The 144179-nt window shown below is 43.6% G+C and overlaps 1 protein-coding gene across 1 annotated transcript; it reads left to right on the top strand.

Annotated features, from left to right (window-relative positions):
• Positions 1-135051: 135051 nt before the first annotated feature.
• On the top strand, positions 135052-137247 carry RAP2B (RAP2B, member of RAS oncogene family). The gene has a single exon (XM_083177911.1). It carries the CDS (start codon positions 135306-135308, stop codon positions 135855-135857), a length of 552 nt encoding a protein of 183 aa, XP_083034037.1. The 5' UTR covers positions 135052-135305; the 3' UTR covers positions 135858-137247.
• The last annotated feature ends 6932 nt before the right edge of the window (positions 137248-144179 follow it).

Below are 144179 nucleotides of genomic sequence, written 5' to 3'. Positions count from 1 at the left end.
AAGATCCCCAATAGGTGTAGTCTAGTCTGATATTTTTCCTGGGGATGGAGTCCCAGTATTGGATAGATGCTCAAGTGTTCCAGTGGTAAATAAATGGCTCATCGCATTTCTCTGGTTAATATTAGGTTCCAGCTTCTTCCAGAGCAAGGTCAGTCATTTATTTGGGTGTGGTATGGGACTCTGACAGTTGGGATCCCAACAGTCATTATCCCGACGTCGGGATCCCGACTGCCCGGAGTCAGACAGCATGGCGAGCGCAAAAAAAGCTACGCAACGCGAGCCACCTATTCTATTCTCTCTCTATGGGGGGTCTTGGACCCCCACGAGGGAAAATAGCGGGTGGCCGTCGGGCACCCGGCTGTCGCCGTTTTGACAGTCGGGATCCCGACATCGGGTATATGACTGTCGGGATCCCAACTGTCGGGAACCCGTCCGGCACCCATTTTTTTTTTCCTTAGAAAAAGCACTGAGTGGTGGAGCAGTTTTTCCTGTAAGTTTGCAAATTGCAGCGAAGACCATGCCAAATTGTTTTATGCCCTAAATTCAGTTAATTTAATGAATTCTTCCTTTTGTATAGGGATACAGTAAAAATTCAGGATACAGTTACATTCTGGGATACGGTAAACATTCAGTGATACAGTAAACTGATGGATAACAGTAAACTGTAGGGAAGCACATCTTAGAAGAACACATTATAGGACACTCAATAATCTTTTTTTCTCAATTTAGAACAATGCTGGTCACTAGTATTACTTAAAAACCGGGAAATTTGTTATAATACTTTTGGCAATGGTTTCATTACTGTCTTATTTCCTCCTGAAATGTTGCTTGATCTTCAAACTGTTATCCTGTTTCCTATGCCGGCTTGAAAGGTCCCTGGTCAGTTAAGAATTTCCTGAAGAACTTCTATATGTACAGTACAAGGGATGTATATTTAGGAGATTTAAAACAAGTATTTATATCCCAAGGAACCTTTAGTTAGTGGAATTAAGTAAGTATAATATTATAGTAAGAGGCTCAATGTGTAAAGTCCCCCGTACACTTCTCCGCAGGGAGAAGCACCTGGAAGCTTGCCAGGTCATGTACAATGTATCATATGTGGTCCTTTGGAATACAATATATAGTATTCGATCCCATTCCCCGCTGCCGGGAGGCTGTCCGCGTTGGAGGTCGGACATGCAGAAGGTCATTGGATCAGATCGGATGTGGAACATATTTGAATTGACCACATTTTGAACATGATTTCTCAGCCCGATCCATTGGAATCGGGTGAAAAGTGCCACATTGCACTAGTGTATGGCCAGATTAAGTTCCAGGGATGAAGAAATGTGCCTAGTAACAGCTAAAACACACTATGCACACCATGAAAGCAGATCTACAGACCTAATATATTGTAAAACAGCGAATTTCAGGTCAAACATACAACTCACTTAAAAGGATTCTACTTATTATGGGCATTGTCGGCCGGTTTACTGCCCCTTTGGGACTGGTATTTTTCTTCTTATATGAATAGTTTATCTATAATATGATTGTTACCCAATAACTCAGCCATGTTATCTGCATCCCTATTGATTTCCTTTATAACATGGGAATAGTATATAGTGTATTTAAAATCTCACACTCTTGTTCAATCAGTCAGTAAACCTGTCTAATATAATATCCCACGGGGAGTGATAGAAAGTTCAGCTTCATCTTGCAGGCATCGCTCCTGGGAGTTTCCCAGAGCTACACCGCTGTTTACTCATAAAAACATGTGCAGCCAGTATCTTCAGGAGAAATCATTTTTACCATGCTGACCTTTTGTGCAATTTAAAAAAAAGTGTTTAGGGAGTATGGCTGCTTACATTGAGTTCCACAAGTGCAATTTAAATGTACTGTCTTCTCAAAGTTAGAAATCCAGTGCTAATAATTGTATTTTTCTCTGTCTTTAGCAGTTGTCAAATAAGATATAAAGAGAATATACACTCTTAAAAAGTATAATTCAACCCTGACGTTTGTTTATAAACAATGTATATACTGTATATATATCTATATATCTATATACAATAGAGAGCACTGTATGCTGCCCGGTTGTAGTCTAAGCAGTGGCATCAATATTTTTAGTTCTCCCTCTGGACCGCCGGCAGCCAATCAGGAGCGGCATTGGTAGCCGCTCCTGATTGGCTGCCAGACCGCAGCTGGAGAACTGAAAACATTGATGCTCCTGCTTAGACTACAGCCAGGCAGCGCACAGTGTTCTCTGACCGGCTGTCATTTCTTTAAATAAGGTGCATCCAGCGTTGTGAGACATCCCCCTTGGCAATGAGCAATTCCCTTAGACTAAACAGCCAGGCAGAGCACAGTGCTCTCTGTCTGGCTGTCATTTCTTTAATCTAGGTGCGTCCAATGACTGTCTCACTTCCCCTTGGCAATGAGCAATTCCCTCCCCACACCTTGGCAATGAGCAATCCCCCCCTGGCAACGAGCTATTCCCTCCCTACCTTGGCAACAAGCAATCCCCCCCCCCCTTGGCAATGAGCTATTCCCTCCCCCCTGGCAACGAGCAATTCCCTCCCCCCTTGGCAATGATAAATTCCCTCCCCCCTTGGCAACGAGCAATTCCCTCCCCACCTTGGCAACAAGCAATCCCCCCTCCCCCTTGGCACTGAGCAATTTCACTCCCCCTTTGCAATGAGCATTCAACTCCCTCTTGGCAAGAAGCATGTATTCCCCCTTGGCAACGAGCACAAAGCCCCCTTTGGCATCGAGCATCGAGCCACCTTGGCATTGAGCAGGAAGCCCCTGGCATCAAGCAAGAACCCCCTAGCAATGAGCACGTAGGTAAGTGGCACAGGGGCCCGACGACTCACCGACAGTCGGGTTTCCGACAGTCATTACCCCAACGTTGGAATCCCGACTGCTCCCTCGTGGGGGTCCACGACCCCCATAGAGGGAGAATAAAATAGGTGGTGAGCGCAGCGAGCCACTGTGCCCGCAGCGTGGTGAGCGCAGCGAGCCCGCAAGGAGTTTTGTTGCATATAGTGCATACTGTGCAGTCGGGATTCCGACGTGGGGCTAATGACTGTCGGAATATAAAAATATACTATTATTTACTATTAATTATATAGAATTATTAGAAAGTGAAAGCATTTAGGAACAGCCATGAAGCCACAAATTTGAAGACCACATAAAATCACAGAGTGGGGTCAACGACTGCTAAGGCTCTTGGGAGGTCATTCTTGTTGACTTGCAAAGCTGCGAAATTCGTAGCTTTGCAAGCCAACTAAGCTTCACCCGCATGAATGCCCGCCCCCCACTGGATGGCGAATGTCCCCTCAGGCATGCGAATGGATATTTTGCATAAACATCCATTTGCAGCCTTACATGCGGGACCAAAATCATTCGATGGTCACCAACCATCAAATAATTTCTTAAGCTCTCACAAAACTAAGTCACTCTGCGGTGACTCAGATTTGCGGTGCCCTGCTACATGAACAATGTGGGCAGCTGACATCCAGTGACATCACCTGCCTGCCCACAGAATGCAGGAAGCCGCTCCCGTTCACATGGGGATGCCCAGCATTTTCCTGGGTGCACCTAGCATTTTCACGGGTACGCCCAGGAAACACTGGCCATATGCATGCAAAGGCCCCCAGCATGCCTCCTTCACACCCCCCAGTGCGAGCGCCATGGAGACTAATTGAATATGCACATTCGCAGGCTTTTACCATTGGTCTCCGTTACGAATTCGCAACGAGGAGACTCAACCTCCTTGGTGCGTAAAAGTCACCAATGCTCTGCTGATTCCATAGCTGAAGAGTTCCGATATTCCAATGGCAACTGGACTGTGGAGCAGTGGAAACCTGTTCTGTGGAGTAATGAATAAGGTATCTAAGGGCGGGATGTATTAAAATACATCGCCGCCCATCGCGGCCCCCCCGCCGCGATGCCGCCGCATATGTACTAACATATGCGGCTGGCATCGCGATGCGGTGACGGAGGCCCCCCGCGATACCTGGAATGTGGTGTGCGGGGGGTCTCCGTCACCTCTCTGCCCCCTTCTGCATCCCTCACGCCGGGGACAGCTATGCAAGCTGTCCCCGGCGCCTCTTCCTCCCCCCTGCAGCCGGAAGGACGTCCGGCTGCGTCACTAGGGGGAGGAAGGTGTTACCTTCCGGGTCCAGGAGGACCTGGACCAGGTAAGAGAGGGAGGGGGAGAGGGGGGTCGGCGGGTTTTTCGGCGGAGGCGTCGGGCGGCGAAAAGAAGCCCATAGGCTTCTATAGGGTATCGCCACCCAAAGATGGCGATACCCTACACTGCGGTGACGGTGCGGTCGGGAAATAGTACATAGGAAAATGCGGTAAAACGGGGGTTTTACCGCATTTTCCCTTTAGTACATCTCGCCCTAATACTTCTGTATACCAAGACATTTTGAACAATGCTTTGCTTCTAACTTTGTGGCAACAGTTTGGGAAAGGCCCTTTACTACAATATATACTGTATACAATATTTGGCCCTCAGATACTCCTCTGCTATATCAATATCTTTTTACATCCGGACTACAGATTGTCAGAAGGGAATGTCAGACATGAAACAATTATGTAGCACGTAGCGCAAACTGCTTATAAACATTAATTCCCTTTCTCTTATTGATAAACAAATTTGGTAAATGCCTCATTTGTTTTTTAGTCAGGTCAGTATTATTTATTTTTTCTTATTTCCTCATACCACGCTTTTATTATTCTGACATTTTGACTGTGTTTTTAATCACAGAGTAAGTCTGAAAAACAGAAACCTGGCTTCAACTGATTGGCAAGCATTTTACATCCAATACAGTCATTCAGTTGCTATAGAAACATTACTCTGCTATGAGGGCCAATCTTAAAGGGGCACTCACACCTCCATATGCAGCATTACACTGAGACTTCATTTATTTTAAATACGGTAGATGTTTTGTACGAGAATTCTTATGTGTGAGAATCGTTTCTGCCACTGGGGGCACTCTTCTCCTGTATTTGGCACCTGACTGATTTTATTATAATAAACAACAACCACAAGGTCATTAATTGTGATATAAAAGCAAACCAAATGTTCTTATTAGTATTCTGAAAGCCACACCACATTAATAAATCAGAGCTTTGTGTGTGAGTGTGTTGTTCTTTGGGGTTTTTTGGCAACATATTCACAAATTTTATTGTGGATTTCCTCAAAGTTTTCATAGGCGTATTAAGCTTTTCATTTATTCAGTGACAAATAAATACAATATTATATGCACTATGTGCAAAATTCATGCCTGATCGCACATCTGCGTAATCGCAGGTCAGGTGATGGCCAATAGACTGCGCATACGTACAGCCCATAGTAGGCATGTGTGAGGCCATCCTGCGATAAAATCCTGTTTTTCTTTTCAAAAAAATATGCAAGTTGATTGACAGAAAGTATTTGGGGTTGGTAACCAAAAGTTTTCTGTAAGTGCCAGGGAAAATGCAGGCGTGCAATGTCATGTGACCTCAGTTACAGCTCCGAAAAGCCTGTTTCTATCGCAACCTCCGATTAAGTTCTGGGTTACATGCAGACTGCACACACTGGAAAAATAATTTGATGGTGAGCTGCTAGCGAATGGATTTACAATTCATCACATGCCTGCGATATTTTTGCAAGCCCTGCTAAGTATATCGCAAGCTTGTACGGGGTGGGATTTCACTGGCTGTGCTATATATACCCGATCACCAGGCTAAAAATTTTAGCAGGACAGCAGTCAATCCTGAATTAGTCCCACTGTGCCTCACTACATCCTCCCTAGTGCCCTGCATCTCAATATTCCCTCCCTAGCACCCTGCATCTCCCTACTCCCTCCCTACTGCAACTGTGTCTCACTACATCCTCCCTAGTGCCTTGCGACTTACTACATCCTCCCTAATCTCCTGCATCTCACTACTCCCTTCCTAGTGCCCTGCATCACTTTACTCTCTCCCTACCACCCCCTGTATCTCACTACATCCTCCCTAGCACCTTGCATCTCACTACTCCCTCCCTAGTGCCCTGCATCTCTTTACTCCCTTCTAACCACCCCCTGCACTCAAGCAATCAATCCTGAATTAGTCCCACTGTGCCTCACTACATCCTCCCTAGTGCCATGCATCTCAATATTCCCTCCCTAGCACCCTGCATCTCCCTACTCCCTCCTTAATCCCCCATGCATCTTGCTACATCCTCCCTAGTGCCTTTCAATTTACTACATCCTCCCTAGTGTCCTGCATCTCACTACTCTCTCCCTAAAACCTTGCATCTCACTACTCCCTCCTAGTGCCCTGCATCTCTTTACTCCCTTCTTACCACCCCCTGTATCTCACTATGCCCTCCCTAGCACCCTGCATCTCACTACAACTTCCCTAGCATCCTGAATCTCACTACATCCTCCCTAGTGCCCTGCATTTCAATATTCCTTCCCTAGCATCCTGCATCTCCCTACTCCCTTCCTAATCCCCCATGCATCTTGCTACATCCTTCCTAATGTCCTGTGACTCACTACATCCTCCCTAGTGTCTTGTATCTCACTACTCCCTCCCTAGTGCCCTGCATCTCTTTAGTCCACCCCTACCACCCCCTGCATCTCACTACATCCTCCATAGCACCCTGCATCTCCCCACATCCTTCCTAGCTCACTGTGTCTCACTGAACCCACCCTATTGCCCTGCATATCACTGTGCCCACTAGCACCCTTCATCTTACTGTGCCCTCCCTAGTGCCCTGAGTCTCACTGTGCCCTTCCTGCTTATTCCTACTCCCTCCCTATAGCCCTTTGTCTCACTACATACACCGCCTGTGTCTCACTTCATCCTCCCTTAGCACTCATCTTTCATAGGGCATAAAATTGGCTCTTTTTTATATATGAAGGTGGTTTAAATCTCTTGGCTAGGTTAGGCTGGCATCCCACTTGGTTGAGGGTTGGGTCAGATAGTTTGTTAGGTAGTTACTTATGCCTATAAGACTTCTTGTTTTGATGAAATTCATCTAGGGTTAGGTATTGTTAGCCATGGTGTGCCATTTTGAACCTTGCTGTTCTTCTCCCTCCAACCATGAAATAATGCAGTCAGTGGCCATCTTGCCATAGTAGTTCTTGAGGTACTCTCTCCTCCAATTATTATCAAAATCATCCTTTATTTTTAAGGTGCCGGAAGGTTTCTTAGCACCTAGCAAAAAAACATAAACAGATGGGCAATTAAGAAAACAAATGGTTCAGCAGCACTTAGCAAAGTACATAATAAAACAATACTCCAAAAAACATTATGGGGGAAATTTACTAAGAATATGAATACAAAAAATCGTATTCGTATTCTTACTACGAATCAATACGACTGCATACGGCTGTTTCAACCGTATGCAAAGTCGTGTTCCGGAGGGGAATTTACAAAGCAATCAAATACGACTGCTTTGTAACCCTCCGATGGTGTAATGATTTGTATTAGTGGCCATATATAAGGCCGCTAATATGAATTCGTACAGGCAGTCTGCACGGATCAGTCAGATCCGTGCAGGCTGCAGAGTGTAAAAAAAAATAGAAAATAAATAAATTAAAAAAAACGCGTGGGGTCCCCCCACAACCTTAACCAGCACCAGGCTGAAAGAGCCGGGCTGGTAATAAGAAATCAGGGAACCCGACAAATAGGGGTTCCCCGATTTTTTTACAACCAGCCCCAGGCTCCAGGTCCGGGGCTGGTTCCCAAAATATGGAGGACAAAATGAATAGGGGTCCCCCGTATTTTAAAAACCAGCCCCAGGCCAAACCAGCCGGGGGACACTTATTATATAAGGACCCGTGGCCAAAACATTAACCCTACTGACCAGTCAGCCTGGCCAGGGGCCCTGGGGTCCCCCCTCCAGTGGGCCATTTAATGCCCCGCATGCTGGGACTTGTGGTTCTCCAAGTTCCAGCTTGCAGGGGAGGCTTGCTGGGACTCATAGTTCCACAGTATTAAACAATAGTTTATTCTTTTTTTTTTACACTGAATCAGCCTGGTGACCACCGCACAGGGTCACCGGGGACAGCACCAGGCTTCAGCCTGGTCAGGTAAGTCCTGGAGGGGAGGGCCCTGGCCAGGCTGACTGGTCAGGAGGGTTAATGTTTTGGCCGCGGGTCCTTATATAATAAGTGTCCCCCGGCTGTGGCATTACACTGCTGGCTGGTTTGGCCTGGGGCTGGTTCTTAAAATACGGGGGACCCCTATTCATTTTGTCCCCTGTATTTTGGGAACCAGCCCCGGACCTGGAGCCTGGGGCTGGTTGTAAAAAATCGGGGAACCCCTATTTGTCGGTTTTCCTGATTTTTTATTACTAGCCCGGCTCTTTCAGCCTGGTGCTGGTTACGGCTGTGGGGGGACCCCACGCTGGTTTATTTATTTATTTATTTTTCTATTTTTTACACTGAAGCCTGCACGGATCTGGCTGATCCGTGCAGGCTAAAGCCAAATACGACAGGAAAATAAAGTGTATTTTCCTGCCGTATTTTCCCGGCCATTCGCGGCCGTTTTACGCTAATTAGCGGCCGTATTTTCAATACGGCCGCTTAGTAAATCAGGAACCACCATTCTTTTGAATTCTGTCGTATTCTATCGATGGTGTATTCATTCATATTTGTAAATACAAATACGAATGTCCCATCAATAAGAATACGAAAATTCGTATTTTTGACATAGTAAATGCCAAAAATACGTATACGCCAAAAAAAATCGTATTTCCGTATGAAAATACGATATTTTTTCACTAATTTTTGTTAGTAAATTTCCCCCTATGTATGTACCCAGCAATGGTACTGAGGTTCCAATATATTGCACCGATCATATAAACCGCACAATATATAACTTCTCAGTGCAATATATATCGGTACACCCTGAATTTTGCCTGCATTACATTATCTGCTAGCTCAGCCGGTCTGATGAGCTGTACATCAGATAGAGCCACCACGGTAACGAGATCACGCAATCACTGGTGCACATTATATGATATGGATGATATATCAATCAGATGAGAGACGAGACAATATACTGAATTTTCTCTGTTGTGCTCAGTAGCACCACCTGCTCAGGGGGGTCTTTTTTTGGTGTAATGGTTGTTGGTTGTGTGCATTAACAGGTAGTTGGCTGCCATTATGTACCCTCTGTTATATGTTATGTTTCACCGTTTATCTGGCCATTTTCTCTTTGCCACTGTACAGTTGTGGTGATATATGTCATTATTTAAGTTTATTACTTTCAACTCTTTAGGGACCACAAGATGGAATCAGACATATATCATTTTATAGCATTCATATCTTATTATATCATATGTTTTTGATAAAGGATTTAACTTATCAACTAGTAAATTACTAAACACATAATATGTCATCAACATTGTTGGCAAGGATGAATATAAGGAACTTTCCCGCTGTGCCCAGATGTCCATAGCAGACAGGGCCAAGCTAGCACTATGATTAATAGTGCTGGGTAATTTGCCAACCAAAGTACAGTGAACCATATACTGGGTATGATGGATTCACAGCCAAAGTTCATGTACATGCTCATGTCACATGCCTGCACACGGTCATCTTCCCAATGATCCTTACTACGGAAAAGAGGGATAACCTGTGTATCCGGCTTATTGTCTGTACATATTTATTTGTGTCCTACCACTTTTCTAGTGAGAAAGAGTGTGTATCCAGGGTAAACCCAAAGAAGCTTATTACATTGGTTAGTGTAAGGACTGACTTCCGTATGTTTATGATGAATCGGAACTTTGTTAAAAGGGAAAGTGTAATTCCGTGTGACCCAGAAGGGTGTCGTGGTCTGGATGTATCAGAAGTATGTCCTCTAGGCTGACAATATAGTGGACGTCTGTTGACGCAGATGTGATACCACAGCTTTCGTGACCTTTGTAAATGTGTAGGGTGCAGAAGAGAGGCCAAACACCATAACTGTCCAGTGAAATAATTTGTATTTCCATTAAAAGCTGAGAAGACGTCTGTGGTATGGGTGAACTGAAATGGAATGCAACTCTTCTTTCAGGTCTATTTTTATACAGAAGCAGTCCTTTGTGAGAAGGTATGGGATATCTGGAATGCCTTCCATACGAAACCTTGTTTCTAGGTATCAGTTTAAGGCCTTGGCTTTTAGGACCGGTGTTATAGAGCCATCTCGTTTTGCTATTGGGAATAGGTGGCTTACCCAACCTTTTATGCAATGGGTTGCTGTTCTATTTTCCTTTGAAGCAAGACAGTTGTCAGAACCTCATCTAATTGAGGGCTGTAGTTCCTTGAATAAGGACCTAAAGATACCTGGTGTGGAAAACAAATCAAAGGGAGGCATAACCCAAACTGAAATTATTTTTATAGCCATCTGTCCATGGTATTTTTTTGCCACTCTAATTCTTTCAGTGTTCTGTGGGTAGAGGGGTATGGGGGCAGACTTATCAAAGTTTTGGCCTCATCCTTGTTTGTTCCAGTTGCTTGAGGTCAATGGTCTAGGGGCGTCACTGGAACTATGTCCACCTCCTCCTCTGTGGAGTCTTTTTAAAAGCACCTTGGAAGTCGTGGGTCGGACCTGAGGCTCTGGGAGTCCGACTTCCTGGATGAAAAGGTCTTTTGAATTGCTTGTTCCCTTTCTTAAGGTCTATAAGGACCTGCATGCATTTTGTCTAGTTTTGACCTCTTCAATTTGAGGGCCAAAGAGGACAGCATCTGTCAGATTGGGGAATGCAATGAATTTTGGGGCTAGATCAGCCAGTCCCACACTAGCAAGCAATCTAGACCTGCGGGAATCATTTATATACATGTCGAGTGTCCGTGTCCCCCCGAAACACTGCCATCTGTTAGCAGCAAGTGAAACTACATCTCTTTCTCTCTCACACATGCACAAACACATAGGCAATCACAAGGGAGCAGACTAGCTTTTGAAACATTTGCTTCAAGCGGGCTTACAAGTTAGTAATATGATTAAAGGTCTGTCCTATTATAAGCATAGCCATGTTAATTTGCCATTTCTAACACTGCTAGGGAGTTCAATGAAATGCTAGACTCTCTCTCCCTTTCTGCCTTGTCTAATACAAAGACCAGGGGTCCTGCTGCATCTGCTATCTTATACTGGATTTTTCTCAGTGTGCGGTCAGTGGGGTCATTATACCTCTTCTCTCCCATTATGGAGGTTAGTGCTGGGTCGATGTTAGGGGCGAACAGTGCAGGAACATCTGGTAAGCCATGAGCGCAAGACTAACTCATCTTCCTTAATCAGCATTGCACTGAAAGCCAGCTGGGCACATTTTTTAACTATAGAGGCTTTAGAGCCCAGTGGGAGGTATAGAATTTAGATGGTGGTGTTTTACCCACTAGAGTTACTCTGGCCATCTGTACCCCACTAAATTCCCCATGCTGGGAAGAAGTGAATTTTCTGGTAGTTTCCTCTGATTCCTAATCCACAGAGGGAGTCTGGCCGCATTCCTTAGAAGAACTGTGTGGTTGCCTGGTAGGTGACCCCATATATAGAGAGCGGATTACCTTTCAACTCAAGTCTCCCGTTGGACTGCTAGCCAATAGGCGCTTGTGGTCCAGCAGCCAATCAGAAGCAGCATTGATTGCTGGACTGCGATCGCCTATTGGCTTGCGATCCAGGGAGACTTGAGAATTGAAAATAGTGGCGGACAGGATCAGCCGGGCACATCAAGGAGCTGACGAGTAGGGGGGGGGCGGATGGGCACTCGGGGGAGCGGGCTGCAGTCCCCCTTGGCAACAAGCAATTTTAGTCCTCCTTGGACACAAGCAATTTCAGTTCCCTTTGGCATTGAGCATGAATCCCCTTGGCATCGAGCATGAAGCCCCTGGCATCGAGCATGAAGTCCCTGGCATCGAGCATGAAGTTCCTAGAAATGAGCATGTAGGTAAGTGGCACTTATGTGTCAAATGTGTAATGGGCATTACGGTTTGTTATATAGTATGTAATGGGCATCATGTGTGGCCTTATGTGTAATTGGCATTACGGCATGTGGCTTTATGTGTAATGGGTATTACAAAGTTTGCTAAAATGTGCAATGGGCATTACGGTGTGTGGTATAATGTTCATACCTGTATTGCCTGGAAAAATTAGTCAGTTTGGAGACCTATGTTATGAAGACCAGCAGCTGCCTCCAGAGACTACAGAGGGAACAACATTGTGGGGTGTGAGACATTCAGGATAGACTGGAAATTAGTGAAAATTAGTTATTGAGGTTAAAAGTAGCGTAAGAGCAAAATAAAAAACCCAAATTCTGCAATTTTAGAGATTTTTATGTTTTTGAAAAAAAAAAAAATCCAGATCGGAGACACAAAACACTGACGGGTGGTGTTTTAAAACAGATCCAGATCCAAAACACTGCCGGAGATACAGATCCAAAACAAGTTTCGCGAAACACTAAAAGTCGACGGTGCACATCCCTATAAAAAATCTTCACAATATTATACCTACAACCAGGAACGTTTTATAAGCAGAGGCCCCTATACCATCACTCATACTTGCCTACTTTTGAAAACTAGTTTCAGGGAGATTATAGTTGGTAACAGTATTTTGCAAGGCGTCCTATTGAGGGGGCATGGCATGCTCCTCCCAAAGGGCGTGTCTTGTTCCATATATGGAGAGATTGTGAAAAGAGATTGTTCATATTGCACCTAAAATTGTGGGTGTGTACTGCTACATCTGAGAGGAATCTTTTAAAATGACTTATGTCCAAATGTAGGTGAGCCCCAAAGCAGTTAGTACTGTACTCGCTAACGTGCTGGGAAATGGCGCTGATGATTCAATGTAAATGTATCTATCTCTCATTCTTTTTTTCCCAAAAAATGTAACAGTGTAATGTGGGCTAGGTGAAATGAGGGAGTTTGCTAGACTAATGAGGGAGAGAGGGAGATTGCTGCTATTTCAGGGAGTCTCCTGCAGAATGCAGGAGGGTAGGCAACTATGATCACTGCTGAAAAAGTATAATTCCGTGCCATAGTCTTCTGTATATGCGCATATGCGTACTTCTCAATTGTCCCAATATTCGCTAGACCAGCAGTGTCCCGCGACGGGGGAGGGCAATTTGGAGAACCCACTGTGAATATAGTCTATGTGCTTGTGCACAGCCTCTATTCCGGGAGACAGAGGGGCTGGGGGCATGGCCAGCAGCTCACAGAGCAAATTTCAGTTGGCAAATTCACTGTATGCATGTGTATGTCATACATGTACATTCATAAACAAATGCAATAGAAACATCAATTTTACACAGTATAAAAACATAGAATGTAATGGCCGTTTAGAACTTGGCCCATCGAGTCTGCCAGGTTTAAATTCTTCAAATCATTTACTCTATACATTTGTATTCTGCTGCGGAGATTATCTTTCAATAATTTCCTCATTGAGTCATTAGTAATGACTTGCTATTTCCTTGCTGCTGTACTCAGACCTATTATAAATATAATATTGGAGCTCCCCCTAGTGGAAAAATACATAAAGGTACAGTATAAGAAAACATGCCTGAAGAGCTACAGTCAAGATGTGCCCACACTTTTTTCCTTTCATTTGTATCGATCACTGTATAAGACTTTGCAAACATTTTATTCATTGTAATAACTGCCCAGAACAGAAAACATGGAAAGATGAAAAATTTATTTAATAATAGCATTACTTAGATCAAGGGCAAATTTTTAACCCTTTTACCATATTTGTAGATGGAAAGCGGAATTGTCACCAACTAACAAGAAGTTGGTGACACCAACTAACAAGAAGGGTTAAAAAGCTGCTGCTTTCTGGGTATAAAAAACATAGACATGCCCAGGCGTTTTTGAGGAAGGTCTGTCAGCGATGACCACTTCTGTACACACCAGGGCCAAAATGGGACCAGAAATCGGCCCTGGCATTTTGAGCACACAGACCCACCTGCTGCAGACGGGACCCTTGCGCGGCGAAGCCGTGCGTCAAAAAGTGGGTGTGGCCTCATGGAGAGGAGGCGTGGCATCACAAAAAGGATGCATTACACATTATGGAACACACCGTAATGCCCATTACACATTATGGAACACACCATTATGCCCATTACACATTCCTTGTGGGCATTAGTTGTTGGGATATACTGGCAGACATAGGCATGCTACACAGGTGCTGTATGGGCAGCAGGGAACCTCCAGATCAGCCAGCAGAAATACTCAGATTACATAACATAAGCACAGTACTAAGAAAATACTAAAAACATGCACACACGCTTTCAGACGTACATTCCTCGTATGGCTGCCCACAGGCCAGAGCAAAGAACACAGCAGCCGGACTGACACAGGGCCCTCTCTCATATAGTACATACCTCCTCCGTACCAACACGCCAGTGAGTGTGTGCCGTCCGGACAACATTCTACCTCGCCGCTCCCTCCTGTCTGCCCGCAGCCCGAGGTCAGGCCCCTGAACTTTCCACTCTGCCAGCTTTAATACTCTGAAGGGACATCCCGTATCTGCGCTAGCTACACTAGGGGATGTGGGGCACCACAGTGGGCTCAGGAATGACTGCATCATGACATCATGATGCTACAGCGTCATGGCATCAATATGTAAATGACGTGGAGGGGTGGCGTGGCAGCGGGCTCAGCGATAATGCAGAAAGTTCTGAAGTTCTCAGAACTTTCTGCACAAATTCGGCCCACAAGGCCATCGGACCTTCTGGCATATGCAGCAGCTCCCCGGTGCGGCAACCTGGAGAAGGGCGTGGCAGCAATCCCCTGAACAAGCGCAGCAGCACCTCCCGGCCTGGATACAGGCGGTAGTGCGGATGGCTGTGGCCCACAGTGGAAGGATGTGCCCTCCCCCCAGCTGCAGCTCCAGCCAGGGTCCTGAGATGGTCTGTTGAACCCCTCTGCTGCTGCCTGTGAGCAGCATGATCAAGATGGTGCTGCAAATGGCTGCCTAGGAACTGTGTCACTCAGCCACTTGTACCCCCGTGTCTTCCCTGTCTCATACACTGCATAGCAACCTATACTGTACAGGGCTGTTGCGGCGACCAGTGTCGCCGCTGATGGCTGCCTAGGCACTGTGCTGCTCGGCAGGTATGTGTTCCCTGTGTGATAACTGTACCGTTATATTGTTACCTACTGGGCTGTTGTGGCAACCAGTGGCGCCGCTGATGGCAGCCTAGGCACTCTGCAGCTCGGAGAATATATGTTCTCTGCATCTACAATCCCCAGGGTACATCTAGCATATACCTGTATGTGTTATGTATGTCTGTACTGTCACTGTTTAACTGTTACCTAACTGGCTGTTGCACAGCAATCCAAATCAAATTCCTAGTAGGCGCAAGTATACCTGGCCAATAAAGCTTATTCTGATTCTGAAATCTAGGACCTTATTCTAACCCATATGCTCCCATGCACGTTTGCACAGGGGAGTGATGGTTTGCGACTGCACATGTGCATACACATGTATGCGCATGTGCAGCAGCTTGGTGCGAGCGAGCATGGTGAATTGATTATTCACTGTCCCGTCGCAGCTAGCAAGGGGGGTGGCGGTGAGGGTCTGCCCAGTGTTTCATGGGCATTCCCATAAAAACACTGGCCGTTCCCATGGAAATTTGGTTATGATGCGGAGGCGGGCAGCTGACGTCAGTGGATGTCATCTGCCCAACCTCTACCCGTACAGGGAGCCCGCAGATCTAGGACACCATAGAGGTTTCTTAGATCTGCGAGCGCTTGCAAAATCATTAGATGCTAAAGATCCATTCACATGTGTGCAGGGATATTCGGTGTGCTAGCGGGGTTGGGCATTCATGCTGGCGGCGCATATATGACACGCAAAGCTGCAAATTTTGCAGCTTTTAGTGTCAACCAGAATCACCCTTATAATGTCAAAAAATGAAAATGGAAAAACAGTAGCGAAATCGAATAGGCAAAATCAAATCATAATCCAGTTCTCACCATGTGTATACACCATTATTCATAGGCTAGTGGAAGCCATAGACCTTCTCACATTTGCACAGGCAGTAAAATCCTCCAATGGTTTGGCCTTTCAGCTCTTTTGCATGGCTGCCACCCATCCTGTGCTTCCTCTGAATCTTCTTACTCTTCACCCGGTGGCAGTGGCCTTTGTGCTCTTTTGCATGGCCACCACCCATCCAGGACTTCACTGCCATCTTCTGTCTTTAGGAGCACTTTCTTGCTCCTCCTCTGCCACCAGACTGCTGCCCTGTCCTGGCGCTGGCTAATATTAGCCAATGAAAGGGGGGGTAATGGCACATCGAGCCAAGGTTGGCTCATCAAGGCCATCATGGATTTTTTAAAATGTTGCCAATTGGTTCTCCAAAGCTGCATTTTCAAAAATTCAAGATGGCCACGACTAGCCAATAGTGGCCATGCAGAGGTGGGGAAACAGAGGTTCTCTATGCCACCTAATTATTTCCCCTCCCCCCATTAGACAGAGACAGGGCAAGTGGTAGGGTTTATGGCATCCCCTGCAAACTAGAATGCTTTTCTGTGAAAAATTCTGTGTAGGGCCAATGTGAAGTGGTAGAACTCAGTTCCACCCTGTTCCCCCTCACTTTAACTCCTTAATAGTGGCAAGCAGTGCCAACAACTTGACCCCTTGCATTGGCTAATATTATCCAGTGCAAGCAGGCAAAAGAGGAGCTGGAAGTGTTCCTAAAGACAGAACACGAGTGAAAGTCCCCGATGGGTGGCAGCAATGCAAAAGAACTGAAATAAGAAAAAATGGAACTTAATAAGGAAATAGTTTTGGGCACAAATATGAGAACAATTTTTCTTGGATTCTTTACCTCCTTTATTGATTTATTTGTTACTATTCCCTACATTAGGATAAGATCTACAAACATAAGAACTGCATATTACTCTCTTTGAAACCAAAACATAAAAGTTGAAGAATGAAGTCAGACCGGAGATTCAGGTTGTGTGGTGATGGAGGCAGGAAATGAAAGATAACTTCAAAAATGTTCTCTTCACCTCCTGTTTCCTTGCTAAAATGGATGATCTATGAGAATAAGATCAGTTTTTTATTATATTTCAGTTATGTGGGGATGTTACTGGATTCTTCCACCAAATTTCATGAATTGACTAAATTACATGCAAACTATTCTGTGAAATATATGTTTATATCTGGTAAATATCGAAGTCATCTCATATTGGCCCTAATTCAATATGCAAAAATCGATGATTGTGATTTTAGTATATCCGTGTATGCAGCAACCGGGCGGCGACCGACTGTTTGCAGGTGTGTCTGGACCATTTAGGGGGTGACTGATATCACACACAGCCGCTGTGACCCAAAAATTGGCTGGCCTGAACCTGAATTTACAGATAGGTTGCATAGTCTGGGGGCTACCAGTGATGTGCGAGTGCTCTGCTATATAGCAAAGCTCTCGCACAATAGTGATGCGTCCACAAAATTTGGTGTGCACATTGCAGGAAGGGATCTGTTGTGTGGGCAACTTTGCCCTGCGCTGGGTGCCCCTCAAAGCCCCATGGGTGTTGCAATTTTGCAAAAATTCGCAAAATTACATTTCATGCTGAGGGCGATTTGTACTAAGCCTTAAAGAGTGATAAAATGGAGAGTGTTAAACTACCAACTAATCAGCTCCTACTTGTCAAACCATGTACATCAGGCCCTCAGTGATTGAGAGCCATAATTCTATAGCAGTGATGTCTCACTCCACTTTGCGCACTACTCCAACCATCAAGCTTGGAAAAGAGTCTACAGTACATGTGTAGATCTCTGCTAATATGGCGACCATGCCACTTTCTCTGGGATTTCTCCACTGTGCATGCGTACACTTTCAGGAAAATGGTAGCAGCTGGTGCTCGGAGAGGTAATGTAATGTCATTTTATGTGCCCATGGTCTCACTCCTTTAAACTTAATTATTTTGAGAGTAGAGGTAGTCATTTTTATAGGGTTCTGTAATTGAATGAACTGCAGTAAAATATAGCTGAATATGGGGATCACCTCATACAACCATATCCATCTTGCTTTGTTTCAATTATACAGTATGTTATAATGTTCCCTGAAGATTACAATACAGTGGGGATATTTACTAAGATCCCGTGATACGGCTGATCCCGGGTACAAATTGATACAACCGGCATCGGCCGTATTTCGGGAAATGGCGCCAATCACCAGGACTTATATAGGGTCCATGTCTTGGTAGAATCCGACAGTGGGATGATGACATTTGGCCTCATTCTGGATCCGGAAAATTGCATGAAGGAAGAAGTTTGGGGGTGGGGGGGGTTGATTCCCTCTAATCTCTGTTTTAATTTATATATATATATATATATATATATATATATATATATATATATATATATATATATATATATATATATATATATATATATATATATAGACATTGTAGGGGCTCTGCACACACTAAATTAACTGATAATAAATAGTGGAGATTTGGTTCATGAATTGATCAATGCATTTAAGCCTGCAGCCCCATTCACGGGACCCCACTTTTCTGCAGGTCCTAACACTATCGCTCAAAATGGCTATAATACACATAGCTATCACATCAATGTTTGATTCCAGGCATGCTATCTGGTCTAAGGCTCACAGCAGACTATGCTTTTATATGTGAGCAATTACCAACACATATAGGGCGGTATTCAATGAGGCTGATTCGCCATGTTTTTATGGCGATTTTGTGCTGTAAGGATCGCTGTAGCAATCGCTATCTTTTTATGGTGAAGTGGAATGTGAACTTTTAAAATAAAGGGCGAAATGTAATAGGGTGCGATTTTTTAGACATGTGCGATTTTTGGTCAAAAACGGCCGAAATCGCACATTTTCCGAAAATCGCACATTTAATAGGTTGAAAATCGCGGTAAAAAATCGCACTTTTTACCGCGAAATCACACTTTTAGAAGTGCGATTTTTAGTCACATTTCAATTCGCATCCAGATGTTTTCCCATTATAAAGTATACAACTCGCAAATGTAATAGGGTGCGATTTTTGGTCAATGTTACCAAAAATCGCAAAAAAAATAGACCAGGTTCTGACAGGCGAATTTGACAGAACCATGCACAGATCATTGAGATCTGTGCATGGTTCTGTTAATAAAAATGTGTAAAAAGTGTTTTTATAAAAAAAAAAAAACGGCGTGGGTTCCCCCCTCCTAAGCATAACCAGCCCCGGGCTCATTGAGCCGGACCTGGTTCCAAAAATACGGGGGGACAAAAAGCATAGGGGTCCCCCGTATTTCTGAAACCAGCCCCGGACTCTTGGACCGGTCCTGGTTCCAAAAATACGGGGGACAAAAAATCTGGGGGTCCCCCGTATTTTGAAACCAGCACCGGGCTCCAACAGCCCGCGGTGTCATGCCACAGCCGGGGGACACTTTTTATACAAGGTCCCCCGGCCAAAACATGAGCACCGTGGCTGGTCAGCCTTGGACGGGGTACCTGGAGGAGTGGGGACCCCCCCAATAAAGGGGTCCCCCCCCCCAGGCTTCACCCGTCCAGGGCTGAAGCCCGGGGCTGTCACCGGCGTCCGTGGCCAGTGGACGCCGGCCTGATAGGGTTAAATCCATCATACATATCATTACATTGCTTTTTACCGGCGAACTACAAGTGCCAGCAGACCTCCCCCGCATGCTGGGACTTGGAGAACCACAAGTCCCAGCATGCAGGGCATTAATGGGCCCGCTGGGACTTGTAGTCCACCTGTAAAAAGAATGTTTATAAAAAACACACACACAGAGAAGTACAAGTTTATTACACACACACACCTCAATTTTACACCAGCATACTTACCATTCCTGGATCCAGCGCTGGTCTGGCTGCTTCACAGCCGGCTCCCCCCGCACTGACAGGCAGCGGGGAGAACCGTCTTTCTCCGTTGCCTGTCACCGGCTTTCTCCGTAGCTTCTGTAGCTCTGTCCGAGTGCTACAGAGGCTGAGAGCGTGATTGGCTGAGCTACAGTATGCGTCTCCATGGAGACGCATAGCTCAGTCCTGATTGGCTGAGCTATGCGTCTCCATGGAGACGCATACTGTAGCTCAGCCAATCGCGCTCTCAGCCTCTGTAGCACTCGGACAGAGCTACAGAAGCTACGGAGAAAGCCGGTGACAGGCAACGGAGAAAGCCGGTTCTCCCCGCTGCCTGTCAGTGCGGGGGGAGCCGGCTGTGAAGCAGCCAGACCAGCGCTGGATCCAGGAATGGTAAGTATGCTGGTGTAAAATTGAGGTGTGTGTGTGTAATAAACTTGTACTTCTCTGTGTGTGTGTTTTTTATAAACATTCTTTTTACAGGTGGACTACAAGTCCCAGCGGGCCCATTAATGCCCTGCATGCTGGGACTTGTGGTTCTCCAAGTCCCAGCATGCGGGGGAGGTCTGCTGGCACTTGTAGTTCGCCGGTAAAAAGCAATGTAATGATATGTATGATGGATTTAACCCTATCAGGCCGGCGTCCACTGGCCACGGACGCCGGTGACAGCCCCGGGCTTCAGCCCTGGACGGGTGAAGCCTGGGGGGGGGGACCCCTTTATTGGGGGGGTCCCCACTCCTCCAGGTACCCCGTCCAAGGCTGACCAGCCACGGTGCTCATGTTTTGGCCGGGGGACCTTGTATAAAAAGTGTCCCCCGGCTGTGGCATGACACCGCGGGCTGTTGGAGCCCGGTGCTGGTTTCAAAATACGGGGGACCCCCAGATTTTTTGTCCCCCGTATTTTTGGAACCAGGACCGGTCCAAGAGTCCGGGGCTGGTTTCAGAAATACGGGGGACCCCTATGCTTTTTGTCCCCCCGTATTTTTGGAACCAGGTCCGGCTCAATGAGCCCGGGGCTGGTTATGCTTAGGAGGGGGGACCCCACGCCGTTTTTTTTTTAACTTTTTTTTTTTTGCACAAAATCGCATTTATAAAAATGCGCACATTTTCATGACTGAAAATGCGCACATTTTCATGACTAAAAGTCGCGGCAAATCGCGGCAAATCGCATTTTTTCCCGCTAATTCGCATCTCATTACATATGCGAATTCGCGGCAAAAAATGCGATTTTTAAAGGTGCGATTTGGTGCGATTTTTTTTTAGTCTAAAAATCACACCCTATTACATTTCGCCCAAAGTGTTTTGTTTTTTACATTTGGTGTCAAAAAATCAGGAATTTTATTATGAGGAGGGGCATGCTATTTTTATTCATGTGCTGTAAGCACATGAATATATATTTCATTATTATTATTTTTTTACACAGACCAGCCAGCAGGGGGCCGGAGCCGAGCCGCTCTTTAGATATTCATATATTCACTGCACCCGATCATTACATATGCATGATCGGGTGTAGTGAATATACCCGGACCCCTGCTGGCACCCCCGGGGGCTGCCTGTGCTGCCTTGCACCCGGGGAGCCCACCTCTCCCCCACAAACGTTCTGGGGCAGGCAGGGAGACTTCCATCCCCCTGCCTGCTGCCATCCTCGGGCTCCCTGCGGCATCGCCGCAGGAGTAAAAATTCGCCAGTCAGGGGCAGTGAGCCCCTGACTCGTTGAATACTGGAGCCCGCGAGGCTCCGGAATGCAGCGAGCAGTGGCGAATGTGCAGCAAATCCTAAACAGGATTCGCTGCACGTCGTCAGTATTCTCATTGAATACTGCCCATAAAAGCATAGTCTGCTGTGAGCCTTAGACCAGATAGCATACCTGGAATCAAACATTGATGTGATAGCTATGTGTATTATAGCCATTTTGAGCGATAGTGTTAGGACCTGCAGAAAAGTGGGGCCCCGTGAAGGGGGCTGCAGGCTTAAATGCATTGATCAATTCATGAACCAAATCTCCACTATTTATTATCAGTTAATTTAGTGTGTGCAGGACTTCCGGTTCCGGCATGGAGAGGTGAGCAGCTTCTCTCCACCGCTCCATTAGCCGCCCGAGTAAACTGCTAAATTAAACCTGAATTCCCCACGCTGACACCGCTCACGGTCGCCCCGCCGTCCCCACGCAAGAATGGACACAAACCTGAACCCAGGGATCGGAGGACAACTCGCTCCTGCGCCATTACAGCAGCGGCATGAAAAACGGAGGGGTGAGCACAGCATGGCGTCAGACCCGGACAACGCCCGAGGCACGCCAGCAGCTAAGAAACCCATCACGGAGGATGGAGGTACCCCGTCAGAGATACATAACATACAAGGTATGTCTACAGCTACGCAGAAGGACCTCACAGTGCTAATACAAGCAGCGATTCAGCCATTATTGCAGAACGCTGTGGGAGAAATTACTGCACAAATGGGGAAGCTCACTACAAGGCTGGATGTGGCGGAGGCTCAAATAGAGAGCAACATGGGGGAACTACTCACGCTGAGAAAGACTGTAATCAAGTTAGAGAAAGAGCAGAGATATCTAAGGGATGGTCTGGAAAATGCAGAAAACAGGGCCAGACGTAACAATTTAAGGGTCTCTGGGATACCTGAGTCAGTGAAAGGGGCTCAACTTGAACATTTTATTAGGAATACTATTCCTACGCTGCTAAACATAACCGCCCAATGCACAGACATTGTGATAGAACGTGTACACAGGTTAGGCCAGATAGACCCTCAGAGAAAATACCGCCCAAGAGTGGTCATTTTTAAGGTCTTAAATTTTCTGCATCGCCAAATCATATGGTCTGCTTCCAGGAAAAATAATCCAGTAAAATGGGAAGGTCATGCACTTAGGTTTTTACAAGACTTCTCGGTGGCCTTGTCAAAAGAAAGACGCTCATACTCCAATGTCTGCTCAGATTTAGTTAAGGCAAACCGAAGGTTTTATATGATGTATCCCGCTTGCCTGCGTATCTTTTCGGGGAATGGCTTTAAGGATTTTAAATCTGCAAGGGATGCAGAAGAATTCCTTAAAAGAGAAATGGATGGATTCAACCCGGATGATATCTCAGATGTAGTCTCCCCTCCAGAAGGATGAAAGATCGTATGGGTCCCTATGTTGCTCCTTGGGGTGAACTCTTAGTCATGTCTGACTGACACTTTGCTTTTGACATGAATAAGACTGTGGACATATGACTTTCTAATCAAAAGAATATATCTACAATCAAGCTACTGATCTTAAAAGACTTGGTCTCTCTGCTGAGTATTTTCTTTTTTCCTTTTACATGAGGTGTAGGCGTGGAGGAAATGGGTTTTTTTGCAATATAAGCCGATAAGGGCTTTGGTTTGACTCTTGTAGTCAGGTTTAGTTTTCATATAGACATATGTATTTAGATTTAATATCTGGTAAGGGCGGGTAAATGGAGCCTGTTAGAATAATTTAGTTTAATTATAGAAATTAAGTCTACAGATCTGGGTCCGTCTAACGTCCCCAGGTCACTTAGATACTGGAAGTCCATTTACCTTGTTTTGATGGCTGCTCTTTTTCAGTTTATGTGTGTCTTTATTTGTCAGATGTTCCCCTTATGTGTTTACCTTTCCCCTTACCACTCCTTGACTGATGATCCGATGTCTTATATATTATGTATACTAGATAGAACCTATGATGGCACTTAAGATCGCCTCTTTAAACATAAGGGGAATACATACCCATGCAAAAAGAAGAAAGCTTCTGTCTTATTTAAACAAACAAAAAATAGATCTAATTTGCCTCCAAGAAACGCATTTGATGCCCCCTGAGGTCAAAAAGCTCCAGATGATGGGGTGGAAGGTACTGGGATCCTCGTCATTGAGTTCTAAATCATGTGGGGTTGTTACCCTAGCTAAAAAATCTCTAGATATACAAGTTGACTCTGTGTTCTCTGACCCTGGTGGTAGGATATTAATAGTAAAAGCTGTGGTGACTAAGGTGAATATTACAGTTTGTAATATATACGCCCCTACGGGATACAAATGGTCTTTCTTACAGGATTATTGGCCCAGATGCATACCTATGACCCCACCACACTGATTTTATGTGGGGATTTAAATTTAATATCCTCAATCGGATTGGATCGCTCATCACAACAAACTAGGATAGCACATCTCCCAAAAATAGGAGTCCCTTATCTGAATAAAACACTTAATTTGGTGGATGCGTGGAGGATTCAAAATACAATAGAAAGGAATTACACGTGCCTCTCCCTCACCCATAATTCGTGGTCCCGCATCGACTATATCTTGATAGCGGAACCATTATTTACTAAGGTATCCCTACCTGAAATTGCGCCACCAATTTTGTCTGACCATGGTATGGTATCATTGGTGCTGGAACTTCATGCACCCTCCAATGCAAACCCATTATGGAGATTCCCTTCTCATTTAGCACATTCTAAGGAGCTTCGGGCTCATATTGAAAAGATTTGGGGCCAGTTCCAATTAGATAATGAGGGACACCAGGAAAATGACCCCATGATATTCTGGCAAACTGCAAAAACAGTAATACGAGGAGAAATAATTTCCTATCTCTCTCATCAAAAGAAAAAACTTAATAAAAAATATGTGGAAATACAAACAGAACTATCTGAAGCTTTTCTTAGATTTAAGCAGTCCCCCAACCCACAAACTAAGGCTAGGTTTTTACTAGCTCAGACTCAGAGTAAAGAGTACTTGCAAAATATAGGGGACAAATATCTTTTTAATGTTAAGTTCTATAAGTTTGGAAATAAAATTGGAAAGATGTTAATTAACCTTTTGCATGGCTCTAGGCATAAAACTTCTGTTCAACCATTGTTATTAGAAGATGGCACACTGACCACCACAGATTCTCAAATAGTGGAAATTTAAAAAAAATATTATGAAACATTATACTCTGCCCCCAGTCAGGGCTTAGATGGGTTGGGTCCCACTCCTGAGGCTCGGTCGGCTGCAGTTCCTCCTCTTCTCCCAGAGACGGCTGTCTACTGGGACTTACTACCTTTCCCCCAGGTACCGGAAACATTAAAAAATGGCTTGGTTGAGCCTATATCAGAGGAGGAGGTGCTGTGGGCGATTGGCAGGCTGAAACTTGCAAAGGCGCCAGGCCCTGACGGGTACACCAACGAATTTTTAAAATGATGGCTCCACAAATAGTGAAGTCATTGACGAACGGCTTCAACTTTATTATGGAGAGGGGCATCCTACCTAACTACTTTTCAGATGCTATTATCAAAGTCCTGCCAAAAAAGGACCGCTGCCTTAATCTATCAGGTTCTTATAGGCCCATATCACTCCTGAACACTGAGTATAAACTGTTTACGAAAATAATGGCTGAGAGACTAAAGGGAATTCTCCCGGCCATTATACATAGGGACCAGACCGGGTTTATCACTGGTATGCACTCTGTCACCAATGTAAGGAAGTTGTTGGCAGCAGTTCAGGGGTCGAAGGCCTCCTTGGCGTCCAGTGGAGTTGATAATTTAGTCCTCACGCTGGACGCCGAGAAGGCATTTGATATGGTGCTTTGGCCCCACTTGTTTCAGTGCATGGAAAATTTTGGCTTCCCTTCTAAATTTGTGGATCTAATTCGCACATTATACTCGTCCCCCAAATCGACAATAGCGTGTAATGGCCTTCTTTCAGATTCGTTTCAATTGAAAAGGGGTACCCGCCAGGGATGCCCGCTGTTGCCGCTCTTATTCGCGATTGCAGTGGAGCCCTTTGCTATAGCCGTCCGAACATCACCCCTAATACAGGGGATTAAGGTACACCAAGAGGAGATTAAAATTGCATTGTTTGCAGATGATACCCTTATATTTTTGTCGAACCCCTCTCATTCCCTTCCGGCCATTCTCCATCTTATTAAATCCATTGGGGAAAGATCTGGGTATAGGGTCAATGTCACAAAATCCGAAATATTACCATTGGGCAGCACTTCTACACAGATGGTACAGTCGCTTTACTCCCCCTTCCCAGTATCTCAAAAACACTTTAAATACCTGGGAGTCCAGATTGGCAGTGAGCTCGATAAATTATATGCAAACAACTATGGATCTATAATTTCACAAATAGCAACCAAGTTAGAAGGTTGGAAAGACCTGCCGATATCTTTAATGGGCAGGCTAGCAGTGGTAAAGTCAATTATATTGCCAAAGATTTTGTATCGTGCACAGATGCTGCCTATTATTTTGAAAAAAGCTGACATGGCCAAACTGGACTCACTATTTTCTAAATTTATATGGATGGGCAAACGTCCCAGAATTGCCAAAGCCAAACTTAAATCCCCCACATCCGAAGGTGGACTGCGCTACCCGGACATTCAGAGCTATATCCTGGCTATTCATCTAAGATATATCGGAGATTGTCTCTTAAATAAATCTACGTATACAGATATGGCCTTAGAGAGAAATATCTTTTATCCCTACTCACCGGGAGCATTATTGCAGCTGAAGCAGGGTGAAATACCACCAGAGGTCAGAGAGCACATCCTTTTCAGGGATACCTATTCGGCATGGATCCAAATTAATAAAATTATGAAGGAAAACCCGAGTGAAACTCATTATATGCCTTTATGCGGTAATCCGGCCTTCCCCTCCACCATCATGGATTTAATATCCATGATTAATATCATATAATATCTGGAGAGATAAGGGGCTAGACCTAGCAAATAAAGTATTTGACCCAGGGGGCACCGCACTTTCTTTTAAAGACCTAGCTACAAGGTATGACCTCCCTAACACACATTTATTTATGTACTATCAGGCCAGCGTCATAACCAGCAAAAAATATCTACCAGTTATTGTGCTGCGCTCACAGATCACTAGCATAGAGACATTATTGGTTTACATAACCACTAAATCATATAAATTAAATATGTTATATAATCTTTTAGTCTCTAATATTTTCGCTACTAATGAGCAATGGGACTTGTTGGCCGAGAGGTGGAATGCAGATATACCTCACATCCGAACTGCTAAACAATTAATTTATCTTAATCTAAAGGTTTTGAAGTCATTTAAATCGGTATACTTACAAGAAGTGCATATCCGCATGATACATAGGGCTTATATAACGCCTTATAGGCGCAGACACATGGTGCTAGAAAAGGACATCTTTTATTAATCAGATGTTGCTGACCCAATGGGTTATGGAACCCTCAGCATGCATGGGAATATCTTTTGATCATTGGCCTTTGGACTCTATTAAACCAGAGGAATTTCACATCTTAATAACAACAATTACTATAGCCCGCAAATGTATCTTGGTCAATTGGACCAAGAAAGCAGCGCCAACTCTGGATATGGTCAAACAAAAATTGTTACAGTTATTATTTTTTGAAAGAAAATATGCTCGGTTGGAACAGCAATCCGGAATGCGGAAATTTGATTTAAAATGGTTACCATTCATAAATACAGTAGATGAGAAAACAAAATCTAACATTATGTTTAGTATAGATAACTCTTGATGTTCCACAAATTAATGATAGACTTAGTGTTTGTGTAACTGAATCATTTCGTGAAAGAGGTTTAGGCGCAGAGATTGGGGAATCCTGCGTGAGTTTGAAGGGGGTAGAGGTCTTCCTCAGATGGATTCAATATGTAATAGCTTTCTCATTGATGCTATCTAATTGGTTCTTCAATATAGTCCTGTAATATATAAGAAATAACATTGAAAATAATTGTATAATACAAAGTTTAAAGAGTGGGTATTTGTTCATTCCCCCCCCCTACCTTTCCCTCCCTCTCTTACCTTACCCATCCTGTCTACGTGTATATGTTTAGGTAGATGATATATAGATAAGTAGTAGTATAACTATGCAATGGCAAAAGTTCTAGGACATAATGATTTTTGATTTCAGAATGTTTATGGCCTAGACTTGGAATTATATATGATACAGCTGGCACGATGACCAATACTTATTGGTAGTATGTTAGCCTAGTTGGCAGTGCACATTAGAACCTCAATAACAACTGTATGTTTGTAATATTCTATTTTGAATATATCGCATGCGATTTATCCCATGTAAAAAAAACCCCGGGGAGCTGCAGGGCGGTGAGGAGTAGTGGGGGCGGGCAGCGCCGGCCAGCGGTGGTGGGGGCTGGCAGCGGCGGCCAGCGGTGGTGGGGGCGGGCAGCGCCGGCCAGCGGTGGTGGGGGCGGGCGGCGGGTGCGGTGAGCGCTGCTGACCTGGCCGGGCAGTGTACTTACACATAGCAGCAGCGGGGACGGGACGCGTAGTGGCGGCTATTAGATTTTTAAAATATTTGTCAAATGACCGGCCGCTCTCTGATTGGCCGGAGAGCTCTCAGCCAATCAGAGAGCGGCCGGTCATTTGACAAGTATTTTAAAAATATAATAGCCGCCACTGCGCTGCCCGTCCCCGCTGCTGCTATGTATGAATGGGCAGCCTGTGATTGGCTGAGCGCTCTCTCAGCCAATTGCTGACTGTCTGAGAGAGCGCTCAGCCAATCACAGGCCGCCCATTCATTGTATGGGCTTTTTTTTTTATTCCGTACTGACAGCTCCCGCCGGCTCCCCCTGTCCGGCTCTATGCCGCCTGTGTCCCTCGCAGCGCCCCCAGCCCCCCCTGCTCCCTCTACCGCCGTGCCGCCCCACTAGGTCCCAAGTCGGGTGGTCGGACGTGCAGCAGGTCCGACCACCCGACGCAGATCCGATGCGCACGGGACCGCGCATCGGATCTGAGGGGACATCAAAACTAGCCGATTTTGGTCCGATTTCGGCCAGATCAGACTGATCTGGCTGAAATCTGACCAAAATCGGCTAATGTATGGGGGCCTTTACACTTGAAAAAGCTTAATAAAAAGATTTAAAAAAAAATAATAATAATTTAGTGTGTGAAGAGCCCCTGCAATGTCTGTTTAAACAATGTGGTCACAAGCCATAGGGAACCCCAAAACTAGTAAAGGTGAGTGCCGATGTTTAGTGTATATATTGTTTATTAGATACATTTTTTAAATTAGTCTTATTGTGGTCACATTCTCTCATGCACCCTGTTTTAACCCATAATGCATAGCTTATGTTACCCAGTTCCCTAGATGATTAGTGACAGGTGTGTTGGTAATTGCTCACATATAAAAGCGTAGTCTGCTGTGAACCTTAGACCAGATAGCATGCCTGGAATCAAACATTGATGTGATAGCTATGTGTATTATAGCCATTTTGAGCGATAGTGTTAGGACCTGCAGAAAAGTGGGGTCCCGTGAACGGGGCTGCAGGCTTAAATGCATTGATCAATTCATGAACCAAATCTCCACTATTTATTATCAGTTAATTTAGTGTGTGCAGAGCCCCTACAATGTCTGTTTAAACAATGTGGTCACAAGCCATAGGGCACCCCAAAACTAGTAAAGGTGAGTGCCGATGTTTAGTGTATATATATATATATATATATATATATATATATATATATATATTTTATATATATATATATATACATATATATATATATATATATATAGTGAATGCAGAGCTGCTATAATAGATAGATAGATAGATAGATAGATAGATAGATAGATAGATAGATAGATAGATAGATAGATAGATAGATAGATAGATAGATAGATAGATAGATAGATAGATAGAAGCTCATGTGACTACCTTCCCTAGTAGATATTTCAGATTTCCTGTCTCACTTCTGTATCTTGCATATGTGTTTAATTGATTATGTGCTTTCATGCCTCCTGTTGAACAGATGGCTCAAGCAGTCTCTCTGTAACTGAGAATAGGATAGCAAAGTGAATAAAACCTGCAGCTTATCTATGGTTTCGATGGTTTGACAACATCAATTTAAATAGTGTAACATCAATGGTGTCTCATCAAAAAAATGGCATATTATGGGTTCTATTTATTTCTGGAATCCTTCTCTGCTGATCAAGCCTTACGTTCTCCAGATACTCTGCTCTGCTGGTGTTCACAGCTGCATCATAGTCATAGATTCTTCACTTGTCCCATCCTATACACAAGTCCTATATTACCCGCTAGCTTCTGTCCTCGCTACTCCAGCAACTGGCAGCTCTTCCTAGTCTGGATTCACAACTGACCATAGCCGTGATAACTGGTCTACTGGCTTTGTACCTATAAACAATGGAAAACAGATTAGCTTGCTATACTATATTTTGCACGTACAGTATATGGCTATACAGGCTAATTGGAATTATCCATCCTATCAGACTATATATAGTCAACTCTTTTCAACTACTTTTAAAATGATGAAATTCTTATATATAGTAAAGCACTAGTTCATTATGTAGCCATCATATTGACATTCAGAACGTCGACAGCATGATGACAACATGGTCTGAATGTCAACATTCAGAATGTCAGCATGCTGAGAATGTTGACATACAACAATATGACATTCACAATCACTGTTATAATGTCAACATTGGCTTGATCTGTAGGTGGAGGGAATAGTGCACTCTCCTCTCATTCACCCCACTCACCTCATACTACAGGACTGAGTCTGGGCACATTCACTGACATTTCTATTGATGGGAGCTGGGGGTAGAACCAGTAAAATAATAAGGTTCAATAGGTCAACAGTAAAAAGAAAATTCTGGCCGGGTCAAACCCAAAAGGTAGACATGTGCAAAGGGTTGGCACATAAACGGTCAGCACATGAAAAGGCAGGCACTTGTTTTTTTTATTTCTTTTGGGTGTCAAATTGTTCCCACCATATGGTTGACATGCATTTGGTTGACATGATCAAACGGTCAAGGCAAGCAAAAAGTTCGACATGACTACAGTCTGCATATGAAAAGGGGAACATGAGTTTTTGAGGATTATTCTCAAATTTTTAGAACTTTTTCATACTTCGACTCAACGTCGACTAGAACATACTTGCCTACTTTTAATTTCACCTCTCCGGGAGAAGCCCGGAGAGGCAACACGTCAGGGGGGCGGGAGCAAGACTGACATCACTTGGCCCCGCCCCCATGCAGGAAAATTCTGTGATTCGTGGGTCGTGGAGAGGGGGCGGGGCTTAAATGATGCGATCCCGTCATTTTAGCCCCGCACCCTCTTCGCGGACCCGCAATTCCAGGTAATTAAACCAGTGGGCAAGGGGGGTGTGGGGGAAATGCGGGAGACTTGCCCACCTTCCCGGGGGGCTGGGAGGCGGACCCGATTTCCGGGAGGCTCCCAGCCATTCCGGGAGGGTAGGCAAGCCTGACTGGGAATGGTATAGTGCGGTGACGCAGCAAAAGCAGAGGGAGTCATGTGGCCTGATGCATGGCAAGGGGATGCTGTACGCTAATTGGGGCTCCATCTGCTCAGGTGTTACATTCACAACAAAAACAATTAAAAACTCAAGTTGACTATTTCATGTTTTGACCTTTCCGGTGTCACTGTCAATCTTGTGCATGTTGACCTAGACATTGACGATTTAATGAACCAAACCCTTTCTAGAGACACTCCTTTGTTTACAAGAGTAGGCTCATTGTGGTTCCTAAATCTGATTGACAGAGAGACTGCTTATACAATTCCATGTACATTACTGTGTGAAATAGTTTTCTCTTTATGAAAACAGGAAGTGTACATAGTATATACAGTATATATGCAGCATAAGGCAGGTTATGGTCTCAACATTGCCCTTTCAATTTAAGGACGCACGTTGTGACACAAATAGACAAACATATCATTGTCATGTAAATCCCCTTCCACTAAAGCTTCGGGACAATGGGTTCCATTGATGTTAGTCTGACATCTTCTCTCCAGGGAGTCTCAAGGCCAGCTCTGCCACTTCCAGGATACTAGGCTCTCTCAACTGTCTCTTTTACGATATCCTTCTTGGTGAAGGAATCACTGGAATAACAGGATATTGCACAACTATTTTAGAACTTTGGGAAAATGTCCTCCGAACATGACAGTGTAATGTGTTTTCCTTTCCAGTTGACATGAACTGACTGATGACTGAATGTACTGACAAGAAACAAGTTAAAACTATTCATACTAATATGTGGAATGTAGTCATTTCAACACCACAAGTTCATGTACAGTATGCAAACAATATGAGACCTGACACTGGCAGTGCTATTCATGTTTTTACAGTGTATATATTTACTCGGGTTCATCTTGATTGGAGAGTAAATAGCAGACATCTTGGATGACATTCAATGGGATGAGATATCCCAACCTTTGAGATTTATAGTCAATAAACAGCCAAATTTTAGAAAAAAATTCTGAAAACGCCAATTTAAGATGCAAATTGCAGTGAAAATCACACTTGTTGCTGAGAAAATCGCACATTCTCACCTGCCGATTTTACAACACACTTCAATTTGCATACAACAAATAATAGTAAAAAATAAAAATAAAAACAGCGTGGGAGTCCCCCCCCCCCTCCTGAGCATAACCATCCCTGTGCTCAAAGAGCCGGTCCTGGTTTAAAAAATGACAGAGCAAAACTAATAGGGTTCCCCTTGATTTTAAAAACCACCACAAGGGTCACTCCTGGTTTCCAAAATATGGGGGACACAATGAGTAGGGGTGTCCCGCATTTCAAGAACCAGCCCCAGGCCCAACCAGCCTTGAGCCAGTTGCTGTTTTTAGAAAATCAAGGGGAACCCTTTTTGCTTTGCCCCTTGATTTTTTTAAATCAGTCCCGACTCTTTGAGCCTGGTGCTGGTTATGCTCAGTAGGGGGTACTCCACGCCTTTTTAGGTCAGCATGACTTAAGGTCGACATGGGTTAGGTCGACAGGATCATTAGGTCGACATGGAGGTTTTTATTGGTTTTTGAGCAAAAATGTGCCGACTGGCGGTATTTCATGCTCTACCATCCACTAGGGCATGGCGGGAGAATAAAATAATGTGCCGAGCATAGCGAAGCACCGTTTCCAAAGCATGGCGAGCATAGCAGGCCATGCAAGGGGACGCGGTGCTACGTTTTAGTGGTTATGTTGACTGTGTTGACATTCTGTTTAAAAAAAAACAACCCATGCTGACTTTATCAATGTCGACCTTACCCATGTCGACTTAATGACCCTGTCGACCTTACCCATATCGACCTAATAACCCTTTCCACCTAAAGTCATGTCTACCTTCCTACATGTCGACCTTAACTCAAAGCAACCTAAATGCAGGTCCACCTAATGGCTGTCTAACAACTTGCTGGTGACCAATTGATTCACACCCCTAAAAATCGCACCATATTGCACTTTTCACCAACAAATTCACATTCCATTAAATAGTCAATTTTTGTTTATTTTGGAAAATACAATAATGTGCAATTTCAGAACCTTACTAAATATTGTATCTTATTAAATGTCACCCCTTGTCTTTGTGCCCTTAGCATCATATTCCTGAAACCAACATTAGTAAATAAGTCACAAAAGAAGAAATGTCACATGCTGATGTGCATGGCCAAATATTCACTGCTAAGCGCTGCAGAATATGTGTGCGCTATATAAATATCTGGTAATAATAATGCTGAAACAGCATAATAAAGAGATGAACTCTTGGTTTATTTAAGCAGACAACGGTTCTAAAAAAATGAAAAGAGGTTATGTAACCTATCACATTCTGAATTAATAGAATTAATAGACAAAATCTGATCGGTTGCAATGGGCAAAATCATCTATTTTTATTTTTTATAACCTTTAGTAAATTTGCCCCCTACTTTCTATAAAATAGCATTGCATGCATCATCCAAAGATATTCCATTAAAAATGTAATGTTAATATTTATATTTATTAAACTTATGTCTACAGCCATTACTAAACAATTTGGTGCACTGTGCTAAAAACATTATTGCCCCCCCCCCCCCCCCCCCCCATAGGTATGGGGAATAGGCACACAACAGTACCCCAAAATTCTCATTACACAACATAGCAACTGTAGTGCCCTTTAGAAGTTATACCACTCTGTAGTAGTGCACCTTACATGTTATGCTGCACAGTAATGTTAGTGCCCCTTACATGTTACCCTCACACTGTAGTAGTAGTAGTAGTAGTAGTGTACCTTGCATGTAATGCCGCACAGTAGTATTAGTGCCCCTTACATGTTACCCCCACACGGTGGTGGTATTAGAAGTAGTGCCCCTTACTCATTACATTTTCATGGTATACCACACTGTAGTAGTGGTAGTGATATCCCCTACACTTTATACAAAAAGTATCAGTAGTGCCCCAACCTATCTTCCTCCCTACATGCAGCACTCACCTGGCTACAGTGTCAAGAGCCAGAAAGCTATGCTGCTGAGGAAGCCCTTCACTTCAGGAGATAGGGGAGGAGGCTGAGGGGTAGATTTATTAAGCTTGGTGAAGTGATAAAGTGTCTGTTTTTTATCACCGGCCAATCAGCTTCTACTTGTCATGTTTCAAACCAAGCCTGTAACTTCACAGGTAGGAGCTGATTGGCCGGTGATAAAAAGACACTTTATCACATCACCGAGATTAATAAATCTGCCCCATAGTTACATAGGGCAGATGACTGCCGTGCTGCCAGTTGTAGTTTATATTAATAGCAGTGCACCAAGCAAAAAAGGAGGCGGGTGCCACGTTACTATTAAACTCTCATTTCCCAATGTTGTCATGTCTATTTTGCCTTACATTATCAAAGCTTGGATACAATTGTGAGAGATAAATTGCTAACCAATCAGCTTGTAATTTACATGTTGTAAGGTGTGTTTGAAAAAATGAAAGAATTTCATTGGTTGCCACTTTATCTCTCACATTTTTATTTCTTGCCAAGCTTTTATAAATACTCCCAGTATAGGAAAAATATTCTTCTTCTACTACTGCTTCTTCTTCTTCTTCTTCTTCTTCTTCTTCTTCTTCTTCTTCTTCTTCTTCTTCTTCTTCTTCTTCTTCTTCTTCTTCTTCTTCTTATTATTATTATTATTATTATTATTATTATTATTATTACCTTTACAGCAAATCTCAGATTTTACAGAGGCTTTCAAATGTATTCACCTCTTTTTGCCATTTTTGCTAATCATATTTTCCAAAATGAACACACAAAAATATATTACAAGAAAAGAAAAAAGTATTTCATATTAAAATAAGAATGTTTTTGTTGCTATATTTAAAAATGTGATGGCACATTTATACTACTTCGACAATGTTATTTCATAACCCTCATAGTTTTTATTACTGATATAAATATATAATTATCCCTTAACAACTGCCGCCACATGTGACTTCCAGTGATGATGTCACCAGTCCCCTGCAGAAATGAAGCCTATGGTATCTGACAAGTCCTAACAATTTTAAAACTTTATGAGTTTCATTTGTTAGTGCATATCTAATACATTAGTCAAAGCATTTTTGGGTAAATTCCAACACTTCCACCGAGTGTTGCTGACAGATCTGATTGGCGGAATGGTCAAGCGGGTTGGAGTTTGCTTTTGCTACCGTGCAAATATCGGTGCTATCTTTACATGTTGCAGTGATTGCAGCTTTGCCTCCGTGGAAAACCTGGTCCAAGGATCACTTATGGGCAGAGAGCTTTTGGCTACTCCTGGCTGTCTTACCAGTCATTGCCCCACACTTACCACCACCCAGTCCCCCTGATGATAGTACTTGTACTTCATCAAAATAAACAATATAATCAATAGTAGAATCATATTCTTAAAAGTGCCCAGTTTTATTCTAAATTAGTGGGTAGCAATCAGCCATATTAATGTAAATATTGGTACGCCCATCACCTTTTTATAATCTTACCTTCACCAAGGTGCTATAGAAATAAGTTGTCAAACAAATCTTATTGACTTTTTTGACTGGGTGACTGAAGTAATGGATCAAGGTGGGGCTGTAGATGTAGCTTATCTAGACTTTAGTAAAGCTTTTGACACGGTCCCACATCGCAGACTGTTAAATAAACTTGAAAGCTTGGGATTGGATTTTAAGATAGTTAAATGGATAAGAGCATGGTTGCAGGACAGAAAACAGAGAGTTGTAGTAAATGGACTACAGTCAAAGGAGGGACAGGTTACAAGTGGGGTACCCCAGGGATCTGTACTTGGACTAGTGCTTTTTAATATCTTTATTGGTGATATTACAAATGGAATTGAGGGTAAAATGTGCCTTTTTGCAGATGACAAAGGTATTAAACAGGGTAGACACACCAGGAGGGGTAAAACAAATGATTGATGATCTACGTAGATTAGAGGAATGATCAAGAACATGGCAACTACAGTTTAATGCCAAAAAATGCAAAATCATGCACTTGGGTCTCAAAAATCCAAAGACTAAATATAGTATAAATGGCACTATAATGGAAACTACTGAGGAAGAGAGGGATCTAGGTGTCACTATTTCAGGGGACTTAAAGGCAGGTAGGCAATGTAACAAAGCAATAAAGTAGGCAAGTCATATACTTGGTTGCATAGGGAGAGGTATCAGCAGTAGAAAGAAAGAAGTAATAATGCCACTGTATAGGTCATTGGTACAACCCAGTGACGTGCGGTGAGGTCATTGCCTGGGGAGGCACTGATCTCCCCACACGGGACCACAGGCACGGGACCACAGGCACGGGACCCCCCCCCCAGCTATATTGTATATGCAGCGGCCGGGCACAGGCAGCAGGGCGTACATGCGCCCCCCTCCCCCAGCGGACTCACCTCTCCTCAGCGGTGACAGCGGCTATCTCCCAGCGGCGCCGGACTCCACGCTGTCGCGCTGCTGCATTCTATCCAGGTGGGCCCTGCATGTGTGTGATTGGACAGCGGATCCATCACTGGATCCGCTGACCCAATCACATCTGGGGGCGTGCATTCTTACTGGTGCCCCTGTCATTGCAGAACCAGTATGAGTGCCGCTTCCCCATTCATTTTCAATGGGCTTTTACAGCCCATTGCTGCACCCTGCCCCCTGCCCTCCCCTACCCGCCCCCCGGTGTTTTAATGTTAACAGCGGGAGGCACCTCTCCCGTTGCCTCCCACCCTCACATGCAGCAGTGTAAGATGGTAGGAGGCAGGGGGAGAGGTAGAAATGATGAAAATAATAAAAGAAGATATATAAATATCTTCTTTTTATTATTCACATCATTATGACAGGCGAGGCACTGCCTCCCCTGACTGCACGTCCCTGGTACAACCTCATCTGGAGTACTGTGTTCAGTTCTGGAGGACATATCTCCAGAAGGATATAAATACATTAGAGACTGTATAAAGAAGGGCAACTAAAATGGTGCATGGCCTACATCACAAAACGTATCAGTAAAGACTAATATGTATACTTTGGAGCAGAGAAGGGAAAGGGGGGACATGATAGAAACTTTCAAATATATCAAGGGCTTTAACAAGGTACAGGTGGGAGACATTCTTCACAGGAAGAGGATCAGCAGAACAAGAGGACATGGACTGAAACTAGAGGGAGTAAGATTCAGGGGAAATTTGAGGAAGAATTACTTCACAGAAAGAGTAGTAGATAAGTGGAATAGCCTTCCATCAGAGGTGGTAGCGGCAAATATAGTAGTACAATTTAAACATGCTTGGGATAGGCATATTGATATCCTTACAAAAAAATAAGGATCGAATATGGTTTGAGGAAACATGTTTAAAAAGGGACAGACTAGATGGGCCAAGTGGTTATTTTCTGCCGTCAAATTCTATGTTTCTATTGTACAATTCTACACAAAATATTTTTTTATTTTTTTATTTCCACACTACTTGGAGAGCACAAATTAAGTCATATTGGAGCCAGAGAAAGTGATTATACAAAGATACCATGAGGCGTCTGAAATAACCCATTTCCAACGTGAGTAGGGTATGCATTTTCAACAAGGGGTGTCCGTTTAAAAACGGACCTATCCTGTTTAACCCAGGATAAAGATACCTTTAGAGGTGTACAACTAACCCCGCTTTGTGTGAGTGAGGGTACGCCCTATCCCTTTGTAACCCCAGTCTTCTATATAAAAAGATTGTACATATAGAGAATATCATAAAAAATGTATTTCCATGTTCTACACATCACTAAATTGAGCACATCATTGGCATAAAGAAAAGTCTGACCGGTTCTCTCACCACCATTAAAGATACCTTTATGGACTTCAATCGAGCACCTAAGACCGTAAGTTCGGTACACCACTGAATTCGTATATCTGCTCACAAGGATAAAAGAAACCGGGATAAGCATTTCTACTCCACAAAGTTGTGTGAGTTTGGTACGCATCACAGAAAATAATATACAATATATTTTTTTCTTATAAACAATACGTCACATTGGTTGTTGTTTATTCTTTCCACGTGGCTTGGGCACTCACACAGAAAGTTTTCCAGCTCGTTGAGTCCCCGCCTTGAAACCACGGTCAAAGAGGAGGGACACTCAACAGAGGACGTACAATTTTTTTACACATATTAGGTTGTGCCTTGATGATTGTAGATTGTTCAAAATTCTTGTATAAGCATAGTGAACAGGTTTGTATCAAACCCTATGTGTCATACAGTAGGCAAAATCTTTTAAATCAGAAAAGATGCGAAACCCAGAGAGGTGCTGGCATCGTCAAGCGCATACACACATGTCGATGCCGGCGGGTGAGAGTGACGATGGGGGTGGGATGACTGGAGGCCATGTTGCAGTTAACGAGGTCCTCCCTCATCTGTACATGTACAGACAAGGTAGGGGTCATTATTGATGCGTGTGCACATCAGTAACTTTATTGAGTGTACACACTAGACGAGAGAGTAAAAGATATCCTTCTGAGCAATATCTTTTACTTTCTCGTCTAGTGTGTATGAGGCTTTAGGATGGTATAAGAGTACTGAATAAAACAAGTGAGAGGAGTCTAGTGTTGGAGACTTTGGTTTGTGACATTGGTGGTTTAATGATTTACGTGACAATTTACTGGCTGCTTTAGCAATAAATTTGTTGGTTTTGCATTCTTTTGTAATAGAGTTGAACAGAAGCAGAACATGTCTGGAAAAAGCCTAAGGTCATACTACTGAAGAGGATGCAGATACAGAAATCTCTGGAGAGCATCCATTCAACTTTCAAGTCTCTACTCTCTAAGCCTCATGTAACACTGATGTATGCATAACGCTTGTCCATTCTTGAACACAGCTGTTTCTAAGAAGCCAATCAAAAATATCTTTGGAGAAAAAAAAAGCAGCATAAAAAGTTTGAATTCATTTTTTATTTAAGTTTTTCTAATGACTGTAGGGTTTTTTATTATTTGAAACAAGTTGTGTAGGTTTAACTGCATTCCTTGTTTGCTTGTAATTGAATACAGTATATTAATATGCTGCATTATACAATGTCACAAAGATTAGGAATCTGAGACGAGCCAGGGAAAGAAGACATCCCCAAGTGTATAATAAGATTATCATACATTATCACTAACAAAACAAAATTACAATATTTTACATATGGCTTAAAATATATTTGTATGTCCCATAGCAACAAAGCTCATCTGGCTAATGAGCGATGGCAGTGTTGTCACTGATTGTAAGTGTTATTATTTGCATAGGGCATCTAATACGAGATTCATTTAAAAGAGCAGCTCACAGTAATGATTTTCACTTATGTCTGCTTCTCTTAGTACTTGGGCAAGTATACATTTTTTGCTGATGTTGCCTGCCATATTTAAAAGGGCAATGTTAGTAAATAAAAACCAGGCTTCTATTGCATTACATATTATTGTCTTTTTAAATCTGGCAAAAATGGAGGGTTTTGAAAATATATTGGTTGGTAAAGTAAACATACCTCCCAACATGGCCCTCTCCAGGAGGGGCAGAAAGCTCTATTCCGAGACTTCCCTCTTAATGTATGATTACCATCACCTGTGGTGAATAACCTTGCTTTTCAATCAACCTGTTTAAAGCAGGTGATGGCAATCATAAATTAAGGGGGTTATTCTGGTTCACTCGCAAAGGCAAATTCACTATCTAATGGACAAAACCATATGCACTGCAGATGGGGCTGATATAACATGTGCAGAGAGAGTTAGATTTGGGTGAGTTATTTGGTTTCTGTGCAGGGTAAATACTGTCTGCTTTATTTTTACACTGCAATATAGATATCAGTTTGAAGTACACCTCCCACCAAAATCTAACTCTCTCTGCACATGTTACATCAGCCCCACATGCAGTGCATATGGTTTTGTCCATTATGCCCCTTTCAGACCGCACTAAAAAACCGGTATTTTGCAGATTTTTAACCGTTTTAAAACGGTAATCTGATCTAAAAGGTGCAGGACCACTTTACAGTTAAAATGGAGGGTCCTACCCGTTTCAGACCTGGTATTTTGGCATCAAAATCGGGTCTGAAACGGTATTCAGGACCCAGCCAATGAGCTGGGTCCTAAATTCAGCGCAGTGAATATTTAATGAGCGCTTATTAAATATTCACAGCACTGGAGCCACCCCCCCCCGCGCACGTGGGTCGACTCCCCCCACCCACCCCCCGCAGTGTGTTAAGAAACACCCCCCCCCCCCCTGTGTGACTTTCAGAAAATGGCTGCCCCCATACGAAAGACAGTTTTTTAAAACAGGTTTTCCTATGAGGCAGCCATTTTCTGAAAGACACTTTTTTCATAAGTGCACCCGTCCATACTGCAGTGCCGGGATCCGCAATTACGGGGGGGGGGGGGTGATATCCCGTTTCAGAGATGCGGTGTGAAAGGGGTTTTACCTGGGAGACCCGTTTTTGGAAACATTTTCAAATACAGGGTCAAAGCCAGTTTTGCGGTCTGAAAGCAGCATTAGAGAGTGAATTTGCCTTTGCGAGTGAACCAAAATAACATAGTCCAGGAACAGAGCATTTTGTCACTCCTGGAGAGGGTCATGTTGGGAGGTATGCAGTAAATATTGCTCTTATACCCCTTTCACACCAGAAAATACAGGGACATAACCGTGAATTCGGTTTCATGCCGGGCATTCCCGGGTTGGCCCCTTGCACACCAGCCTAGATTCGGGGGTCGACCCGGGTATAGTGCTGGTGTGAATGGGTCCTGGGCCAAAAATCACGGGACTTTGTCTAAGCATTCACACCAGCCTAGATAACTGGGTCGACCCGGTTATCTAGGCTGGTGTGAAAGAGGCCAACCCGGGAACGCCCGGCATGAACCTGAGACCGAATTCCTGGGTATGTCCCTGCATTTTCTGGTGTGATAGGGCTATCATAAACAATGCTGGTGTATAATAAAGAGCATTAATATGTAACACTACAGAAACTTCTTATTTTCCTAAATAAGCAATTAGTATTTCAATTTTCTTTATTGGCTATATTATTAATAATAATAATAATAATAATAATAATATGCAAGGTGCCAGATGGACTGTTTATCAAATTAGCTAAGAGTAATTACCTTACTTCTCTATGTACTAATCATATATGTGATATGAAAGGTTTCTCTTTCAGCCTACAGACAATTCCTGCTGCGCCCTAATTTAGCCTCCTGCTTCCTGTGGACTCCCCCACCAGCTGAAGATCCCCTGCTAACATTAACCAGAGGAGCTGATATGTTCAAGGCAGTGGCAGATAAAAACAGATGAGTGAATACTGTAAGCAACACAGTGCGTACTATATTAATATTCAAAGGAAGGGAAATCTAAACAGCTAAACTTGTGTGTGTTTGTGTTCTTGTGTTAGGGAAATTAGATTGCAAGCTTAAAGGGGCCTACACAAGAAGCAACTTCAGGCCTGTACTGAGGGACATACTTAAGCGCAAATTGCTCAGCACACATTGCTGACAAACATGCGATGCACCAATGATGTATGCTGAGCGATCTATGCTAACCACTGTTTTTCCTATGCTTGATAGCATACCTCCCAACATGACCCTCTCCAGGAGGGACACAATGCTCTGCTTCTGGACTTTCCTCTTAATGTATGATTGCCATCACCTGTGTTGAAGCGCCTTTCTTATCAATTAACCTGTTCAACATAGGTGCTGGCAATCATACATTATGAGGGATGTCCAAGAAACAGAGCATTGTGTCCCTCCTGGAGAGGGTCATGTTGGGAGGTATGTGATAGGCAAACTAACTACATACCTCCCAACATGACCCTCTCCAGAAGGGACAAAATGCTCTGTTCCTGGACTTTACTGGTAATGTATATTGTATATCTGTGGTGAAACAAGTTTCTTATCATTAACCTGTTTAAAACTGGTGATGGCAATCATACGTTGGGCAGTATTCAATGCTCCCGATTCATTGTTTTTTTTCGGCGAATCAGGCTGTTTTCACTCCTTGCAGTGAATCTTTTTCACTGAAAATCTGATTCACCCTAAAGCGAACAGTGAATGCCGGCCAGTTCTCTGTTTCATGCCCGCTGCAATTCGCTGGTGTACAGTATTTCAATGGGGTTTTCACTGGGATTCGCCAAGAGTGTATTTAATGCTAGGATGGAGAACTGCCTTCAGCACATGAATATATATTTAATTATTATTATTATTTTTTTACACATTCGTCAGCAGGGGCGTGGAGGCGCTCATTAATATTCACTTCACACTGGTCCCGCTCATTACTTATGCACAAGTGGGACCAGTGCAGCGGCTCCCTACCCACATCTCCTGCCAGCTCCCCATCCCCCAAACCCACCCACCCACATTCCGGCACAGGCAGGGAGGCTTCCATCTCCCTGCCTGCCACCGTCCCCCGGCTCAATGCAGCGGGTTAAAAATCGCCATCAGGGGCAACGAGCCCCTGAGGCATTGAATAGGGTGAGAGGGATGGCTGACATCGAATGCTCCAGCCCTCCGAAACCCTGCAAATGTGCAGCGAATTCTAAACAAGATTCGCTGCACATCGTGAAAAACCTCATTGAATACTCCCCATTGAGGGAAGTCCAGGAACAGAGCATTGCGTTCCTTCCTGGAGAGGGTTATGTCAGGGTTGCCGACCTGACCCTCTCCTTCAAGGAGAAAATGCTCTGTTCCTGGACTTCCCTGGTAATGTATGATTGCCATCACCTGTGGGGTGCTAGGTAATTGATAAGAAAGGTGTTTCACCACAGGTGATGGCAATCATACATTACCTGGGAAGTCCAGGAACAGAGCATTTTCTCCCTGAAGGAGAGGGTCCGATAGGCAACTCTGGGTTATGTTGGGAGGTATGTAACTAGGTTAGACAGTGCATTGTCTAACTGAGCGTGCGATGATGATGCACAGTACCGCACATCGTCGTCACTCGGGGGCATACACACACAGAGGCCCTTATTCAGATCTGAATGCTGTACAAATTTGGTTGGAAACTGGGCAAAACCATGTGCACTGCAGGTGGGGCAGATTTAACATGTGCAGAGAGTTAAATTTGGGTGGGGTGTGTTGAAACTAAAATTTAAATTGCAGTGTAAAAATAATGCAGCCAGTATTTACCCTGCACAGAAACAAAATAACTCACACAAATCTAACTCTCTCTATACATGTTACATCTGCCCCACCTGCAGTGCACATGGTTTTGTCCATATTCCAAACAAATTTGTACTGAGATCAGATCTGAATAAAGGCCAGAGTGATCCGTGCTTACTTTCTAAGCAATCTGGTCAGATCGCTTAGAAAATAGTCATAAATCGCTATGTGTGTAGGGGCCTTTACTGTGCAGAAATTGTAACACCTTAATAAAATCGTCTGATTGCACATCCCTATGCGACATGTTGATGCAAGAGTACATCAATTTAAATAGAATACAATTAAAACCAATGAAACTAATACTTATATAAAATAGAGAGAATACATAATATAAGTATACAGCTGTGTATAAAACGTTTATAACTAGTATAGGACAGTGCAGAAAGTGTTAGATAAAAACAAATGAATAGTATAGTAAAATGTTACCATTAAACAAACAATGGGCCTGATTCAAACCTGATGCATGACTGCAAATTCGCACCATGGCCGATTATCAATAGACTTTACATGTGCACGGTTCTCAGTACGCATGCCTGAGGCTGTGCTGCGATGAACACCTGCAACTATTTCTGTTTGCTGGCCACCCGCAAGGTGATTGACAGGAAGTAGGGTGATAACCGATCCTTTTTTGAGAGTGGCAAGAAAAGTGCTGGGCATACTGAAAGAAACACTGGGAGTGTCAGGGAAAACGCAGGCGTGCCTGAGAGTTGTAAGGGAGGGAGTATGACATCAGCTCCAGCCCGGAGCTGCCGAGTAAGTCCTGGGCCACGCCGCGGCTGAGATGAGTTGGTGGCAAGTGCAAAAATAATTTGATGGTGAGCCCTTTACAATGGGTTTTGGACATTTTCGCTCGGGTGCAAATGGATGTGCAGCTGCACACATCTGGAAATGTATATGAGCAAATGACAATTTGCTGGAAAACAGACAAAAACAGTTGCTTGGAAAAATTTCTTATTTCAGATTGATTTTAACAAATTTGTCTGACTGACCACTGTCTGCTTGGGAGAAAATTCTTGATTGTCATTTGCTACCCTACATTTCCAGGTTTTTGTTCCCACCAGATAGATTGGACAGATAAATCTGTAGGTGTGTACCCAGCATTATGAGCTAGTATCTTGTCTTTAATACATTTAAATCCAACACTTGCGCATCATGCATTCACGGGTGCTGTTCTGCTATGCAAACCAGCATTTACAGAGTGCCAACCTCCTCTTGCCTGCAAGACACTGCACATGTAGAATTGCTTATACTAGGGGTGTGCATCGGGCATTTTTCATGTTTAGTGTTTTGGATCTGGATCTGTTCTAAAACACCACCCTTATTCATGTTTCGTGTTTTGTGTTCCGTGTTTTGGATCTGGATTTTTTCTAAAATTACATAAAAACCGCCAAAACCTCAGAATTTTTTATTTTTTTGCTGCTACACTATTATTAACCTCAATAACATTACTTTCCACTCATTTCCAGGCTATCCTGAATACCTCAAACCTCACAATATTGTTTTTATGCCAAAAGGTTGCACTGAGGTAGCTAGACCATGCGACACAAGTGGGTGGCACAAACACGTGGCCCATCTAGGAGTGGCAGTATCAATGGACTTTAACGGCAGTACCAATGGACTTTAACAGCAGTATCTCTGTTCTTTAATGGCAGCATCTCTGGACTTTAATGGCAGTATCGCTGGACTTTAATGGCAGTACCACTAGACTGAACTTATGTAGCAGTATCACTGGACTGGACTTTAACTGCAGTATCACTTGACTTTACGGAAGTACCAATGGATTTTAATGGCAGTACAACTGAACTTTAATGGCAGTACCACTGGACTTTAACTTCAGTAACACTGGACTTCAATTGCAGTATCACTGGACTTAAATGGCAGTATCACTGGATTGGACTTATATAGCACTATCACTGGACTGGAACTGCAGCAGTATCACTGGTCTGGACTTTAATAGCAGTATCACTGGACTGGACTTAAACAGCACTATCGCTGTGGATACGGAGGATATCTTAGGGTCAGTGCGCAAATTAAAGAACCACAAGCAGCTCAGTGCAACATATAAAGTGAAATCTCACTTTTCACTCAAATTGTATACAGATTGCAAGAAAAAATATGGCTCTAAGCGCTAATGCCATATTTGCTATACTTAGCGCTTAGAGCCATATTTTTTCTTGCAAGCACTATCGCTGTACTGGAACTGTAGCGGTATCACTGGACTTTAAAGGCAGTATCTCTGGACTGGACTTATGCAGCAGGATCACTGGACTGGACTTTAATGGGGTGTACACACGGTGAGATTCCCTTGCTATTCGACAAGATTTGAGTGCTATGTAACTTTGCAAACTCTGTACTATTTACATACAATTCATATAATCTACATTCAATTTGCACCATATAGTCATTGCTGCCCTGTCTATCTGAGTTTCGATATGTACTGTGTGCTTCGGGATCATAAGGTAAAAAAACCTGTGCGATCAGGGCCGGCGCTACCCGCTCAGCGCAGCCTGCAAAGCAGGTAGGCGCCAGCCCTTAGAGGCGCTTCCTCCCCGAGTCCTGCCACACTGTAGCTGCCGGAGCCTGCGCCTGTCAAAATATATGACAGGCAGCGGCACGTTTCACAAGCAGCCGGGTGTTGGGAGCACTCTTTGCTGCCCGCCCAGACCCGCACGCAGGGGAAGGTTTCCGAGTATGTGTAGAAATCCCCCCTGGCCGCCCGATGTATCGATGGTGGCCCGGTACTGATGTTTACTCTTTGCTGCCCGCCCAGACCCGCACGCAGGGGGAGGTTTCCGAGTATGTGTAGAAATCCCCCCTGGCCGCCCGATGTATCGATGGTGGCCCGGTACTGATGTTTTTCCCCCGTCGGGTGCGAGTCAGCTGACCTGTGCTCCCCTCTGCCCCTCTGACTTCCTTCCTCCTCCCTGCTGCTGCTGCTGCCGTGAGCTGAAGATACAGCTGCTGGCAGGCAGGGGGAGCACCTCTCAGACTGATGACGTCAGCCTGAGAGGGGACTGGGCTGGGAGAGAGACACCGAGGAGCAGCAGCGCTGTGGCCAAGCAGCTTTCTAGAAGTGAGTGGGCTACTGTGGCTCTGGGGTGACCAGCACTGTCACTCCTGTGGGCACGATTTAGTGTGATTCGGGGGGGGGGGGGGGGGTGTTTGTGACAGCTACAGTGTCTGCATTAGGGGCAGGTCAGAGTCTGTAGACTCTGTGAGGTGCAGTGGGGAATACATTAAACTGCATGTGCCAGTACTACTGTAGGCTCTGCTGGAGGGGATTCTGTAAATATGTGAAATGCCTGTGACAACTCAGATCCCCCTCCAGCTCAAACCACCCACAGGCAGATTCTGAATATGTCTGACATGTCTGCCTATGGGGTGGGGTACTATTTGGAAGCCACCCTTTTAAAATCCTGCGTGTGCCACTGCCGCCGCCTGACTCCTCTCGCCACCCGCGCTGCTGAGTGACGCTGCCTGACTCCTCTCTGGGTCACGGTGCCAGAAGAACCTTGCGATTGCCTTCCCTCTGTGAAGCCAGCCAGGGGAGTTCATGACCCCGTCGCTATGCCCATAAATGCGTGCAAGGGGAAGAGAGGTGGTTTTGGGAGCCGCCCTGGACATAGTCAGGGTCAGGAGGCCATGCTGGGAGGCACTGTCTGTCCTCTGACAGGCTAACAAATGTGTGTGTCATTGTAAATAAAGGGGGCAATTATCCAGGGCCAGAACGGTGGTCCACTATAATGTTCACTGTGGCCTTCCCCCTACATGAGGAGAGAGGCACCATCCGCATTAACACAGACTTGGCAATGGCACTCACAGAAATAATTAGAATTAGGTGAGATAGAGAATTGTCTCTGAGTGTTTATTCGGTACTCTTTACCTAGAAGGGCGCCCGTCGTGGTGATCGCGGGTACATTTATGTCTGGCCGCGACGCGACCGACGTGATGCCCGCGATTTCCCATTGAAACCCATGTTAAACATGGAAATCGCGTCGGTCGCGTCGCGGCCGGCCATAAATGTACCCGCGATGCCCGCGACGCGATGCACCCGATTTCCCATAGGAATCAATGTTAAATGGCCCGACCGACGCGATTTTACTGTTAAATGCCTCAATGGACCCGATGTGGCCATAGGAATCAATGTTAAATGGGCTACAGAGCCCAAATAGGCACAATTAACCCTTAAATGTCCCCCCAAATTTTGAACGCCACCCCACGATCCACGCCAACCCGAAGCGTGGCGAGAGCAGCGAGCCCGCGAGGGGCAGCGGTACTCGTCCTCCGACCTTTTCATGCCCTACTATCCACGTCGGCGTGGAGTTGAGAATAGAATAGTGTGGCGAGCGCAGCGAGCCACCGAGCCCGAAGCGTGGCGAGCGCAGCGAGCCCCGCGAGGGGACGCGGATACCTTCACAGGTAAACGCGTCCCCTCGCGGGCTTCACAGGTGTCCGTGGCCACGCGGACACCTGTGAAGTCCGCGAAGGGACGCGTTTACCTGTGAAGGTATCCGCGTCCCCTCGCGGGGCTCGCTGCGCTCGCCAGGCTTCGGGATCGGTGGCTCGCTGCGCTCGCCACACTATTCTATTCTCAACTCCACGCCGACGTGGATAGTAGGGCATGAAAAGGTCGGAGGACGCGTACCGCCGCCCCTCGCGGGCTCGCTGCGCTCGCCACGCTTCGGGTTGGCGTGGATCGTGGGGTGGCGTTAAAAATTTGGGGGGACATTTAAGGGTTAATTGTGCCTATTTGGGCTCTGTAGCCCATTTAACATTGATTCCTATGGCCAAATCGCGGGCATTGAGGCATTTTACATGAAAATCGCGGTCAATCAGCCTTTTTAACATTGTTCCCTATGGGAAAATCGCGGTCATCGCGGGCAGCAGATTTTTATGTACCCGCGATTTACCCGCGATGCCCGCGATGACCGCGATTTTACCCCCGACGCCCGCGATTCCAATCGCTGGCGCCCTTCTAGGTAAAGAGTACCGTTTATTCATATGCTTAATTCTGTGAGTGCCACTGCCACCTCTGTGTTAATACAGTACAGTACAGGGTACTGTACTGTACCCCACCTGCACAGTCAGCGTGATTCTCGCACAGGGGCGGTGGGCCATGGGAATGCACAATGTTTCCTGGGCATCCCCATGCAAACCCTGGGCGTTCATATGTAAATGCAGCCATGACGGAGTGTGACGCAAATATGTCAGTCTCCATTGATTTCTCCTGCTGCGGGACATGTGAAGGGATGTGTTTCCATAACACATCCCCTTGCATGGTTGCGAAGAGTTATGGCAGTGGGCGGGGGGCATGTATTTGTCGGGGCGGTATGGGGCACTAACTCTGGGCATTATGTGTAAGCGTCATTATATGTAAGCAGCATTATTGTGGGCATTATGTGCATTCCTCTAGTCTAGGCATTATGTGAAAAAAACTGTACTGTGGGCATTATGAGTACTTTATTACTCTGGGCATTATGTGTAAGCGGTATTATTGTGGGCATTATGTGTACTTTATTACTCTGGGCATTGTGTAAGCGGTATTATTGTGGGCATTATGTGTACTTTATTACTCTGGGCATTATGTGTAAGCGGTATTATTGTGGGCATTATGTGTACTTTATTACTCTGGGCATTATGTGTAAGCGGTATTATTGTGGGCATTATGTGTACTTTATTACTCTGGGCATTATGTGTAAGCGGTATTATTGTGGGCATTATGTGTACTTTATTACTCTGGGCATTGTGTAAGCGGTATTATTGTGGGCATTATGTGTACTTTATTACTCTGGGCATTATGTGTAAGCGGTATTATTGTGGGCATTATGTGTACTTTATTACTTGGGGAATTATGTGTAAGCGGTATTATTTTGGGCATTATGTGTACTTTATTACTCTGGGCATTATGTGTAAGCGGTATTATTGTGGGCATTATGTGTACTTTATTACTTGGGGAATTATGTGTAAGCGGTATTATTGTGGGCATTATGTGTGCATGCAATGCGATGCGATGCGATAAAAACTAAGTACAAAAAGTATGTGCAGCACCTACTTTTTGTACTGTGCGATAAGGTGCCACGGGAGCACGCACCTCAAAGCACACATCGCACCACCGGGAAACGCAACGTGTATCGGCGGCTTCAGACATATTACCATGGGCATTATGTGCAAAAAGCACTACTACTATAAGAATTTTATATAAAGGGCACTACTGTGTGGCATAATGTGTATAAACGGTACAAATGCCTGAAGTAACATGAATAATGGACTCTACTGTATTTTATAGCGGGAATAAGGGAAACTGATGTGTGGTAGAATGTGAATCAGTGGCACTACATGCGAATAACATTGTGCTACTGTGTGGTGTAATTTAGGAACACATTCCTTGTGAGAACACAGCTCCTTTTTTTGTGGCATGTACCTCTAGCGTGTACTCTTTTATAAGGTATGGGAAGGCGCAAATTTAGAGTTTGCAGGGAGGCGCCGAACACCCTAGCACCGGTCCTGTGTGCGATATGCATACGATCTGCATGCGATTTTGACTATATAGTCAAAATCTAATGTCAAATATCACCGTGTGTACACAGCATAACGGCAGCAGTATCACTGGACTGGACTCAGCAGAACACGACACTACAGCACTGCACACCCTTCCTCTTCCCTCTCCTAAGCTTTAGTGAGAAATGGTGAGAAATGCACGATTGCAGGTACTGCAATCGTGCAGTACCTGGATGTGAATATTGCCATAGTGGATGGTTGTCTGAAAACCTCTGTTTATTCTAAACCAACCGACCGCAATACCCTCTTGAGTGCCCAAAGTCATCACCCTGTGGCACTCAAGAGGGGTTTGCCTTTTTCACAACTCTTGAGGGTGAAAAGAATCACCAATGACCAGCAGCAACTAGATTGTGATTTGGAAGCCATGACGAAGAGATTCGTTGATAGGGGCTACTCCGCTACAACACTGGCCACTGCCAGGGCCAAGGTAGATGCGATCCCCAGGTGTGATCTTCTTAAAAAAATCTGTCAAAGCCGACAATTTGTCTGACCGTATCGGTTGGGTTTGTGACTACAATCATGCAGACACCACCATTGCCAAGTATTCAAAACAACTGTGGCCCGTCATTCAGAATGACAAAGACCTAAAAAGGTTAAAAAACACATCCCTGATGGCATGCTATAAAAGGGGTCGCAACCTGCGCGACTGGGTAGTCAATACCGATGTGTCCAAAAGGCTTGGTTCTAATGTACAAAAGAAACCTGGGGGCTGCTTCCGCTGTGTTGGGTGTACCACATGCAGTGGTATGACCAACACAAAAGTTTTTTGCCACCCACAATTATGGTACACGATACCCATCCGGTACCATGTCACTTGCACGTCCACCCACGTAGTATATTTAATCAAATGCCCTTGTAGCATGTGCTACTTGGGTAAGACCATTAGGACGTTCAGAGACTGGATTGCCATCCACCACTCTGCTATCAAGGCTGCTTTAAACAATAAAGAAAATGATAAGCCGGTAGCAAGGCATTTCTCTAGTGCTAAGCACTCCCTGGCGAGCCTGAAATACAACATTATTGATCATGTGCCTCTTGACATTAGAGGTGGTGACAGGGCCAGGAAGCTCCTTCAATTGGAGTCATACTGGATCTTTAAATTGGACACTATGTGACCTTAAAGGTCTGAACGAACAGTTGTCCTTTAATATATTTCTGTAATGCTTATTGTGGAATGTGTGCTGTAACTGCCACTGTTTATATGCTTGTCCTTTCACGTTTTTATCATTGTTATTTTTTGTTCCCTGCAGATCTCCCACACCGGCTACTCAGCGTTTGGGTTACTAGGCAACACAGGCCGGCTCCGGGGAGACACTGACATCATGACGCCACGCTGTTGGGTGAGAGGTCAGGTGAAATCCAGAAGCGACATGCTGCACAGCAGGAGCCTACCGCCGAGTCCAGGATCGTGTGGGAGGGATGCAGTCACGGTATTTAGGTATGTGTTGTACTGTTATTCACTGTTGAATATTGGTCTAGATAAAGGAGTCGCATCAGAAACGTCGACCTGACGCCAATTTGTGTGGCGTCTTTTTTTGAGTGAATCCGAGCGAGTGCAGTACTGTACCACAGTCTACACATTTCCCCTGCACAGCACCCCGGTAATTGTTTTCGGTACTTATGTATTATCTGGACTCCTATGTTAAATGCACCCCATTTTTTCATACCCCTACTATCCAACTACGCATGGAGTTGATATTATATAGTGTGGCGAGCGCAGCGAGCCACCGTGCCCGAAGCGTGGTGAGCGCAGCGAGCCCCGCGAGGGGACGCGGTCTCATAAGAAAAACGGGAGTCCAGATATTACATAAGTACCTTGTTTTCATTGTCTACCTCCAGGAGTGCCAGTTCTCCCCCCTGCTATATATATATAGCCTGGGCAGGAAATCCCGAACAGGCTCGGGAAGCACGTTCGGATTAGGGGTGTCCGGATTCCCCTAATCCGAACTCGCTCATCCCTGGTTTATACATATTTACTAAGTAGAGCAGTAGGTGCATGTGTTATCCATTACACGCCATACAAAATGGCATATTCCAAAGCACAGTGGAAATATTTTGCAGTTACTTGTACATTATGGCATGACAGTACAAACACAAGTGCCGCCCAGGACCCACAAACAAACGCCGCCTGGCACACACAAACAAGTGCTGCCTGGGCACATGCCTCATGTGACTAATAGGAAATTCATCACCGTGCTGAGCCATTCACAAACCCCTAATATGGTGTTGAAAATGATGTATATATTGCATGCAATATAAGCTCCTTCAACTGTATTAGGATTCAGATGAGCTCTGTGAGTGGAAATTAGTGTGACACATGTTGTGCCTTTAAGGCAATGCAAACCTTCACCTTATTCTGACGCACTGCACTTTCCTCTGTGTGTGAAATAGATATCTGTTTCACACATTGGCTGTGAATTCACATGTGTGTCACACATGAGAAACACTTTCTAATAAGGAAACAGGCCCCATCTTTCAGGATTCTATTATTGCTCTGAAATGACAAGCTAAACGTTTCATTACATATTATGCTCTTAGCAGTACCAACAATAGAGGAAAATGTTTACAATATACTGTAAGTATAATAATAAATGCTGTTAGTAGTGTTACAGAAAAACTATATACTGTAAGTATAATAATAAATGCCGTTAGTAGTGTTACAGAAAAAAAAACTATATACTGTAAACAAATGAAAATCTATACATTGTGATCAGTTTATGATGCAATTGGTTACTATCAACAGACTTGGACAGATATAGGAGGAAATAAAGGACCTACCAAACAGCCCCTAACTGTCATAATACAGGCTGTAAAATAGAAGAGAATTATCAGTGTTATATGCCTCCGTATTCAATACATAATGATACAATACATAATGCTTTCTTATTACACTGTATAAATAATATTTATAATAATTTAATGTACATTACCGTTTAAAAGTTTGGGGTCATTCCCAAATGAAATTCCCTTTCTTTTGAAAGAAAAGCACTTTTTTTTTTTCAATGAAGATAAAATTAAATTAATCAGACAGGCTTGGTTTAAAAAATGACAGGTAGGAGCTGATTGGCCGGTGATAAAAACCAGACACTTTGGGGGAAATTTACTAAAGGAAATTTGTAAAAAAAATAGGTGTATTTGTATCAAGAAATACACTTATTTTTGACATTTACTATCCCGAAAATACGGCAATTCGTATTCGTATTGATGTGCTAAAGTCTGGTTTTTATCACCGGCCAATCAGCTCCTACCTGTCACCAACCAAGCCTGTAACTTCACAGTTAGGAGCTGATTGGCTGGTGATAAAAAACAGACACTTTATCACTTCATCAAGCTTAATAAATCTGCCCCTCTGTGAGATACTGAAGGACAGGTCCAAATGAATAATGCAGGAGATCTGGTCATTACGAAATTACATCCATTTTATCAATTAATATTTGTGGGCTATACTTTAAAAACAATTTACAGGAAGTATCAAAAAATATTAAATAGACCCTGAGTAACTACAGGGAACCACAGTAGATATTGGAGAAACCTGTTGCGGTCCCCTGTTTCCAATTGGGAAAGCAGCCCTCATATGAAGCTATAAAGTTTCAGCACTGTTATTCTGAGTGCTAAACTAGAGAGTGTGTATATACAGAGTTCGTGATTCTTGTTGGCTCAATAAGCTGCGCGTATTGCAGCTTCCCGAGCACCAGAGACGCTGCCTGCCGCCCGTCCGATTCCCCTCTTTAACATGTGTGGGGATGTGTAATGAAAACCAGTGACCTACTCTAGCCAATTTTCCATCAAAATTATTCATCCAGCTAGTGTAACCAATTATAATTTTGATTGTTAAACAATCTAGAGCATATAAAAATATTATTCTTTGTGCAGATTGTTTTTTCGTTGAGTACTCCATTCCCTACCTGAGCCCTTTAGCACCTGTTCCTCATTTGAGCTCATAAATGAAGAAGAAATATCAAAACTCTTCTCATCCACCTACTCTACTACCTCTCCTCTCCTCTTGACCCTATACCCTCAAAAGTCAGTAAAATTATTTCTCCTGTTCTTATATCAACCTTAACCCCTTCCCGACATTTGACGTACATTTACGTCATGGCCGGGAAGCACTTCCCGACACATGGCGTAAATGTACGTCATGGCTTTAAACTGTCACCGCGTCTATAGACGCGGTGACAGTTTCAACATGTCTGCTGTCCCTGACAGCAGACATGTCCGTGCATGCCCCGGGGGGGCTGCGATGCCGCCCCCCCGTCGGCGATCGCTGTGATTGGCTGTTCAGTGTGAACAGCCATTCACAGCGTTTTCCTGTGTCACCGGCGAATAACGTTCGCCGGTGACACGGGATCAGAGGTGATTGGTGCTGTAAAGTACAGCACCAATCACCGCGGGGTGTAAGGGTGACACTGGTGTCACCCCACCTCACCCCGCCCGCCCCCAAAGGCCGTGATTGGTCCGTCGGACCGACGGACCAATCACAGCCAAGGAGGGGGATTTAAACTAACGGTGACTGCACTGCAGACGCCATTCCGGTCTGGAAAGCGTGCAGTGCGGTCACCGTACCCCCCTGCCGCCATACTGACCAGAACCTTGCTGCCTGCAATACTTACTTGATCGCTGCTGATTGATTACTGGATCCTGTTCAATAATTGTGCCTGTGAAATTGTGCTGCTGCACTGTATTAGCTAGATAGATAGAGAGATAGAGAGATAGATAGAGAGATAGATAGAGAGATAGATAGAGAGATAGATAGAGAGAGATAGAGAGAGATAGAGAGAGATAGAGAGAGATAGAGAGAGATAGAGAGAGAGATAGTGTCAGAGAGTGCTATATTTTGTGCTGCTGCAGTGTGATATAGTTATAGATAGAGAGAGAGAGATAGAGAGAGAGAGATAGAGAGAGAGGCCTACTGACAGAGTGCTATATTTTGTGCTGCTGCAGTGTGATAGTTATAGAGAGATAGAGAGAGAGAGATAGAGAGAGATAGTGACAGATTGTGCTATATATTTTTTATATAACTGACTGCTGCCCCCTCCTTTTGTGCTGATCAGTATAAATTAACTGATCAGTAACTTTTTGGGGGCGCAGGGTTTTTTTTATATATAGATATACCTGTGAGTGCTGCTGCTGCAGTGTCATAGAGTGTTAGATAGTGTTAGATAGTGAGAGATAGAGAGATAGAGAGAGATAGTGATAGAGAGTGCTAAATTTTGTGTCTGCTGTCCCCGCCTTTTGTGCTGATCACTATATCTGAGGTGATCAGCAACTTTTTTGGGGGTACAGAGGTTTTTTTTTTTTTATATATATACCTGTCAGTTGCACCAAAGGTTGTGCACCTGCTGCACCTCACTGGTAATCAGTGTCGCATCACTGATCACCTTTTTTTTTTGTGTGTGTGCTGTGGGGTATTTTTTTAATTTTTTTTTTTACACACACTGTGATTTTGTGGGTGTCCTGTGGCCGCTGTGCGCTGATCAGTGACGTACATCACTGATCATCTTTTTCGGCACAGGGTTGATCTATTTTTTTTTTTTTTTTGATCAAATTCCTGTTGCCTTTGAGCGCTGTTCAGTGACAGACGTTACTGACCAACATCTGTGCTCAATTTTTGGCGCAGGACCTTTTTTTTTTTTAACCCCTTCCTTTTTTTTTTTTTTAACCCCTTCATTTTTTTTTTTTTTTAACCCCTTCATTTTTTTTTTTTTTATTGGTATAAAGCATTTTTTTTTTTTTCTGCACCACATACACACTACACACTACATACCCCCCGGATTGAAATAAAGTTTGTGCCCCCCCCTACACTATACACGTGTTGAAACATTTCACTACCGGTAACACAAAAATAAAAATGGCATCCCAAATGTCCTCCCAAATGTCCTCCCAAATGTCCTCCCAATCATCCAGGAGAATGTATTCAGTGGAGGAGGCATATGCCATGCTTGCTTCGGACTCTGACACAGGCAGTGATGCAAGCGGGGAATTTGAAGGATTTGCCTTAAGCTCCTCTTCCTCCTCTGCTGATGAGGGACCCCCTCAAAGACGCCCCCGTAGATCAGCTGAGATTCCCCCCCCAATAATTGATCTAGTATGGACCCCACCACCAGACAATTTTGAGCCCCAGGTTCCTGAGTTTTTGGGCATGCCAGGAATCCAATTTGATTCCACAGGTCTCAGAGAAATTGACTTTTTCAAATTATTTTTCTCTGATGATTTTATAAATTTAATGGTGGACCAAACTAATTTATATGCCCAGCAGTTTATTGCTCAAAACCCCACGTCATCATTTGCTAGGTGGACCCCTGTAGATGCAGTAGAGATGATGACGTTTTGGGGTCTGGTGTTTCATATGGGCATAGTAAAAAAGCCAGAAATTAGGCAATATTGGAGTACAGATGTTCTGTACAGTACTCCATTTTACCGTATGGCCATGCCCCGGACTCGATTTGAGACAATTCTTAAATTCATACATTACACCGATAATGCACAGTGCCCACCCAGAGATGATCCCACCTTTGACCGGCTATTCAAAGTCAGGCCGGTCATTGATCATTTCAGTGCCAAATTTGAAGAGGTGTACATCCCTGAAAAATTTATTTGTATCGACGAGTCCCTTATACATTTTAAAGGAAGGGTTAAATTCCGCCAGTACCTTCCCAATAAGAGGGCAAGGTATGGCATAAAAATGTATAAGCTGTGTGAAAGCACCTCAGGGTACACTCACAGGTTTAGGGTATATGAAGGGAAGGATTCAAGAATTGAACCGCCAGAATGCCCCCCCTCCCTCGTAGGTGTTAGTGGGAAAATTGTCTGGGATTTAGTGCACCCCTTCCTGGATAAAGGTTATCACCTCTATGTGGATAACTATTACACTAGCATCCCCCTGTTTAAGGCCCTTGGTTCAAGAGGTACAGCAGCTTGCGGTACTGTGCGCAAGAACCAAAGAGGCCTCCCAAAAACGCACATTGCCCAAGTAATGAGAAGGGGTGAAAGCAGGGGAATATGCAACGAAAATATGTTGTTGGTCAAATATAAGGACAAGAGGGATGTCCTTATACTGACAACAATTCACGGAGACAGTACCACCTCCGTCCCTGTACGAGGTGCTAGTACCCACACCTCCAAACCTAATTGTATCCTGGATTACAATAGGTACATGGGCGGAGTGGATCTTTCAGATCAGGTACTGAAGCCGTACAGTGCCCTGCGGAAAACAAAAATCTGGTACAAGAAGGTGGCCGTGTATATCATCCAGATGGCACTGTATAACGCTTACGTGCTATTCCGTTCTACCGGCCAGAGGGGGACATTTATGCACTTTCAAGAGGAAGTCATAAAGGGCCTAATATTTGGGAACCAGCAGGCAGAGGGCCCCAGTACTTCTAGTACTGGCCCCCGTATTGTACCAGGGCAGCATTTTCCTGATGAAATCCCCTCCACTGGAAAAAAGGGCAGGACACAAAAAAGGTGCAAAGTTTGCTATAAAAAGGGAATAAGAAAGCAAACTATTTTCCAGTGTGACACTTGCCCCGACAAACCCGGCCTATGTATAAAGGAGTGTTTTAAATTATACCACACATCTATGGAATATTAGGTTCATAATTTCACCGTGCTTCGGGGGTCTTGCTAATGCCACATAGCACCCACCATTCATTCCACCAGAATCTGAGCCGCAAAATCCAAAAATCACTCCTTCCCTTCTGAGTCCTGCCATGCACCCAACTGGTATTTTTTGGTCACATGTGAGGCATTGCCGTACTTGGGAGAAATTGGGGCACAGATTTTGGGGTGCTTTTTCTCCTTCATTCCTTGTGAAATTGAAAAATTTTGAGCCAGAACTGCATTTTTGTGTAAAAAAATGTAATTTTTCATGTTCACTGCCCACTTGTATCAAAATTGGTGAAACCCCTGGGGGTTTGAAATGTACACTATACCCCTAGATGAATTCCCTGAGGGGTGTAGTTTGCAAAATGGGGTCACTTGTGGGGGGGTTCCACTGTATTGGTGCTTTGGGGGTCTTGCTAATGCGACATAGCACCCACCATTATTCCACCAGAATTTGTGCTGCAAAATCCAAATATCACTCCTTCCCTTCTGAGTCCTGCCACTTTTTGGTCACACATGAGGCATTGCCGTACTCGGGAGAAATTGGGGCACAGATTTTGGGGTGCTTTGTCTCCTTCATTCCTTCTGAAAATGAAAAATTTTGAGCCAGAACTGCATTTTTGTGTAAAAAAATGTAATTTTTCATTTTCACTGCCCACTTGTATCAAAATTGGTGAAACCCCTGGGGGTTTGAAATGTACACTCTACCCCTAGATGAATTCCCTGAGGGGTGTACTTCGCAAAATGGGGTGACTTGTGGGGGGGTTCCACTGTATTGGTGCAACATAGCACCCACCATTCATTCCACCAGAATCTGAGCTGCAAAATCCAAAAAATCACTCCTTCCGTTCTGAGTCCTGCCATGCACCCAACTGGTATTTTTTGGTCACATGTCAGGCATTGCCGTACTCGGGAGAAATTGGGGCACAGATTTTGGGGTGCTTTTTCTCCTTCATACCTTCTGAAAATTAAAAATTTTGAGCCAGAACTGCATTTTTGTGTAAAAAAATGTTATTTTTTATGTTCACTGCCCACTTGTATCAAAATTGGTGAAACCCCTGGGGGTTTGAAATGTACACTATACCCCTAGATGAATTCCCTGAGGGGTGTAGTTTGCAAAATGGGGTGACTTGTGGGGGGGTTCCACTGTATTGGTGCTTGGGGGGTCTTGCTAATGCGACATAGCACCCACCAAAATTCCACCAGAATCTGAGCTGCAAAATCCAAAAATCACTCCTTCCCTTCTGAGTCCTGCCATGCACCCAACTGGTATTTTTTGGTCACATGTCAGGCATTGCCGTACTCGGGAGAAATTGGGGCACAGATTTTGGGGTGCTTTTTCTCCTTCATACCTTCTGAAAATGAAAAATTTTGAGCCAGAACTGCATTTTTGTGTAAAAAAATGTAATTTTTCATGTTCACTGCCCACTTGTATCAAAATTGGTGAAACCCCTGGGGGTTTGAAATGTACACTATACCCCTAGATGAATTCCCTGAGGGGTGTAGTTTGCAAAATGGGGTGACTTGAGGGGGGGTTCCACTGTATTGGTGCTTGGGGGGTCTTGCTAATGCCACATAGCACCCACCAAAATTCCACCAGAATCTGAGCTGCAAAATCCAAAAATCACTCCTTCCCTTCTGAGTCCTGCCATGCACCCAACTGGTATTTTTTGGTCACATGTCAGGCATTGCCGTACTCGGGAGAAATTGGGGCACAGATTTTGGGGTGCTTTTTCTCCTTCATACCTTCTGAAAATGAAAAATTTTGAGCCAGAACTGCATTTTTGTGTAAAAAAATGTAATTTTTCATGTTCACTGCCCACTTGTATCAAAATTGGTGAAACCCCTGGGGGTTTGAAATGTACACTATACCCCTAGATGAATTCCCTGAGGGGTGTAGTTTGCAAAATGGGGTGACTTGTGGGGGGGTTCCACTGTATTGGTGCTTGGGGGGTCTTGCTAATGCCACATAGCACCCACCAAAATTCCACCAGAATCTGAGCTGCAAAATCCAAAAATCACTCCTTCCCTTCTGAGTCCTGCCATGCACCCAACTGGTATTTTTTGGTCACATGTCAGGCATTGCCGTACTCGGGAGAAATTGGGGCACAGATTTTGGGGTGCTTTTTCTCCTTCATACCTTCTGAAAATGAAAAATTTTGAGCCAGAACTGCATTTTTGTGTAAAAAAATGTAATTTTTCATTTTCACTGCCCACTTGTATCAAAATTGGTGAAACCCCTGGGGGTTTGAAATGTACACTATACCCCTAGATGAATTCCCTGAGGGGTGTAGTTTGCAAAATGGGGTGACTTGAGGGGGGGTTCCACTGTATTGGTGCTTGGGGGGTCTTGCTAATGCGACATAGCACCCACCAAAATTCCACCAGAATCTGAGCTGCAAAATCCACAAAATCACTCCTTCCGTTCTGAGTCCTGCCATGCACCCAACTGGTATTTTATGGTCACATGTCAGGCATTGCCGTACTCGGGAGAAATTGGGGCACAGATTTTGGGGTGCTTTTTCTCCTTCATACCTTCTGAAAATTAAAAATTTTGAGGCAGAACTGCATTTTTGTGTAAAAAAATGTAATTTTTCATGTTCACTGCCCACTTGTATCAAAATTGGTGAAACCCCTGGGGGTTTGAAATGTACACTATACCCCTAGATGAATTCCCTGAGGGGTGTACTTTGCAAAATGGGGTGACTTGTGGGGGGGTTCCACTGTATTGATGCAACATAGCACCCACCATTCATTCCACCAAAATCTGAGCCGCAAAATCCAAAAATCACTCCTTCCCTTCTGAGTCCTGCCATGCACCCAACTGGTATTTTTTGGTCACATGTGAGGCATTGCCGTACTCGGGAGAAATTGGGGCACAGATTTTGGGGTGCTTTTTCTCCTTCATACCTTCTGAAAATTAAAAATTTTGAGCCTGAACTGCATTTTTGTGTAAAAAAATGTAATTTTTCATTTTCACTGCCCACTTGTATCAAAATTGGTGAAACCCCTGGGGGTTTGAAATGTACACTATACCCCTAGATGAATTCCCTGAGGGGTGTAGTTTGCAAAATGGGGTGACTTGTGGGGGGGTTCCACTGTATTGGTGCTTGGGGGGTCTTGCTAATGCGACATAGCACCCACCAAAATTCCACCAGAATCTGAGCTGCAAAATCCAAAAATCACTCCTTCCCTTCGGAGTCCTGCCATGCACCCAACTGGTATTTTTTGGTCACATGTGAGGCATTGCCGTACTCGGGAGAAATTGGGGCACATATTTTGGGGTGCTTTTTCTCCTTCATTCCTTGTGAAAATGAAAAATTTTGAGCCAGAACTGCATTTTTGTGTAAAAAATTTAATTTTTCATTTTCAATGCCCAGTTGTACCACAATTGGTGAAACCCCTGGGGGTTTGAAATGTACACTATACCCCTAGATGAATTCCCTGAGGGGTGTAGTTTGCAAAATGGGGTCACTTGTGGGGGGGTTCCTAAATTTTAGCATCTTATGGTGCCTAGAAACCTACATGGTGCCTAAAAAATAATCTCAGAAAAAGGAGTCTCCAAAATCAAGTAGGTGCTCCTTCTATTATGAAGCCTGTGGTTTGGTCAACGTGCACACTAGGGCCACATATAGGATATTTATGAAAACAAAAGAATTGGGGGAATCAATTTTTAGTCACATTTCTCTAGTAAAATGTACTGTGTTCCTTAGAAAAATGTATTAAAATTGCAAATCTGCAAAAAAAAAGAAATTTTGAAATTTCACCTACACTTTGTTTTAATTCCTGTGAAACACCTAAAGGGTTAACAAACTTCCAAAATGCTGTTTTGAATACTGTGAGGGGTGCAGTTTTTGAAATGGCATCATTTATGGGGGTGTCTCACATACAAGTCCCTCAAAGTCACATCAGAACTGAACTGGTCCCTAAAAAAATCAGTGTTTGAAATTTTCTTGAAAATTTGAGAATTTGCTATTCATATTGTAAGCCTCCTAGTGTCCAAAAAAATGAAAAGGAAGTTGAAATAATGATGGAAATATAAAGTAGACATATGGTCTATGTTAGTTATTAACTATTTTGAGTGGTATGATTATTTGTCTCACAAGCAGAAAATTTAACATTTTGCAAATCGCTAAATTTTCCATTTTTTCACGACATTTTGGTATTTTTCACAAAAAAACACAGACTGTATCGACCCAAATTTACCACTAATTTGAAGTACAATGTGTCACGAAAAAACAATCTCAAAATCACTGGGATAAGTAAAAGCAAAAAAAAGTTATCCCCACTTAAGTGAGACATGTCAGATTTGAAAAAAATGGCTCTGTCAGGAACGCCAAAACTAGCTCTGTCAGGAAGGGGTTAACTAAAATCTGCAATCTCTCTCTTGCTACAGGTATCTTTCCTTCTCTGTTCAATAATGCAGTGATTACTCCCATTCTGAAAAAGAAAACACAATTCTGACCCTAACTCTCTCTCTAACTACCGTCCCATCTCACGACTACGAAGCCTCTCCAAGCTGCTTGAGAGACTTGCCTACTCTCGCTTCACACACTTTCTTAACTCCCACAACTTATTGGACCCACTTCAGTCAGGCTTTCATTCCCAACACTCCACAGTGATGACACTGACAAAAGTAGTGAATGATCTGGTCACTGCTAGATCTAAAGGTCATTACTCACTACTTATTCTTCCATATCTCTCTGCTGCTTTTGACACTGTTGACCACTCTCTTCTCATACTTACACTGCACTCCCTAGGTCTTAATGATACAGCTCTTTCCTGGTTCACATCTTACCTATCTGATCGCTCCTTCAGTATTCTCTTCTCTGATACTACCTCCTCTTCACTACCTCTGTCAGTTGTAGAACCGCAAGGCTCCATTTTAGGTCCTCTGCTCTTCTCAATCTATACTTCATCTCTTGGCAAACTAATCAGCCATTTCGGATTCCAGTATCACTTGTATGCGGATGACACTCAAATCTATCTATCAACCCCAGAGTTGTCACCAGTGGTTTTGGGCCATGTCTCTGAATGCCTCTCTGCCATTTCATCTTGGATGTCATCTCGTTACCTCAAACTTAACATTTCCAAACCAGAATTAATTATATTCCCACCTGCCAGGATTAGTTGCCATCCTGATAACTCCAAAACAGTCAAAACGTCACAATCTACCCTATCCCTCAAGCTCGCTGCCTAAGGGTCCCCCTTGACTCTGAACTGTCCTTTGTTCCCCACATTCAGTCTGTCTCAAAATCATGTTACATGCATCTAAAAATATATATCCAAGATACGACCCAATCCTACACACAACACTGCCTATATCTCTTAACTTATCTCAAAATATCTCCCAACTCGCTCTCTGCACTCTGCACAAGATTTGTGTCTCTCTTCTGCATGGATTACTAGCTCCTATTCACTGTTACAGGACTTTCATGGGTCTGTACCCACCCTATGGAACACACTTCCATGTACAATAAGACTCTCCACTAGCCTCCAAACTTTCAAGCGTTCCCTGAAAACTCACCTCTTCAGGCAAGCCTATCAAATTTAGGTACCACCCACATAACCCTCAGAGGTACTAATTATTATATAGCTTCCCTTCTGTACTTGCAACTTGGTGTGGATGCTGTGCTATTACTGGTGCCTCTCCTTGTGTTTCCTTACTATTCCCCTATAGATTGTAAGCTTGCAGAAAGGCCCTCCTTCCTCCAGGTGTGTCTGTTTTACTCAGTTTGTTCTTTCAGTGTTGTCAACATTTGTAAAGCGCAACAGAATCTGCTGCGCTATATAAGAAACTGTAAATAAATAAATAATAAATAAATCAGGCAAGAAGCAGGCAGCTGGTATTCTGTCTGTAATTGAGCTGTTGTGGGAGCAGCTTGACTGTATGGCACGCAAGAAGCACCCATCAAGCCAATCCAACGTGTGGCAGGTGCTTCAGGAAGCGTGAGGTGAAATTTCTTCAGATTACCTCAACAAATTAACAGCTAAAATGCCAAAGGTCTGCAATGCTGTAAATGCTGTAATTGTTGAAAGCAAAGTTTAAATGTCAAAATTATTATTTCAAATAAAATCATTATTTCTAACCTTGCCAATGTTTTGACTATGGGGGGAAATTACTTCACATGTGATGTTGCTATGGGCAACCAATCAGATCCTTATGGAGAAGAAAAAGCAAATCAGTTTCACTATGACGCACTCCTAATTCACACAGTGTCAACGTATGACTAAAATTACAGTATATCTTTATTAAATAATTAGTAGTAATAAGTATCACTCACAGGCCATCATTATTCAAATAGTCATTTTTAAATTTTTAATATTTATTAAATAATGTTTGACCCGATAATATATTTCCCTGTGTCAGGGATTATAATGGCGAAAATGTTAAAATAAGAAGAATAATAAGTATAGAGAAAAAGAAATTTGTAGAAAGATTAAAATTTTACTCTGTTGCCCGTTTGGTATAGAATATTAATGAATTAATTCCTGTTGGTGATTCAGGTAAGTATAGTACATGATGCAAATCGAAATGTAATAATAAATGGGTTTTTATTCCCAACTCTGCGTCTAATGTAGTCTTGTCTTTATTACTGTATTTGGTAGTAATTTAGGGTGACATCTTCACTGTGTTGTTACCACCATGGATTGTATGCTATATTAATACCAGCTTGAATGACGTAATTCCTGTAAGTGCGTTAATAGTATCGCAAATATGCTGGATCTTGGCACTTAAATGGACTTAAGTATAATGTATATTACGAGGTTAGTATTTCCTTTTTTATTGGGTGATTATCACTATTAATCTGTGTACATTATACTCAAAAAATGCCCATGAATCAGGTAAGTATTGGATAGGAAAAAGGGTGGCAACCTGCCGTACGGCCTAGTATACCACTTCTATCTTCAAATCCTATCTTATTATATATTATAGTCACATCCATATAAAATAGGTGTATTAGTTTACTATCAGTGTTTGTTGTGTCAGCCTAATGAGTAGCTGCGCTCCTTATTGCGCGTCTCCTAGCACGTGTTCTGGCGTGTACTGTATCTCGCATGCATTCAATAAGATACACCGTGCATATCTGTTGCTATTACACTCTTACAGTCACGTATTGTCATATGTGCGTTGAAGTCACATTGGTAATGTTTGGGCAATCACAATTATCTCAGAGATTGACTTAGAGTAAATTGCCCAGTCTGTACTGTGTGTGTTGCTATAAATCATACATGCAATAAATTGTTCACAGTAGATTGTCTATTTTCATGTAGATTGATAAAGGCAGGTTGCACAGTTTGTATTGTATATGTTATACATGCAGTACACGTTCTGATCTATTCATGCCTTTGCAAGGCGTCAGGATTATTAGGCGTGAGTACATGTCATTTTATTACAAGATCATTACAACCAATAACTGGGTGAGCCGTTTCTACTCAGTGCATGTACCCAGTATTTGTATCGCTTCCAATCTCTGTGTTTTGTTAACACTTTTAAGATATAGAAGCGCCGGAGCGCTCTCAGAGAGGTGCGCCATCTGCAGCCCACACTGTTTGGGACAGGGTCACCGGGTTCTGCCTGTGTTCAGGCGTCTCGCGTGCACCCCGCTCTCCTGACTGAGATACACGCTGCGGTGAGCGCTGCTACTCGCTACGTATTAGAAGCAGAGCTATTGACACATAATAATATTTAGATACATTTCAATTGATACATTTAAACGGTTAACAACAGAGCGAGCTGCCGATGCGCATTTCGCCTGTGTCGGCTTTTTCAAGGCTGACCTAAGTAACTGGCCCGCCTCTATTGAGCTATATTTATAGGGGGAAGAGATCCAAGAGATGGGTGTTTGTTTTCAGCTAATGTGTGTCTTAATTGGTATGTTTTCAAATTTGAGACTTGCTGATAGGTCTGGGTCATTGCCCTACGTCGATCTCTGTGATTGACAGTTTGTGATGTTGCCATCCAGACCTGGCGATTTTGTAAAATGCCGATGCTAGATGTGCTAATCCGTACTACTGGTTATATTGTACTCAATTATAGTACTATTACCCTAAGATCGCTATATAGAAATAGCGTGGTGCTAGGTTATTAGTCATTAATCATTCCCTGTCACCTATAATCAAAAGGAACCATGTCTTGCTCATTATAATAAATCTGATAAATTGCATCGTTCCAGATTGCATTATTAAATATACTTGGGCAAAAATAGTGTTGCGATAGTAAGATTATAGTCTGGTGCTTCTTTTTTAAATAAAAGGTTTTTTTTATTATTTTTGGTGCGAAAGTACCTTTATTGGGGAAGAAAACGTGCACAAGGTGAAAACTGAAACATAAAATACATCGTGAAACAAAAACACATGTGACAAAGGTGTGCACATATTATGTGAATTATTATTGTGCATTAATTGTGTTAGAAAATATTAGATTGCTATTGTACATTAATTGTATAAAAAAGGAAATCAATGATAAATGTATGAAATATCAATGTGCTGGTGATACAGTGATATTGTAAATAATTAGTAGAGTGAATGACGTTAACTTGGTGTTAAGTATGTGTCACAAGTGGCAGTAAAGTGCCTAAATTAAATTAAATAAGAAGAGCTGATAGACATACTTATGAGCCCTACGTGTACATTCCCTAATGTGTATATGTAAGCACATGGCTCCTCAGACACGTTGTTGTATATGTCTAATTGATGGGAATTGCTGATAATATATTACTTTTCTTTCCAATATTTAGGGGACATATAAGGGTGTTGTTGCTCAAACCTTCTACATTGGTTGGTTTGCATAGGTATCTAGTCTATGTCATTAATTCCTAATGGTTACTATCCTATGTAGGTGTTTCATGAACATCCCACATGTTGTAGTGCCATTGTTATTTGTAGGGTGCATTGACCATGGATCATGGTACCTGCATTATTGATTGTTCATTTCAGTATTTGCAGGTACATTCTCTTATCAAGTTATTGAAATTGATTACTGGCATAAAATGGAATTCGTGTGTAGTTATATGTTGAATACAATTGTTAGGTAGATTATTCCTATCTCACCCTATTCCAGCATGGGTTGATTGCCTATCGCAGGTTATTATGAGATATGTGTCTCATATTATCTGACCCAATTCAAACATGGGTCAATTCCTTGTAGGATGTGTCTTACAGAAAAGCGGAGTAATCGATCTCTTCATTTAATCCATTCGGTTTCAGACTGTTCATTAAGAATATGTGTTTAGATTCTTTTTTTAAGGAGTTCTTGTGTGATATTACCTCCTCTAATCCCCAGCGTTACTTTCTCCAAACTCACTGCTTTCAGACCTTTGGGGTTGCTCATATGATATTTTAGAAAGTGTCTGGCCACACTTGTTATTTTTTTCATTTTGTCAAGATCTTTCTGTGCATTTTTGATGTTCCCTGTGTGTTCCAGAATTCTCTTTTTCCAAGGTCTTTTAGTCATTCCTACGTATTTGAGATTACAAGGACAGGTAAGGCAATAGATTATCCCAACTGTATCACAGTTGATAAAATCCCGAATTCTGGTGGTTTGGCCATATCTGTTAGTGAATTCTTTGATTTCCATTACGTATTCACAGGCTTTGCACCTGCCACACTTGTGGCATCCTGTTACAGTGGGGGCCTTTCTTGCTTTTCGGACAAAATGGCTTTGTGTGAGTTGGTTTCTTAAGTTAGGAGATTTCCTCCAGCTACTGTGTATCCGGTCTCCCATAACCAATTTCAGATCTTCATCCGTCGTTAGGACGTGTCGGTGTTTGGTTAGGATCTGGTTGATCTCCCTCCACTCTGTACAGTAGGTGCTAATGAATCTAGGGACAGACTCACTGCTTTTCTTGGGTTTAGGTGTCAATAGAGTTGCCCTTGGTATTTTTTTGGCTGCTGAATACGCTTGTTTGAGCAGTTTGTTACTGTATCCCCTCTGAAGAAGCCTTTCGCGAAGTTCTTGTGCTCTTATTTCGAAAATCTCTTCTTCTGAGCAGTTCCGTCTTAAGCGGATATACTCCCCTTTGGGTATCCCTTTGAGGGTAGCTGGTAGGTGCGAGCTGGTCTTGTGAAGTATGCTGTTAGTGGCAGTCTCTTTTCGAAAGATATCGGTAATCAGATTGTTGTTGTCTGTTTTTTTGATTTTCAAATCAAGAAAGGAGATTTCGTGACTACTAATGCATGTAGTCAATTTCAGGTTGAGGGGGTTTGTATTGAGATTGACAATCATTTCTTCCAGAAGATCCTTTGTGCCCTCCCATATAATCAAGATATCATCGATAAATCGATACCATCGTTCAATGCATTCTGTATATTTATCATGATTGGCATTGAAGACCCACTCCTTCTCCCACCAACCTAGCTAAAGATTTGCATAGGTCGGAGCACAGGTACTACCCATCGCGGTCCCGCGAACCTGTAGGTAGACCTATGCTCCGACCTATGCAAATCTTTATCTAGGTTGGTGGGAGAAGGAGTGGGTCTTCAATGCCAATCATGATAAATATACAGAATGTATTGTAGGATGGTATCGATTTATCGATGATATCTTGATTATATGGGAGGGCACAAAGGATCTTCTGGAAGAAATGATTGTCAATCTCAATACAAACCCCCTCAACCTGAAATTGACTACATGCATTAGTAGTCACGAAATCTCCTTTCTTGATTTGAAAATCAAAAAAACAGACAACAACAATCTGATTACCGATATCTTTCGAAAAGAGACTGCCACTAACAGCATACTTCACAAGACCAGCTCGCACCTACCAGCTACCCTCAAAGGGATACCCAAAGGGGAGTATATCCGCTTAAGACGGAACTGCTCAGAAGAAGAGATTTTCGAAATAAGAGCACAAGAACTTTGCGAAAGGCTTCTTCAGAGGGGATACAGTAACAAACTGCTCAAACAAGCGTATTCAGCAGCCAAAAACATACCAAGGGCAACTCTATTGACACCTAAACCCAAGAAAAGCAGTGAGTCTGTCCCTAGATTCATTAGCACCTACTGTACAGAGTGGAGGGAGATCAACCAGATCCTAACCAAACACCGACACGTCCTAACGACGGATGAAGATCTGAAATTGGTTATGGGAGACCGGATACACAGTAGCTGGAGGAAATCTCCTAACTTAAGAAACCAACTCACACAAAGCCATTTTGTCCGAAAAGCAAGAAAGGCCCCCACTGTAACAGGATGCCACAAGTGTGGCAGGTGCAAAGCCTGTGAATACGTAATGGAAATCAAAGAATTCACTAACAGATATGGCCAAACCACCAGAATTCGGGATTTTATCAACTGTGATACAGTTGGGATAATCTATTGCCTTACCTGTCCTTGTAATCTCAAATACGTAGGAATGACTAAAAGACCTTGGAAAAAGAGAATTCTGGAACACACTGGGAACATCAAAAATGCACAGAAAGATCTTGACAAAATGAAAAAAATAACAAGTGTGGCCAGACACTTTCTAAAATATCATATGAGCAACCCCAAAGGTCTGAAAGCAGTGAGTTTGGAGAAAGTAACGCTGGGGATTAGAGGAGGTAATATCACACAAGAACTCCTTAAAAAAAGAATCTAAACACATATTCTTAATGAACAGTCTGAAACCGAATGGATTAAATGAAGAGATCGATTACTCCGCTTTTCTGTAAGACACATCCTACAAGGAATTGACCCATGTTTGAATTGGGTCAGATAATATGAGACACATATCTCATAATAACCTGCGATAGGCAATCAACCCATGCTGGAATAGGGTGAGATAGGAATAATCTACCTAACAATTGTATTCAACATATAACTACACACGAATTCCATTTTATGCCAGTAATCAATTTCAATAACTTGATAAGAGAATGTACCTGCAAATACTGAAATGAACAATCAATAATGCAGGTACCATGATCCATGGTCAATGCACCCTACAAATAACAATGGCACTACAACATGTGGGATGTTCATGAAACACTTACATAGGATAGTAACCATTAGGAATTAATGACATAGACTAGATACCTATGCAAACCAACCAATGTAGAAGGTTTGAGCAACAACACCCTTATATGTCCCCTAAATATTGGAAAGAAAAGTAATATATTATCAGCAATTCCCATCAATTAGACATATACAACAACGTGTCTGAGGAGCCATGTGCTTACATATACACATTAGGGAATGTACACGTAGGGCTCATAAGTATGTCTATCAGCTCTTCTTATTTAATTTAATTTAGGCACTTTACTGCCACTTGTGACACATACTTAACACTAAGTTAACGTCATTCACTCTACTAATTATTTACAATATCACTGTATCACCAGCACATTGATATTTCATACATTTATCATTGATTTCCTTTTTTATACAATTAATGTACAATAGCAATCTAATATTTTCTAACACAATTAATGCACAATAATAATTCACATAATATGTGCACACCTTTGTCACATAAATCGATACCATCGTTCAATGCATTCTGTATATTTATCATGATTGGCATTGAAGACCCACTCCTTCTCCCACCAACCTAGCTAAAGATTTGCATAGGTCGGAGCACAGGTACTACCCATCGCGGTCCCGCGAACCTGTAGGTAGACCTATGCTCCGACCTATGCAAATCTTTATCTAGGTTGGTGGGAGAAGGAGTGGGTCTTCAATGCCAATCATGATAAATATACAGAATGTATTGTAGGATGGTATCGATTTATCGATGATATCTTGATTATATGGGAGGGCACAAAGGATCTTCTGGAAGAAATGATTGTCAATCTCAATACAAACCCCCTCAACCTGAAATTGACTACATGCATTAGTAGTCACGAAATCTCCTTTCTTGATTTGAAAATCAAAAAAACAGACAACAACAATCTGATTACCGATATCTTTCGAAAAGAGACTGCCACTAACAGCATACTTCACAAGACCAGCTCGCACCTACCAGCTACCCTCAAAGGGATACCCAAAGGGGAGTAAATCCGCTTAAGACGGAACTGCTCAGAAGAAGAGATTTTCGAAATAAGAGCACAAGAACTTCGCGAAAGGCTTCTTCAGAGGGGATACAGTAACAAACTGCTCAAACAAGCGTATTCAGCAGCCAAAAACATACCAAGGGCAACTCTATTGACACCTAAACCCAAGAAAAGCAGTGAGTCTGTCCCTAGATTCATTAGCACCTACTGTACAGAGTGGAGGGAGATCAACCAGATCCTAACCAAACACCGACACGTCCTAACGACGGATGAAGATCTGAAATTGGTTATGGGAGACCGGATACACAGTAGCTGGAGGAAATCTCCTAACTTAAGAAACCAACTCACACAAAGCCATTTTGTCCGAAAAGCAAGAAAGGCCCCCACTGTAACAGGATGCCACAAGTGTGGCAGGTGCAAAGCCTGTGAATACGTAATGGAAATCAAAGAATTCACTAACAGATATGGCCAAACCACCAGAATTCGGGATTTTATCAACTGTGATACAGTTGGGATAATCTATTGCCTTACCTGTCCTTGTAATCTCAAATACGTAGGAATGACTAAAAGACCTTGGAAAAAGAGAATTCTGGAACACACAGGGAACATCAAAAATGCACAGAAAGATCTTGACAAAATGAAAAAAATAACAAGTGTGGCCAGACACTTTCTAAAATATCATATGAGCAACCCCAAAGGTCTGAAAGCAGTGAGTTTGGAGAAAGTAACGCTGGGGATTAGAGGAGGTAATATCACACAAGAACTCCTTAAAAAAAGAATCTAAACACATATTCTTAATGAACAGTCTGAAACCGAATGGATTAAATGAAGAGATCGATTACTCCGCTTTTCTGTAAGACACATCCTACAAGGAATTGACCCATGTTTGAATTGGGTCAGATAATATGAGACACATATCTCATAATAACCTGCGATAGGCAATCAACCCATGCTGGAATAGGGTGAGATAGGAATAATCTACCTAACAATTGTATTCAACATATAACTACACACGAATTCCATTTTATGCCAGTAATCAATTTCAATAACTTGATAAGAGAATGTACCTGCAAATACTGAAATGAACAATCAATAATGCAGGTACCATGATCCATGGTCAATGCACCCTACAAATAACAATGGCACTACAACATGTGGGATGTTCATGAAACACTTACATAGGATAGTAACCATTAGGAATTAATGACATAGACTAGATACCTATGCAAACCAACCAATGTAGAAGGTTTGAGCAACAACACCCTTATATGTCCCCTAAATATTGGAAAGAAAAGTAATATATTATCAGCAATTCCCATCAATTAGACATATACAACAACGTGTCTGAGGAGCCATGTGCTTACATATACACATTAGGGAATGTACACGTAGGGCTCATAAGTATGTCTATCAGCTCTTCTTATTTAATTTAATTTAGGCACTTTACTGCCACTTGTGACACATACTTAACACTAAGTTAACGTCATTCACTCTACTAATTATTTACAATATCACTGTATCACCAGCACATTGATATTTCATACATTTATCATTGATTTCCTTTTTTATACAATTAATGTACAATAGCAATCTAATATTTTCTAACACAATTAATGCACAATAATAATTCACATAATATGTGCACACCTTTGTCACATGTGTTTTTGTTTCACGATGTATTTTATGTTTCAGTTTTCACCTTGTGCACGTTTTCTTCCCCAATAAAGGTACTTTCGCACCAAAAATAATAAAAAAAACCTTTTATTTAAAAAAGAAGCACCAGACTATAATCTTACTATCGCAACACTATTTTTGCCCAAGTATATATTTAATAATGCAATCTGGAACGATGCAATTTATCAGATTTATTATAATGAGCAAGACATGGTTCCTTTTGATTATAGGTGACAGGGAATGATTAATGACTAATAACCTAGCACCACGCTATTTCTATATAGCGATCTTAGGGTAATAGTACTATAATTGAGTACAATATAACCAGTAGTACGGATTAGCACATCTAGCATCGGCATTTTACAAAATCGCCAGGTCTGGATGGCAACATCACAAACTGTCAATCACAGAGATCGACGTAGGGCAATGACCCAGACCTATCAGCAAGTCTCAAATTTGAAAACATACCAATTAAGACACACATTGGCTGAAAACAAACACCCATCTCTTGGATCTCTTCCCCCTATAAATATAGCTCAATAGAGGCGGGCCAGTTACTTAGGTCAGCCTTGAAAAAGCCGACACAGGCGAAATGCGCATCGGCAGCTCGCTCTGTTGTTAACCGTTTAAATGTATCAATTGAAATGTATCTAAATATTATTATGTGTCAATAGCTCTGCTTCTAATACGTAGCGGGTAGCAGCGCTCACCGCAGCGTGTATCTCGGTCAGGAGAGCGGGGTGCACGCGAGACGCCTGAACACAGGCAGAACCCGGTGACCCTGTCCCAAACAGTGTGGGCTGCGGACGGCGCACCTCTCTGAGAGCGCTCTGGCGCTTCTATATCTTAAAAGTGCTAACAAAACACAGAGATTGGAAGCGATACAAATACTGGGTACATGCACTGAGTAGAAACGGCTCACCCAGTTATTGGTTGTAATGATCTTGTAATAAAATGACATGTACTCACGCCTAATAATCCTGACGCCTTGCAAAGGCATGAATAGATCAGAACGTGTACTGCATGTATAACATATACAATACAAACTGTGCAACCTGCCTTTATCAATCTACATGAAAATAGACAATCTACTGTGAACAATTTATTGCATGTATGATTTATAGCAACACACACAGTACAGACTGGGCAATTTACTCTAAGTCAATCTCTGAGATAATTGTGATTGCCCAAACATTACCAATGTGACTTCAACGCACATATGACAATACGTGACTGTAAGAGTGTAATAGCAACAGATGTGCACGGTGTATCTTATTGAATGCATGCGAGATACAGTACACGCCAGAACACGTGCTAGGAGACGCGCAATAAGGAGCGCAGCTACTCATTAGGCTGACACAACAAACACTGATAGTAAACTAATACACCTATTTTATATGGATGTGACTATAATATATAATAAGATAGGATTTGAAGATAGAAGTGGTATACTAGGCCGTACGGCAGGTTGCCACCCTTTTTCCTATCCAATACTTACCTGATTCATGGGCATTTTTTGAGTATAATGTACACAGATTAATAGTGATAATCACCCAATAAAAAAGGAAATACTAACCTCGTAATATACATTATACTTAAGTCCATTTAAGTGCCAAGATCCAGCATATTTGCGATACTATTAACGCACTTACAGGAATTACGTCATTCAAGCTGGTATTAATATAGCATACAATCCATGGTGGTAACAACACAGTGAAGATGTCACCCTAAATTACTACCAAATACAGTAATAAAGACAAGACTACATTAGACGCAGAGTTGGGAATAAAAACCCATTTATTATTACATTTCGATTTGCATCATGTACTATACTTACCTGAATCACCAACAGGAATTAATTCATTAATATTCTATACCAAACGGACAACAGAGTAAAATTTTAATCTTTCTACAAATTTCTTTTTCTCTATACTTATTATTCTTCTTATTTTAACATTTTCGCCATTATAATCCCTGACACAGGGAAATATATTATCGGGTCAAACATTATTTAATAAATATTAAAAATTTAAAAATGACTATTTGAATAATGATGGCCTGTGAGTGATACTTATTACTACTAATTATTTAATAAAGATATACTGTAATTTTAGTCATACGTTGACACTGTGTGAATTAGGAGTGCGTCATAGTGAAACTGATTTGCTTTTTCTTCTCCATATGAATTCATATTTTCTAATCAGTAGACAGCACCCTTAACCTAGGAGGACAGTGTTTATATATAACAAACTTCCCATAGGTGGGCATATTGCCATTCATACATATATAAAAACCCATGTGAATATCCTACGTACCACATATGGTGCGGGTCGCTTACTCTCTCTTCAACCAATCAGATCCTGTCTACTATCTTCTAGAAGGTGCTAAATAAATAAGAATTAGATTCTGATTGGTTGCCCATATCAACATCACATACTGTATGAAGTAGAATTCACATCTTAGTAAATTTCCCCCTATATGTCTTATTCATTTTGTCCCTACTGTATATGTCTTATTCATTTTGCAACTCATTTGATAAATAAAAGTCAGTTTTCCTGTCATACTCAAAATAGTATGAGTGCCCCTAAAATTTTGAACAGTAGTGTATATAGCATAGTCTTTCCACAACATGACTCAAGGCACTTTACAAACATCAAAACAATGCACATAATACAGAAGATGTATGTAATACAGCAATAGACAAGCCTTAAAAAAAAGCCTAGATATAAAAAAATGCATTATGTAGGATTGGTGGATGCATTTTGAGAAATAACTTGTATGGGTTGTATATTCCATCCTACAGGTATCAGATGAGGCAGCCATCTTGGGTGCACTATAGGGGATTACCCTGGTGAAATAGGTTACACCTAGAAGGATGACACTATATGGGGTGATCATCACATCCTATTGCTGACAGTCCCAGCAAAACCTTCAGGTCCGTGTTTTGTTTTTTTATCCAACCACAAGCTTCCTGATCAGGCACATTCATTATACTGTGGGTGTACTGTATCTGATCTGTCACTACCACCTCACTGCTTCTATACCTTTAATGGGTAAAACATTAAAGGTGCTTTGACGCTGTATTCTATGGTCTTAATTCTCTGTTGGCATCCATCTGTTATCTGTATACACCTATATGATATCCAAAGCTGAGCTCACTATGGGCCTTATTCTGGTCGGATGAGGGGGACACGTGTGCGTACGGACCGTCCAAATGGATCCCGCACTCTTTTTCGGTGAGCATGAGTTTGCCCTCAGAACATCCGCACACGGACGGTGTGATAAACCGACAATGGGGAGTGGCATGCATATGAGCGTACACCACCGTGCTCGGATAGATCTTTTCGCACATAGACTGAGCATGTTTCCACGATCCTAAGAGGAAGCGTCCGTCCGAGCACGGTAACGTACGCTTCACCTATATGCTCATGCAAATATTCCCTTTCAAGTTAACTTCTGACAATTACCCAATTATCCTAAGTGTGATTTATTGATTGCTTCCTATTACCTAATTTCTCTACCTTAATCTTCAATTTACCCTTCTGTTCTAATGTGCCACTTTCCTCAATATCTATGTGTCTCCCCAATGTTTTTTGCTTATATTAAATGGATGTGGGTGTTTGTGTGCATGCTTTAAATAATGGGGATAATTGTTATGTTCCTATTTATGTACCTGTCTCGCTACCCTAATGATATGGGTGATGTTTTTTTCCACCAAAAACTAACATTCATGCCTTTACATTATGTGTTATTTAACCCTGCAACCCACACATTCACACAACATTCATTCCTTACCCTTCACTTTAAATGACATATATAAGTTACATTACACATGTTACATGTACCTATGTCCACCTGCCCTCAAAAACACTCTAACATATTACTAAAAAAACCACAGTCAACTTCTAACTATTTAGAAACTTTGGTACTTATGTATTATCTGGGCTCCCATGTTAAATGCACCCCATTTTTTCATACCCCTACTATCCAACTACGCATGGAGATGATTTTATATAGTGTGGCGAGCGCAGCGAGCCACCGAGCCCGAAGCGTGGCGAGCGCACGCGGTCTCATAAGAAAAACGGGAGCCCAGATATTACATAAGTACCAAAACTTTTATTTTAAATAATCCCCCCATAAATAAGAAAAAAGATTAAATAAGGGACTGCAGGTGTCCCAGCAGATTGGCAGCTTCATCGTGGATTTGCTGCAGTCGTTGCACTGTCTGTGCCAAGTCCTGGTGTTGTGGAATATGTGTTTGAAAGGATAAAAGGTCTACAAAAACATCAGTGTTGTTGTTAGACGTGAGAGAGGTGTTTCATTTAATGATGTGAAGTGTATGTTTGTGTTGCATTCTGAAAGTTGACACATGTAGATTCCTGTGAATTGTGTGTCCTGTTGTCCTAACATGACAGGCACACTTGCATTGAGGGTGTAGATGTTTAATGGGCCAAGTGGTTCTTATCTACCATCAAATTCTATGTTTCTATGTTTAAATGAGACCTAATTCCACATATTCCAACATGTGTATTTGGCCTAACAAACAATACAAATAATCCTACCTTGGTGACAAGTGTAGAAAGTGAACCTTCCAATGTGTTTGCAGGTACTCAAATGAGCTATTTCACTAAATTGCCTGCAGCATTGCTTAATACTGCGTTCAGGTGTAAGTATTTTAGGTGTATTTCGTGATAATTAGCCGACCGAGTGCGGCCGGACTCAAACGGATGGTCTAAGAGTGGTATGGAGCACCAGTCTGTCGGCTGCCTTTGACACTGTTGACCACCCTCTCCTGCTCAACACCCTCCGCTCCTTTGGCATCACTGGCACGGTCTTCTCCTGGTTCACCTCATACCTCTCCGATCGCTCCTTCTCTGTCTCCACTCCGAGCTCCTCCTCTCCTACTACCCCACAGCCAGTCGGTGTTCCCCAAGGGTCAGTCCTTGGCCCTCTTCTCTTCTCCCTCTACACCACCTCTCTGGGCACCCTCATCAGCTCCTATGGTTTTCATTACCACCTTTATGCTGATGATACCCTAATCTATCTCTCCTCCCCCGACTTATCCCCATCACTCCTGTCCAAGGTCTCCGAATGCCTCACGGCCATCTCAGCCTGGATGACCCAACGCTTCCTGAAACTAAACATGGCTAAAACTGAACTTCTAATCTTCCATCCCCCGAACATCCCCTCTTCTCCCACTATCTCCATCAGCATTGTGAAACCGAGATCACCTCCACCGACCAAACGCGCTGCCTCGGTGTCATCATTGACTCCTCCCTCTCTTTCACCCCCCACATTCGTGCTCTCTCACAGTCTTGCCGCTTTCACCTACGCAACATCTCACGCATCAGACCATTCCTCTCCACTGACGCGACCAAAATTCTCATTCACTCTCTTGTCATCTCCCGCCTTGACTACTGCAACATCCTTCTTTCTGGGCTACCTCTCACCCGCCTCGCACCTCTCCAATCCATTCTTAATGCTGCTGCTAGGCTCATCTTCCTCTCCCGCCGCTCTACCTCCGCCTCCCCCCTCTGTCTATCTCTTCACTGGCTCCCCATTCCTTTCAGAGTTCTCTTTAAACTCCTCACCACCACCTACAAGGCTCTCTCCTCCTCCACAGCTCCCTACCTCTCTTCACTGATCTCTATCCACACTCCCTCCCGTCCTCTTCGCTCCATCGCTGACCGCCGACTGACCTCTCACCTAATCACCTCCTCCCACTCCCGTGTCCAAGACTTCTCTCGCGCTGCCCCCCTGCACTGGAACAACCTCCCGCCACCCATCAGGCTATCTGATTCCCTTACCTCCTTCAAGCGCTCCCTCAAAACCCACTTTTTTCGACTAGCCTATCCCTCCTCCTAACCTCTTTTTGATCCTCCTATCCTGCCTCCGTTCCCCTCCGTTCCTACTTATCCTATTGTATTTCGTTCGTCCACCCACCTATTTTTAGTATGTTAACTCTTATGAGTAGGGTCCTCCTTCCTCACGTACTCACCCTACCTCTTTACCTCACCTGTGCTCCTGTCCTGTTCTTCCCTTCCTCTACTTCATCTTCAGTCTCCTCGACAATTTCCACACCTACTTCTGAACTGATGCTGATTTTAGTTCTACCAGCTATACCCCTATTTATACTGTATTTTTCAACACACCCTGTACGTTACCTTGTAATTTGTTTTTTTGTTTGCTATGTACGGCGCTGCGGACACTTTGCGGCGCCTTATAAATAAACGTACTACTACTACTACTCTTTGGCGTGCCGAGGGTTTTGGCCCAGAAGCGTCCCGAACACTCTCCGACCGAGGCGGATGCACCTCCGTGCAGTTTGAGTAACACCCCCATATACACCCAGCTTTACGCCCAGTTTTGCCTTCTTTTCTGGCCTCTCCTCTAAAAACGCCCACATTACGCCCACTTTGTCCGGCTGTGAGCGGACAGGACTTTTTGATTGGCGAGGTCCATTCGCACTCGGACAGAACCGATTCAACCAGAATAACCCCCACTGTCTCCTGAGAGTGACCTTAATGTTTTTACAATTTCTGTGCCCATCTACATCATGAACCTACGTGTCTCTGCAGTTATATCCGGACTACAGTCTTATTGCTTTTATACGCCTGGCCTTAATATTCACATAAATCCTGTGCCTGCATAGCTCTGCGGCTCTACCCGGACTAAAGACATTGTACTTTTTTACACCTGAAGAGTCTGTTATGGATACTCTGTCTACAATTATACCATTCCTCCTTGCGCTGGATAAATTGGACTTTATCATCTCTAAATACGCTGGGTATTTTTGGGCTGGAACTGTTGCTTTTATTTTATCTGGAATTGTTACCCTACCTATGTTCTGTTGACGTCCACGGGGATTACCGGACTGATATACCAATTTATTTTAATATTGTGGAAGTTCTGTCTAATTATGTTTTTTCCAAGCTTTCTGTTTGCTGTTGAAAGTTAATATATCTTACTTTTTTTTATACTTGACACTATGCAGATTACTTTGTGAAAGTCCACTTATATATTCTATATATATATATATATCCTATATATTAGTATATTGGCTCCGTAGGTGGGTGGGTGGGTAAGGGATTCCATTAGTTCTTGTAGTTAGTGGGAAAGGTTAATATTTAGGGCTACAGGTATACCCGCCGGCTCTTTCTATAACGACACCCTATCTTCTTTGTTTATATATATATATATATATATATATATATATATATATATATATATATATATATATATATATATATCTATATATATAGATATATATAGATATATATATATATATAGAGAGAGATATATATATATATCTATATATATATCTATATATATATATATAGATATATATATATAGATATATATCTTTTTTTCTTTCTAGGAGGGTTGTCAGCAGTATTAATATACTTTAACGCAATTCATCTAATTGCTTAACTTTACTGAACTTTGTAATATTCATCTAATCATATAGGATTTCTTTCATTATTTGTCCCTTCCATATCTGCTACACTATACCCAAATGGCGCCTTTGGGTAGCTGCTTAGCCGTCTATATCCTGCCAGGGATAATATATATATATATATATATATATATATATATATATATATATATATGTTATTTATGCTATAAGTACTGTGCATGTCTCTTCATCTTTTATGCTGTTAAAATATACTTCATTGAACGTATCCTATTTTCTGTACAATATGCAATGCTCCTCTTTGATTGGCTGGCTCTGTTAACGTATGTTCTCGCATGCAATAAAACTCAATAAAAATGAATGAATTAAAAAAAATATGGACTCTCAACATTTTGTAAGTCTTCCTTATGTTCCTGGATATGTATGAATTAATATTAACAAACAATATTATTGTAGAGGGCCACTCTCATTTTTGTTTATTAGTTCTTCTGCAAATAACTTGTAGTATGTTCCGTCCAATAACTATTTACTCAGATCTGCTACTATAAATGAGAACCTGGAAAGCCTAATATAGTAAATATGTTTGTTCTTTTGTACATTTTCTAGTGTGAGGTCATGACCAGCTGATGGCATGTACAGTGATATCAGTATCATTGATCCCTACACATAGCTGGGGATTGTTTATGCCCCAACACTAACATAAAGCATGCTAGTGATAGTGTTAATGTTAGGTGCCTTGTGGCTGTTACAAGATTTGGTCTGTTGGTCTTTGAAGTTGACCTATTGACAGAAGATGTAATTCTGTGTTTCTGGGAGGTAGATTTTAGGAGGATGGAAAACCTCATAGAATTAGCTGTAAAATAATGGACAAGAATATCAATAAAAGTAAAATAACTGTGATTGCTCAAAATACTAAGGAATTGATTTATATGTAAAACGATCTGATCATTGCATTTTGTAAGCATATTATTAAAAACTGAAATACATAGAATTACACATTGATCACTAAAACACATTGTGGTAGTCACACAAATCACCTAATTAGAAGGCTACATGCATTTTATATTAGGTTAATTGTGGCCATTTATATGGAACACAATACAATACATGAACAAGCTCAGACATGTACCATTGTCTTTTCTTCAACAAGTACACTAGATCCTACTAACTGCTGTGGGGTTCATCTATATTTATGTTATATATTTATAAATATGTATATGTAAGTCATTTCATGACCCGTCTTTCAGATATTAAGTACACACAGTGTGATTTACTTTCTATTCAATCCAATTCGATCCAGATTGAATCATATGGTGCCATGTACACATTCGATTAAAACTATATAGTAAAGATCTGTACTATATAGACTTGCTTGCAGTCTTTTTATCTATTTGATTTCAATACCGCATCAGGATCGAATGAAAATCGAATGCGTTTGATTATGATCAATTTTGCTTATATAACTTATATAGTGGAGGAACTCCCAGAGGCAATGGACTAATCTGCTAGCGAGCGCCATCCTTAAAGGAGGCACTGGCTCCATTCAGTGCTGTCTTTCCTATTGGGCTTAATGGGCACTTGCCCAGGGGCCCAAGGATTTTAGGGGCCCACCCCAATGTCGAAGACGGCACTGCCCCAGTCCAGGGAGCTGCTGCAGCAGTGGGTAGCTGCGGTTGGAACGAAAGCTTGTACTTGTAGCTCATTAGATATTCACTGCTCCCGGCCTCCAATCATAGTGTGTGCACTCCATAGCAACGAGCATATATTTTCCCCTAGCAATGAGCATGTTACATATAACATGCATTAACAGATTTATTCAACCAGTCACTAGATACAGGTGCAGTTCCAGAGGACTGGAGAAAAGCAAATGTAGTTCCACTGCACAAAAGCGGAAGCAAAGAAGAAGCAAGTAACTACAGACCAGTGAGCCTTACATCAGTAGTAGGGAAAATAATGGAAACACTATTAAAAGAAAGAATAGTGGAATATCTTAAATTAAACAACTTACAGGATCCAAAACAGCATGGTTTTACTGCAGGGAGATCATGCCAAACAAGTCTCATTGACTTTTTTGACTCTGTTACCAAAATACTAGATGAAGGGGGGCTGTAGATGTGGCATATCTAGACTTTAGTAAGGCATTTGACACTGTACCACATCGCAGGCTGCTAAATAAACTTGAAAGTGTGGGATTGGATTATAAAACAATTAAATGGATAAGAACCTGGTTGCAGGATAGGAAACAGACAGTTGTAGTAAATGGAGTGCATTCTATGGAGGGACATGTTACCAGTGGAGTACCCCAGGGATCTGTACTTGGACCAGTGCTCTTTAATATCTTTGTTAGTGACATTGCAAATGGTATTGAAGGGAAAGTATGCCTTTTTGCAGATGATACAAAGATATGCAACAGAGTAGACACACCAGGAGGTGTAAATCAAATGACTAATGATCTAAGTAAACTTGAGAATTGGTCAAGAGAATGGCAACTACAGTTTAATGCTAAAAAATGCAAAATTATGCACTTGGGACTCAAAAACCCAAAGGCTCAATATAGTATCAAGGGTACTATAATGGAAACTACTGAGGAGGAAAGAGATCTAGGAGTCACTATTTCAAGTGACTTAAAAGCAGGGAGGCAATGTAACAAAGCAATGAGGAAGGCTAGTCAGATGCTTGATTGCATAGGGAGAGGAATCAGTAGCAGAAAAAAAGACGTAATAATGCCACTTTATAGGTCATTGGTACGACCTCATCTGGAATACTGTGTCCAGTTCTGGAGACCATATCTTCAGAAGGATATAAATACATTCGGAGAGTGTACAAAGAAGGGCAACTAAAATGGTTCATGGCCTACATCACAAAACTTACCTGGATAGACTAAAAGATCTTAACATGTATAGTTTGGAGCAGAGAAGGGAAAGGGGGGACATGATAGAAATCTTCAAATATATCAAGGGTTTTAACATAGGTGGGAAATTTTCTTCAAAGGAAAACAAGTAATAAAACACGAGGACATGCACTGAAACTGGAGGGAGGTAGGTTCAGGGGAAATGTTAGAAAGAATTACTTCACAGAAAGGGTAGTGGATAAGTGGAATAGCCTCCCATCAGAGGTGGTAGAGGCTAAGACAGTAGAACAATTTAAACATGCTTGGGATAGGCATATGAATATTCTTACAAAGAAATAAGGATTAAAAAGGGTTGAGTTTACCTGAAGGGTAAAAAAAAGGGGCAGACTAGATGGGCCAAATGGTTCTTATCTGCCGTCAAATTCTATGTTTCTATACCCTGGCAACGAGCATGTAAATCCCCCATGGCAATAAGAATGAAACCCCTCGCAAGAAGCATGTAACCCCTGGCAATGAGCATGTATCCCCTGGCATTAAACAATCTACCTCTGACAACTAGCATGTAGGTAAGCATCACTTATGTGTTATAATATGAAATTGGCATTATGATATGTGGTATAAAGTTTAATGGGAATTATGGTGTGTGGCATTATGTTAAAGGGCATTACGGTGTGAGGCATTATGTGTAATGGGCATTACGGTGTGTGGCATTATGTTTGGGCATTACGGTGTGTGGCATTATGTGTAATGGGCATTAAAGTGTAAAATTGTTTTTTCTGCGCACACTGTCTCCATTTATATTTGTATTTGTATTTTAGATCTTAGGGCCCCCACAAAAATCAAATAAATATATAAAAGGGGACTACAAAAATATATTTATATACAGTACAGTATTATATTAGTAAATAAATGGCCAGCCCCGTCCATTACTTTGTATATTTCTATAGAGGGGCACCACGTAAGTTGTTATATTAGGTTAATTGTGGCCATTTATACGGAACACAATACAATACAATACAATACATGAACAAGCTCAGACATGTACCAGTGTCGTTTCTTCAACAAGTACAGTAGATCTTACTAACTACTGTGGGGTCCATCTATATTTATGTATATAAATATGTATATGTAAGTAATTTTATGACTTGTCTTTCAGATATTAAGTGCACACGGTGCACATGGCTGTTACAAGATTTGGTCTGTTGGTCTTTGAAGTTGACCTATTGACAGAAGATGTAATTCTGTGTTTCTGGGAGGTAGATTTTAGGAGGATGGAAAACCTCATAGAATTAGCTGTAAAATAATGGACAAGAATATCAATAAAAGTAAAATAACTGTGATTGCTCAAAATACTAAGGAATTGATTTATATGTAAAACGATCTGCATTGCATTTTGTAAGCATATTATTAAAAACAGAAATACATAGAATTACACATTGATCACTAAAACACATTGTGGTAGTCACACAAATCACCTAATTAGAAGGCTACATGCATTTTATATTAGGTTAATTGTGGCCATTTATATGGAACACAATACAATACATGAACAAGCTCAGACATGTACCATTGTCTTTTCTTCAACAAGTACACTAGATCCTACTAACTGCTGTGGGGTTCATCTATATTTATGTATATAAATATGTATATGTAAGTCATTTCATGACCCGTCTTTCAGATATTAAGTACACACGGTGTGATTTACTTTCTATTCAATCCAATTTGATCCAGATCGAATCATATGGTGCCATGTACACATTTGATGTAGACTATATAGTAAAGATCTGTACTATATAGTCTTGCTTGCGTAGTCATTTTTTCTATTTCATTTCAATACAGCATCAGGAAAATCAAATGCATTTGATTATAATTAATTTTGCTTATATATCCTACATATATATGGGTCTGGGCAGCGCGGCGGCTTGTCGGACGGCGGAAAGCACTGCTGATTTTGAAAAGACTGGCTGGATGCTGATTGCTTTAGAGAATTCAGCCAATCAGCGTCCGGCCAGTCTTTTAAAAATCAGCAGCTACAAGCTTCCAGCCGCCACATTGCCTGGACCTCACTCCCCATAGGTATGTGAAAAGGGGGGGGGAGGGCAGCACTAATGTTCTGCCAGGGGCCCCCGACAATATTAAGAAGGCCCTGGCTCCATTGCCTCCCAATGTTCCGGAAGCAAACAGAGCACTAATTGTCTGCCAAAAGATAACAGCGTGGCTAGTTCTACCTGGAAGTGTGGATTCGGGTAGCGCTGATGCACTGTTTGAAAGAAACCCCTGTGCAACGAGCATGTACCCTCCCCCCTGGTAAAAAATATATCACTCCCTTTGCCAACAAGCATGTAATAACCCAACCCCCCCCCCCGGCAATTACCATGTCGCACTCCATAGCAACGAGCATGCAACGAGCATGTATTCACTGACACCCCCCTAGATTTGTGGCTCCCCTGGAAACCCTCTCCTGCAATTCAAGACTTCTCATCTGGCTTTGCTGCTCCCAGTAAGTGCTGCCCCTAGGCCCATGCCACACAGACCTAGTGGGAAATCTGGTCCTGTCCTCCTATCCATAAGAAGTCATGGCCTCAGTGCTGTGAACCAGTAATACTAACCATTACACCATACGCATACTAACTTCAGCCTATTAAAGGAGAACTTGGGCTCAATTGAATAAGTAGTGAAAAGCCATTTCACTGTTAACAGGGCTTTTCAATTCTCTGATTTATTCAGGGAAGGGGTTTACATGGAGAAATCCAAGATGTCTCCAGCAGTTCCCCTTATTTGTGTTAGAATCACTTCCCTATACTATAGTAAAGGGTAGAGCAATTCAGAGAACCTTAACTTCTTGTTTTCTATTTCACTTCTCACTTTATTATCTACTAGCTGAGGTACCCGGCATTGCTCAGGTTTGGTTTTGCAATTAGCATTTCTTGAACTTTCTCCTTCTCTTGTTTTAAGCTTGATAGCTCCTCCAACAGACCCAGGAGGTGGCTGCCTAGAGTCATCTGAAGTTCTCATCCATATCTGTCCTGCAAAAGGCACTGAACATGCTTCCCATGCCCATTTTTTTTGCAAACCCCATGTCCTCTACCCCCTGTTATGCAACTTTGCCATATTATGCTTCCCTGACCCACTTTTGTAGTTGCAAGACCCTTTTTTGGGCCCCTGGGATACTGACAGGGTTGGAATTGGGGTCAGTGTGGCTAATCTGGACCCAATCAAGCCACCTCGCATTGGTTTATTCCAAATTGGTCCAACAGTGTCCAAATACATAACAGACAAACAAACATATAACAGATGACAAACATAAAAGAGATATTGTTTCCATTTTCCTCCTGAATTTCTAACATTACATAATATCGCATTGATTGATGTGAAATAGTGATGGTCTTGTAGAAAATGGGAAAAGCTACAGTAAAATATCACTACACGTGATGTCATATTGATGTGATATATACTGTATACCGTAGTTATGTTTTCTAGTTTGGAAATGCTAGCGGTTGTGGTCCGTTGCACACCCTAGTATTCAAATGTCAGTGACAGAGCCACTTATCCCGGATGGGCTAGCACTTCCAATCAGCAACCGCGTTCACGCTCCATCCTGTAGACTTTGGACTCATATATCCATCACCGTCAGTACCCATTTGTTGAGACAAACTTATACCGGCAAGGATAGGAGAGGTTTGGGACAAGCATATGCGGTGAGATACTGAAATAGGGGTGTGGATTAATCAATAGGTCAACACCAAAAGCTTGACATGTAGGATCAAATGGTTCACATGGTCGAAAGATCGAGAGGATCAAAAAGGTCAACATAGTCAAAGGTCAACATGGTCAAAAGGTAGACACATGAAAAGATGGACATGGGGGCATGGCCTAGCCAAGCAGGAAGCAGGACGCACTTTTGGAGAGCTCCTGCAATTTCCCATTAATTGTGCCTTTTTGCTGCCCCAGAGGCACCATCACACCATCTTCAGCAGCCCAGTTACCCCACAGATACCCTCTGGACCAGGGTTGAAGGTGCTGCGGAACTGGGGGGGGGGGGATGCCACCCTGCAGGTGGCAAAGCTCCACGCCCACACCGCAGCAGGAAACAGGACCTCGAGGCGGCCTAAATAGATCTTCGTCTTGGAGGTAAGCAGTGGGCACCCCTGCTTCTCCCAGCACTTCTGGCCCTGAGAAAGGGAATTAAGAGGGGAGCTCCGGGTGTCCTCCTCCTGCTCCAGCTGCAGTGGCCATCTTGTATTCGGCTGTCCCTGCATGCCCAGCTCTACCTGCCTGCACTCACTGCATCACGGGCAGCTTTACCTCACCCCTGCCCTTCACCTATACTGTCCCAGGGGTGCTTGCTCCCTCCAGCACTCCCACACAACCTTTTGAGGGCAGGCACATATACAAGATATAAAAATGCCTTATACTGCCTCTTCAACCTGACTGCTTTACAGTACCCTCATTATACCTGCCTTCTAGGAGGGCTACCATTGCTGACTGTGTCTATTAACACCTATATATTTGGATCTCCTACTACAACACAACAGTGTGCTGTTCCCTTTGGGAAGTGCTGCGTTACAGCTTGACAATCCCCATGGATCAGCTTACAATACCAGGCTGCTCCAATGCATTAACTTCAGCACAGGGTTTATTTACAGTACTTGTGTGCTTCTCTGTATGAGGGGCCCTGGCAAGAAGCTTATGATTTTTTTTCAAAAAGCAGACCACTATATTCTAGTGTTAAATGGGGTGCTAATAAATTTAAATGCAAATTAATATAAAATAATAGAGAATATATATATAAATTGTATATTTATCCACAATAATTTTAATATACCTCAGCTGCAGTGCTCTACTTGTACAAGTATATGTACACAAGCAGGGCCGGTGCTAGGGTGTCCAGCACCCTCCTGCAAACCATACATTTTGCGCCCTTTCACATTTCTGCCATTGCAACAAGCTGCAGCCCGATTGTGGGAGCCTATGGAGGATCTCGGTTTCATGTGCATGTATGCATACACCATCTCTGTGCTGTGTCCGCAAAATATTGCAGGTACTAAAGGTGCCCATACACGCTGCGAGAATCGAATACGTTTTGGGCTCGATCGCATCGCACGGCATGCATGCAATGTGTGTGCGATGCGATCCGAAAGCAGTACAAAAAGTATGTGCAGCACATAGTTTTTGTACTGTGTGATGCAATGCCCGCAGGAGCGCACATCGCATCTCACGCTGCTATTGCAGTGTGTATGGCCACCTTTAGGCAAATAACCCAGCCCATTATTTAAAAAGTGCCTAAATTAATATAAAAAAAATCTACAATTATTTAAAAAATTGTTATAAACATGTATAATAAAAGACTCACTGTTCTTTTGCTGTTTAACTCTTGTGCAGTCCCACCTCTTCTATATGCGCCATTACACCCCTCTTGTGACTGAGGGGGAAAGGAGGGGAGAGAAGGAGGAGATGGAAGAAGAGGGGAGGAGATAGAGGGGCGGAGTGTTGAGGACTGACAGTGGCACTGGCACAGCACAGTGAGAAGAGGGAAGGAAGGGGAGGCGGCACTGCTGCCTGTTCGTCATTTGATTGATAGCTGACAGGCGCAGGGAGCAATGGGTAGGGGCGGATCCGGACATGACGGGTGACATTCTATGCTCTGCGCTAAATGCGCATGTTTAATTCGCACACTATATCGCCGCAAACCGCATTTTTCTAACTCGCACTTTTCAGTCCAAATTCGATTATTTAATGTGATGCGCATTTGAGGCTGAAAAGTGCGAAGAGTTGCAATTTGCGGCGAATTTTAGTCTTAAAAAAGTGCGATTTTTAGTATGAAAAAAGTGCGATTTTTAGTCCGAAAAACGCGCCATTTCTTCCGCTGGTCATGTGCGAGTTTTGGACCAACCGGAGTGCGATTTACAAACCTGTCTCCGCATGACTAAGAACCCCCAAACCTATTGGCCCACCTATGTCCCCTCCATTATGCATCACACCCCCTATATAAAGGGCCATTGGCGCCATTTCACTCTTTGATAGGAAGTAAGGAGCATGTAGAGGAGCAGTGGAAGCGTTTGTGCAGGAAGAGGAGTTGGTGGCAGAGGAACCAGTGGCAGAGGGAGCACTGGCAGAGGGAGCACTGGCAGAGGGAGCACTGGCAGAGGGAGCACTGGCAGCAGCCAGACAAGTGGGAGAGGCAGCAGTGTGGCAGGCAGCATGGCCACAGCAAGGCCAGCCTCAGCTCAGACCCTGGCCGTCCAGCCCCAGCAGGAGGAGGTGGAGGATCCGCTGGCATCCCCATCCTACAGCCAAGCCCTAGACCATACCCCACACCAGCTGCAGGAGGGCCACATGTCAGAGGTGGAGGAAGATGCTGGTGAGGAGGAGGAAGACACTGCCATGGAGGAGGAGGAGGGTGACATGGCTGGGGCAGAAAATGAGGAGGAGGAGGAGGAGGTGGTAGCTGGTCGCACCAAAAGTGGCCGCATGGTCAGGTTTTCCTATGAGGAAAATGTGGCACTTGTGAGGGCTATCATGCCAGTGTACGAGAGGCTACTTGGCAAAACCAACTACAAGACCACTGCCCAGCGCAAGCGCGCTATATGGAAGGACATCACCCAGGCGGTGAACGCTGTGAGTAATCACAAGCGCCTGGTGCGCAATGTGAAGAAGCGCTTCAACGATATCAAACGCCAGTTGAAGCATAAAATGGCCCTGGAGATGAAGGAGGCCACCAGGACTGGAGGAGGAAGCCCCACCACTGTCAGCTACAATGCGTATGAGGTGAAGCTGAAGCGCATCATCCCCCCTGAGGTCCTGCCTGGGATGCATGTGGCGGATACCGACAGGGCCCAAACGCCACCGCGAGCTGGTAAGTGTGACCCCATGCAAACTGTAACATACATGCCAATGTATTATATGTGTAATGTGCACTTGTATTGTAATGCTTTGTAAAGTGCTGCTGTGGAACTACATAGCCCAGCAAGGTCATGCAGAAGAAAATGGCTGCTCCTGCTTTGAAATTGCTGATAATGCTGGCCCTTGTAGTTCCACAACTAATCTGATTGATTATGAGTGTACCATTCTTTGCAGCAGACTACCATCTATGTGTACAAAAACCCTGTGGTGTACTGGAGGTTTAGCTGGCATGCCTACATACCACCGAATATCCTATAGTTGTCATGTGTACACTAGTTTACTACTAAGTCTGAAATGAAAGATTAGCCTGAAAACTAAACAAAGGGTGGTCCAGATATAATGCTGCCCTTTTCTATTGGGTATTGTCCATTATTGTGAATTCACTGCATGTTTTCTGAAAATGCATATCCATTGCAAGGTCCATAATGCCTGGCCATCTTTCCTTGTACAGATTGTCCATCCCGAAGTGCTGCAGCATCTAAGAGAAGAAGGCCCGTTGCTGTAGAATCTGCGGAAGCAGGTAAATGACTAAACAACACACCATTACACATACAGTACACACACCTATGTCACATCAACAATATCTCACACTACATTCTGCTCCTGCTGCTACATTGCAATGGAAATGAGTGTAATCTGAGCTAGGCATGTGACATATTAATAATGTCATTGTTGCATGCAGTATCGGGGTACATGTGTAAGTGCATAACACCCCTAGGTATGGGCGTCAGCCATCTATAGGCCTATGTAAAACAGTATAGAGGACAGTGTGGCCTATATATGCATCAATACTTACCTCTTCATCTGTATCCACAGGTGCTATACAACTAGGGTCAAACCAAACAGATTCTTCAATACTGGTGCTAGACGAAATGGACATCATTCTTGATCCGGTCGACACCTTTGCGGCAGAGGAAGAAATGCCGGGCTCGTCCCAGAGTGATCTTCCCCCAAGTGGGGTGCCTCCCAACCCACCCCCAACCACCCAGCAACCCCATACACCAGCTACTGCTTCCCAAGTAGCTAACTCCTTGGTGAATTTCAAGGAGAAGCAGCTTGAATTCATGGCCTCCCAAAGCCTCCAAATCGGAAATATACAGGGGTACATGCGTGACACCTTCCTGCAGTTGCGCAAAATGGCACGTAGTGTAAGGGTAGCTGTAGGCACTCAAGTGCGCATTGCCAACAGTCTTGACAGCCGTTTTGCAGAACTAACTTCTGCAATACGTGAGCAGAATAGCCATATTGGGAGCCTGGCCCAAACTCTTACAGCCCTAGCCCACACATGCACAGCGCAGACCAATGCCCTCCTAGCTATGCAGGCACAAATACAGCAGCAGCAGGAAGGCAATGTGGGAGGTGGCACTACCTCAACCCTCAGCAGTGTCTCCAGCACCCCAATAAGTGTCTCCCCCACTTCCCCACCCCGTCGTAGTGTGAGGACCCGTGGTGGGCTTAGTTCCGCCTCTAAAAGTGGTGTAGGGCTGCCTGATGCTGGCCGAAGGTAGCTGCTACATCAGTGTTTCTACATTAAAAAAGCCCAAATATCTGTCTACATGGCCCCACAGTTTGTATTTTGCACATGTTACATTGCAGAATGGTTTACAGCAAAACAAGTAAAATTTGCAAACCGCATTCCATTGTGTTTGTGTCTTTTTCTCTATATAAATTAATGTGTGATTTATAACATATTGTAATGGTATATGACTATGGGATTGCAGTAGTGTGGTATAACTCCTTGGCTGGCAAAGGTTGTGGATGTACATTTTCCAGCAGGCTCTGACACTCATGGTTTGGACTGTAATGGTTGTAGTGTGTCTGGCCATGCTGGAACATGTAGTTCCACAACACCAGTGAGCCATGTTTCACAGAAAACTTAATTGTTACATGTACCAAGAGTACTTAGAAGGTAGATATCAGCAAGGGATAGGTCAGCACCACCATGTGCATCTGTTGTGGACTGGTGTTAGGTTAAATATGGGTGGAAAGCGGTGGTACTGGTCAATAATTTGATAATGAGTACACTTCCAACACTGGTACATTTTGGAGTACAAGCCACATGTGCTTACCAGAAAAGCTACACCTGCTGATGTATGTCTGCAACAACTTCTTTATAGCAAGTAACAGTACAGTACAATTCTTAGACAAAGTGGCCTGTGATAGCACCAAGGCCCATGAGGTCACAGACTGAGTGGAGGCTGTGGACAAATAGTAGAGGGCACACATTAATTAGTGCTGGACAGACACTACATAGTTGTCACCCACAAAATGGGCACAAGCATCTCTCACCTGCTCATATAACTCCGACAGGGTAATGGGGTTCAGCGTAACCATCCCCACAACCTGTTGGTCCGACAGGTAGTCCAGGTACAGGTGAGCACCATACATACGTGGGGTACCCAGTAGTGGGGGGGCAACCAGCATCTTTTGCCCACCTTCCTCCCTCCTGCGTTTGCCCTCCAATTGGGACACATCACAGATAAGCAATTTTCAAATAGTCATACAAATCTACATGAATTAAACCCTCACAGGTGTCCTTATTAATGTTGGGGTTAAGGTAGGGGGTTTGGGATTGATAAGGCACCTGTGTTGAAATTAACCATGTGCGCACTTGACCAAAATGAGGTGTGTGCAAATGCGCCAAACAGAACCAGGTCTGAAAAAAGTGCGATAAATAGACACCGCAAAAGTGCGATTTGCAAATGCGCATAGCATTAAATAAGCGGTTTGTATAGTTTTGCATTGGAAAACATCTGGATGCGATAAAAGTGCGAATTAATCTCGCACTTTTGTTCCGCATACCTTTACGCACAAAATATGCGATTTCTGTCCCTTAACGCATCACGTTAAATTGGCGATTTCGCAGAAAAATGCGATATCGCCATTTTGTGGTCTAAATAACGCCAAAAACAGAAAATCGCAGAGCATAGAATGTCACCCCTAATGTCATCCAGGCTTTCACAGACAGCGCTACATGCCTCAGCGCAAGAGTCTGTGAGGAAGAAGGGGCAGGTCACAGGAGGACATGGCGCCTCTCTGCTTTAGAAAAACTATAGAAAAAGATATTGAGTGTCTGCACTATTAATAATTTAGGCACCACCGATGAATGCACTCACATGGACAATCAGCTTAGTAATTAATTTAATTTGTATAATGTATTCGTAGACAATAAAAAATGAATATAACATTTTAGGTGGCCACCTATAAAACAAACAACAACAACAATACAATATTACTACAGTTAATATATTATAAGAAATTCATACAGTTAAAAATGAGCCTTGGGATAATTTCATGTTCTGTAAAGAGAACTCGAGTGAGAGTGGGAGCACGTGGCAGCGCAGGTGAGAGAAGCGCTAGCCGCCCCGCCGCAACATCACCTCCGGCAGCGTGGGTGAGAGACATGCAAGCCCTACCATCTACATGGCCTCTCCCCACATCCTTCTCACCGGAGGGACACTCTTACTTCCAAAACCAGCTGGACCAGTGGTGCATGGCAGGGACAAGTGAGAGCCGCGCTTCCATGCGCTTATAAGGTTATCATCACTTACATGGAAAACTTGTACAACTGGTGAACAATATCTAATCAAAGACTTCACTCGGTGGGTGCCACAGTCCGGCACTACTGTAATTGTGACTGGGCTAATCAGTTGTCCCTATTGGAAATGTATACTTTTTATTTGTGACGCCAATTGCAATATACAGATATAAAAAATCAATCTGTTGCTGGACTACGGACTGGGTATCAATTTACATAATGATATATACATGAAATTATCCCAAGGCTCATTTCTAACTGTATGAATTTCTTATAATACAATAACTGTAGTAATATTGTATTTTGTTGTTGTTGTTTGTTTTATAGGTGGCCGACTAAATTATGTTATATAGATTTTTATGTAAATTATACAAATTATATTAATTACTAAGCCGATTGTCCGTGTGAGTGCATTCATCCATGGTGCCTAAATTATTAATAGCACAGAAATTCAATTTATTTTTCAACAAGCTTATGATATATAACCGAATGTCTTGATGTGCTCCCCTGTTTCCTCCCCGCAACCACTATTGCTTTGATGTTGTATTGATGACAGAGGCGAAGACCGCTCCCTTACGAGCTAAATTACTATTTTTAGTATTTTTGTTTACCTTCATGCAAATATGCCTGGGAAGAGAGGTAGAGTCTCAAAATCAGTCTCACAGGTGGCTTTTTTTAAACCTTCGCCACAGCACTCCACGACTAAGTCGATCAGTAAGCCAAATATGAGCTCGTACCCTCCCCTCCCCCAGACCCCCATGGGACTGACATTTCCCCTGGTTTCTGGCACCACTGGCCAGCGGGAGCTGGAGGATACTGATGCTTTGACAGTAGGTACCCTCAAACAACTGCCAACCCAGCTCAAGGTTGAGATGACCACAGACATTCGTTCTTCAATTCAATTATGTCAGCGCTCTATAGATGACCTTGGGGAACGCACTGATCATCTTGAGTCTAAAATGGGTGAGGTGTTAGGGTCACACAATGATCTGGTTGCCTCCCATGCTGCCCTGGAAGATGAGGTAGCTACCCTGCGTGACATAATAGCAGACATGGAGGACAAGTCTCGACGGAACAAGCTCAAGTTAAGGGGTGTTCCGGAAACTGTATCAAACAGCAGTTTGAATGACTTTGCTATAGATATTTTCAAGAAGCTTGTACCAACAGCATCCTTCTCAGATCTTCTGCTGGACCTTATTCATAGGCTTCCTAAAGCCAGAAATGCCCCTGATGGTGCCCAGAGGAGTCCCTACTAAAAGCTGCTAGACATGGCCTTGATTCAGCGGATGCATTGGGCTACCATCAACTGTTTGGTGACCTTTCCCAGGCAAACCTGATTAAGAGACGCTCTCTTCATTCCATAACTTCGGCTCTTTGAAAAGCGAACATTCTATACCGATGGGGCTTACCCACTAAGCTGCTCATATCTCGTGAGGGTTCGACAATATCCATTTATAACGTTGAGGATGGTTTGAAGCTTCTCACTAAATGGAACCTGTCGGGTGACACTTCAGTGACACCCCCAAATTGTCAACTTCAGCAGGACTGGTCGACATTGAAGTAAGAATTATTTTTTGGACTACTGTACATTAGGTTCCCCAATTACCTCTATCAATCCAAGTGTCACCGTTTCTCAATTATTTAAATAGTCATCCTATGTTTCACTCCAAGGAGTTTAATATGAGACTAATGTGATCTGGAGCTTCCTGGCATTGCTCTATGCTTGAATAATCTATTATTTAGTTTTCTATGTATTTTCTAGAGTGGACAGTTACATGTTTGTATTCCTTTTATATATAGCTCTAGAAATCCCCATATTGAAGGCCCAGCGATTTGGATTCGAATGAGATCAATCGAGCTTCTGTGATGCCAGGGGGGGACCTGGCAGCCGTGGGAACTGGGTGGGGGTCGAAAATAGCGGATCTTATGTTATCCTATGGGGAAAACTTTCCAGCTTTGCCTGGCATTATCTCCAGTTCCAGGGGGCTAGCAACGTGGGGCTGGGCTCGTTGGAAAGCCCCAGCCCTCATCCAGGTCTATTTGTAGAGTGGGCCTGGAGCTGTAGCTCCATCAGGCCCATTGTTAATCCGGCCATGTTGGCGACCATCGAAAGATGTGGGGGTAGTCAGTGTTCGCGAAAACCACCCAAAAAAGTGGGTCCCGGGGACCCCTCACTTCTAAAAATTGGGGTCCTACCGGACCTTTTCTGGGTCCCGATGGAACAAAGCTGCCTCTCCCCTTCTCCCCAGCATGGCAAATGTGGGTCGGGGGGGGGGGGGGGAAGTATCAATTGGCCCACTCGCATAAAGGTACATATATACTAGAAACTATCTAAACCTGAACACAGGGACAGTGCGCGCGGAAGGCGCGCGGCAAAAAATTATGGCATTTTTTGGGGGGGAAGTGGTGTGTCACATAGTAGTACACATTACAGCACACACCGTAATGCCCAGTACACATTACAGCACACCCCGTAATGCCCAGTACGCATTACAGCACACCCCGTAATGCCCAGTACACATTACAGCACACACCGTTATGCCCAGTACACATTACAGCACACCCCGTAATGCCCAGTACACATTACAGCACACACCGTTATGCCCAGTACACATTACAACACACACTGTAATGCCCAGTACACATTACAGCACACACCGTTATGCCCAGTACACATTACAGCACACACCGTAATGCCCAGTTAACATTACAGCACACCCCGTAATGCCCAGTACACATTACAGCACACACTGTTATGCCCAGTACACATTACAGCACACACCGTTATGCCCAGTACACATTACAGCACACACCGTTATGCCCAGTACACATTACAGCACACACCGTTATGCCCAGTACACATTACAGCACACACCGTTATGCCCAGTACACATTACAGCACACACCGTTATGCCCAGTACACATTACAGCATACACCGTTATGCCCAGTACACATTATAGCACACACCGTTATGCCCAGTACACATTATAGCACACACTGTTATGCCCAGTACACATTACAGCACACCATAATGCCCAGTACACATCATAGCACACACCGAAATGCCCAGTACACATTATAGTACACACTGTAATGCCCAGTATATAATATAGCACATAAGTGCTGCTTACCTACATGCTTGTTGCTAGGGGTTATATGCTCCTTGCAGGGGTTACATGCTGGGGGGGGGGGTGGGGGCATTTTATGCTGGTTGCCACAGGGGAGGGGGCGTTTTATGCTGGTTGCCATGAGGCGGGGGGGGGGGGGGCATATTAGGTTCGTTGCCACAGTGGGGGGGGGGCATTTTTTGCTTGTTGCCACGGGTGGGGGGGGGTGTCGTTGCCCAAGGGCTGGAAAACATGCCGACATGCTGCTCAGCAGAGTAGGTGAGCGGGCTATCAGCGCGGTGGGGGACTGGATGTGGCTGGAATAGCTGACACGCTGCTCTGAGTTGCTTTAGCCACATCCAGTCCCCTGCCACCCTGACAGCCCGCTCACCTACTCTGCTGAGAGCCGCATCCCATACTGCCCCCCCCCCCCCCCACCGCTCTCAGCAGCAGAATGAACTTACATGGCGGGGGGAGGCCGAAGGACGCAGAGTTACTTTGAAACGGTAACCTGCTCTCATGCAGGGTGCGTGGCTTTAGGGTGCACGCTGCGCAGCGGCAGCAAACTGTAAAACCTACAGTGATTGGCTGCCAGGCGGCCACTGTTCAGTGATTGGGTCCCGGCAGCCGCTGCAGTGATTGCCTCGCAGCGGGGGCTCACAGGTTTAGTACAGCGCGTCCTCGGGAAACCGTTTTAGGGTAAAATACGCGCTATAGAGCGTTTTTGCGAACCCTGGTAGTTACATACAGATAGTGGTAGATGCTCAAATTAGTTCAGTAATACCACTCAGGTGCATGAGGGAGTGGTTAATACTGAGTAAGTAAGACAAGACACTGGTTCCTCCAGCACACTGAATGGTATTAGTAACCAATCTTGAACACTACATGATAATAGAATTCAGAGATATTGGTTACATATACCTGCGCAGGTGTATGCTATGCCCCCAAGCCAGTTACAAACCGACATGAAGGTAGGAGGGCCCTGCTCACAAGCTTACAATTTATAGAGTAATATACATCTGAGTTACTATCATCTTTGCAGCAGCACATGAGTGCATAAGAGAATAACTAAATAAAAGATGAACTTGTTTGGTGTGAGATGTTGCAAAATAAATAATGATATGGAATGATGAGTAAGCCATGTTAGCTATGACCATAGAATAAAGAGAAATAACATATCTCAGCTGGTTACAGTAATGAGTCAATACGTAGCTGCCAATAACTTTCATTGGCATAGTAACATGTATAAAGGCTCTATTTAAACAGGTTGCATAGGAAGTTGGCAGCAATTTGAAGCATTAACTGAGTCAGAGATTGATATTGTAGATGACGGTACAGTACTCACTAATTTAATTTCCTGAATATTTAAAAGTTGTTATTATTATTAGTGCCAAACATAGTTTGCAACACCATACAACAGTAATACAGCAGGCAGGGCCAAACTATGGCCCTCCAACTGTTGTGAAACTACAAGTCCCATCGTGCCTTGCCACAGTTTTGCTATTAGGGAATGCTTAAACTATGGCAAGGCATGCTGGGATGTGTAGTTTCACAACAGCTGGGGGGCCACTTTTTGGCCATGCCTGTGGTACACAGAACATTTCATTACAGTAAGCAAAACATAAAAAGAGTACAAGTAACATTCAGCACCATAATTCTCAGTATGTAATACAGCAGGGAAGCTGAGAGAAAAATTGGTGTAGGGTGGAACTTGTCTGCAATAGCAACGGTACTAGCAGGAGGAGAGCTGCTAGAACATCATTGGCTGACAGGAGCGGGTGGGAGGGGATACTTAAGGAGATGAGCTTGGAGATGTAGGGAGCAGTAGAGCTAGAGTGGGCCTTGTATGTGAGGGTGATTCTGTAGGGAAATGGGAGCCAGTGCATGTTCAGGGAGTTGGGAATGGTGGATGTGAATTGACAGGAGAGCAAAGTCCTGCTGCAGCATTGGGAATGTGAGATGCCAGTAAGAAGGATGTAGTCAGTGAGCTGGGTATGCTTGAATACTTATTTTGATTGGCTGCTGAAATAGTACAGATTTTGCAGCTGAGAATATATATTGGCCTGTATTGGTTGGCAAATCAGACGCTACATGACCAGTCTAAGCCACAAACACAGACACCATCTGCTCGGCCACTCTGCACTCATGTCAACACTTCTGTTGTGATGCATCTTCAATTGGAATCCATTGGGCCGACTGTTTCGGGGGGGCCATGGCCAAAACTGTAGATACAGGATAGATCCTGATGAGATGGATCCCTATGAGATTCCAATTTCTGTTACTGTTATTTGGTCTTGCACGTGCGCACTATGATCTGTATGTATATGCAGTCATTCCATAGTCGCTCAATCTGCGAAATGACATATTAGCAATCAACACTGAATCAACACTGAATTAGGCCCAATATACGGTGCTGTGCCTGAACTTTAGTCAGAGATTATAGTTCACAACCAGATATTTAAGATTGTGCCTACTCTAAGTATGCAATATATATATATATATATATATATATGTACAGTATGTGTGTGTGTGTGTATATATATATATATATATATATATATATATATATACACAACCCAATAGTATTAAACAGCGCCCATTTACAATTAATCAATACGTTTAATTCAGTCTTTCCGCTTGTTATAAAATTATCAACCAAGACTTCTTTTCAAATATAAAATATTTATTATAAAACATATAAAAAGTAGATACTCTTGGAGTAGAAGTATTCACTTGGATTTAGGATCGTACCCCGTACCCGACGAGTTTCGTCTCTTTATGAGACTTCATCAGGGGTTAGATACATATAGTAAGAATCTTCAAAGGATTAAAGATGTTTTTTTACTTGTAAGAAAATTGCTTATTTCCACTGGATGTTCAAAAGGTACATTAACTGTTGTTTGTCCTTTAATTAGGGAATTAAATGTACCTGTTGTTTGTCCTTCAATTAGGAAATTAGATTTCTTTATTTCAATAATAATAAAGTTGGACCATTTATGAATTAGAATACATATGATCACATTTGTTAGGGGGCTTTCACAGAACTGTGTCTCCTAAAAGGGTTTGGCTCAAGCCTAGTTGGATAAGAGTGGCCAATTGTGGTAATATCCCTTAATCCTTAACCTCCGATATATGGTTCCTTAATTGGTTTTAAGGGTCAAGATAAGGGTATAATAGCAAGCAGCAGTGTTTGGCCTTAGGATTGGTGACGTAATCACTTTTCTAATTTTTAGGGGCGAAATTAGAAATCCCCTTAGTGTAGACCATGGGTCCTCAAACTGCGGCCCTCCAGATGTGGTGAAACTACAAATCCCAGCATGCCTTGCCACAGTTTTCCTATAAGGAAGTGTTAAATATGTGGCAAGGAATGCTGGGAATTGTAGTTTCACAACATCTGGAGGGCCGCAGTTTGAGGACCCATGGTGTAGACTGAGCATGTGAACTCTCTAATGTCCAAAGGGCATGCCCTTTGGACATTGGAGAGTTCACATGCTCAGTCTACACTAAGGGGATTTCTAATTTCGCCTCTAAAAAAAAAAAAAATAATGAGATAAGTGATTATGTCACCAATCCTAAAGGCCCCCATACACTAGCCGATTTTGGTCAGATTTCAGCCAGATCAGTCGGATCTGGCCGAAATCGGACCAAAATCGGCTAGTTTTGATGTCCCCTCAGATCCGATGCGCGGTCCCGTGCGCATCGGATCTGCGTCGGTGGTCGGACCTGCTGCACGTCCGACCACACGACTTGGGACCTAGTGGGGCGGCGCGGCGGTAGAGGGAGCAGGGGGGGCTGGGGACGCTGCGGGGGACACAGGCGGCATAGAGCCGGGCAGGGGGAGCCGGCCGGGAGCTGTCAGTAATGAATAAAAAAAAAAAGCCCATACAATGAATGGGCGGCCTGTGATTGGCTGAGCGCTCTCTCAGCCAGTCAGCAATTGGCTGAGAGAGCGCTCAGCAGCCAATCACAGGCTGCCCATTCATTGTATGGGCTTTTTTTTTTTATTCATTACTGACAGCTCCCGGCCGGCTCCCCCTGCCCGGCTTTATGCCGCCTGTGTCCCCCGCAGCGTCCCCAGCGTCCCCTGCTCCCTCTACCGCCTCGCCGCACAGACGCTGTCCCCCGCAGCGTCCCCAGCAGCGGGGGACACAGACGTGTCCCCCGCAGCGTCCCCAGCCCCCCCTGCTCCCTCTACCGCCTCGCAGCACAGACGCTGTCCCCCGCAGCGTTCCCAGCAGCGGGGGACACAGACGTGTCCCCCGCAGCGTCCCCAGCCCCCCTGCTCCCACCTCTGTAGCCCCCCCCTGCTCCCCGGGTTTTTTACATGTGATAAATCGAGACGATTTATCACATGTAAAAAATGGCACATCAAGTGCCAATCTAATCAAGCTCCCCCGGGGAGCAGCCGGGGAAGCTCAGGGGGAAGTCGGGGGCGACTTGTCCTAAGGACAAGTCGCCCTAGTGTATGGGGGCCTTAAGGCCAAACACTGCTGCTTGCTATTATACCCTTATCTTGACCCTAAAAAACAATTAAGGAACCATATATTGGAGGTTAAGGATTAAGGGATTATTACCACAATTGGCCACTCTTATCCAACTAGGCTTGAGCCAAACCCTTTTAGGAGACACATTTCTGTGAAAGCCCCCTAACAAATGGGATCATATGTATTCTAATTCACAAATGGTCCAACTTTATTATTATTGAAATAAAGAAATCCAATTTCCTAATTGAAGGACAAACAACAGGTACATTTAATTCCCTAATTAAAGGACAAACAACAGTTAGTGTACCTTTTGAACATCCAGTGGAAATAAGCAATTTTCTTACGAGTAAAAAACATCTTTAATCCTTTCAAGATTCTTACTATATGTATCTAACCCCTGATGAAGGGCCAGATTCTCTAAGCTTCAAAAGTGATAAAATGGAGAGTGATAAACAGCCAGCCAATCAGCTCCTGTCTGACATTTTTCAAACACAGTCTATGACATGGCAGGTAGGAGCTGATTGGCGGGCTGTTTATCACTCTCCATTTTACCACTTTTGAAGCTTAGAGAATCTAGCCCGAAGTCTCATAAAAAAACGAAATGCATCGGGTACGGGGTACGATCCTAAATCCAAGTGAATACTTCTACTCCAATAGTATGTACTTTTTATATGTTTTATAATAAATGTTTTATACTTGAAAAGAAGTCTTGGTTGATAATTTTACAACAAGCGGAAAGACTGAATTAAACTTATTGATTAATTGTATATGGGCGCTGTTTAACACTATTGGGTTGTGTATTGGATTGTGAATCCCTCTAGTAGGGAATCTAGTGTTATTAGCGACCACCTTTACCTAGCGCAAATACCGAGTGATATTGTATTGATATAGAGATATATATATATATATATATATATATATATATATATATATATATATATATATGTGTATAAAAAAAACTAAGTTATATAAGAAGATTTTTAGTAAGCTGTCCAGCAAGTGAACTTTTCCTGTTGTGTCATAGATAATTCTTAGTCATCCTGCCTTACTCAATATAGATTTGTTTCCCTTGTAAAAGTATATTACTTGTACAGTAATCATGATTTTACCTCTGTGAAACCAGCTTGTGGTGAGTCAGTGATTACATCTAAGCATGAATCATAGGGGACTGCTTCATAGCCACACCTGACTAACCTGTTCTTGACGATACTCATGTAACAATGTATGAAGGACAGCTGCCTGCTCTAAGGAAAAGCTATTATCTGGACTTAATGATACGGCAGGCTGATGCAGATTGACCTGCAAAATGAATTTATGTAAAAAGCACAAAGTGTATGTACTGTAAATGGTAGATTTTCACCTATATGCAGAACAAAGTACATTTTAACATGGGCGTAACTACACATGAGTGGGCCCAATAGCAAAATCCTGAAAGGGCCCCCAAATCCTGTGCTAATAGAGGGAGCGAAGTGACAGGATGGACACTGAATTGTCAGATAATATATATATATATATATATATATATATATATATATATATATATATAGTAGTCGAGAGGGCTGGCACTCCTGTCTCCTTCTGATAATACCCTGGTGCCTTCCCCAGAAAGCCCAAACGGACAAACCATGTGTGTATAATGACCAAGGTCATTATCCCGACACATTCATAATACCAAAAAGATATGCATTTGCCAATATATGGAAATGATCATAATGACGAACATGTTAAAATACTGACACAGTTATAATGTCGACAGGGACAACATATTAGTTTACACATCTCCTCACATGGCTAACACTTTTATGTTCCCCCCCCATGCCCACTGGGATGGTGAAGTATGAACAAATTAGTTTTTTGGGGGAAAAAATCATGAAAAACTGTATTGTATTGTATAGTATTGTGTATTATTTGTGTCATTATTTTGGCTGTCGGCATTGTGGTTGTGTCTGTGTTTTCTTCCTGTGTGTGTTTTTCTTGTTAGTATTTAATTTTGTTGCTGTATTGATTGTCGGTGGCATGTATTGGTCGGTATATTGTCCATCGGCAATTGGTTATGGGGATTAAGTCAATCAATATGTCCATCGTCAACTTAAGTACATATTGTGGTGGGAATTCAGTTCTACGGTGTGGGGGAACAGATGTCGGGTAATAATGAATGCCCACTGATTCTTTGTTTTTATTTCTTAATAACTTATAATATCAGCCTTATAACAAAGTAGAGATGTGCAGGTTCGGATTTACTCGGCTTTACCCGGAAGTCAAAACAGGGTCTTATTGTCTATCGGCTGTCACATGATTTGGACTCAAAACATGTGACAGCCGATAGCCAATAAGAAAATCCGGGTAAATCCGAACCTGCACATCTCTATAACAAAGCACCATGTAATTGTTGATTGATAAATGTTACAACCAACATAATTCAGCAAAGGTTAAATGCATACTATAAAGATTGTACACAGATATTTAGCATTGCGGTAACTATTTTTCAGTATACAGTAGTAACTGTAATTTAGTCCCTGTAACATGGCCCAAGGCATGTTCACACATTTCATGACAATAAATATTATTACATAATAGCCACCCTCCTCTGCCTTGCCTCTGTGATAATCTGTACTATATGACTGACTGCATCATCACAACAGTCATTGGCACTCCCAGGGAATTTGGCAACAATGATATGAATGAGGAGAGATGCATCACTATGTTCTGTATCAAGCTAATCTTTCCTTTTCCTAAAAATGAGGTCATTTTTTGGGTACTTGTTTCCTAGCACGGCGCCCATCGCATACCATCGCATGCCTTAATTAGTGGTATGCGAGGGTATGCGATGGACTCGATTTTCGGGTCCTAAGAGCTGCACTGTACAATTTTAAAATTGCATTGCATGCCATTAAAATGGCATGCGATGCGATCGACGCGATCAAAACGATGATTTAATTGAACATGCACCCTGATGGGTGATTAGTATGTTATATGCACCCCCATCGTTATCGCCACCGCCACTATTAATTCCAACCCGAAGCGTGGCGAGCCCGCGAGGGGCGGGGGTACGCGTCCTCCGACCTTTTCATACACCCACTGTCCACGTCGGCATGGAGTTGATCTTATATAGTGTGGTGAGCGCAGCGAGCCCCGTGAGGGGACGCATAATACATGTGAAGTTATCCACGTCCCCTCGCCACGCTTCGGGCTCAGTGGCTCGGTGGCTCGCTGCGCTCGCCAGACTATATAAAATCGACTCCACACCGACGTGGATAGTGGGGGTATGAAAAGGTGGGAGGACGCGTACCGCCGCCCCACGCGGGCTCGCTGCACTCGCCACACGTCGGGTTGCCGTCAATAGTGGCGGTGGCATTAACAATGGGGGTGCATATAACATACTAATCACCCATCACGGTGATTGTACAATGAAATCATCGTTTTGATCGCATCGATCTGGTCGCATGCGATCTGGTCGCATGCGATGCGATCAATGCGATCAAAAAGATGTAACAAGATTAAAATCATGGGCGCCGTGCTAGGAAATAAGTACAATTTTTTTATGACACAGTCATACCAGGGCTACATGAGAGCCATCCACGGCCCTTATGATGTGCGAAACACCAGCAAGTATTGAAAATGAACTTTTATGGGCAAAAGGAGTTCCTTCTCCAATGGAATGTGAATAAACTGGTTGATAGACAAAAGGAATACTGCAGTAGTCTACTGCAGGGCTGTAACTAAGGGTGTCGAACGTTGCTGATGCACAGACACAAGTTTCCACATAGAGCACAAGGTTGTGTGGGAGACACCATACCTCCCAACATGACCCTCCCCAGGAGGGACAGAAAGCTCTATTCCTGGGCTTCCCTCTTATGTATGATTACCATCACCTGTGGTGTAACACCTTTCTTATAAATGAATCTGTTCAACACCGGTGATGGCAATTATAAACTAAGAGGAAAGTCCATAAACAGAGCATTGTGTCTCTCCTGTAATGAGTCATGTTGGGAGGTATAGGCAACACCATTGGAGCCCCATTGATGGTGGCCTAGCTGACATCCATGGGCTTTTCCTGTGGTCCAGCAGCCCCAGTGATGTCTGTGATGTATAGTAGGGTATAGAAGGGTAGGTGATGTACAAGTGTAGGTTATAGAAGGATTAGTGATGTAGTGGAGGGTACAGAAGGGTCAGGAATTTAGTGTAGGGTACAAAATGGTTAGTGATGTAGTGTAGGGTAGATAGGGGTCAGGGGTGTAGTGTAGGGTACAAAATGGTTAGTGATGTAGTGTAGGGTAGAAAGGGGTCATGGATGTAGTGTATGGTATATAGGGGTCAGTGATATAGTATAGGCAGGGCTTAAAGCCGTCATGGGGAGGTGGTGGAACTCACTGACTGGGATGTCGTGGTCTCTGTCCTTCACCAGCACTTCCGTGTGGAAGGTGCACAGGGTGGGAATCTGTGTCCAGTGCAGGCTTCCCCGCTTCCTATTTGTGTCTTCCCACTGTGTTTCCGCTGCTGACATGAACGATCTGCCTGGCTTGGCTAAGGTGGACCTGCTGAGAAGGTAATCTGTGGGAGGCGGGAGCCACCACCAGTGCCGGGGATGCAGCATGGGCCTCCATGTGGGCTGGGGGTGTGATCCAGGCTGCTCGGCACCCTGCTCACTGCGGTGCCTGCCCTGCGCATATCGGAAAAATAATCCAGCCTCTACCATCAAAATATATTATGCTTAACCACTGCTGCGCTGCTTTTGGTGGGTGGGTGGACAGAGACGGAACCGTTCCGCCTCAAATTTGAACTGACGGAATGCAGTTCCGCCCCGTTCCAGACCACTTTAAACCCTGAGTATAGGGTATAGAGGGGTCAGTAATGTAGTGTAGGATACATAGGGGTCACAGATGTAGTGTAGCTTAAAGAGGGGTCAGTGATGTAGTTTAGGGTACATAGGGGTCAGGGATGTGGTGTAGGTTATAAAGGTGTCAGTTATGTAGTGTAGGGTACATAGGGGTCAGTGATGTAGCGTATGGCACAGAGGGGTTAGTTATGTAGTGTAGGGTACAGAGGGGTCAGTGATGTAGTGTAGGGTATAAAGGGGTCAGTAATGTAGTGTAGGGTATAGAGGGGTCAGTATTGTAGTGTAGGGTACATAGGGGTCAGGCATGTAGTGTAGGTTGTAGAGGGGGTCAGTGATGTAGTGCAGGGTACAGAGGGGTTAGTGATGTAGTGTAGGGTATAGAGGGGTAGATAGACAGACAGACAAACATAGGTAGATAGATTTATTATTTATTTACGGTTTCTTGTGCACTGTATAGCACAGCATATTCCATTGTCCTTTACAATTGGAAGCAACAGTGTTAAAACAAACTGGGTAGTAACAGACCGATATAGAGGTAGGAGGGCCCTGCTCGCAAGCTTCCATTCTATAGATTTGCATATTCAAAAGTGTGATACATAAAGTTATGTGAATATTGTTTCTATTGTTTTATTTTGTTTTCTGTATTATTATTTCTGTTGAAATTACTTTTATAAAGTAAAATTCCCTTTTTTAAAAAAATATTTATTCCGTTTTGAAGCAATCGGTTTACAACAATTTCCAAATTGTACACTTAGTTCTTACAATTTCATTAAAATCATATCATATCATTATTCTTCAGATTTTCCACATATAGGAGTATATCGTCTGCGAATGCAGATGTTTTAACCGTTTGTTTCCAATTTAATACCCTTCATGATTGTCCATGATTGTATTATGCGCAACATGGGGTCCAAGACCAAATTAAAGAGTAATGAGGAGACAAGCGACAGCCTTGTCTTGTTCCTCAGAGCATTTCTATTTGTTTGCTTTTGTATCTGTTTATCAGGAGAGTTGTCACTGGTTTTGTGTAGAAAAAAATTGTACTATCTTTTTAAAGTCTATTCCGAATCCTCTTCTTACTAAAGGCCCCCATACATTAGGCCGACTTGTCCTTAGGACAAGTCGGACCCAATTCTCCTGTGAGCCGCCCGGGAGGCTCACACACAATTTGGCACTTGATGAGCCAAATTTGACATGTGATAAATTGCTTGCGATTTATCACATATCGGGCGCAGGGAGCGGGCGGTGAGGGTCAGGGGGCGGCGGTGCTCTTATCAGGGGGAGCAGTGGGGTGGGCAGCGGGTCCCTGAGTGCTAAGCTGGCGGTGCCGGGGAGTGCTGACCTGGCCGGGCGGTGATGATCATAGATATCAGCACAGCAGCGCTGCGGGACGGGACGCGCAGTGGCGGGTATTAGATTTTAAAATACCTGTCAAATGACTGGCCATTCTCTGATTGGCTGGCTGAGAGCTCAGCCAATCAGAGAACGGCTAGTCATTTGACGTCCCGCAGCGCTGCTGTGCTGATATCTATGATCATCACTGCCCGGCCAGGTCAGCACTCCCCGGCGCCGCCAGCTTAGCACTCAGGGACCCGCTGCCCGCCCCACTGCTCCTCCGGTGTCTGCATGCATATGCCTGTCAGGTGGGCAGGCATATGCATACAAGGAGGTCTGACGTGATTGTATGTACTGACCGTCCGACCTCCCTGAGATACCACACACCTGCGATTTTGGGCCGATTTCACCCGATTATCGGCACAAAGTGCCGAAATCGGATGAAATCGTCCCAAAATCACATAGTGATATGGGGGCCTTAAGACCTCCCCCATATACTTCCATGAGTCCAAATGCTTTTCGTGCATCAAGACTTAAAAGTACATTCGACTCTAGTGTATCATGTTTGGTGGCTGCAATTATTGCTGTGATAGCCGTTCTTATCCCCCTCACTGCATGTCTGCCACTTACGAACCCTAGCTGATGGTCTGTCACTAAAAGCGCTATGATACTTTGTAGTCTAGTTGCCATAATTTTGGCCATTATTTTAAAATCTATGTTTAGGAGGGTAATTGGGCGATAGGATGAGGGCTCTGTCAGATCCTTTCCCTCTTTAGGTATCAATATGGTTTGCTCTGAGAGTTAAATGAGGGGTATAAGGGATTTTCTCTATGAATTACCTGGTAGAGTTTTGCAAATATCGGGACTGTCTCTTTTTGTAGAATTTTATAATAGTCTATAGTTGTCCCATCGGGGCCTGGCGCCTTTCCCAATGGCAAGATATTTTATAGCTATTTCTTCTTCAGTTATATCTGCTTCCAGCATATCTCTTTGACTCTGGGTTAGCTTGGGAAGTTCTACCTCCTTCAATATTTCTTCTATTGCTTTGGGATCTGAATGTTAGGCTTTATAGGTTTCTTCAAAGTGGACTTTAAACTTTTTAATGCTATCTGGGGGTTTAGTAAGTATTTGGCCTGGTTCTTCTCCCTTCACTGCCATTATATAGTTTTTACGTCTAGTCGGTCTGGACATATTTGCCAGAAGTGACCCTGTATTATTATCCCACCTATAAAAATAATTTTTTGTATATTCTATATTTACTTTTGCCTGAGCAAATAAATAACTTTCTAGCATTTGTCTTTCTTTCTGATATTCTTTAAATGTGTGTTCATTTGGGTCTGTATTATAGTTTTGGTGGGCCGTGGAAACTGCTCTCTTTAATGAGTTTCTCCTCTTATAACTGCCTTTGAGGCCTCCCATATTAGTATCGTATCATCCTCATGTTCTCTATTATTTTCAATATAGTCCTTCCATTTGTCTCGTAAGTACTGTTGAAATTCCCTTTTGAATGATTTACAGAATTAGATAAGAACACAATTTACTTATTACTTATTTCAAATACTTAATTGTGTGCATTCACATTTTAAATTTACTTCAGCAACTTTCCCACTGGTTTCAAACAGAAAGTATTTTTCCCTCGGGCAAATTCCTTTCTGTAGACTGACCTGAAATAAAGTAAATTCCATGTATCTGCTGTCAGCCTGTGTTTGGCTGTAAATGGGTTTAGGCATCGCCATCACTTTCAGCACATCCAGTTCTTGCACAAAATAAAATGTACATGTTAAGTTTCTCTATTTGTTTTTATTATACAGTATATATATATAGGGTTATTGTGCTGTAGGCATTGGTAAAAGGCTTATGGGTTAAGCTTACATAGAATGCTATTCACGTATGTATTTATGGGCAGGTACTTAAACATACAGTGATATTTCAGTGCTGGGTTCAGTACACAGATAACTAAAATAGGGACCATCAGTCCCTATAGTGGAATGCTGCAATAATTGGCATTTCATTTTATGCTGTTGGTCAGACAGACGACCAATTATTTCGCCTATATTTAGCTCCCCTGAAGCCTACTGTGTGACATAGAGCAAAGCACAATAACATGAGCACTGAGCATTAATAACATTGGCAGATATATTGGCACCATGGTAAATATGTAATAGAGTCTGAAAAAAAGCAACCTACTGTATATTGGTCAATAAATAATAAAAAGCTTTAAATCCTGCCGCAAAATTATTGAATGCAGTCATTTGCAAACTCAGACTCTATTAAATAACTATGTTTTTAAGGATTGGATAATGGGGAATAAGCAAATATTCCAATGACGTGTGTGTGTGTGTGTGTGTGTGTGTAAGAAGACTACATGATAAGACCGTGAAGGTGGCTGCTGATTGGCTGAGAGAGCTCTTTTTATTCATTCTTTTAATTTTTTTTTTTCAATCTCCTGCCCGGAGGTCAGACCTAGGTGCAGATTGGTGTGCACTACTGGCACACACCTATGGATGGATACATTGCGTGTGCTAAAAAGCATCCAAGATGTACCGCTGATGGGTCAGATTCCGCTTTATCTTAAGTTCTGCAGGTCCGAACTCAGACTCCGGTCCGATGCACACGGGATTGTGCATCGAATGTTATCCACAGGATATGGTCACTAGGTGTACAAGCATTAGGTCGACAAGCATTAGGTCAACATCACTAGGTCGACATGCATGAAGTTCGACATGGAGTTAGGTCAACAGGGTCATTATGTCAACACAATCGTTAGGTCGACATGGGGTAGGACGACCGTAAAAAAGGTTGACATGGGATTTATTTTCAAGCCGACATGTGCTGACAGGAGGTATTTCATGCCCTAACATCCGCTATGGCATGGTAGGAGAATAAAATATTGTGCCAAGGGTAGCAAGGCACCGTGCAGGGCCATTTTAATGCATGGGTTAACTGGGCAGCTGCCTTAGTGCCCCACAATACTAGATGCCTTTGAGCAGGGGTTTGCTGGTATGTCTGGCATTTCATCTAATGCTGGGTACACATCAGAACGATCATGATCTTGAGCAGATGGTGAGACGACCATGAGATGGTCGCACAATCTGTTGTAGCACGCAATCTGCTCACAATCTGTATCTGATCCAATTCTGATTCCGATCTGTACCCAGTTGAAGGGGTCTTTTCAAAACCTACCTGCAGCAGGTAGGATCTGAAAAACAACCAAACGACCAGTTGGGATGTGCATCGGATCGGATCCAAAACATGACCAATTTACATACAATCAGTCGAGATTGTAGTGAAATTGAGGGAATGAAGGCCAAATCATTCTGGTGTGTACCCTACATAAGGCTAGTAGAGATTGCTGCCCGGCTGCTTTGACTATGAATTACACAAAATCAGAGATGCTGGGAAACATTCTCTACAGGCCTGCAGCCAAACACATAAGGGCTGTAAGCATGCAGATTGCTGGATGGCTGATAGCAGGTGGAGAGACGCCGCAGGAAGTTAGGATTTTTTTTTTCTTTAGTAGGGGCCCCAGTGCATTGCTTTGCCTAGGACCCACAATACCCTTAAGACGGCCCTGGCACTGTGCTCCAAGCATGGCGAGCGCATCTAGCCATCTGCATTAATGATATTTTATGTGCATATCTGCTAGCGTGTGGTTATGGTATTGTTATTGTCGCCCTCTGTCGTCATGCAGTAAAATCCTGATTATATTGTTAATGACAGAATGCTCCTGGATGTGGCCACTGAACGATATCATTAACAAATATCATTTGATGTGTATGCACCATATCATTTGTCAATTTAAGCAGTTCAAGCGAAATCGTTAGTGATACTGTATCATTTGCACTGATACACAACGCTGAATGTGTATTGGTGATCGACTGTCTGCTACTTTATGTAAATGTCACTAAAAACTTCCATTGTGTACATCCGTGCAGCCAAAATGTGCAAGTACTGAGACGCCCACTATCAGGACCTGTACGTGTAACAAAACCAATTATTGCCTCCTTAGATGCCACCATCGGTTGCGCCATAACAAAATTTTCCGTATGACTATGGCTCTGAGTATACGGCCGTTTTCACCAACACACCTGCGGCCCTCCCATTACATGCCAATGAATAGAACATTTTTCCATGCATTTCAAGCCTCCTTTCAGTCACCACCAACTCTCATCACTTTTCCACACACGGCGTGGCGTTTCTCCGCCTTCATCCTGCAATTCATTTCTAAAGCATGCTCGCCTTGTGCGTGAAGAAATTGGATAACAGCTATTTGCCGCTGATGCTGTCTTTCCCCACTGCCCCTCACCCCCCATCCCCTGCCGTGGGACACTGCTGGCCCTGGGCGGGATGCGGGAATGTCCCCAAAAAATGGGTCATTCCCGTGGAAGTTTTAGTGCTTAATCTGATATGCATTTATATAGCACTACAGTATATTGTTGTGTGTTAACTTATGTATAACTACATATAGGGGGAAATTTACCAAAATGGATTCGTAAAAAAAAGGTGTATTCGTAGGCAGAAATACACCTATTTTTTACACATTTGTATTTTCGGGATTTACAATCCCGAAAATAAAACAATTCGTATTCCTAAAGATGGAACATTCGTATTTGTATTTACAAATACGAATGTCTACACCATCGATAGAATACGACAGAAATCACCATTCAAAAGAATGGTGGTTCCTGATGTACTAAGCAGCTGTACTAATAATACGGCTGCTAAGTGGTGTAAAACACCCACGCAAATACGACAGGAAAATACACCTTGCTTTCCCTGTCGTATTTGCTTTAAGCCTGCACGGATCAGTCAGATCCGTGCAGGCTTTAGTGTAAAAAAAATTGAAAAAATAAATATAAAAAAAAAATCGGCGTGGGGTCCCCCCCACAGCTGTAACAAGCACCAGGCTGAAGGAGCCCGGGCCGGTAATTAAAAATCAGGGAACCCGACAAATAGGGGTTCCCCGATTTTTAACAACCAGCCCCAGGCTCCAGGTCCAGGGCTGGTTCCCAAAATACGGGGGACAAAATGACTAGGGGTCCCCCGTATTTTAAGAACCAGCCCCAGGCCAAACCAGCCAGCAGGGTAATGTCACAGCCGGGGGACACATGATATAAGGTCCCGCGGCCAAAACATTAACCCTACCAATCCAGTCAGCCTGGCCAGGGGCCCTGGGGGAGTGGGGACCCCCCAAAGAAGGGGTCCCCCCCCTCCAGGACTTACCTGACCAGGCTGAAGCCTGGTGCTGTCCTCGATGTCCCTGGGCGGTGGGCATCGAGCTGATAGTGGTGTAAAAAAAAAGAATAATCTATTGTCTAATACTGGGGCACTATGAGTCCCAGCAAGCCCCCCCCCCCCCCCCCCGCAAGCTGGGACTTGGAGAACCACAAGTCCCAGCCTGCGGGGCATTAAAGAGCCCGCTGGGTCTTGTAGTTCCACAGTATTAAAAATAGTAAAATAAAACACACTGACACACACTTAAAATAAAACTTTAATACATACAAAGCCCATACATACTGATACTTACCTATCTTCTTCCCGTAGGTAGCCCTGGTCCTGATGTCCTGGTCCTGTGTCGGCGTTCTGCTCCATGTCGACGTCGCTGTCGGCGATGGCGTCGGCGTCCGGAGTCCAATGAAATCCATGGAGGAAGCTGTGGAAGGAAACCATACTCACCTGTCCCAGGGCGACGTAGTCCAGGTAAGGGTCTTTGCAAAAAAAACAAACCGACACGCGAAACCAGACCGGACAGATGAGCCGCACAGTGTTTGTGTACATCGTGCGGCTCCGCCTCCCGAATGCCGCTATTGGCCGCCTTGCGGCCTAGCGGCTCCTGATTGGCCGCTAGGCCGCAAGCGGCATTCTGGAGGCGGAGCCGCACGATGTGCACAAACACTGTGCGGCTCATCTGTCCGGTCTGGTTTCGCGTGTCGGTTTGTTTTTTTGCAAAGACCCTTACCTGGACTACGTCGCCCTGGGACAGGTGAGTATGGTTTCCTTCCACAGCTTCCTCCATGGATTTTGTCGGACTCCGGACGCCATCGCCGACAGCGACGTCGACATGGAGCAGAACGCCGACACAGGACCAGGACATCAGGACCAGGGCTACCTACGGGAAGAAGATAGGTAAGTATCAGTATGTATGGGCTTTGTATGTATTAAAGTTTTATTTTAAGTGTGTGTCAGTGTGTTTTATTTTACTATTTTTAATACTGTGGAACTACAAGACCCAGTGGGCCCTTTAATGCCCTGCAGGCTGGGACTTGTGGTTTTCCAAGTCCCAGCTTGCGGGGGAGGCTTGCTGGGGCTCATAGTGCCCCAGTATTAGACAATAGATTATTCTTTTTTTGGTACTCTTTACCTAGAAGGGCGCCCGTCGCGGGCATCGCGGGTACATTTATGTCTGGCCGCGACGCGACCGACGCGATGCCCGCGATTTCCCATTGAAACCCATGTTAAACATGGAAATCGTGTCGGTCGCGTCGCGGCCGGCCATAAATGTACCCGCGATGCCCGCGACGCGATGCTCCCGATTTCCCATAGGAATCAATGTTAAAAGGCGCGATGGACCCGATTTTACTGTTAAATGGCTCAATGGACCCGATTTGGCAATAGAAATCAATGTTAAATGGGCCACAGAGCCCATTAACCCTTAAATGTCCCCCCCCCCCAATTTTTAACGCCACCCCACGATCCACGCAAACCCGAAGCGTGGCGAGCGCAGCGAGCCCGCGAGGGGCGGCGGTACGCGTCCTCCGACCTTTTCATGCCCTACTATCCACTAGGGCGTGGAGTGAGAATATAATAGTGTGGCGAGCGCAGCGAGCCACCGAGCCCGAAGCGTGGCGAGCGCAGCGAGCCCCGCGAGGGGACGCGGATACCTTCACAGGTAGACGCGTCCCCTCGCGGGCTTCACAGGTGTCGGCGTCGCCACGGACACCTGTGAAGCCCGCGAGGGGACGCGTATAACTGTGAAGGTATCCGCGTCCCCTCGCGGGGCTCGCTGCGCTCGCCACGCTTCGGGCTCGGTGGCTCGCTGCGCTCGCCACACTATTATATTCTCACTCCACGCCCTAGTGGATAGTAGGGCATGAAAAGGTCGGAGGACGCGTACCGCCGCCCCTCGCGGGCTCGCTACGCTCGCCACGCTTCGGGTTTGCGTGGATCGTGGGGTGGCGTTAAAAATTGGGGGGGACATTTAAGGGTTAATGGGCTCTGTGGCCCATTTAACATTGATTTCTATGGCCAAATCGCGTCCATTGAGCCATTTAACAGTCAAATCGCGGTCAATCAGCCTTTTTAACATTGTTCCCTATGGGAAAATCGCGGTCATCGCGGTCATCGCAGGCATCGCGGCCATCCCGATTTACCCGCGATGCCCGCGATGACCGCGATTTTTACCCCCGACGACCGCGATTTCAATCGCTGGCGCCCTTCTAGGTAAAGAGTACCCTTTTTTTTTACACCACTATCAGCTCGATGCCCACCGCCCAGGGGCATCGAGGACAGCACCAGGCTTCAGCCTGGTCAGGTAAGTCCTGGAGGGGGGGGACCCCTTCTTTGGGGGGTCCCCACTCCCCCAGGGCCCCTGGCCAGGCTGACTGGATTGGTAGGGTTAATGTTTTGGCCGCGGGACCTTATATCATAAGTGTCCCCCGGCTGTGACATTACCCTGCTGGCTGGTTTGGCCTGGGGCTGGTTCTTAAAATACAGGGGAACCCTAGTCATTTTGTCCCCCGTATTTTGGGAACCAGACCCAGACCTGGAGCCTGGGGCTGGTTGTTAAAAATCGGGGATCCCCTATTTGTCGGGTTCCCTGATTTTTAATTACCGGCCCCGGCTCCTTCAGCCTGGTGCTGGTTACAGCTGTGGGGGGGACCCCACGCTGTTTTTTTTTTTTTTTTTATTTAATATTTCTATTTTTTTTACATCTTGCAGCCAGCACGGATCTGACTGATCCGTGCAGACTGCCTGTAGGAATTCGTATTAGTGGCCGTATATATGGCCAGCTAATACGAATTCATACGCCATCGGAGGGTTACAAAGCAGTCGTATATGACTGCTTTGTACATTCCCCTCCGGAACACGACTTTGCATACGACTCTAAACAGTCGTATGCAGTCGTAGGGGAAATACCAATACGAAAAACTAGGTTTTTCATATTGGTAAATCTCCCCCATATTGTGAATAGGTATCAGGTATGATTTAAATCTTAAGGTTAAATTGGTTTCTGATTATACTCTTTGCTAAGGGAGGTACAGTATGTTTGTTATACTAACCATTCTAAATCCAGAGCCTACAAGGTAAGTCAACACAATTAGATAGTCAGACTTGCTGAATCTAACTATTTGAAAGAGTGTAGATTGTACCTGTCTCTGTAGGCAGGAAGTGTATGAGTATGCATTAATCATTTGTTATTGAAAGTATCTGGCACAAAGTTGAATTTTTCCTGTCAAGACAGAAGCCAACTTACATACACAGAGCAGAGAGCTCAGATTACCATCCAGTTGACTCATCTTGTCAAGGAATGTCTATGGATCTTTGTAATTGGCTCAGCCCTTCCATGTGTTTACTGGACAGTTGTATTGCAATGCTGGTCTTGTTTGTTAACTATAAAGGCTTGTGCAAAAATGCAAATCTTTTATGATATAAAAATAGAACAAACACAAATTGGCAACTAGGTTGCGGTTGAAAGTAATAAATCAACAAAATGAATGGCACATTTTCATTATTAAGATTGTGTTAATGTTATGTGGATCAAGACACTTATTTGAATAATAAAATATAATATAATTATTATTATAATTATTAATATGAACATTATTTTGCACAAGTATACTGGGTGACAACATACACATGCATAAACAATACTGGGCATTATCAGAGACAGAACCTTGTATGCAACTTTACAATATATAGTAATACTGTACAGACAGTGCATAAATAATTTAATAAATGTATATATATATTTCTAAAAGAAGAAAGTGGTGCGAATTTTTTCATAAAATCCACTATGCAATTAATATAAGGTCACATACTAGAATGAGCAGCTTTAATTAACACAAACAAATGGCTGGGAAGCTCCCAAAATTCGGGTCTCCGGAAAGGTGTGCAACCCCCCCGGATATGGCCTGAAACCCCACCCCTTACCCCCACCCCCATCTCCCCGGTGGCAGCATTAGATTACTGCAACTTGCGGGTTTTCAAGGTGAGGGTGGGGCTAAATATGAAAGTATGTCATTTTTTAGCCCCACCCCCTCATCGAAGACCCTCAAATAGTGGGATTTGCCATACTATGGGCAGGGCTTTATGACATCTACACCAGACCCCGACCCCAGAAGTGCTGCTGACAGTCTCCTCTCCAGGGTAGGGATGGCCATTGTTGCCATTGCCATCTATGGTTGCCATCGATGGCAATTCGGCAACAGGCCATCGATAGTGCTAAACTATGCAATGGATGACCATCGATATTTTTACATATCGATGGTCATCCATTGTGTTTGATTGATTGGCCTGTGGGCCAATCAAAGCATGGGGGCGGGGCTTCACGGGTGTCGGGGGCGGAGCTATGCTCTGTGTCCCGGCACTTTGAAAAAAAAGCAAAACATCGATGGAGGGACACCATCTGGTACTCCCCCATCGATGGCAAAAGTATTTGACATCGGCCATGAACCATCGATGATTTTGAATCATCGATGGTCGATGGCCATCCCTACTCCAGGGTTCTCCCCTAAAAGTAGGCAAGTATGTACTACATATGTTGTGTTACAGTTAATCAGTTCCCTAATTGACATTCTTAGCCTTTCTCACCGTCCTCAGTTTTTTGTTCCTTTAAGGCAGGCATGTCCAAACTGTGGCCCTCCAGCTGTTGTGACACTACACATCCCAGCATGCCTTGCCATAGTTTAAGCACTAGTAGCAAAACTGTGGCAATGCATGATGGTATTTGCAGTTTCACAACAGCTGGAGGGCCATAGTTTGGACATGCCTGCTTTAAGGCCATGCGCACACATTTTCATTTTCCACGATAATTAAAAAACCCTTGTAATTTCTGAGTAGTAAGAGGGTGCTTATTCATACTTGTAATTGATGTTTCTAATGATTACAAGCTTGGGGAAAGGTGATTTTTTTTAAAGACGCTCTTCTAAAAACTATTTCTGGGGGGGGGGGGGGGGGCGGTAATTTTTTCTCCCACAACCAAAATCCAATATTTATATAATATTTTCCTAATCTCCTCATTCTGTACATTATAAGAAGGGATAGAATGGTTCTCTCTTTCCCACCATATCCTTCTATTTAATTAATTCTGCCTTCTCTAAGGATGCGAATATGCGCATGCGCAGGACAGAAACATTGGTCCCCCATGCGAACCCGCTGTGGACCGAGCCAACTACAATCAGGGCCTAAGTTCCTTCTATAGGTGGACCTAAATGCTATTGTCATTTAGACATTCAGCAGGAGCAAAATCATCTGTGGGATTCAGTACGGTGACTCTGGTACTCCCCAGGTACCCCGTCCCGGGCTGACCAGCCAGGGTGATCATGGTTTGGCTGGGGAGCCTTGCATAAAATGTGGCATGACACCACTGGCTGTTGGAGCCTGGTGCGGTTTCCAAAATATGGGGGGACCCCCAGGTTTTTGTCCACTGTATTTTTGGAATCAGGACCGGTCCAAGAGCCCAGTGCTGGTTTCTTGATTACAGGGTATACCGACGATCCCCCGTATTTGGGTAACCAAGACCGGCTCAATGAGCCCATTGCTGGTTTTGCTTGGGAGGGGTGACCCAGCACCATTTTTTTTATTTAACTTTACAACACTTTTTTTGTTGACAGATCCATGCACATATCTCACTGACTTGTGTATGGTTCTAAGAGAAGGAACTCGCACCAGGCGAGTTTAAGCAGCGCTTATGGCAATGAATAAGACACAATGGTATAAAAAGGTACAAATTTTACTAAAAAATGGTATACACAATATTACATAATATATGACAATAAAAAAACACAGTAAGGGAAAAGGTGGGTAATAAAAGTAAACTGGAATTAACGAGATTTAAAAAGGTGAATGTCCCCGCCTCAATGGACAATACTGAAAAAGGTAAGTAATTTTCCTTGTTTTTAGAAGAATGGGTAAGTGCACATTACCAATGGAAGATTCTGGATCCTTTCAAGTAAAGGTGTAGAGCTGGAGGTCCTCACAATATGTGCGGTGATTTGATGTACTACCGCTGGAGGTATGAAGGGTCGCTCAGTATGTTACAGTCCTCTTTTTGGGGTGTGAGAACTGATGTGGATGGTCTCGAACACCGGAGGATATTCTGCAATGATGCGCCCAAATGGAAATGCCAGCAAGGATCTGTATAGGCTTCCGTGCCCAGACAGGAGCTGCGCCGGTGTGGATGTTGTTTTACCAGCGATGACTGGAGCACGGTATCCGCCAATAAGTGGTAGCAAACCAAGGAATTATGAAGTGTCCACAATCGATTTGTAGTGGCAGTAGAGTCCAGAGGTGGGGAGAAGATACACCAGGGTTCACCTAACGCGTTTCACTGCTTTCCTGCAGCTTTATCAAAGGTGTGGGGGACTGTGTACCTAGTACAGGTATATATACCTAACATAATGAGGAATTTGGTGCACCTGTGAGGTGCAATTAACACCATAAATTCGTTATTCACAAACAAAACTTTCACAAAAGTTGGAAGGCAGACATATATCAAACTAGTCATTATACACAAATAATAAATAATTCAAAATTCATAATAAAAAGAGCAAAAATAATGTTTATTGTAAAGCTTAGCTCCGATCACGTGACCTACCAGAAGTCACATGATCGCAATAGATAGTGTTACTTTTGAAAGGATATATATATTTGTTGGGACTGGAGTAATTCTAAATGTAAACATTATTTTTGCTCTTTTTATTATGAATTTTGAATTATTTATTATTTGTGTATAATGACTAGTTTGATATATGTCTGCCTTCCAACTTTTGTGAAAGTTTTGTTTGTGAATAACGAATTTATGGTGTTAATTGCACCTCACAGGTGCACCAAATTCCTCATTATGTTAGGTATATATACCTGTACTAGATACACAGTCCCCCACACCTTTGATAAAGCTGCAGGAAAGCAGTGAAACGCGTTAGGTGAACCCTGTTGTATCTTCTCCCCACCTCTGGACTCTACTGCCACTACAAATCGATTGTGGACACTTCATAATTACTTGGTTTGCTACCACTTATTGGCGGACACCGTGCTCCAGTCATCGCTGGTAAAACAACATCCACACCGGCGCAGCTCCTGTCTGGGCACGGAAGCCTATACAGATCCTTGCTGGCATTTCCATCTGGGCGCATCATTGCAGAATATCCTCCGGTGTTCGAGACCATCCACATCAGTTCTCACACCCCAAAAAGAGGACTGGAACATACTGAGCGACCCTTCATACCTCCAGCGGTAGTACATCAAATCACCGCACATATTGTGAGGACCTCCAGCTCTACACCTTTACTTGAAAGGATCCAGAATCTTCCATTGGTAATGTGCACTTACCCATTCTTCTAAAAACAAGGAAAATTACTTACCTTTTTCAGTATTGTCCATTGAGGCGGGGACATTCACCTTTTTAAATCTCGTTAATTCCAGTTTACTTTTATTACCCACCTTTTCCCTTACTGTGTTTTTTTATTGTCATATATTATGTAATATTGTGTATACCATTTTTTAGTAAAATTTGTACCTTTTTATACCATTGTGTCTTATTCATTGCCATAAGCGCTGCTTAAACTCGCCTGGTGCGAGTTCCTTCTCTTGTTTCTTTAAAGTGAGGAGTGACTACCTTCACATCAAAGCAGCTGCTTAAATTGTAGAGACAGCTCATTGTCAAGCGCCTGATTATTCCCAGTGAATACTTTTTTCTTCCTTGTGTATGGTTCTGTCAAACTCGCCAGCATGGACCTGGTCTATTTGTTTTGCCATTTTTTTTTTTTGTAATTTTAATGGTGCAAAGTTAAAATTTGCACCCTATTACATTTGAGATTTTTTTTGTTTTCTATGAAAAAACATCTGGATGCAATTCTATTTTTTTAGAAAGGTCAAAACGTGCACATTTTATCGCATTTGAACAAATGTGACGCTGGCATTTTTAGTGGATATTTGCACATCTCTCACAGAGATGTTGGCAATGAAAGGGTTAAAGAGATAAGTAAAACCAGTGCAAGCGGCAGCCAATAATAAAGCATGCACAACTGTGCACCACCACATAACAGAACCAAAGGATGACAGGTCTGCACAAATTACTTATTGTAATATTTTTTCCCAAAATTACCCATGAAATTTTTTTTATCCAAGGGTGCCATGAAAAAATGCTGATAAGCTAAGGGTGCCATGACTCAAGACAGTTTGAAAACCACTGATTTAGAACACATAGCATTGATGATTATGCCATACACATTATTTTACCAATATAAATGAGAACGTCAAATACACAAGAAAGCTGTCATCATCGACCTCACTTTTCTTTATGTTCTTTCTGGGCAGCGCACACATCTCAAAATTGTGCCGGATTCATTTGTTCAATGAACTATAATAGTTTCAGGAGGTGTCTATGTTTTTATTGATTTCAAATTTTTGCTGAGTTTTTTAGACTGTGGATTTTTTAACGCTCTTTCTGAGACTTTCAGAGCCAATAATAGTAATGAAAGCAAAGTGTTTAGCCAAATACACATTAAGCAATATTTTAAATGATAGTGCTAACTTTTCCCCATCTGTATCATTTAAAATATTGCTTAGTGAGTATACTAGCTATCGTTACGTATATGTGCACTCCTGCTGGTTCTTAGCGATGTTGTCCATCGTCTTGCATGTATGGACAAGGGAGTACATCGAATGCAGCATGGCCCTCGCTATCCTGTCAGTTTTCCCACTCTATTACTCCCTCCAGCATTAACAAGTGTCGCTGCCGCTGCCAATTTCGCTGGGTACTAGGGATGAGTGGGTTTGGATCTTCGAGTGCCAACATCCCCCAAACTTTACGATCTGAGCTGGGATCTGAGGTCAGGTCGGGTTTTCTCACCAGACGGATCACAGATGGAGTCCAACATCATCACCAGGCTTTGGGATTCTCACGAGTTTTGGATTCTATATAAGTCCCTGCTGATCGGCGCCATCTTCACTCCATCATTGGAGAGGGTAGTGGACGGACATGTGTCTGTCTGCTTTCAACTAATTGACCACCCTTTTCAGGCCACCAGAATATTCTACACACCTTAAAATTTCTTTTTAAATTTTGCAACATCATCAAATGCAGATGTAGTGCTCTCACAACACTGGTGGAATTGTCATATAAGACAGGACAGACTGCATAATAGTTAGCATTAACGCCTCACAGCTCTGAGGTCATGGGTTCAATTTCCATCATGGCCCTAAAAGTGTGGAGTTTGTACATTCTCTTTGTGCTTGCTTGGATTTTCTTCGGGTATTCTGGTTTTCTCCCATAATCCAAAAATATACTGGGCGGTTACGTGGCTCCCAACATAAATTATCTCTATAATAAATGTCTTTGCGTATACTATTTTATTCTGCCTCCATGCCCTAGTGGATGGTAGGATATGAAATACCACCTGTCGGCACATGTCGGCTCAAAAAACAGTGAAAACACCATGTCGACCTTTTGACTGTCGACCTTTTTGCATGTCGACCTTTTGACTGTCGACCTTTTTGCATGTCAACCTTTTTGCATGTCGACCTTTCTGCATCTCGATCTGATCGCATCGGGACTCGCATCTCACTGCCGTGTGTTCACACCTTAACTCTTCTTTTGGTACTGTATACTATCACGGCTCCCACGATGGGCATCGCACAGGGAAAAATCGCATGCGATGTGATCGCATGCGATGTCATTTTTCACAGAAATCATGGACATGTGTTCAAATCATGTAAAATGCACCCCAAATGTCATTTTTCACACTGTATCACCCCCACTATCAACGCCAACCCGAAGCGTGGCGAGCGCAGCGAGCCCGCGAGGGGCGGCGGTACGCGTCCTACGACCTTTTCATACCCTCACTATCCACGTCGGCATGGAGTTGAGAATAGAAAGTGTGGCGAGCGCAGCGAGGCACCGAGCCCGAAGCGTGGCGAGCGGACGCGGATACCTTCACAGGTATCCGCGTCCCCTCGCCATGCTTCGAGCTCGGTGGCTCGCTGCACTAGCCACACTTTCTATTGTCAACTCCACGCCGACGTGGATAGTGGGGGTATGAAAGAGTCGTAGGACGCGTACCGCTGCGCTCGCCACGCTTCGGGTTCGCGTACAGTGTTCACATACAGTGTGAAAATGACATCGCATGTGAACGCATTGCATGCGATCACATGCGATTTTTTTTCTCAAATGCATTAAAAACCCAGTAAAATCGCATCGCATCGCATGCCATCGCATGTCATTACATATGGCATGCGATGGCATGCGATGGGAGCCGTGATAGTATACAAGTACCCTTTTTTGTGGTGGTGGCCCAAACAAACCAATCTTTTCAGCCACAGTTGTGGAAGACCATGTCGCTAAAATGACTAGTTTGTTAACTGTGCATGTCCTGTTAATATAACATAAGGGTAGGTGGGAGTGACCAAGCACAATTCCAAGGGTGCGTGGGAGTGCCCAAGCACAATTCCATCTTGCACCTTTTTTGTGGGGGTCCAAATGAACCATTAATTTCAGCCACAATTCTGCAGATCATGTCGATGAAATGATTGGTTTGTTAAGCTGTGCATTTCCTGAATGCAACATATGGGTGGGTTGGAGGACCCAAAGAAAATTAATTCCATCTTATACCTCTTTTCTTTGCATTATGTGCTCGTTGGGGCCTAGTTTTTAAAACTAACATCCTGTCTGCCACTGCAGTGCCATTTATAGATGTGCCAGGTGTTTGTCCAGCCCAAGTGTGTCGCTTAGCTTAGTCATCCAGCTACCTTAATGCAACCTTTTGGCCTAAAAAAACTATATTGGGTTCTTATGTATTATCTGGGCTCCCGATTTTTTCATTGCATGCCACTACTTAAGGCATGCAATGCAATGCAATGCGAATTTTCATTGTAAAGACCTGATTTTTAATTGTTTAGTCAACCATGGGTGATTTCATACCCCCACTATCCAACTACGCATGGAGTTGATTTTATATAGTGTGGCGAGTGTAGCGAGCCACCATGCCCGAAGCGTGGCGAGCGGACGTGGATAACTTTACATGAAATCACCCATGGTTGACTATATAATTAAAAATTGGGTCTTTACAATGAAAAATCACATTGCATTGCATTGCATTACATTGTATGCCACTATATTGCATGCGAAGCGATGCGATGCGATTCAATAATCGGACGCCCAGATAATACATAAGTACCCAATATTGTTAGCTATGAGCTGTTCAGAATAGACTTGGAATGAATGGAACACAATGTTATTGAGGTTTATAATCCAAATCCAAAACCAAAACCCAGAATGTGTGGTTTTGGCAAATCCAATCCAAATCCAAAATACGAAAGGAGATCCAGATCCAAAACCAAATCAGAAAAATGTCCTGTGCACGTCCCTACTGGGTACACAGTTTGCGTAGTGTGTACCTGACTTAACATATAGACAGATTTAATTAAACTTTTTGGTACTTATGTAGTATCTGGGCGCCCGATTTTTTGATTGTATGCCTTAAGTTAAGGCATACAATCAGATGCGATGCGATATCGCATCGCATCGCATACGATATCGCATCGCATCGCATACGACCATATCGCATGCGATGCGATGCGATGACCCGATTTTTCCATAGGATTCAATGTTAAAATGGACTGAGTCCATTTTAACATGGAATTCAATGGGAAAAAGGGGTCCTTTTCATACCCCTACTATCCAAGTGGGCATGGAGTTGGATATAAACCTGTGGCGAGCATAGTGAGCCACCGAGCCCGAAGCGTGGCGAGCGTAGCGAGCCCCGCGAGAAGACACAGAATACGGTCCCCTAGCGGGGCTCGCTACGCTCGCCACGCTTCGGGCTCGGTGGCTCGCTACGCTCGCCACAGGTTTATATCCAACTCCATGCCCACTTGGATAGTAGGGGTATGAAAAGGACCCCTTTTTCCCATTGAATTCTATGTTAAAATGGACTCAGACCATTTTAACATTGAATCCTATGGAAAAATCGGGTCCATCGCATCGCATCGCATCCGATTTGGTCGCATGCGATGCGATGCGATGTGCCTGATCCGACCCGATTTCTAAATCGGGCGCCCAGATACTACATAAGTACCAACTTTTTAAGTGACCGTGTCTTCTTGAAAAGAAGAAAGATATACATCATGTGAACACAGACCTAAAAGAGATTACACAGGCAAGGTGTGACTCCACAGGGCGTGTGAATGGCCACACATGGGGCTAGTCTGAAAACATGATTAGCACGTTGATGAGGTAACAATGTTGGAATAGAACAATTCATGTTACCACATCAGTGAGTGACAAATGATACTGTAATTAGTTAGGTCTGTTTGCCTTGTGTGGCCTGATGTAGTTTGAACTCAAAGTATGTAGAGTATGCAGTTTATGTTATGTTGTTGTTTTTTTCTTTTTTGAACTCTAAACCAAGTACCTTGACTTAGTTATTAATTTAATAATAAATACAATCTGCTAAAGGGACATATGTATATAAATTATTATTGTTATTATTATTATCATTAATATTTATTCCAAATGTGCAGTAAAATCACAGAGCTATACAGTGGGTGAAGTGAAGCAATATACAAACATTTAAAGAACTATCACACAAACAAGGCAATCTTTTACAAAAGACACATAAGGCAACATATGTAACAAACAAGTGATGTAGAGAACACACAGAAGCCTGATATAAGAAAGTACCTGTAAACGTGGGCCTATTCCTGACACAATAAAATTGGTATGGGTGAGGCTAAGAAAACATGGAGGCATTTGATATGGAGTGAGGATGTGGCCAGAGGGAGTCTGGGCCATTGAGGGTGGGGCTAGGCAGGAAACTAGTAGGGTTTGGTAAAGAGGTGAGTTTTTCTGCAGTGTTTAGAGCATGGTGGATGAATGGATATGGAAGTGTATTTTATATTGTAGGAGTGGAGAAACAAAGCAGAAGTAATACCCCTTTCACACCAGAAAATGCAGGGACCCACCCGAGAATACAGCCCTGGGATCATGCAAGGGCATTCGTGGGTTGGCCCCTTTCACACCAGAAAAGTCCCTGCATTTTCTGGTGTGGGAAGGAGGTGGGATGGTGGCGGAGGCGGTTAGGAGGTGGGATTGCGGCAAAATGGTGGTGGAGAGTACTCACCCTGGGTTGCCGGTCCTCGGTGCAGGCCAGGGATCCACACAGTAGGCGGGCACAGATGACAGGTCAGACGGCGGGCGCAGATGACGTAGCTCACCGTCTGTAGTGAAGGCGCCAAATAACTGTGTCATCTTCATCCGCCACATGTCCTGTCATATTTGCCGCCGGTGTTGATCCCAGGCCTGACCGCACGCACCGAGGACGGCAACCCGTTGAACTTGGGAACAACCCTGCTCCCTAGCAGGGTTGAAATCGATTTTGGCCCGGGAACCTTACACATCAACGCTAGTCATGGGCCCAACCCGGGAATTTAGGCTGGTGTGAAAGGGATATTAGTGGATGTATTAGTGTGATGCAAAGATTATTGGCACCAGTCATTGACAAAGTGCAAATGGTGGTATGGAGTGGAGTGTTATATAACTGTCATATTCAAATTCAGCATGTAACACAGCAGTTAGGAGCTGATTGGCTGGTATTTTATCACTCTCTACAAGGTTTAGTACATAGAACCCTAAGCAAGAACAGCTTATAGTGGATTAAGTAGGAAGGTGTCACCATTGTAGATAGTGCCAGAGGTAGAAGGCAGAAGCAGAATGGCAAGCCATCGAGGATGGATTAAGTAGGGAAACATCGAGAGAGGGAGGTCAGACAGTATGATTTTGTAATAGTTGAGATGGCATAATAAAAGAGTGCATAAGAATTTTGATATTGTCAGGTTGATGAAGGGTCTAATCCTGGCAATGTTGGATAGGTAGAATTAATACTTGTAGGGACTGAAGAAGAGGGTTCAGTCGAGGAATAAACCTATTAGCATATAGATGGCTGCATAAGGGGGAAATAAATCAGTAATATCCCCCAAAAGCAACTTCGGGAAACTTAATTAAAGAAAATGAACTTGAGATATTAATTGGTCTTATGTCCGACACAGCATTGAGGGGCAGATTTATTAAGCTCGGTGAAGTGATAAAGTGTCTGGTTTTTATCACCGGCCAATCAGCTCCTACCTGTGAAGTTACATGATTGGTTTGAAAAATGGCAGGAAGGAGCCGATTAGCCGGTGATAAAAACCAGACACTTTATCACTTCACCGAGCTTAATAAATCTACCCCACAATCACATATAGCTCATAACACTGATGCAAGGACAACTAAGCAACTTCACAGACACAATAATGAAGCACAATTCTCACCTCTGACACATTATAGCCAGGCTGAGTGGGGGATAGTGTGAATTTAATTTATTCTAAAACAAAAAAATGACACAAGCATTGAACATCTTAAAACCACAAGAAAAACATCTGGTACATCCACAAATTGCATCCATTGCTGTAGAATGGCAATGTAAATTGCTCATACTGCTTCTTGCTTCTTCTTCCTTTTGTTTGTTGTCCTTGTGGGCCCTTTCCACTCATTCTCAAACTGTATCACACCCAACAATGTTTAACAAATAAACATTCTTACTATCTCTGTGTAACATTATTCTTAGAATGACATCATCCTTCTGCCCCATCCCCTGAATCGCACACCGTTATCCATATTGCCCTCTCACCATTTCAGCCAACTCCGAGTAACAGATGAGCTTCTTTTCTAACTTTGGCGCTAACTGTTATATTATCAGCCTGTCAGTATAAATTGAATTGTTATACATTTCCATACATCTTATTTTGTCTTTTTTAACAGCCATCTATATAACCAAATCCAGAGTTTTCATCTGATTCTGCACAATACTGAAATCCAGAAAATATCATATATATTGTACTTTCAGGATCCTTTAAATGTTCCCTATGAAAACCTTTATCAAACTAAAGGCCCCCATACACTACGCCGACTTGTCCTAAGGACAAGTCGGCCTAATGACGGCCCTGACTTCCCCTGAGCTCCCCCGGCAGCTCCTGATATGATTTAGCACTTGATGTGCCATTTTTTACATGTGATAAATTGGATCGATTTATCACATGTAAATCCGGGGGAGCTGTGGGAGAGCAGGGTCTGGGGGAGCTTGCAGGCGGGGGGGGCGTCAGGGTCCGTCTGGGGGAGCGGGGACCAGAGACCGGAGAGCAGGGTCCGGTCCATGTGTGATGAGAGAGGGTAGTCACCTAGCGGCAGGAGAGGTGGCGGGGAGCGGGGTCCAGTCCAGCTGCAGGAGGGGAGCACGTCCAGCTGAGACTAGGTAGCGGCAGCTGCAGGCGGGGAGCACAGAGCGCACGGCGCATAACAGATTCCGGGTAGCGGCGAGCGGGAGAATAGGAAACATCCTATTCAAAAGACTGGGCGGCCAGGGCGGACGCTGATTGGCTGAGCTCTCGGCCAATCAGCGTCCGCCCAGTCTTTTGAATAGGATGTTTCCTATTCTCCCGCTCGCCGCTACCCGGACTCTGTTATTATGCGCCCTGCGCTCCGTGCTCCCCGCCTGCAGCTGCCGCTACCTAGTCTCCAGTCCACACACTAGCTCACTACCCCTCCTGCAGTTGGACCGGACCCCGCTCCCCGCCACATCTCCTGCCGCTAGGTGACTACCCTCTCTCATCACACATGGACCGGACCCTGCTCTCCGGTCCCCACGCCCACAGACCAGCTTATATGCAGACCGTCCGACATCCAGATCTGATCCGATGCGCACGGGACCGCGCATCGGATCAGATTGGATGTCATACCCTACACGATTTGGGTAATTTTACCCGATTTCTCAGCCCGATCCTCCAGAATCGGGTGAAATCGGGCCCAAATCGTGTAGTGTATGGGGGCCTTAACCTTTCCCAGTCAAACAGCCTTAGTTTGCTGGCAATATCAGAAAGACTGCCTCGGTTTCACATGGTGTCTCCACAGGTATGGGTCATAGGCTCAATAGGCAATAGTTTGACCACTATTGATTGACAGTCAAACGGTCGACACACGTTAAAGGGTTGACATGCATTAAATTGACATGGTTAAAAGGTCACCACAAGCAATAGGTCAACATGGAAAAGGTCAGTGAGTTTTATGTGTTTATGTGTGTCTATGTTGACATAAGTCGACATAAGTAAATAAATAATTAATATAAAAAACATGAAAAACTCATGTCAACCTTTTTCATGTCAACCTATTGCTTGTGTCGACCTTTTGGCCATGTCAACCTAATGCATGTCGACTTTTTTTTCATGTGATGACCTATGACTGTCGACCAGTAGTGGTCGATCTATTGAGTGTCGAACGAATTACTCTCGACTGGATCCCCTCTATAACCAAACCTTTGACATGGAAGCTTCCAGAGAAGACACAATGCTTTCCCACCCCTTCCATCACATACTGCATGGATTTTCAGTCCCTTCAACATCCATGGGTGAGATTTAATAGGATGAGAGATTCAGAAAGTGAGAGATTTGGGAAGAAATCTCCAGGTTTTTTAAAGCGGCAATCATTTACACTGGAAAATCAACCTGGTTTTGCAGGGTAAATGATTGCCGCTTTAAAAAAACTGGAGATTTCTTCCCAAATCTCTCACTTTCTGAATCTCTCATCCTATTAAATCTCACCCCATGTTTCTGTGAGCTCTCACCCATCTTCATCACAGAACAATCACAGAAACAATCCCTTGAATATTTTCCAGCCTGGATTTCTCATTAACCCCCATGAAAACCTTGGTTTAACTTCCCAATTGATGTCCTGCATTCTGCCTCCAAACTACTCTCTGTAACATCCTCTCTTGGCCTCTTCTAATGAACTGTCTCTTCTACTTCTACTCTGTTCTAACTTTGTTCAGTTTCTTCATCATGGAGAAATAACCTGATCTATACTGTATTCTATTGGCCAAGGGCCATAACTAGAGGTGTGTAAACAGTGCTCACAGAGAGTGGAACCATTGCTGCCTCATGGACTCTGAATTAGGGATGGCCATTGACCATCGATGATTATAAATCATTGATGGTTTATGGTCGATGTCGAATAGTTTTGCCATCGATAGGGGAGAACCAGATGGCTTCCCACCATCGCTGTCAAGTTTAAATGAATAGTTTCATTTTTGCTTTTTCCCCAAGGGGCCGGGACACAGAGCATAGCTCCACCCCCGACACCCGCAAAGCCCTGTCCCCATATTTTGATTGGCCCACAGGATAGTCAATCAAAGAAAATGGGTGACCATTGATATGTAAAAACATTAATGGTTATCAATTGAATACACCATCGATAGCCAGTTGCACTTTTGCCATTGATGACAACCATCGATGGTAAAGGCAACGATGGCGATCCCTACAGAATCTGGAGCCTCAAATGGTACACTGCAGCCAGTGTCACTTCTGCAGCGACACCTAGAGTGTCATTTGGGGAAATCATCTCCTTGGCATGACATTATGTGCTTAGTAGCTGTGGCCATTGCAGGGAACTAAAAAGCGGCTATACACTGACCCCATTCTTTACATTTGATCCCACATATGAAGATGAAGTATACATGCAAAACAGGCTCTGTTGAAATAATAGGACAAGAGATGAGTACTGTCTGCACTGAGCCAGGGCAAAACTGAAATCATTTAGCAGAATGGAAATGTCAATGTATTCTCTTGCCAAATAATGCCCTTAAAATGTGCCCTCTTCACCCCTTTATTATATTACAATAAGTTCACTGTACAAAAGAAAATCTAATTTCCTGCATATCTCTCCAATGTCAGTGCAAATGTCTGCTCCCACGCACCGGCTGCCATCTTGTTCTGAAAGCTATTTATGCAAATGTGGGCACACTGGCAATCTAAAACAGATTTCTTACGTCATAGCGGACATGTTGTGCTTCGTAAACAGCCTCACCAGTTAATATAGTAAGACCGTTTAGTCCTGTATTGGAGAAATAATGAAATTAGTAAGTGTTTTGGCAAAAAAAGTGGGTTAAACTGAAATAAACAAAGGCTGATTTATTAACTTTATCCCATCCATGACCTGTAGAGTCATATTCTCTAGAGGTCAGAATAGGATTAGAGGCAGCAAATTCTAGGGTTATGGTGATGTGTATAGTAACAAGCTCCCTACTGTTCTCCCCACTGCCTCAGATATGATAATGGGACTGTGGCTTTTGATCACTTCACTGCTTAATGAGGCAGTTTGGGCGTGGATCCAGCCAACATGTGGTCTTTCAAGGTTGTCTGGGTAATAAATGTTGTTGTAAACAAAACATGCTGAATACAATTTACAACAAAGGCTTAAACGATAACAGGATTATGTTTATTTACGTACTGAATCTGGATGATTTAGTTTTGTTTTTTATTCCCTGCTATCATTCCTCCATCACTATCCTATCACTCTGGCCAATCAGGTTACACTAGACACGTATGCCACAAATACACCTACTACTATTTCCAGCTGATTACCCATATAAGTAAATTAAATCAAATACAAATGTTTCTAATATCAAATGTTCACAAGCTGTGCATATTTTTCCCTAACATTTTTTTTATTGCTTGGTCATTCATGCCACATAGTAATGTCATTAAGTCTACACAATAGCTTAATGTCAACTAAATAAGTGGAAATGTCTGCACACACACACACACACACACACACACACAGACATTCTAGGGTTAATTTTGTTGGGGGCCAATTAACCTACCAGAATTTCTGTATTGCTTCCTTTTCCACAAATAATATGGAACTGTGGCTAAATTGCCATGAAACTGGATGAGCAGGGGTTTATGGGCCTAATACTCATACAGTTGCGATTTTTTGGCCTGCTGTGCTGCCTGCTGTACAAGTGAAGCTGCCATCCATGAATAAAAATAAAGATATCCATGACATGCTTGCAGGTTTGCTGCCATTCCCTGGTACTTCCCATAAATGGTCACTTCCTGTCAATCAATCAGATGTGCAAAGGCACCTCTACACATGCGCATCACAATTGCAGCACATGCACGGTCTGCCGATAAACACTGAATTGCGAAAACATTGGAATTGTGTACAACTGTGAATTAGGCCCAATATTACAAAAGTGGTATGAATCCTTCTATAAGCATTTATGAAAGATATCCTCGTCTGCTGACATCATATGTAATCAAAGATAATTATATATTTTACTACAGTGACCATGCTACACCATTCATCATCCTATCAGAGATGAACAAATATGACATGCTTCACATCGCTTTATACCGCCTGCCTATATCACATTCTTTTTGTTAGCATACAGTAGCATGCAGCAAATCAATTCTGTTATGTTCCTAGTGACCATGTAATGTTAAGCAGATTGCTTGATACAGATGGAGCAGCTCCCATTGGATAGTGTCGCCATTCGCACTCTGCCGCTCTCAGCAGCTCCCCCGCATGGGTCATAGGGTAAAAAAAAATTAGGTCGACATTATGTCGACCACTAATGGTCGAGAGTCCATAGGTCAAAACCTGAATAAGGTTGATATGGTCATTAAGGTCAGAATGTTGACCCATGTAAAAGGTCATGAGTAAGTTTTTTTATTGTTGGTGCGCATGAACACCATATAATTGTACTGCGTCCCTTGCTTCATTCACAGGCACACACAATTTATCTGCCAGGTGTAGACATTATCCACCTCTTACTGTATTAAGAGATGAAACCTATCTACTAGTGATTGCCGAAATAAATATCTTAGGAGAACTTCACTATATAAAGAGGTCCAATTCCAGATATCAGCAATATTGGCCTATGTGTACCAATTGAAACGGTTTCAAGGACTTGCCTATTTAACTACTCCATTAAGGAACACCTGAGGAAGTCTTTTTTAAGAAGAACTAGATCAGGTAGAATTTTTGGAGATAACATTGCTCCAAGAGGCCTTAGGCCAGGCATGTCCAAACTATGGCCCTCCAGCTGTTGTGAAACTGCAAGTCCCATCATGCATTGCCACAGTTTTGCTATTAGGGAATGCTAAAACTATGGAAAGGCATGCTGGGATGTGTAATTTCACAACAGCTGGAGGGCCACAGTTTGGACATGCCTGCCTTAGGAGGCTATAATTGTATGAATGTTTTAATATAGAATTTTATGGTCTGTGTGTACAGATTATTTGTAGTGTTATAATAAACTGCATACTACTGTGAAATGAAATGTTACACAGGTGTATACTATAAAATACTCAAGTGTAAATGTATACTATGTATTATCTAGTCCAAAAGTTTTTGTGGGCACGCCTAGGAAATGCTGGGTGTCTCCATGATCCAGCCCTCTGTCGGCCCCTGCCCGCACTGCTGTGTGCAAACCCCTCGGCGACTGTGATAGTGGCGAAGGCGGTCGCACTGTGGCCCTACACATGCAGCTATTTGTATATACGCATGCACAGGGTTGCACCATCTGTCCCCGGTGCGAATACACCAGGGACCGAATCAAACTGAATTAGTCCCTAAATTTCTATATTAAAAATGTGGCCACAATAAAGCAATATTCTATGCAGTTTTCAATGTGTTTCATTTTATGAAGCAAAACCTGACATTGTATCATACTATAAATAGGAATAGACAAATGATCTTTGTAACCAACTATGTAGATTGTAAATACTTTACCTGTACTTTGTGCAGAGGTTGGGAAAGCTAGACATTTTATTGCTTTAAGGAAATGTTCAATCTATAAACTCACTACCTAGAATCAGTATTTTATTTAATGATCTTCTTGTCAACACCAACTCCTTCTGAAAGATCAATCAAAATATCCTATTAGTATATTATTAAGAAACTGAAGAAACAAACAAAACCTCCAGGGGGGTACTCTTGTCCTGGGCTGGGGCCTGTTGTTGAAGGGCTTGGCGAGGACCTGGGTGCCACTACCTACACCCGCCACCTGCCGTTGCAGGAAGATTGCTCTGTACTGGGGAAAAAAGCATAAGCAGTCAATCAGTCCTCTCTCCCCTTTCATGATGTACAGGGGGAGCAATTGCACCTGCCCGCCACCGTTTCCTTCTACTCCTCCACTCCCCCCACTAGCCACACCCCCTCTCATTACCTGAGTCCGGCAAGGCTGTCGACACCCCTGATTATACGCATGCCACACATGCCTCTAAATCCTGGTTTTGCACGTGAACAAGTGTCAACCTTAGATTTCTGTATGTGTAAAAGCAAACTACCCAGGACTAAGGGGGTCATTCAGACCTGGGTCACTACTTTTTGGAGCCCAGCGATTAGTTCGCCGCCACTCCGACAAAGTTAAAACCCACCCCTTGCATGAAACCGTACAATTCCATGACGTCAGAGGTCCTCCCTGAAAATTGCTAGGTCCACCTGCGTTTTCCCTTGACATTACCTGGAAACGGCCTGGTGCCTCCTCCAAACGGCAGCCGCCTGTCAATCTGCCAGAGATGAAAAGCTGTAGCTGGCTTTTATTGAAGGGAGATCATGCGCATGCGTCATACAAACCATGCGCGTTCATTCAATAATTGCTCGGACTGCGAATTTGCAGCCATGGGAACTGGTCTGAATTGATAACCAACCCTTTAACAGTCAGGTCCAGGTCCTGGGAACTTGCTGGCTTGCTAGCCCAGGTCACATGTCTGAAAGTAGTATAATACACACAATATCAAGGGTTATTGCATGTGACCGCGCAGCAACCGGGATGTTTGTAGTGGGAGAGCACACAGTTGAAATAGGCCAGGTTGGGAGACATGGCATTTCATCTTGGGTAACAAGCAGGGCTGAACACAGGTTTACCTTGATTCATGGTGCAGTGTGAACGGGATGGCAGTGTTGATGCGACCTGCACCTATTTACACCATTGGAAGAGCGTTTGGAGATGGTCTCATCTCCAATCACCGGCAGTGACGGCACCACCTGGGCAATTAGAAGATTCGGGCCACCAGTTAGATAGGGGTCTCAGCCAGGTTACACCCAGGATGGACCGTGTACAAAATCCTGGATGCTACCCGGGTAGAGTATTAAAAGATTTCCAGTTGTTCATCCATGCACATCTTAACAGGGGTGTTTTAAGAGAGGAGGAAGCCGTGTGTAGCCTACTCTGTCCGCATCTCCTCCTCTCTGCTGGCAGTGTTACAGAGTCTGAGCACAAGAGGGCCCAGACTCTTATGCCCACATGCAGATCTACTGGAAAACAGCTCAGTGGCAGTGGCGGTTTTTACGTATGGGCTGCAGCCCCCTGGTAAAATCCACCACTGTGTGAAGCCAGATGCAGTCTGTGAGACTGCACTGGCCTCACTGTGATTGGCAGTGCCTTCTATTGGAAGTCCAACCTGCCAGTCCCATTGGGAGGTGTTCCCTCACTCCGGGATGCCACTATGGGCTGCTGCGAGTGCAGCCCATGCAAAACGGATTATGCTCATACGCAGTACCATGGACGATACTGCGCATGTGCCAGACTCGGGACCGTGAGTATGCTATTATGGACTTCTGCCGAAGCAGCCCATAGAGGCTGCATGCGAGTACAGAAGAAGCTACTGCGCATGTGTGGCCCCGTGACCGCAATGGGGTTGGAACAAGCAGCCGGCACCACACCATGGGGGTGGAGGAGGGGGGGGGGGGGCAGCATTGCGGCAGCCACCCCTCCTCCACGGAGATAAGATCTTGCTCAGTGACCATTTTATTACTATGCATGTGCAAAACCATTTTCTCAATGATTTCTACAGCGCTGCTGCCATTGGTGCAGGACTCTGGAGAGGTGCAGCATGTGTGGTGTATTCCCCCTGGACTCGGTGCCTGCTAACAGAAACAGTGGAATACCACCAAGAGCAGGGACGGGCTCCAAAACTTGAATGCTGCCCATTGAGGCAGCTGTTGCAAGCCTTTCCAAAAATAAAATAACATTGAGATGTTGCCGATAGCAACCAGCCAGCCTTTGGGCCAGATGCACTGAGCTTCAAAAATGATAAAATGGACTGTATGTGACATGGCCCTCTGCGATTTTAGAGTGTACTAAATAAAGAGCAATAAACTCATCAGTTGCTATAGGCAATGTATCCACTTTTAGCTCTTTGGGTGGTTTTATGCATCTTACCTCTTGTCTTAAAAACAGCAAGTTACCACTGGCAACAGCTTCAGACCAATAGAAAAAGCTTACCACTTAAATATAATAGTTTCCGGAAAATACTATTAAGCGATAATGAACTAATGAGAGTTTAAGGTGATTCATCTGAGTCATTTATGAGCACGAAATGCAAAAGTAACCATAAAGAAATGCATCAGCAGCAGCAGCAGCAGCACAGCACACCCCCAGCCAGCGCCGCACATGACCAGCCAATGGGGGATGAGTCATGTTTGACTAATGAAAATACTTTCTCTGCGGCTAATCTGTGGAACCAATCGCCGCTCGCCATTCTCGGAACTACGGTTGTTGACAGCCCGCGCAGCCAATGAATGCAAAGAAGTTGCAAAATGCAAGTGTAATTCAAGATAAGTAGAGTGTGGGCTGCCTTAGAGAGGAATGGAGAGAAGGGCAGCGGCAGGGAGCTGCGGGGCTGCTCTGGCACATTGTGCACGGTAATACCTGAGCTCATCCGGCAGCAATCGGGGGGTACGTCTGGCCGCTCCCCCCCACACCCCTCTCTTTGTTACATGTGGAGCTGATGAAGTGAGTGGCTCTGGGTGAGAGCTGCCTTCCCTCCAAGCTGCAGGCGAGAGGCGGCAGCAACAGACAGCAAGGAGCCATGAGAGAATACAAAGTAGTTGTCCTGGGATCCGGCGGGGTGGGCAAGTCTGCCCTCACTGTCCAGTTTGTGACCGGATCCTTCATAGAGAAGTATGACCCCACCATTGAGGACTTCTACAGGAAGGAGATCGAGGTGGACTCGTCGCCCTCGGTGCTGGAGATCCTGGACACCGCGGGCACCGAGCAGTTCGCCTCCATGAGAGACCTGTACATTAAGAACGGCCAGGGCTTCATCCTGGTGTACAGCCTGGTGAACCAGCAGAGCTTCCAGGACATCAAGCCCATGAGGGACCAGATCATCAGGGTGAAGAGGTATGAGAAGGTGCCCATGATCCTGGTGGGAAATAAGGTGGACCTGGAGGGGGAGAGGGAGGTGTCCCACGGGGAAGGCAAAGCTCTGGCCGATGAATGGAACTGTCCCTTCCTGGAAACTTCTGCCAAAAACAAAGCCTCAGTGGATGAACTGTTCGCAGAGATTGTCAGGCAGATGAACTACGCCTCCCAGCCCAATGGGGATGATCAGTGCTGCTCTTCCTGTGTCATCCTCTGAGGGGCGCCCTCCCCTGTTTACAATGCACTATCTCTTACCTGTAACATGATTGGAACCAACTTTGCATCCAGTGATTCCAGCTCCAGTGGGTGTATCGTGCTCTGAGATGTCATCTGTAACACAAAGTATCTTCAGTTTATACACAGTCCTGCAAATTCCATGGGCATCACAGGGAGGGGAAGTTTGCTGCCTGTAGGAGGAAGTAGTGATATGGGGGTACAAGAGCACTGGCCCATGCCCTGACTGATACCCCATGCCCTGTCTGCACATCATGGGTGCATGGAGAAGGATCCAGTGCTGTGGGGGTATGACCATAACTACCCCATGCCATGTCTGCACATCATGGGTGCACGGAGAAGGAAGCAGTGATGTGGGTGTATGACCACAAGTACCCCATGCCCTGACTGATAATACGCACAAGTTGGGTGTATGGAGAAGGAAGCAGTGATGTGGGGGTATGAAAGCTACTACCCCATGCCCTGACTGGCTGGGTGCATGTAGAATGACCCTCCATGCCCCCGGACAGGTCGCCTGCTGACATTCATTTTCTGTATTTCTATGCAAAGTGGAATTATTGTTACAGAGTAACCATTCATAAGTATTGCACATCTAAATATGAGAGATGCCAACACAGTGTGGGGTGGCAGCGTGCACCCCATGCTGAGGTGTGTGTGTCAGAGGGGAAGTCTATTTTGTTTACCTGCTGTATAAAATGGGAATTTGGGAAGAATGTTAGTATGTTTTTTATCAGCTGTGAAAACGTTACATGTGTTTATTTTTTTCCTTTTCTCTTTATGTCATGTGTGCTGGCAATAACTGATTTTTGATGCTCAGCTATATTTAATATACATTGAAACGACTTGTGTGTACCAGGGTCACCAGCACCCAGTGTCCTTAGAGTGCCTTCAGAATTCAGCTGTTCCAGTCAGTGCCAACCTGTGAAAACCTCCACAAAATCCCATTATCTCCTATTCTGCAAACTACTTAACAGTTTCCTCTCAGTAATCACACTGAACAAGCGTGGACAAAGGGATCTATTGTCCCTGGATCCTATTTTTTTGAGCCTGTAAATGTAATTTCCATGTCTTGCACATTTTTTTTGAGGGTGTAGGGGGGGATGGTAGGTGATTAACCCTTATATTTGTGTACACAATATTCTGGCACAGAAAGGGTTTCAATCTTATTTCATTACATTTTATTGATTTTGTTGGTTTTATGTTTTACATTTGCAAGCAGTGATTTTATCATTGCAAAGCAGCCATAGATCTTAAAAAGAAAATGTGATGCTCCTCAAGAAATTGACAAATGTAATTTTATTTTCTTGGACATGCTAGAACAAGCTTGTCTCCTATGTTTTAAAATACATTGAATACAAATCTGTTGTGACCTATGATGTGTATTTCGTTATTTGTGATACTTAGACTGGGGCTGTAACAGGTTTTCTTGGGTCGCGTCCATAAAATGCTGAGCTACAGTAGGTGTCCCATCTACGCTTGATGGATGATATAATAATAATTAGAGCATCTTTTATTGTATTTTTTAATTATTAAATAGGCCCTATTGTATGCTCTGCTGAGTTGATTCATTTAAATCCAGTGTTTTCATGAATTCAGGATATTTAAATATGGACATTTTATGTAAGTTTTTTATTTTATTTATTTACTATGTTCATAAGAGTTTGCACAATTGTGGCTTTGGCCATGAGAGCCATTGTTTGCATGTTCTCTGGCACTGGTTGGGTTAAAAGTACTTGGTTATTCTGGTCACTTGACCCTCTACTGTATCTGATCTCCCACTAAGCAGTCTTAAAAGTCGGACCAGTCATATTGTGTCTGTATTGGAATGAAGGAAGTATGCTTAATACAGACAGTGGTGTACTCTCCTTCCTGTTTCTTTCCAGAGGGCGGAAACTGCTGTAGTTTATCCGTGCAGAGGAGGGCACTGATATCCACTAACGTGTCACCGATTGCTTTCTCTGTTGGCAACAGCAAAGGGATTGTTAGAAGACATTGGGGCAGATGTATCAGCCTTAACCAGAGATACATGCATGGGTGATGAAGAGAAATAAACATCCAGCCAATCACAAAAAGTCAGTAAGGAGCTGATTGGCTGGACATTTATCTCTTGTTAAGGCTTAATACATTGCCCCAATGAGGGAGCTAGTGTAGATAGTTATTGATATATTTGAGTGATAACCTACAATTTATGGGTGAATATTTACTCTGGTCATATATGGGACAAACATTTACTTTTTCCTATTTATCCATTGATTTATATAATATTTATTTATTTTAAACATAATTTACTAATATCTGGCCAATTAATAAGTCAAGCCTTCCTTGTTATCTTGCATGAACAACGACACCAAACTGCAATAATAAATAGTGGACCATGTTAAATAATAAAAATATGGAGGGAAATTAAGTTCATTCTACATTTGATAGGGGCCTTCACATTGACCACAAGTATGGGTTATTCATTCTATGCTTTAGTAAGATATAATTGCCTTAAATCTTGAATGCACATTAAATGTAAAGCGCTGACAAATACTGCATATGAGATTAGCACTTATGATATTAACACATACTGTAAATGAGGGGAAGCAATTGTCACAGGCATCCTGTAATGGTGCCTGTAAATGTATTGTGTGCAAATCCATAAATGTGGTCGGGGGTGGTATGACAGTCTGATTCCGACGGCCAGTGTACAGACGCCTGACCCTCCGTACTCTGACAGGGGGTTGAGTGCAAAGAAGCCCCTTACGGGCTTGCTGCGCTCGCCACGGGTTCTATTCTCCTTTTGTGGGGGTTGTGGACCTCCATGAGGGACGGGTCCATGAGGAACAATAGCCCCCATCAGTTGGGATCCAGATTGTTGGGAATTTCAACTATCTGGATTCTTATGTCAGTATAATGATCGTTGGAATCTTGTCTGTCAGGCCGTCATCCAGTGCCCATGTGGTCAAGAACTACTTTAGTTGGTTAGTTAGCCATACATCTATGCCACATTTCACCAATTTAAAAAATAAAATCCAGTCAAATTCTGCAGGTTAAAAATCCCAGATTTGCCAATTTCTTCATGTTGGATTTTGGGACCAGAGTAGAGGGATTGGGAAATTGCAGTTATGGCTCTTTTAGTCCAGATGCACAGGTCTATCTGAGTAAACATGCCAGAACATGTTGGCCTACCAACTTCTAAGGATATGCAGTCTCAGAGACGCTTGTGGCTAGTGGTCTGTGTATGCAAACTGAGTTGTGCTTTAACAGCTAATTGGTCCCCATAACAGCCATAGGGGGTAATTCTGGTTGGTTTGCAAAAGAAAACTCCTTTAACGTACAAAACCATGTGCACTGCAGGTACAGTAGGGCTGATTTAACATGTGCAGAGAGAGTTAAGTTGTGTACACACGGGGGCGATAGGGGCTGGAAATATGGTCGCAGGTGACCATATTGCCAATGATGGGAGTGTGCCCAGGCGATAAATCCCCGGGTGCACGCTCCCGTTTTCAGCCCCGTTCTGGTCGCAGGAGCAAGGCAGAGGTTCCCTTTCATCAGAGACCATCTCTGGTCGCTGATGAAAAGGAGAAACTGAGCAATATATTGCTCAGCCATATATTGCTAGCAATATATGGCTGAGCAATATATCTCACCCGTGTGTACGGGGCTTTACATTTGGGTGGGGTGTGTTCAAACTGAAATCTAAATTGCATTGTTAAAATAAAGCAGTCAGTATTTACTCTGCACAGAAAAGCTGCCCAGTGTGTATGGCCCGATGATGAACGTTGATGTGTTCTCCCACATTGTCACCACTGCTCATCTGTGGGTGGAGTGTTTTCCATAGTGTGCTGCTATAGACAGTCGTACACTGTCTGATGCGATATGCCACTGATGATCCGATTCCGATAGATCTGCACGTTTGATCTACATCACAGGTCTTCAACCTGTGGCCCTCCAGATGTTGTGGAACTACATGTCCCGGCATGCCCTGACAGTTTTGGCATGCTCTTCTAGAAAAAATGTGGCAATGCATGTTGGAACATGTAGTTTCACAACATCTGGAGGGCCATAGGTTGAAGACCCATTCTACATGATCCAATTCAATGCGCACGGGAATGCACATCAGATCAGAACTGATGTCAAATACGTCTTGACCTGTGTATGGGGACCTTTTTACATTGAAATGTAGATGAGCCTCAAAGCAGCTAGTAAGACCTACTTCTTAAACAACAGATACTTGTACATGTCCAGGCTTGTTCACGTATTTGTGTTTTAGAAGTGGTTTCATATATGTGGCCATGAGAAACCTTATTTAAAATACATGTAGCCATAGGGTTCACTGGGGCAGATGTATTAAGTCTGGTAAGAGATAAAGTGGAAGTAGGTCAACTTTGTTTAAAAAATTACAGTTCAGAGTTGATTGGCTGCTGCGTTATCTCCTTACACTTTATCTCTTCACTGGGGTTAATACATCTGTCCCATTGGACTTTATAACCATTGCAGAGAAATTACACTGATTTCATTTGAATGATTATCTATCTGACCCCAAAGATGTGACGACTGCATAATGTCAGGTGCAATCAGGGAGATTGCTGTTAAATAATATGGGTTAGGTGAAATAGGGATACTGGACTCTTTCAGGGAGTCTCCTGCAGACTGTAGGTGGAAAGGAAACTGTGGTTTACAGTCCATTTGGTGTTTGGGCTCACCTTAAGTAGTGAGAATGCAGTTCTTGAAGTGAGGTGTAAATTCCTAAGGTGAATGTGCACTAACGCAGTCCTGTGGTATGACTGCTGTATTTCAAGTGCAAGCCCCAGCATGTCTTGCAAATAGGCATAACGTAACTACAGTGGTGTAGCTAGGTGTCACAGTGCCCGGAGCAAGGGCATGTTTCGCCCCCCCCCCCCCCCCCTCCTCCTCCCAATTTGTAGTGGGTGAGGCTCCTGCACAGTGAAAAGTGGGCACGGCCCAGCATTATACCACACACCATAATGCCCATTGCACATTTTAGCGAACTTTGTAATACCAATTACACATAAAGCCACATGCCATAATGCCAATTACACAAGGCCACACATGATGCCCATTGCATACTGTATAACACACCGTAATGCCCATTACATACTATATAACACACGGTAATGCCCATTACACATTTGACACAAGTGCCACTTACCTACATGCTCGATGTCAAGGGGGACTGAAATTCATCATTGCCAAGGGGGACAGAACTGTGCAGCAGCCCATTCCCGGATCCACGCCACTATTTTCAATTCAATGCACCACCAGCTCCCCCGCCCGCTCTCAGGGTAGCAACAGAAATCATGGGGCCCCATACACTGATATCTGTGTGTCCCCCCCCCCCCCCCCCCTCCATCAAGAATAGTAGTGGTGTGGAGCAGGGAGGGAGTAATAGTGCGGAGTATGGAGGGAGGGTGGGAGTGATAATGCAGAGCAGGGAGGGAGGGTGGGAATAGTAGTGTGGAGTGAGGGTGGGAGTAGTAGTGTGGCACAGGGAGGGTGGGAGTAGTAGTGTAGAGCAGGGAGGGAGGGTAAGAGTACTCCTTACTTAGCCAGCTGCTGGGGAGCCGTGCACACCTGCGCCCGAGCCGTCAGGGGCAGTGTGCTATCGGCACCCCCCCCCCCCAGCCAGCAAAGCAGTGTGCGTCCGTGCACCACAAACCCCCCCCCCCCCCCCCCCCCCCCCCGGGATGTTGCCGGGAATGCCCGCTCCTGGCACCCTGCTGTGTCCGGGAGACGTGCTGCTATTTAAAATTCACATCTCTTGCTGGACTGCTAGACAGGAGGCGCTCGCGGTCCACCAGTTGATTGGCTGCTGACCACAAGCGCCTATTGGATAGCGGTCCAGCGGGAGACGTGAACTTTAAATAGCAGCACGTCTCCCGGACACAGCGGGCAGAGGAGCGTGCAGGGGGTTATCTTCTGGCGCCCGGAGCTTGTGATCTGCCCTCGCTGCGCCCCTGCGTAACTAATAGTACAATATATTATGTGTGTGTGTGTGTGTGTGTGTGTGTGTGTGTATATGTGTGTATATATATATATATATATATATATATATATATATTTATATTATACAACTAGCTCATTTATGACCTGTACATTTGCAAATGTGTACGGATTATATATGATACATCGGTCGTTTAAAATTTGGTGCATAATTGCAGTCTCAGGCGAACTCTGATATTGCATACGCCCAGTGTGTTGTGTACTCGAATGATTAATAGAAGGACTAAGGAAGGACTTTTTTTTTTGTTTTTTTGTGTGTGTGTGTGTGGGGGGGGGGGGGGGGGTGTGAACCTCTAGTAGTTGGCGCACCTGTGTCACGTCTCCTTTAGTAATATCTTAATCTCATGTAGCCCATCTTAATTCTGTTGGGGTGGTTACACTTGATTCCTGTATTATACTTGTGCCTCTTTTTTGTTTTGTTCTAATTATGCCTCTTCCCGGTACCATTGCCATAATTGGTTAAGGGTTAAATGGTACACACTTTACCCGCCTAATTTTTCCCACATCATTATTCCGGTGCCTTCTTAGGAAATATGGCCCTGGCTTTCAGTGTTGGACTGAGGCATGACGTGCCCACTGGGGAACACTGTGGTAGGGTCCCATGCTTAGGAGTATTGCCAGCCTTTATTTGGGATCTGGCTCGCTGCCACAGATGCTTGTCTATTGGGGTGTACACACGGGCTGATCTAGCGCCCATCGATATCGGTAACCTCTGGGACCGGGCAGGTTCCTTGCATCGGCCATTCGGGAGGGATGGCACTGCTTTTGATTTAGCAGATCAAGCAGAAATAGATTTGCCTGCACAACAGCTTACACCGGTGGTCTCCAACCTGTAGCTCGCGAGCTACCAGTAGCTCACGGTCATATTTTGAGTATCTCGCCTAGCTGCAGTACTGCCAGCTGGTACGAAATGCCTGAAATCAGGACCTGACTCCGGGAGCCACAAGGCAGACATCAAGAACCCAGAAGCCACCGGCAATTGCAGAGGGATCCAGTGTCATTGTCCCTAAGCAGACTGGAGGCTGCTCTGGGGACCCACAAAGATGCACCCCACTGGGAGCCTCTTTTGGCAGACAGCAGAACAGCTGACCCTCCCATGGAGAGAAGTGGGAAGGTAGTTGGAAGACGGCCAGAGAGGTACAAGGACCACATAAGATATTAGCAGGTTTTTAAAAAAACATTTTTAGTAGTTCTTCAAGCGGTTTAAATTTTCTTGAGTAGCTCACACCCTAAATAAGGTTGGCGACCACTGGCTTACACTGTACGATTCAGGCTCACTTTTGATTTGTGACACTGAATCGCACAGTCTGAACGGAGCATAACTATTTAATGGTGTGCATGATTTCGGCTCTTTCCAAAGTATATGTATGTGAATACTGATAATACATGCGTGATGATAATGTATGAGATTAATAACAGCAATACACTATAGAAAACACACCATAGTCCCATGTAGTCAGGGCTATTTTTCAGCAGGAACTGAGGCCCTTATTCTAGTTCAATCTTTCTGACAAAATATTTCTTAGATGGACAAAACCATGTGCACTGCAGGTGAGGCAGGTGTTACTTGTGCAGAGATAATTAGATTTGGGTGGGGTTTTACACCTGCCTCACCTGCAGTGCACATGGTTTTGTCCATCTAAGAAATATTTTGTCAGAAAGAGTGAACTAGAATAAGGGCCTCAGTTTCTGCTGCAGCCTGCTGAAAAATAGCCCTGCATGTAGTATATTTCAAGTCCACAATCTGGTACTTGATCCCTACAGGAGGGGGTGGGCTCTCAGGCAGTAGGGCCCACAGAGGGTTTACCTTGTACCCCTGTGGGCCAGTCTGACTCTGCTGGCATCATATGGCTAGAGATATTATTAGAAATAAGGTTTATGAGAAGTATACTTTGTCACAAATGAATGCGCCAGAACCATTGATGTTCCAGGGATGGTGGTGCTCGCTCATCTGTTTAAATGCTCCAGCCTCTTCTGTTATTAAAATGAACTGGTGTCTTTTTTTTTTTCTTTTTTTTTTTTCTTTTTTTTTTTTTTTTTAAAGAGAATGTTTAACTTTTTATGTTGACTCTTTGAGGAGAATGTAAGGTGACCATTGCTTCAGTTTAAAAAAAAACAAATAAACCTCATAGGTGTTTATGGGGGTTATTCTAGTTCACTCTTTCTGACAAATTCCTTCTTAGATGGACAAAACCATGTGCAGATTTGGGTGGGGTTTTCCTTCAAAGTCAGATCTATATTGCAGTGTAAAAATAAAGCAGTCAGTATTTACCCTGCACAGAAACAAAATATCTCACCC

This window comes from Crinia signifera, chromosome 3, assembly GCF_055691185.1.
Source record: "Crinia signifera chromosome 3, ASM5569118v1, whole genome shotgun sequence".
Classification (NCBI taxonomy): domain Eukaryota; kingdom Metazoa; phylum Chordata; class Amphibia; order Anura; family Myobatrachidae; genus Crinia; species Crinia signifera.
This window is presented reverse-complemented; position numbering and strand designations above follow the sequence as displayed.

Excerpts from the sequence above, each read along its gene's own strand:
- RAP2B (XM_083177911.1), top strand. The coding sequence starts at position 135,306 with ATGAGAGAATACAAAGTAGTTGTCCTGGGATCCGGCGGGGTGGGCAAG.